Raw genomic sequence first — 144,179 nt, forward strand, 5'->3', positions numbered from 1 at the left:
GTTGACATGTTGCGGACACAAAGATTTGACTTTGATTTTGTACCGAAATAGGGATTATACATGTTTGAATCAGATACAGAAAGTTTATTTTGACTTGAAGTAAAACAAAATAATGATGAAGATTTTGTATGTCACGTATATTAGAAAACATTTAATGATTTATTTATTTTAGAGAAACTGAATTAAATAAACATTTGAAGAGATTGACATGAAACATGTGGAAGTACATAAAACATGGGAAATGCAAACAAGATTTATTATTTCCTACAGTTTATGTTTTAAGTTACATGATTGATTTTTCGATACGTAGATCTATTGTGATGTCCCTAATTTGTTTAACTATAGTTGTATGTGGAATTAAAAATCATTTTGAGACCTTGATAACTAAATTTTAACAAATATAAAATACAACTTAACTTGATTTTATAATCAGAATAAAAGTTAACATTTGAAATCGAATATATGATTGTACGTTTTATTATAGCCCCATATTTAGTATATTGTTGCTCTTTTATTATTTGTTGAAGTCTGAATTCTCATTGACAGAAAATGCACCTACCAAATATTATAAATTTTGCCCAACCTTTGACATTTCGATATTTTGTGTAGGTTTTTTAACCGAATACCACAAAGCACACGAAAAAGATATTTCAGCAACGTTTAATGTGGATTTTCCTAAAATCTCAAAACCAACGAACACTGACCGATATTGATTGAAAACGCATTGTAGGGTGGGGGCAAAGTAATATTGGATACAACTACACAGAAACGCTCGTCACCCCTCACAGTAAAATATCGTTCAAACCATTTCAGATTTATGCTCATTGGATGGGTGACATTTCGCTCCAAATAAATATTTTGTTGTTTTTTGTTAGGAGCATTCAGTTGTGAGTTACAGGGTGTTAAAAATGGTAGTGAACAAAGAGAAAATTCGGTACAAGTCGAGCGGCTAAAATTGTGAATGCTGTTTATGGTTCCGATACTGTTCCACCAGGACAACGTTAGGCCACACCCATCTACAAAGACTCGCCAGAAACTTCGAAAGCTTGGTTGGGAAGTTTTAATGCATCCGCCATACATTCCGGACTTGGCACAAAGCGATCATCATCTTTTTCATGCATTGCAAAATTTCTTTAATGATAAAAATTGGTATCTAGGAAGGATTGTGAAAATCGACTACTAGATTTTTTCAAATAGAGAGCAGGACTTCTGTGAGAGAGGCATTATGAAGTTACCTATAAAATGGCAGCAGATCTTGTTGCATGATCTGCAATCTGGGCCAAATCGAAAATTCCGAAGCATGTTAAATAAAGTCCTATAGTTCATAAAGTCCTATAGTTCATATAAAAATAATCGATTTCTTTTTCCCCAAACTTTAGATTTGTGAATGCGAACGATATAAAAATCACATTGAAATTTCTTCTAAAAAATAAAAAATAAAATGTATGTAAATTATCATCCCTCTCCACATAATGTTTGACAATTTGGAGAGGGATAATAATAACAAAACAGTAAATCAATTATATTTTACAAGGTTTTTATTTATTTTCCTTCATACACGGACTATTATTTTATCGGGATGTCCACTTTCCATATTTAATATGTGCAAGTTTTTTTTGTATGAGTTTACATTTTTAAATATTAATTAGTTATTTAAAGCATTTACCCAGTCTATAATAGAGGTAGTAGAGTATTGTGAACTATATTTACACTCACCTTTTGCAAAATAAAAAAATATGATGATGGTGGTAATTATGTGGTTTTCCCCCGAATGGGACTTTAAATTTCTAGCACTCAAAATGTAATGCCAATTAAATTGGAAACACACAAATTAAGCACTTAATTGGGTTATAATTCTCTTTTTTCGAATATTTTAATTGTTACTTTGATGTGTTACTTCTTAATCTACATAAATAATTGATGGTTGCTTTGTTTTAAAATAGTTTGGGTAATGAGCGAGAGTGTATGCACTCTTTTTTTTTTCAAGGTACTTTTATAAATCACAGATGGTTTTCACTTAAATTTCTATTCGATTTGCATTAAGGTTGTTATTATTGTTTTTTTTTTTTTGGTTGCCAAATTTAACAACTGCCGCCGGGATCCGTTTCTATTTTGTAATTATTTGTGTCTGTTTCTTTTTTCTTGGTATCACTTTTTTTTGTTTTGGGATTTTTTTTTTTTTTTGGTTCCGTTACAAAAAAATAAATCAGATCATGAGCTCAATAAAAACTCAATGATGTTTGATTCGACCAAGTACTGCTGCGTTGTACATTTTTCGAAAGTTAAAGACAAAATGAAATTGTTGTCGCACAGCGAGAGATTAATATAGCTTGTGAATTTGAAATATGATTTTAAAATAATCAAATCGCTGATCCGATTTCTGTTTGGTATATGGTGTTGCCACAGGGGAATTAAATGCGGTTGCATACCAAATTTTTGTTATGGGGTTTTGTGATTAAAAAAGCGTTCTTATTTTTTATGGCGGACATGACACTCCAAAAATTCCAACGGCATTATAAAAAGCACATTTCTACCTTTCGTATGACTACTGACTTCGCACAGAAATTAACAAAAAGGCGGAACTTTGATTTTTTTCGAAAATCCCCTATTTTTGACTAATAACGAAGCTGGGAAATTAGAAAGATCTAGACCGATTGTATTTTTCCTAATTCGTACTATAGCTATATACTAACAGAGAAACGTGTCAAAATTTAGAAGCGATTGTATTAGTTTTTGTGTTATCGTGCATGCCATTCGTAAAAACATTGTTTCGACAAGCACTCTTGATGCTAACACAATAAATCGGCTACATCTTCAAGAGTAGGTTAGCATAAATAAAAACACAAAATTTAATTTTTTAAAACCGAGAATGGAAAAAAATTGTTTATTTTTTTCATTCATAAATATAGACTTAGACAATATCAAATAAATAACGTCGGTCGGACGTGATATATTGGCTACCAATTTTATTAATTACAGGGGCGTCGTGCATCATAAAGAACAGAGAATATGATCATGATTTTAATATGGTCACGTGACCAAAAAAAACGAGGCAGTTCTATGGACAATTTTCTTTGGATTTGGTTAATTTTCGAAGATCATTCACGCGGTCGATTGCTGTTTTGTTTTTGGAATCATGCGCCTAGATCCATGATTCACTATCTGTGAATATTTCCGAAGTATTTTGAAGCAACGCAGCCCTATTTTTCAATTTTTTTAAGCGATTTTTAAATTATGCGGCATCCAAGCACAGCAAACGTTTTTGCGAGTGTGTTGAATGAATGCTGGTGGTAATTGAGCAAATACCCTAAATTATTTATTGGAAAAATGACCAAAATAGAAATACGACCATTTATAATAACACTGTGCGACACAAAAATTTTTCAGGGGTTCTAATGTACCAATTCTGTTTAGTTGGAGTCCCTGGATCACGAAAATACCTTTGGTTTTTCTGGGTCACTTCGAAAATTAATTTTATAACGGTAAATATAGAGAAAATCGTGGTTTCATGGACTTTCCATTTGAAACTTGAATAACTTATTTACTTTATAACGGATTTATATTATTATTTTTTTCTTTCGAAGAGTACAATTTTTCCTTTCAAACAAGATATATATTTGGTAAATCGGTTGAGGATTGACTGAGTTACAGCGGTTGAAATGTGAAAAAATACGCATAAAATTACAAAATTTATTTTTCTTCGGACTGTACGATGAAATTATGATATCAAACCATATAAGTTTTATTATATTACGGGGAAGAAAATTAAATTAGCTTTCGAAAATGATAAAAATCAAAAAAATCGGTTAAAAAATGGATGACTTATACACATTTTTGTATTGATTCTATGCATATTCTCTAAAGGAAATATGGGTCTATCTCATTTCCTTTTGCCTGTTACAAACATAACGGTTTGTAAAAGGAAATGAGATAGACCCATATTTCCTTTAGAGAATATGCATAGAATCAATACAAAAATGTGTATAAGTCATCCATTTTTTAACCGATTTTTTTGATTTTTATCATTTTCGAAAGCTAATTTAATTTTCTTCCCCATAATATAATAAAACTTATATGGCTTGATATCATAATTTCATCGTACAGTCCGAAGAAAAATAAATTTTGCCATTTTATGCGTATTTTTCACATTTCAACCGCTGTAACTCAGCCAATCCTCAACCGATTTACCAAATATATATCTTGTTTGAAAGATAAAATTCTACTCTTCGAATGAAAAAAAAGAATAATATAAATCCGTTAGAAAGAAAAGACGTTATACGCGTTTCAAAGTGAAAATCTATGGAACCACGTTTTTTCCTACATTTACCGTTATAAAACAAATTTTCGAAGTGACCCAGAAAAACCAAAGGTATATTCGTGGTCCAGGGACTCCAACTAAGCAGAATTGGTACATTAGAACTCCTGAAAAAAATTTTAGTTTTGTTTTGTATCACAGTGTAATCATACGGCAACACGGTGTTCAATATTTCAGTTACTGAGAATTATAAGAGATAAGGTATAAGAGATAATACGGAGGTTTGGCTTGTTTACATCTGTTAAAATTTCATTGGTTCGAAAAAAATATTGGAATCGGAAAAATCCAATTTTTATATGGCCATAGTTCGTCTTCGTTTGTAGTGGGATCACATTTTCGTTATTAGCGATTATTCATGTGAATATATTAGCGATTATTGATGTTAATATATTATCCTACTAAAAATGTACTATGTCCCCAATATTAAAGTCCTGATGCACTTTAGGCATCTTTAATGTCCACCCCACTGAAGCTGCCAAAATTTCCATCCGTCTGAACAAAACTACGTTTTTTATCATTTAAGGGCACCCGTCATTCTCGGTTTCAAAAAAAAAAAAACTATTTTTTCTTAATATTAACTTAAAACTTCTTAAGAATATCTCATTCAAAATTTAGGTGAAAATCTCAACAACTCTTGAAGATATACCCGATTTATTGTGTTAGCATCAGGCGACAACAAGAGTTCTTCTCAAACTTTAAACGCGCTTTCTTTCGGAACAGTGTTTATACTATTTGATTATTAATCCAATCGGTTCCAAATTTTATCACGTTATTATGTACATACATAGCTATCGTATGACCTAGGATAAATGCAATCGGTCAAGGTTTTCCTTATTTTTTAACTTCATTAGAGCTTAAGAATACAGAATTTTAAATAAATCAAATTTCATAGGTCCGCCCTTTGTCGATTTTGAAGGAGAAACGAAATATGACATGTGTTCATAACAGAAATGGAAGTTTCCAAAACACTTAACTTTTTGTGTTAGGCCCTCTTATGTACAATTACAAGTCTTCAATTCAATTCGAAAATTTCAAATCGAGACTGGCGTGTTCCCTTAATTGATTTTATTCTCTCTCACTTTTTTGGGCACACGAATTATTAAATCATTTCTTACATCTTTAAAAATGTTATTATTCTTCGTCTTCTTTTTAAATCCATTAACCTTTAAAATGTCTTGTTTACTTCGGAAGCTTTCCACAGAAAGGAGAACATTGGCATTGTCTATCAGGTTAAACATTGTTGTAAAAAAAGATTTATTTGCAAAGGAATATACACCAGTAACAACAGCAACAGCAGCAACAACGACAACAACAAAAATAACAAAACAACAATAAAAGAAGCGGAAAATGTAAACAGTTCCATTCAATCAACCGTAGAAGGTAATCGGACCAGACGCCGCAGAAGTGTGTCCTCCTTCGTTTCTGTTTTTTTTTTCTCACACTTTTCAAGTTATTTTTAGTTAATAAGTTATTATTAAAACCGAATGCAGCACGAATGCTGATAGTGTGACAATTAATAATCCTTTTTTTATATAATTGATGTTGTTGTTTACAACAACACTTAAATGAGCGTGACAACGACGATTGTCAAAGATCATAATGCTAAATAGGATTTTGATTCAGCCGTTTTGTATTGTGTGACGTTTAAAACGTTGAATTGTGGGATTATTCAAACTTTTGGTTGATTTATTTCGGCTTAAGGAGAGTGAAAGACGTTCTTATTTTTATTATTTTATTTTATTTTTTATTATTAAAATTTGCTTTTCATCAACAATATCCATTACCAAAGTTGTTTTAAAAAAATTCTACTATTAATACAATTGAAAAAAAAAACATATGTACAAATATATTTCACAAAAACACATCAAACATACTATGAATGCCCTTATCCGCCCCCATCAATCACATATTTATGATATGTTTTCTATTTGTTTGTTTACATACAAACACACACACACACACCGAACATTATCTCAAAACATGTGAAGCAGCAGTCCTCGTTTATTTCGCTTAGCATCTGATCTGATCATCCATCATGTAGGTCAAGACGACGTGTTGATGTTATTGGAGCATAATATGATGATCGCCTACAATTTCAATCTGTGTAACATTTATGAATAGAAAAGATCAGAACCGAACCTAACCGAAATGATGAAATGAAAACAAGTCAAACGGTCAATCAGAACGGTTCTAATCTAATTGTTGAGGCTTGGGATTTTTTCTTTTTTGGTGTGTAGTGATTGAAAACAACAACTGGAGCGTTGCATTATCAGTTATCAATTACAGTTATATAAATCATACTATATATTTAAGTTGATAACTAAAAATAAATTGTTGTTAATTGTGTGAAGGTATTGATGTAGTGGGTGGGTTTTAATAATGTTAGAAGAAATTAATAAAATTTTACAGAAACCTGTAATAAAGTCAGTTTTGTTTTATAGTCCATATTGTACAATGCAATCATTATTCTAAATGCAATCACTATTGAGTACCCTACTCAACTTTACTTTATCGTAAATATTTGTAAATATTCACAATAACCGGGGAATTTACTCTTAAATAATTTATATTTCAGACAATATAGTTGTTGCGACTCAATATCTTCCAAATTTTAACGAACTTGAACTTATATTAGGTTAGGGAAAAAGAAATCCATTACTGTTATATGAACTATAGAACTTTGTTTGACATCCTATCGGCACACTCCTCCCCACATTTTGCAGTTTTTCTTTGACAAAGTCGAAAATACATGCCAAGCTGCCAATACTGTAACAGCCAATTATTTTGGTTTCGTGCACCTAGCAGAGGTAGGCCGATCGTCGAAAATGTCGAAGAAATGATCGAAGTTGACAGGCATGTTAGCCTAGGAGTTAAAAATCTCGGGAGCTTGGTTGGGAAGTTTTAATGCATCCACCATACAGTCCGGACTTGGCACTAAGCGATTATCATCTTTTTCTTGCGTCGCAAAATTTCTTTAATGATAAAAAATTGGTATCTAGGGAAGTTTGTGAAAATCGACTACTAGAGTTTTTTTTTTTTTTTGCAAATAGAGAGCAGGACTTCTATGAGAGAGGCATTATGAAGTTACCTTTAAAATGGCAACAAATCATACAACAAAACAGTGCATATGTGGCACAAATTGGACATTGCGAAGCATTTTAAATAAAGTCCTATAGTCCATATAAAAATAAAATTAAAAAAAAATAATCTGTATTTCAAATTTGTAGAAAAAATATATTTGCTATATGATCAGTATTTACTACCGATTTATACATAAGAATGTGGGCTTTGCATTTAATTTTTAACGTGGGATAGAAAAACTTCTTTCAGCTGATGCTGTAGTTACCGCTATAGTGGTTAAGATTTGTAACAATATATTTATATTTGGAAATAGATTTTCGTCACATACTACAATCGCATCAGGTGGATTAGATGGTCGGAGATCTTTCGTTTTTCACAGAGTGATCCACAGATCCACTTTAAGATATTTTTCATAAAATTTAAAATCTTTAAAATCTTTACTTGAACATTTTAAAATTCGCGATAATGTTTTTTTTTATTTTCCAGAAATCTGCTTGTAATATTTGCAATTAGTTCGTCCAAACATGGGACAAATAATGTAGCTATATAAAAATATTCAGAGTTCGAACTCCTCACATTTGACCTGTACTTTTGCGTACCAACCCTTCTTGGCACTGAAACTTCTACTTCTTAGAAATAAATCAAAATTAAATCGTACCATGTTCGCTATTTCTTCCAAAGATTCTACTATATCTTCTATAGATTCGTTAAATTTAAATAAATCCTTCTAATTCCACGTAGCAAAGTAAACATTATTTGACTTCTTTATATACCTTGTCAAAAATTGTACACATATATGGTTTTATTCGCTAAAACCAAAAAGATTACTGCACTTTACACTTCTTCGACAATAGACTTCCGGATGTATTCTCCAATTAGTTTTATTAACTCGTTCTCTATGCTGGGACTAAGGTATGTTGCATTTTTGGGTGTACTCTCCAAGTTTACGTCTAACGACAGTATTCAGGAGGCTATACTTTCCCTCAAGGCGATGTCTTCCCTTACACACAATAAAATTGTCTCAATGGCCACTTAACATTATACTTCTGTTCTCATCTGAAGCTTATTTGTCCGTAACATGTTCTATACGTTTTGAAACATCTTTCATTATCGATATAAAGTCCTGAATCCTCATCATCGCATCTTTGTGGTATCCTTTTTTCGTTATCGGTGAAGCATCCAATAGCATGTTTTCAATTTGTAAGAGGGTGCGATAGAAGTAATTTTGGAACGTGGTGGTTGCCCTTTCCGCACCCTGCTTCATTTGAAAATAAGACGCCGACTTACAAGAAGCACCTTTTATTAAATCAAATATGTGATATTTATTTCATAAAACCACTACTCTAATTATGACCAAAAAATGGGATCTCTGGCTCATAGTAGGATATCAAGAATACCAAATTTAAAATAACAGTCAATTTAATTTAAAACCTGTCCAAACCTTTAAAAATACCAAAATTTGTTTATTTTTAGAGGTTATTTGAAAAAGTTTATTATTTAAAAAGTTTCAAAAGTTTTTCTACACAGCGAATCCAAAATATAAAATTACGGTCAATACCAAACATTCTAGGAGTACTAGCAATGTATGTGCAAAATTTCTTCAATATTGCGATATTAATCATGATTTCAAAAATTCTATTGAACTCCAAATAGTTCCAGTGTTATAAATTTTAGTTTACACCATTCTGAAGTGTATTCCTTACGCTGTTATTTTTGGTAATGAGAGTCGGGTGTATTCAAGCTTTTCCTATTGAAAGAAATAATATTAACCAAAATTAACGCCCAGGATGATATATTAAAATATAGTTATCGTGAATTACTAGTTAAAACGGACAACATATGGAAACAATTAAAACCCCTATTTTTTCTGCCTTTATTTACATACAAATTCCAATTTTCATCTCACGTGAGAAGTTCAGTCTTGAGGTGAAGTGTATGAGTAAAGTGTAAAAAATTCACCGTGTATTCCAGAACAAACCCGATTAAAATAATTTTTTACATTGCCTGCAACTTTTGTTTCATATATAAAAATTATTAAATCATTTCCTTCCTTTGTTCGCGCTTGAATACAAATATTCCGAATGGTTGTTAGACAATTTTCCCTGTATCTGCAAATTCACGTTGTTTGATAATATTTCAATTTTAAAGATTATTTTTTTTCCAATACTATCACAGAACTCTCTGCTCCAATGCCAGATGCAATCAATTAGCAGTCGTGAAAGAAGAACACCAAATCTTAATGCACTTCACTTATATGCATACCTATGTATGTAATATGCAGTCAAGGTGTTATTAGTCAATCATAAAAAACAGGAACATCATAAAACAATATCATCAATAAAAATCACATTTTGCCAACTATGCCCACATGGTTTTATACGAATACAACCCAGCAAAACATGTAATGGGTAGTCGATAATTACATTGAAAAAAGTTTTGTTCTGTATTTTAATAATTGATTTTAAAGGGTATAAAAGAGGAATTTAACGACACATTAGACCTCGGTGTGGAGGTTTTTCTTCAATTATTTGAAATGGGAAAAATTGTATTATCCTTTAAAAAAGTGTAATGTGAACAATTATTTATTTTATTTACTTATTATTTTTTCCTGAAGTACTTCATATATTCTAATTTATTGGAATGGAAAAAATGGCCTTGTTTTCCGAATTTGTTTGTTGTTAATTTTTGCTGGGTAGAATCGATATTTGTATACATATTAATGATTACAAATATGATTAATCGCAGCGATAAGAAATGGAAAACAAACAATTTCAAAACAAAGCGGCTTCTTTTTTATTTATTTAAAAACTGTGAGCTAATCTTGAAATTTTGATAGAAGAAGAGTTAGGACGGGTGTACAACGGAATAGTTTACGTTGCCATACATCACTAATCACGCTGAAAGCAATAACAAAACACTGCAGATCTTTGATCAACCATCCCACTCGAATAAGACCCAACTGGGATGTTTTCTTATAAATTCTTAGGAAATTTCGCGTGACTACTAGCAACAACAATAGTTGTTTCTAAGACAAATCAGGAAGCTGTTAAAGAAAGTGTGCGACCGCAACGACAGTTGTGGGTACCCTACGGGTCTATAAAACATTAGTACCTTCCATCATTGGGACTTTTTAACCTGATTCCAACAAATCATGACCGTTGAGAATATTTTGCGGCAATAAGGAAATGTATACAGTATAAGGCCAATTCACTCAGTTTTTTTTTTCTTGTTAAAAATACCTCTGTGCAATGTGTATCGAAATTTAATATTGAACAAAAACTCACTCAAGATTGAGTATTGGAATCTGCCCCAGAAATTCTTTTGCATTTTTTGCTCAACTACAATTTAAAAACCTTATCGAACGGACTTTTTTTTTGTACCCTCCTTCATGTCGAAAACCCCATTAAGACGTAACATTCTTGGACAAAATAAAAGCCTATATCGATTTTATCTCGTCCATCTGTCGACATAGAAGGGTACAAAAAGTACTGACATGTGCTAAATATGGCACCCTTTGTATTGGAATGTGAGTTACTGATGGAAAGTTAGAAAGATGTATATATATTGAACATATAGAGCTAGAATCTTGAAATTTTGTATGGAATAGAGGTTGGAAAGTGGAGTTGATGTATGGAAATGGTTTTAAAAATTCGTACTTATTTGTATTATATGTTGAAAATATTATTTATTGGAGTACACAATTAAAGTAGCTTTAAAAATCATACTTATGTGTATGAAAATTACTAAATGGTACTAAATTTGGTACAAGTTGGATTACAGTTTCTTGAAATTTCAAACTAAAATGGCATTTTGTGTGTAGGATTGAGGTTGGAATCCTGAAACATGAAATTTAGATTCCTGTGATTATGATTAAGGTAATTTTGTATATTCGTACTTATGGGTACTAAACTGTACTAACTATGATATAATTGTTTCTGTGTGAACGGATGGGGCTGAAATCCTGAAATTTGGAATTGTTGGACAGTATAATAGATATATACCTTCGCGCACGAAATTTTGTGGATTTGTGTGAACGTATTAAAATTACTGGTTGAGATATGGAGGTAGGTTTGAAAATTCGTAATTATGTGTACTAAATGGTACCAAATTTGGCACAATTTAGATTTGTGTGAAAGGATAAAGATGGAAAAATTAAATTTGGAATTAAAATTACTGTACACTAAGTACAGGATTGAGGTTGTTTTGGAAATTCGAACTTATAAGTACGAAAATTACTAAATGGTACTAAATATGGTACAAATTGGATCTATGTGAACGGATAGGGCTGGGATCCTGAAATTTATGATTAAAATGACTGTTGGAGTGTCGAATTGAGGAAGTTTTGGAAAATCGTACTTACGTCTACGAAAAGTAATGGTACTAAATTTGGTACAATTTGGATGTTGGTGAACGGATAGAACTGGAATATTTAAATGTGGACTTAAAATTATTATTGGAGTGCATGACTGAGGTAGTTTTGGAAATTCGTAGCTATGGGTACGCACAGCAAAAAATATACAGAATTGTATATGGGTTCACCTACAACCCCATTTACCAATTTTCGTTATTTTTACATTTTTGTCACATTTCCAATCGAAGTGGCTGTTTACTCAACAAAAACCGAAATCGAACATTACAGCCGAAACTCCGAAAATTGAGCGATACCTTTATATGGGGACTATGCCATAACATGGTCTCACATCGAAGACTATATTTCATCCTCAAAGAACACGAAATGTCATTTCGTGTTCCCATCCGGTTGAAAATTGCAACTAAATCCTTTTAAATCCAAAAATTTATTTTTTTTTTCAAAAATGAAATACATAAAAAAGCGGGACCCTTATATGGTACAAGGTGAAAATATGAACGTAATGATAATTTTTTGTAAATATATTATTTTTCCCCCGTCGAGGACACGGAATTTCATATTACAGCATGTGGCAAAAATGTAAAAATAACGAAAATTGTTAAATGGGATTGTAGGTGAACCCATATACAATTCTGTATATTTTTTGCTGTCCAAAAATTTATAATGCCGATTACAGTCAGTTCGGTTGAATTTTTATATTTAAGTAGCAAAGTGCCCGCTATTTCGTATGCAGGAAGGAAGTACAAAACAAATAATATTTTAAATGGAAATCGTGAATAATGTACGAAGGTCCTGCTAAATTTTCTTTATGTTGATTAGCCCTGTTTAGTAAAGTGGGTGTCTGCAATTTTTAAGATATCACAAATGAAAATCATCACATGGTGGAGGACCAAACAAGGTCGGCGAGACAAAACAACGTGTTTGCTTGTCATAGTGCATGTAATTTCTTGGCTCACCTTGCCAAAAAGTCCAAGAAACAATTTAAATAACCAACGCCTTTTTCTTTAAACACATTCATTTTTACTTATATTAAATTATCACTATTGTAGGTTAACCTAATATGACTAATATGGCGGTATTTGGTAATCGATTTGAAAAATAACCCTTTTATTTCCTGTTAATTTTATAAGGATTCGTATGGTTTACAAATGTAAATGTTCCCATGAAGCTATTGATACAAAACCGCAATGTCTGCCTCTTTTGACAACAAAAAAAACAAATGTCAATGATTTTTTATGTCTGAGTTAATAGACTTTACACACATTGGATTAATGATAAGACAGAATCAATGACATGTTTCGGTAAATATTGGAGTAGGAAATGTAAATGGCATACGATTGCATCGATGAATTTAGAACAAAATAGGGAAATTTTTAATTTTAAATACTCAAACCCCTAATAAAACTAAAATTACAATCCTGATTGTGGTAATTCCCTTCAGATTAATAATAATTTTATTTTTGTTGTTTATAATCAACATTTGTTGTTATTTTTTTCGTCGATGACCCCAACCTGAGTGGCATCTCTTTTTTTACAAATGGGTCAGCGTCCATTTAATAGGTAGCAAAAAACTCTTTGCTACACTATGTAAATCAGGTTGCTGTGTGTTGTTGTTCTTGTTATTTGTATACGGAAAATGATAACAACCAACGAATCAATCGTTTAAGCATTCACCAGTGTATTCAATCGATGTGGTTGGTGGACATGTCAACAAATTAATATGTGTGAACACTTGCCAGCCTACCCAATTGACATTTTGTTTTTGTTGTTGGTCCGGGAAAAATAAAACAAATATATATGCCTTGATTTATTGTATTGTAAAAGGCATCTAAAGAGCAATGGAATAAAACTAATGGGAGTCAAATTGCGTTTCAATATTAGCAATATAAAGCGCCTTCTTCAAGGGTTAAAGTTTGTAATAATGTGTGTTATTAATAAAAATATTAATTTGATGAAATTAATGTATAGCTTCAACATTTTTTTAAATATTTTGGATTTTTAAAAAATATTCTTTTATGGAACAACACAAGGCGTGGATATTTAAAAAATATGCTTTCCTCCTGGTACCTCATATATAGCGTATGACGAATCCTGTGTCGTCAATATATATATATATATATAGTTCCATTATATGTGGAATTTTGAAATTTTATAATTTAAATGTATCCTAACTTTTTCTTGAGGCTGAGGGTATATAACAGGAGCTAAAAATCGGCCATAAAACTGTTTTAAAACATTTACACAAAGCTGGATTCAAAAAGAAGCTCGATGTTTGGTTGCCACACCAACTAACAGAAAAAAATGGGATGGATCAAATTTCCATATGCGAAGCCTTGGCCAACCGGAATGATATAGACCCATTTCTTAAACGGATGGTGACTGGAGATGAGAAATGGATCACATATGATAACCCCGTGCGAAAACGATCGTGGTCAAAGAGCGGCGAATCACCTATAACGGTGGACAAACCAGGACTAATGGCCAGGAATGTTCTGCTATGCATTTGATGGGAGTGGATTATTTATTATGAGTGGCCATATGGCCAAACGCTAAATTCTGATCTCTACTGCCAATAACTGGACCGTTTGAAGATAGCAATTTGCCAGATTTGGCAAACAGGAGAGGTGTCGTGTTTCACCAGGACAACGCTATTCCACACACATCTACGGTGACTCGGGAGCTTGGTTGGGAAGTTTTAATGCATCCGCAATACAGTCCGGACTTGGCACCAAGCGATTATCATATTTTTCTTGCATTGCAATGAAGTTACCTTTAAAATGGCATTATGAAGTTACCTTTAAAATGGAACAATTCGTACAACAAAACGGTGCATATTTGGCCCAAATCGGGCATTCCGAATCATGTTAAATAAAGTCCTATATTTCATATACAAATAATTGATTTCTTTTTCCCCAACCAATATATGTCGGCAACACCGCCCAACGCATTTTACTTGTTATTTTTATTTACTTTCAGTACATTCTCCTAAACTCCTTTTTATGAAAATGTAATTTAATTTTCAAAAAGTTTTATTTTTATAGACACACATAATAATACATATATATGTGTTTAAAATATAATTAATATGTGTCTTAATAATTAATAAACACCAAATTTGAAAATGTACTGCAATTAAAAAATACCTCTGTAAATGGGAAAATCAAATATGTGACAGGCAACTTCAAAAAAACAATTGTTCATTTTGTAAATTCTGCGTAAAGAGCTGCAACCGTTCTGGCTGTGGCATTATTGACACAGATTCGTGGAAACAAACAAAGCCATTTACAATACAAACAAAACATTGACATTGTGGAAAAGATACTGCTACAGAAGTTAAAAATGAATCCCTTTTGTTTTCCCTGACATCGTCATAATCATCGTCGGCAGTGTCTAGGCTAGGCTGACTGTTGCGTTGCTAGAGTTAAAGATAGCCAGTAACCATCCGGCCTACCTTCCTTCTCACCACCTCAACGAAAAAAGCCACAGCAAAATTGAAATGTATTATTGTGTTCAAATGGGTTATTATTTAATTATTCATATTCGAGAGTCCTTTCTTTCCCCCATTCTTAAACTAAACTTATTCAACAAAATTAATTGCCTCAAGGTTATTTTTCCTGCCATCCTCCAAAAAAATTGCCAAGAAAAGAAATTATAAAATGTTTGGCGGAAGAAAACAAAAACAAAAAAAAAACACAAATGAAATTTACACTTAATTAACGTCATTGCAATGTGGGTTTGAATTTGAATAAATCGAAAAACTTCTTTACATAACTAGAAATTGCATAATTACGAGTTTTGGCGAAATAAATATATGTAAATTAATTCATTGTAAATGATTTTCACAAACATCTTAAGTAATTGATTTGTAATTGTTGTTCAATTCACAAAAGAAATGATTTTCTTATAAATGTTGAAAATTTATATAAATAGATTTCATATGAATTGGAAATTTGATTTGAAATATTAAATAGCCTAAAGGGAATGCAATTTTCCAATAATATACCCACGTTTAATGGTACACATGTGGGGGTATTTCCATACTGGAACTAACTTTTCTTTAAAAAAAAGAGATAATAAGTAGTTATATCATTTAAATTTTAAGATAAAATATTATAAAATTGTTCATTTCTTCCCTTTGTATTCTTCAAGTTGGCACCCGATCTAGTTGTACAAAATAGTTCGGCATAATGACGTTACTAATACTACATCTATGTGATATTTTGTTAGCAATTTATTCAAAAGTCAAGTGCATAAGATTTTCAGATCATTATTTTATGAAACATGTTTTCCGTGTTGAAAAAGTATAGATTTTTGAAGAAAAAACTATCTTCGAAAACTTGTCTTTATGACGAGTTTCTGGACAGGAAATGACGGTGTTCTGCTACGGGAAATCAATAATCAAGAATTCACATCCTAAATATGTTGGGCGCCACACCGAACATGTAATTAACAATATTATTTATATTACCGTAAAATGAATAATTTTCTTTCATAACCTTTGAAACCATATATCGTCCGCGGACAAACTAAACAACTCCTAATCTGGGTTTAGCAATCTCATCATTTCCATTTTGTGGGAGAGGTATTAAGGGAAACACTCCATGTTTCTTTGTACCAAATTTGGTGTCGATTTACACATGTCCGTCTGTCTGGCTGGTGCGCACGATAACTCTCGATTTCATCCAAACTTTGCACATATTAATATATCTTCCAAACTTAGTTTAAGTTCGAAGGTGGGGAATATCGGTACACTCCTTCTGGTACTTCCACCACAAAATGGTCAAAATTGTGCTAAAATTAATTTTATAATTACATACAAACGGACTTTGTACTAACGAAACTTTGTACTACCTATTGTTTTTACCAAGCCTAGATCATGTCCGAAGATGGGAAATATTTTTAAATCCTATACCAGGCTAATAGAAAGTCCGATTTGAACCAAACTTTGCACAACCCATTGCCTTTACCAAGCCTAGATCAAGTTTGAAGATGGGACCCATTGGTTTGAAGATGGAACCCATGGTTAAAACTGTCAATATTTATAAATCCAATATAAGGCGATTGCTATGTCTCTCCTCTGGTACATCCTACAAAAAGGGTCAATATTATATATTTGATCAACCTGTGCATAACTCCTGTGTAGACCTCCTCCGCAAACCCTAGGGTGAGGGTATATATCTGCCGGCAACACCGACTGTTCAAAATACAAAAAGGGTCAATATTATATATTTGATCAACCTGTGTATAACTCCTGTGTAGACCTCCTCCGCAAACCCTAGGGTGAGGGTATATATCTGTCGGCAACACCGACTTTTCAAAACACTTTGAACAGTATTTTTTGTTACAGAAGATTTGATCGTTGGAGTGTTTTAAGATAAGAGTCTAAAATCCCACATGCATCGCTGATAAGACAGTTGTTGTTGCTATGAGATTTTGTGACGCTCACGATGGGAAAAACTCTCCACAGATCAAAGTCTATTATTAGAACAAATAGTTTATTGATAAGTATTTTGGGTTTGAGTTTAGGCTAAGCAAGAATAGTTTATGTAGTGCCTAAGGATAAATAATCTATACTAATAAAAGAGTAAAGTGATTGACTGACTGACTGATTGACTGACTGACTGATTTAACGATTCATCAACGCCCAGACGAAACGGCTGAAGCTAGAATCTTGAAATTTTGGGTGAGGGTCACTCTTGGCCCAAATGTGACAGATAAGGCTGGGTTTTTGGAAATTCGTACTAGAAGGGTACGAAAAGTACTAAAAAGTACTAAATATGATATCATTTGTATTTGGCGAACCAGTAGAGCTAGAACTCTGAAATTTGGATTGAGGGTCACTGATGGAGTGTAGGATAGATGTACCAAAGGGTTTTTGGAAATTCGAACTACAACTATCCGAAATGTACGAAAATGTACTAAATTTGGTACAATTCTGTAGCATGAGAACGGATAGAGCTAAAAACTTGAAATTTGGAATGCGAATTAGGGTTGGGAAGTAGGGTCGATATAAGGAGATGGTTTTGAAACCGTGTACTCATGTGTACGAAAAGTACTATATGGTACTATATTTGTTACAAATTTGATTTGGAGGTGCAAATGGAGCTAGAATCCTGAAAATTGAAAGTAACATTACCGTCGAAGTATAGGATTGTGATATGTACGTAGTTTTGGAAATTTGTTACTTATGTGTACAAAAAGTACTAAATCGTACTATAATTGGTACAATTTGGATTTGGGTGAACCGATAGAGCTGAAACAATGAAATTTGGAGTTAGGATCATTTTAGTGGTGTAGGATTGGGGTCAGGACTCAGTTTAAGACATTATTACTTATGTGTACTAAATGGTACTAAATTTGGTGCAATTTGAATTTTAGGTGAACCAATTGAGCTAGAATCATAAAATTTGGAGACAGGGTCATTGTTGAGGTGTAAGATGTAGGGAGTTCTAAAATTTTGTACTTATGTGTACTAAATTTGGTACAATTTAATTTGTGGGTCAACCGATGGAATTGGAATCCTGAAACTTGGATTTAGGATCACTGTGGAGGTGTTGGTTTGAGTTAAGTAGGAAGTTTTTGAAATTCGTACTAAATGGTACTAAATTTGGTACAATTTGAATTTTAGGTGAACCAATTGAGCTAGAATCATGAAATTTGGAGTCAGGATCATTGTTGAGGTTTAAGATTGAGATATGAAGGGAGCTTTAAAAATTCGTACTAATGTGTACTAAATTTGGTACAATTTAAATAGTGGGTGAACCGATAGAGTTGGAATCCTGAAACTTGGATTTAGGATCAGTGTGGGGGTAGGATTGGGGTATGCAAGAAGTTTGGGAATTAGTACTACTGTGTACTAAATTTGGTACAATTTGAATTGTGAGTGAACTGATAGAGTTTGAATCCTAAAACATGGATTTAGCATCACTGTGGGGGTGTAGGACCGGGGTATGTAGGAAGTGTTGAAATTTTGTATTACTTTGTACTAAATTTTGTACAGTTTGAATTGTGGGCGAACCGATAGAATTGGTATCTTGAAACTTGGATTTAGGATCATTGTGGGGATGAAGGATTGGGATATGTAGGAAGTTTTAAAAATTCGTACAAATGTGTACTAAATTTTGTACAATTTAAATTTTTGGTGCACCAATACAGCTGGAATCCTGAAATTTGGAGTTAGGGTTACAGTTTCAAAATAGTACCAAATGTGGATTTGAGTAAACCGATAGAGCTAGAATCTTGAAATTTGAAGTTAGGATCACTGTCGGGGTGTAGTATTGGGCTATGAAGAAAGTTTTGGACATTCGTAATAATGTTTACTAAATGGTACCAAATGGTGGTTGGTGGGTTCGAATGGGGTATGTAGGAAGTTTTTGAAATGTCTACTAATGTACTAAATGGCACTAGATTTGGCACAGTTTGGATTAAAAGTTAACCGATAGAGCTGAAATCTTGAAATTGAGTAATAAGATTTTCATTGGATTGCATGATGTAGGCAGTAATGCAAATTTGTACCTATGTGTATTAAATGGCACTAAATTTGAAACAAATTGGATTTAGGTGAACCGATAGAATCCTGAAATTTGATATTAAGATTGGGGTATGTGGGAAGTGTTGGAAATTCGTATGTTAATGTAGGAAGTTATGACAATTTATATATTTATGTTTACTAACTGGTACTTAATTTGGATTTGGGTGAAGCTATATTTGAAATTTGGAAATTTAACTAAATGACACCAAATTTTGTATAGTGCTTGATTTATTTTGCGGTCAGAATTTGTGTGTAGGGTTGAGTACTATAAGAGAACATTGGTACTAAACGGCTTTAAAGGTGTTAATATTGGTTGGTATTGGGTTTTAAATACTTCCCACATTCGCTGACGAAGTAGCGGGTATATGCTAGTTGACAATAAAATTAGTGCCTTACAACCACTCAACAAGAAAGGGTGGGGAGCACCGTGTCTTTTTTATTTCTTATACAGGCGAGCTGCGGCTGTATGTATATTTTTACACCGTCTGACACTTTTTTACTTGTTTTCGTACCTTTTAAGTCTTCAAGTGTTTATGTTCTAAGTTGCAAGTCTTCTATAAAAAATTTAAATCCAGAATGCGGCTCCCCTCAAGAGGAGTGTTCAAAAGTTATAATTGATATGACCATAGTTTTGATCTAAAACCACTGTTGTTTCAGTAACCACAAGACTAGGGGTACAAGTGCTATTACAAATATGTTTGTATGTATAATGATAACCATAATAGTGTTGAATAAAAATACAAAATTTCGTTTCTTCTGCGCTTAAGAAAGTCGGACGGGATGACTATATGATACAATTCACCACTTTGGGTACACAGATGCATCCTAACAAACGTCGCATTTTTGAAGGACCATCAGCATGAAATTGAAAGATCTAAAATACGTTATCTTTATCTAAATGTTAACCGACTTATATCAATCCATAAACATGTCATTCTGCAATCTATACTAACTTGTATATGTCTGCATTTCTACAAAACGCAAACATCATTTGTACGATGTGCAAAATTTCGTGTCAATCTGACAAGTATATGGAGTTTGATTCACCATTTACTTAAAATCGAACGAAAATATATTTGGGAGCTATATCCAAATCTGAACCGATTTTCATAAAACTTAACACACGTTAGACTATGCTAACTTCAGTACGTTGTGCAAAAATTTGTGTCAATCGGCTTGATACACCTTTTACATAAAATCGGACGAAACTATATATGAGCAATATTGCCAATTTTTTAATATTCCATTTTCAAAAAATCAGCTTTTTGTTTTTGTGGCACATCAATGATTTTTGGTACACATATAGAGAAAAATGTTCTGACTCTGAAACCGTTCGCGATCAAATTTTTGGTTGATGCGCGCAAAAGTTATCGAGGTTTTAATTTTGGGCATAAGAAAAAAATCTTAAACTTAAGCCGTTTATTATATTGACCAAAAATGTTGATATAGATCTTCCTCCGTAAAATAAGAATATGAATATATTATAATAATCGCGATAAAGTTGCACATTTTCGCGAAATATTAGAAAAATAAAAAAATATTGCAGATTACATCAATATTTTCATTATATTAATTACATACACACAACTAAAAATTAATTAAAAAATATCTACATAATCTAAACACCATGATGAATCAAATGATATCAAAATCACACAAGTCCGTGTAGCGTTTTGTAAATCACAGCGACAACAAAACAAGATATTAAGGAAAAATATTTGTTTTTGGTTCGAAAAAATAATTTCATCATATTTAAAATAAAATAATATTATGAAATATACATTTTAAATTGCGTCTAAATCGCTTAATTCTCAAAATCATTTGAGGCGCATGCGGTTTCCAGGAAGATTGGAAGATAAACAATCCATATATATTTTGCGAAATTTCATTTGACGGCTATGATGTGCCACACGTTGCATCGAAGTACCCAAAAAATCGTAAAACGCGAATAATTTCCGAAAACTCCATATGCCATTAACGCGCATCCGATTTCAGTGTGCACCCTAACAAAAAACATCGATCTATACCGATTTCAATGTGGTCCATTAAGAACCATGGATGTGCCAGCTCACACTATTTTTGAGATAAATTGGGTACATCTCTCTTTCGGCTGAAGTTTTTAAAGTTCTCTTTTCGAAAAAGATCAAAATGCGTATGAGGTCATTTATTGAAGCGGAAATGATCAACAGAAAACGCAAATAAATCCGCGATATTTTCAAAAACATTTTTTTGCCAAATTTCGTGTTTTTGGAAGGCCAGTTCCCGCCGTTCTAGTAGATGGATTTTCACGAAGAAGATTTTATATCATCCGAAACGTAAAAAACCTTATTGATCGTGGGTACCCATATCATTCCGTTGACAGATCTAAAAATTTGGCTCGAAAAATAGGTTTTTTAGAAATTTGATCTCACAAAATTTTCACCATCGGATGAGTATTACTCTGAAGCCGTGCATACTACATACACAAAATACATATCAAATTACGCAGATTCGCGACTACAATAATCTTATAATCGATTTTTAGAAATTCCTGTTTGCGTATTAAAGATAGAAGTAAAATTAAAAAAACGCTCAAAATCGAGCTTCAAAATGTCAGCATCATTTAAAGGTAGATGAAAAATGATACATAAGGGGCGTAGTCCCCATTTTGTTGGCTTCTAGTTTTACTTTGACACGAAGACCGTGAAATGAATGGCTTAATAACAAATCGATAGAGAATATAAAAAAAAACTGGTTCGCCTCAACCTGTTTTTACACATTTTTTTACATTAAAGTAGACACAGCTTCCATCAAAATTAAGTTTGGAGGTCGATATCAAGAACAGTTTGCAACGACAGATCAATTAACACCAAACTATTCACTTTTTTCATATACTTAAGTAATTCCCGAGTTATAAAGGGGTGAACCTCCGCTTCAGCTATGTTAAAAAATTGGCAATATTGCCCATATAGGAACTATATCTAAATCTGAACCGATTTTTCCCCAATTTCAGTAGGTTTCGTCCTTAAACCATATAAATGAGCTTAATATACTTGGAATACTATTTTTTTTCTTTTTTTGTACATGTACCATCGATACCACAATAACTTCAAATACTTCTTGTTATCAAAAAATAATTCCTAACTTATGGCAGTAAATTATGTTTTTTCTCTACTAGATATTTTAAAGGTTCTCATAGAATATTTAATATAGGTCATATTTTTTAACATCGCTAATTTTCTATCACAAATAAAGCTGGAAAACAAAGAACACATTCATCATTTGGATTTATTCCAGTTTATACGATAGCTAGATGTTGGTGCGGAATAAAGTGTTAACATTTGGAACCGATTGGATTAATAGTTTTTGAGTTATCGGGTCGGTTTCGAGAAAATCTCTAACTACAGGTTCAAATTATGTAAAAAATTATATTAATATCACGATAGAACCCGCAATATATAAGAAAAAGCTTTTATTTCTAGAAAGTTTTGTACTGAAAAATATTTGAACTTTTTGGGTACATTTTTCAAAAAAAAATGTGTTTTTATTTGATGTTTTGGTAAAAAAATCGTCCTACAAAAATTACCAATAATGGTTTTGATGTAACTACATTTATCGTTACCCCCAACTATTCGGTATTTGAGAAAATCTTCTTGCCAATAATAATTAAATTTCTGTATTTTGAGAACTTTTCTAATTGAATAGCAAATCTTCGTGCCAATAATTATCAATATGAATACACTTTTTAAGATACCCCCAATATTTTAGTATTTCGAGCTTTTTTATTTTATTTGGTAGAAAATATCGCAATCAAAAACTATCAATATTGGATTAGGTTTTGGGGTAGGCTACTTATAAATTGTACAACACAGGTAAAAATTTGGGTGTTTTCGTTCGTATAAACAGTGTATTAAGTAAGATCCACGCTGCTTTAAGAAACCCAGAATAGTTGTACACAACCTAAATCCACATTTTAGTATTCTCCCTATATACATTTTTAAAAGCCAGATTTTGCTGTAATTATTTAATTCTAATTTTTATTAGCAAAGTTCAATTTGATATAGATTCGCTTTTCGATAGATATATGTTTTCTGTAGATATATGTTTCTCTTTTTGTGAATGTTTTTCTCATTAAAAAAATTTGGATTTAATGAAAAATATTTCATTTTGTTTTTATATAACAGGTATCGACTGTTTTCCCAAAATTGGCTTTTTCATAAAAAATGCACATAGTTTTTAACTCAATTTTTACATTTCTAACATGTTTTACTACTTACCAATACAAAAATACACTTCACACAAAATTCAGGAAAAGGACTTTTAATTTGTTTTTGTAAATTGTTTAAAAAAAAACTCTCGCCTTTTTTGTTATTCAAATTTAACGGTATTTGAATTGTATTGAAATCACTTGTTTTCCTTCAAATTCAAATTAATTTTCGATTTTTGCGCGCACACACACCTGAGGAATTGCAAATGAGGGAAAAATAGATCTTTTCGTAACAAATGTCCAAATTTGAATGACTGTTGGCTTGAGTTCAACACGTATCTTTATATAGAGATGGCATGTTAAAGCAATAGCAAACGGAAAACGACCAACAGTAACAACAACAACACACCGACATCATCGACCATCCGCCTCAGCACAGGATTCTGTAAAAAGCTATTTTTCCGTTATAACGTATTGTTTTTGTTATTGTTGCTACTATACCCAGGTTCATATTGTTGTTGTTATCTTTGCCGAATCCCCTCAACCAATCAGAACTGGAGAGCTTTCACGAACACTTAGCCAGAAGTGTTGTTCGTGCATTCGTACGATGGGTTATCGTTTTGGACCCTACCATCCTGAATGGACAGAAGTTTTTGTTGTTAAACGTGGGTGCAAAACATACACAAATGTGTGAGAGAGTGTGTGTATTTGTTTGTATGGAAAAACAAAGATGAAAGCGTAGGTTTATTTTTTGATGTGTGTGTGTGAAGAGGTTCCTTATGCACCTGTTAGCTGCTGTATTTACCTTATGTGAGAGATTTCAAATAGAAGTCCACGGGGATTAAGGTTAGAAGTCGCTGTTGCCATTGTCTGTTGTTGGTGTTGCTGGTGTTGCTGTCTATTTAGAATTCATTCATATACGTATATTTGTTGTGTGGTTATTTGCCCAGTTTAACTAATTAGTAACAAAATGTAGAAGGTTTTATTAATGGTTTAACTTTGCATCTCGTTTTCGTTGCTTTTTTACCCAAAAAAGTCAAAATTATGATGACGGCAAGGGTTCCTATTTTTATTTTTGGTTTAATTGCTTCACGTACTTTTGATGCTGTCCACAAACTTCTGTGTCTTCTGGTAATATTTTAATTGATGTAATAATTATCTATGTACATATTTAATGGAATATTTCTTCTTGCAAGAATATATTAAGAGCATATCCAAAAAAACATTTTTTCTAAATTAGCATACAAATCCTTTTACGTTCTACACTTAAAGGGAGATTAGGCGCCATCAAAAGTTTTGAATGAGTTCTTTTTTATTTAAAAAATAATAGAAATATTACTTTTTTATAGGAAATTCATTGCGTGTTCTTAAAGTGAAAAAAGAAAAAAACAGGATATGCTTATTAAAAAAAAATTACATAATAATATTCAACTTAAAGTATGTTTTATACTTGAGTTTTCATGTTTGTTGATACATGTCTAAAAATATTTGAAATACATGCGTCTTCAGTGTAGTTGAAGGAGATAAATTACACTAAATATGATAATATATTATTTAAAGAGTTATTGAAAAATCCTCAAGCGTAATCTTAGTTTATTAGTCGGAAATGTACGACATTGCCCACCAAGGGGTAAGGCAAGGCAACACATTTCCAATTTGCAGCCTATTTCTGTAAAAAACATAAACGAACCAATTCTGGTGAATGGCTCCAAATCCCTTTTTAATAAAAACCACTTTTTTTGAAAAAGGACTGAAATATTTACCAAAGCAACGTATTTTGGACATAAGTCACGCGACTTCATTCGTTAAAATTTAAACATGCATAAACTTCGTCCTCTTCGAACTGTTTATATCATTCTCGTATGGTGGACATTAAAAATACCTAAAATTAATCGGGACTTTTATATGAGGGATATATCATGGCAGATATTTGTTAGGAACATTTTAACCTAATGAGAACCTAAAAATATAAACTGTAACCAATTCGTTTAAGAAACATGTCCATGTTTGGCGTATTGGGAAACGTATGCTAATATTGAAAAATTTTGATTGGGAGATTTCCTTCTCCCAAATAACAATGTATTTCCCAAATAATAAATTACAAGCAATTTGGTTGAACACGTGCGCAACCTCCCCATAATATCGAAATTTAGGAGCTACCTTAAAAAATTGGAGAAATATTTATCATAGATTTGATGCTCAAAGAGAATCCAATATATCAAATTTTATATTTTGCACAAATACCCGCAATACCGAATATTTGGTGTACACTTATATGGAAGGCAACACCAAAACGTGGACTTATATATCTCATGTGAAATACTAAAAACCATGGGATGTGCAATGTTTTTCCAGAATTGCAAAGGTCTACCTTTATATAATATTTCGAGATTGATAGAGATTTTAGCAGGCAAACAGATATACTCCTTATGCTGGAGGTTATAGCAAGTCCGTTTTAGTTGGAACCTTTAAATGAGGACTATGTCATTGAAAATTGCCTGCTAGGTTGGAAAACTGGGCTAGAAACTTCCACATACCGAAAATACAGCGGGACCTTTGTATGGGAGCTATTTAAAACCCTTGACCTATATTGAAAAATTCCCGAGATGTTTTTTCACCCAAGAACACTAAATACGTAGACTAGCACAAAAGTCCATTTTTGGACTTTACGATATTGGACATTGACTAAAAAGTCGGCTTTTACCGACGAATGAAAAATCGTCTACGAATTCGAATTCGGATTCTTGTAATTTAAGAGATGTTTTCGTAATATTTCCATTCCATTTCGTATGTATTTCGTGTATAAAACTTTTCAAAATTTAAGGCAGTATTATTAAAAAGTAGTTAATTACAATGTGCATTCTTATAAAAATAATTAAAAATATAATGTTTTTAGAAGATTGATAGGAAAATGTGAAAAAGACTATAAATAGTACATTCGGGGTAGAAAGTCAAACTTTTGAGTCGCATATTAAAAGAAAATAGAACCCTTAGATAATCTGTATTTCAACCAGACTGATAGCGATGATAATTACCAGGCTATGACTATGGTGCCAAATGTGCCCCATCAAATGCCGAAGGTACCCAGGGTAGGGGCACATTCGGCGAATTTGACTTTTTTTACAAAACTGTAAAAATGTTTAACTAATACTAATTTATTATATGTTTGTGGTACTAGTTTTTATAATTTAGTTTCAGAGGACAATAATCATCCATAAAGTTTTTATATCTGTTGAATAAGTACTGAGATATAGAGCTCTAAACAAATAGTACCGAAGGTGCCCCAGTCTCCCCTACTATACCAAAACGTAGGACTGAATTTATTATTTGCTTTCATACGGGCATGTTCAACGGCAGAAGTGTATCCAACACACGCCGATGTGTTCTGTAACACACTTTACACCCATTTGAGGTGTATTCTTTACACTTACATTTTCATAGTGAGAGTCGGGAGTATTTATGTTTTTCTATATAAAAGAAAATCTTTCTTGAAATAAAAAAAGGCACATGATGGTAGATTAATATGTTATTATTGCGTATAATTGGTTTAAAATCACAAATTTAAAATAAAACGCCTTTAAATACAAATTTTAAACGGATACTAAGGTTTGTGTTGCATTTTCTTCAACTGGATTGCTCGCTTGACACAAAAAGCTGATTTGAAGTAAGGCCGAAGAAGATAGGGTTACCAAATGATCCACATAAATAAATCAACAAATTAATTATATTACAGAGTCTTTCATACATATATTTTATGTTGCGAATAATAAAATATAAAAAAATAATAAAATTACCGTTAGAACTTACGAAATTACAAAAAATAACAGAAACAATGTTAAAAACGAATACAGTTTATATTGTATGGCAACACTATTACTGCAAAGTACAATGTCGGCATTTATTTTTGTCGCAGTTCGAACATTTGAATTCACGTGAGATGCAGAACAGGAGCTAACTTCTGAGGTGAAGTGTATGTGTGAAGTGAAAAGAACACACCGTGAGTTCTAGAACATACCCCATAATTTGTTTAAAAAATTCAAAATACTGGAACCTTTATATGGGGTTTACCTAAAATGCCTGCAAATAAGTTTTTCCCACTCCAAGACCTCGAAGACTTGGAGGTAGAATAAAGTAGCTACAACCGTAAAATGCCGAATATAGGGTGGATCATATGTATGCAGCTATGTCAAAACATGGAACTATATCGAAAAAATTCTGCCAAAAATCCAGAATTTAAATTTACTGCCTCTATATTGGAAAATGCTTAAAATAAACTTCAAATTTAGGGGACCATCATTCACAATTTTCTGCATAGATATATATATATATATATATATATGTCACCCTCCGAAAACTCTAAAAAGCAATATCAAACTCTTGATTCTATCGATCAAACTTTGTCAAAGACAAACTGTAAAATGTACAGAATTTTCTCTTTGTTCAGTTCAATTTTTAACATCCTGTAACCCACAACTGAATGCACCAAGCAAAAAACAGCAAAATATGTTTTTTACTGCGAAATGTTTGGTCGATGGTTTGTTTGGTGGATACTTTACGAGGAATCTACGATCAGCATAGGTTTATTCGGATTATTTTTTACCTTCATATGAGATTTGTAAATTTTGAGGAGTAGACCGATACATCTTTGTACATTTTGTAGGTTTGGTAAAAATTTTAAAGAAGAATATTAGATTAAAAAAATCCTGTCGTTATCTGGGTTAAAAATTGGCTAACTATGTCCCTCGTTGCAAAGTTATTGATAACTGTTTGTTTACAAAACCGAAAGTGGTAATTCCGAATTTCGACGTCGTCAAACAGTTATGTGTCAATAATATTTTTAGAAGCACATTATTTGGAAATTAATTGGAGTTTAACCAATGACGTCAACGAGTTCCAATATAAACAAAACAATTTTACGTAAGCGTTATGCAGTCAACACAACAAAAAAAATCCGTGTCAACCTTCATTATCAATATTGTGATCTCTGTCCGAAATTCGTAGACTAAAAAAGAGGATTTGATTCTCATACACACATTTCCTTTGCTAAATTTACTACTATTATTATGTTTAACCTGGTACATTTTGTTCGAAATTAATATCCTCAACCACTTCAGATTGTTTTGCAAAACAAGAGCCTTAATAGCAGTAAATTTGTCACCTAAAAGAATAACAACAAAAACAAGAGATTATCACTGTGATTAGCAGCGCTGACATCAACACTGTAAGTGTTAGGTGTTTTTTGCAGGTAAATTATTATTTTTCCACCAAGCTAATCAATTTGAATAGATGTATAAATATGTTCCACAGCAACAAGTCAATGCACCATCGCTGATGATACGAAGGTACCACTTACCGGCGATAATACGATTCATCATTAAAAATCAATCATCATCACTGCTACTGGTATGGACACAAGGGAGGTTTGCCTATGTTTAACCCTTTAATGTCAGCTGTTTATCGTTCAATAGATTCCCAGAATATGATTTTGGATTATTGCAAAGATTTAAAATAAATTTGTTGTGAACGTTTGTAAACAATTTGACTACCACACCTGTTCCTGTGACAGTTTGTGTCTAACAATAAAAATCAATAATTCAATCAAACTCCTAGCTGACTGGACTGGGATTTGGAATTTCCCACACCCCTCGATTGGCATTGTGTTACACTTCATCTACTACATTTTTATCTACTAATAGCAATTTGAGAGTTACCCTCCTCATCCTCCCTGATATCAATCTGAACATTACAACAACCCAATGTGCACTTACCTAACCTCAATAATTACTTTCTGGAGGCTTATCAGGTTGTCAGTTTATGTCCAATTCACTTCTATTATAACAGCTATCACAACAATTCTTGATTGTTGATGAAGATTGAAGTTAAAGTTGTGATTTATGTTAATTAATTTGCATAAATTATGATTTGAATATGCCTGGTTGGCAATATTTGAATTTTCGAAATTATTAAACTTAAAAAAATGAGATAAATGTGAAGTAGATATTATAACCAAACACAAATCGAACAGAATATCAAAAGATCGAAGCAATTGGAAGAAATGAAAATGCAATAGAACATTTTATGCCCTAATAAAATTAGAATCTAAAAACAGAGCCTTAGGATATTTACAGACACGACTTGTGAAACGGACGAAGAAATTCACTCTTTAAAAATTTCAGTATTCGAAAATGTTGGATGCTAGGATTGTGCAAGGATTGGGGACATCGGCCAATGGAATATAGCGAAATAGAAAAAATATATTAATTCCAAATGTATGATATCGAAAATGCGAAATAGCACGCAATATTTATGATAGTGTTTTGCAATTACATAGCTACTTCTCCTTAGATGGCATTGAAAATAATATAATTCATTTAACGTATAGCCCTCATATTTTGTGCTTGTTTTTCGTTTTTTTTCGGATATTTTGTTTTCTCATTGAGTATAAAATATCCCTACCAAAAATGGACAATGATATGCGCTAATTTTTTATATTTCAGCTTCTCATTGGTTGTTAAACCGTTTATACCAAAATTTGCCTATTAAGTCGCTCCCAATGCACTATGTTATACTGTAATGGATAACGGGCGGGTCGGATAATGGAAAGTGGTCATATATAGACTGAGCGGATGTTCACGCACACGAAATATAAAAAAGAGGGACGAATATTGAATACCTGTGATAGTAAATACCAAAAATAGGGAGGGATTATTATATGAGGGATGATGCCTTAATTAAAATTAAAAGTAGTCTTCCCAAAAAATTTGACCAATAGTCATAATTTTTGGCAGGAAGATTTGGCACCCAATTAGAACCTCACACACTTAGCTGGCTTCAGGCAGAATATTTGTTCCATAAGCCAAACTTAAACCAGTAAGGAAAGTAGTAAAGTCGGACGGGGCCGACTATATGATACCCTTCACCACTTTGGGTATATTCAACAGATGAATCCTAACAGACGTCGAATTTTTAAACATGTCATTCTGTAACCTACACTAAATTTTTCATTTGGTCAGATATAGGGTTGCTTCTTACAATGGCACAATAATATTTAAAGCAATGTAAAGGAAATATATATATATAAGCTATATCGAAATCTAAACCGATTTCATTGTCACTAGTTAAGTTATATGCATTATGTACTTAAAACCGGGAGAAAATATATATAGGAGCTCTATCCAAATCTGAACCGATTTTCACGAAACTTAACACACATAATTCTAGACCTAATTCATTACGCTATACCAAATTTCGTGCAAATCGAAAGATATAGGGACTTTGGTGCACCATTTACATTAAATCGGACGAAAATATATTGGATAATAAATGCGACCTGTACTTTGTTTACAATTTAACATGGACAGACAGACGGACGGGCGGACATGCATAAATCGATTTAAAAAGTGATTCTATGCATATCACTTTTTTGCACGAGTATCCATGCTTCAGATCCATACAGCGGCAGGGTAGTATCGGCGTCATGTAGAGTTTGGACTAGCAAGAGGTGGCCTTGTTTTTGAATTGCAGACTCAGACCATAGTAGCATCGTTGGTCAACTCTATTCCTCTCCTGTTTATTTATGAGGGTACGGAGGTATATAAAATCTTTGACTACCTATAAACTGTAGTTCTCAAGTTCCACAAATGGTCCGAATCTAATGGACGTCTTGTGCGTTGATACAATCGGCTTGATCTTCTCGCTATTTACTGTCAGTCCCACTTAAATTCATTAAAAAGTGGCTGTTACCACTCGCAATGTTCGACCCATTATGTCGATGTCGCCGGCCTAGGCGAGTAAAATGGGCAGAGTGCCATTATAAAGGTCACACGACAAACTGTCACCTTGTCTGAATCCTCGTTCGGTATTGAAGGGATCCGAGAGGTCCCTTTCGACATAAACTGCTGACCTTGTGTCAGATAAAGTTATCCCGAATAGCCGTATTAATTTTGCAGAAATGCCGAGCGGAGTGGATTAGGCTGTCGAATGCGGCTTTATAGTCGACGAATGTGTGGAATGTGTCGATGTGGTGATCTGTTGTGGATTTGCCAGGTCTGAAACCGCATTGATAAGATGCAATAATATCATTAACCATTGACTTCAGTCGTTCACACAGCACGCAGGATAACACTTTGTATGCGATGAGAAGGATAATATTTCCTCTATAGTTGGCACATATCGTATTGCCTCCTTTTTTGCACGGGGCACAAATTCACTTGGTGCATGTTCCTGATCAGCGTCTGGTCACCGGTCTGGAATAGTTTGGCTGGTAATCCATCGGCACTTGCTGCTTTATTATTCATCGCAAGATTGATTGCTACTCTGATCTCATATTGGCTAGGTGGTATAAAATCTATACCGCCATCTCTTATTAATTCTGGCGTATCTTCTTCACCGCCACTATTTGATATCAGAAGCTTTTCTGTATCTGTCACCAAATTTCCTTCTTCATCTCTACAAGAAGATGTGCCTGTACCAAAGTCTTCGGTTTGGTGTTATACTCGCTGGTAAAATTTCCGGACTTCATTCTGACTACTGTACATCTCGATTTGCTCACGCTTACGTTTTTTTCTTATTGTTTCTTCTTCTTTTTTTTGAAAATACCTTTCTTTTCTCTCCTTTTCCCACAATAATTCTACCTCGCATTAGGTGTTGCTGCTGTGTGCAGGGTTGCCCTATATGCTGCATTTTTCACCTCAGTAGCATTACGAATCGTACCATGCGTTTCTTCAAGCATGCAACCAAATATACTAAATTAGCCAATTCGATCGAAAAACTTGTTCAAAATACTTAAAATCCGCATATATTGGTGCTACCCCAAAATATTGGCCGATATTGATAATTTTTAGTAGAGAGACCTCATATCAAATGAGAATACCACATACCAAATTACAACATTTTCGGTTGAAAAAATTTATCAAACTCCTTCAAAATACCGACATTTTGGGGGTACTTTTTTATGAGGTATACCTTATGAAGTGGACCGATATAGATAATTTTTAGTGTGATGATTTTGTACCCAAAAATAACACAAATTGCCAAATTACAAAGAGATAGTGTGAAGATTTGGCACCCAATGTGTCAAAACTCCAATACCAAATATTTGGGGGTACCGTTATGTGGGAACTATGCCTATACGTGGACCGATATAGCCCATTATCGAACTTGACCTACCTACAGACAAAAGACAATTCTGTGCAAAAATTTGACGACTTATCTCAATTCGTTTAGAGGCTAAGGAGAATAAAAACTCCTGAATAAAAAGAAAAAAAATTGAAAAAAAATTCTTTTATATTTATTTTGTTGAGATTCATTCAATACTTTATTGAGGCAGTATGTGACCAATGTCACTCTGCCTATTGCTGTAATTATAAAAAAATTAATAATAATAAAAAAACGTTTGTAAACAAAATTTATACAAAAAAATCTACAAAAACTAAAAGCTAGCGCAATAGCTTCTACCTAAGCCAAGTATGGAAATAAGAAGTTGTATTGAAGATAAAGCTTTAAATTTAGGTGGCTGTAGTAGACGATGTCGAAAATTCTCATTTGCTTGTTTTTTGTTTAGTTGAAAAGCTTAGTCAAAGCATAAGCCAAGAGACCCATGAAAGGAGCAGAGATAGCAGCAATGCTTACAGCTGAATTGCGGCTGGCACAGATTTTGGGCATGGGTTGGGAAATGTAACTGCACAATACACCGACAAAATCGCTTTGAGCACGGTCATTGACTTTGGCATCGTATTGCTGGAAATGGAAAATTGAAAATAATTATTGGAGTTTTATATGTGTGTAAAATATTCATTTGTTTTATTTCTTACATTTTTGAAAACCACAACGGGCACACTCTTCAATGGATTCATAAAGTGATTGGTGGTCTGGCCATGCTTCATCAACAATTGACTGCCCTCGGTGTTGTTGGCACATGTCTGAATATTCTCCCAGGTGTTAATTTGGTTGTCACGGGCACACTTAGCTCCTGGATAGACATTATCGGGGAAATTCTTGCCGATTTTCATCATGCAATTGATAAAGTCCAAAGTGAGAGATTCACGTGTGAATTCAACCTGGTACGAGTTGGCCTGAATGTGTTCAATGGCACAGGCATGCACCTTGTTGCCATAGCACTCATTGGGACCATGATGGCATGTGAACATAACATCCGAACCTTGTGTGGAGAACTGAAAGTGAACAACAAATGCAACTCTAATTATTCCCACACGGATTTTGAAAAACAAAACAGAAACGAGTGCCCACATACCTGTGATTTACCGAATGGCACCCACTCAATGTTAACATGGTCTTTCAATTCTCCTTTAACGGCTGGATAAATTTGCTCAGTGATCAGCTTGGCACTATCCGGACACAGCGATTCATAATAGACGGTAATGGGCACCTGTAACAAAAAGAAAATAGAACAAAAAATGAGAACAATGAGGAAGGAGTCATTTTGTAAACAGCAACAATACTGTCATCATAATAATCTTGCAATTCGATTATCTAGTCTATTGGTGGTGTGCCTTTATCCTGCTATCATTCAGTTGGTGGACTGGCGATGTTATTTGTGTTAACGTAAACAGTAGCCAGAGTTGCAGTTGTTTTCTTTTTTGTTTTTCTATAAACGCATTTCCGTTTCCTTTATTTTATTCCATGTTGTGTCACAACACATAAAGCAGAATTTCGTTGTTGTTGTTGCGGATAAAAGCATACAATTTCGAAAGTAAATAAATAAAGTGATTTAAGTAACAGAAATGGCTTGTTGCGAAAGAAATAAATTATGATCAATTTATATTTTTATTGAACGGTTTCTTACTCCAAGCTATTGTTTCACGGAACATAACTTAAAATGTTATCAATTCCAATTTTTTTTTGATTATTTAATATGGATTCTCTAGAATGATCTGGTTGATAAACTCCTCTAAAACGTGTCCAAAATCTTCGAAATATAGAAATTTGAGGGGTGGCGTCATATGGGGCAACCCAAAATATTGGACTAATATTTATCATTTTTAAAAGGGCGATTTGGTACCCAATTAGAACACAACATACCCAATTACAGTCAATTCGATGGAAAATGTGTTCAAAATACCAAAATTAGGGGGTATCCTTAAATCAGGTAGCTCCTAATATTAATAATTTTTGGCATGAAGATTAGATAGCCAGTGAGTATTAAAAATATCAAACTACAGCCAATTTGGTTGAAAAACGTGTCAAAAATTCTCAAAATACCGAATATAGAGGGTACCGTGGAAGCATTACCAAAATATGGCCTGATGCATATTCGATCCACTAATTTCCATAGATATAGATAGATTTTGTGCAAAATTTCAGCAACATATCTCAAATGGTTTAGAAGTTATCAATTTCAGTTATTTTGACCACTGTGCGTCGCTTGAAATCTAAATACATATAGTCCTTTCGTACAGCTCTTCCACTAAGCACAGAATTTCTTCTGAACGCTTTACAATCAAATCTACTTAAACAACTAAAGGTACGATCGTCTTCAAATACCCAACTTAAATGCCATCCCGCCCTATATACGATGTATCCGTACTTATTAATTTTAGTAACAGTTTTCCGTTAAGTTCGGCCAGTACCGGATATACATCGGAACATTTATGTGGAGACAAGCCATGAGAACCCAAATTATCAAAGTAAATCAGATTCAGCCGAAAAACGACCTCACAATCTTTACTTAGCTGGATTGTGACAGAACATTTGTTTCATAAGCCGAGCTTAAAAAAGATTTCCAGACGCGTCGGTCTTGTGTGCAACTCTTTAATTTGAAAGACCATGTTCCGAAATGTTGTCTTCTACTTGATCTTTCCATCGGATTCGTGGCCTTCCCTTCATCGCGAATCATCAGTTGGCTCGCTTTTATATGCCTTTTGAGCTGGGGCATCCTCAGCCATTCTCACAACATGACCTAGCCAACGTAGTCGCTGCAGCTCGATACGTCCGACTATGTCGATGTCCGAGAATAGATGGTACAACTCATGGTTCATTCAAAGGCGATATCCACCGCCGACGCATATCGGCTCATAGATCTTTCGGAGAATTGTTTTCTCAAGCACTACACGAGCTGTGTCATTTGCTTGAGGTAGTATCCATGTTTCAGATCCATACAACAGCACGGGTAGTATCAGTGTCTTGTAGAGTGTGAGTTTGGTCTGGTGGGAGATGACCTTGTTTTTGAATTGCTTGTTCAGACCATAGTAGCATCTGCTGTCAACTGTCAACTTGTTTGAATCCTCGTTCGGTATTAAAGGGCTCCGAGAAGTCTTTTCCGACTTTGCTGACCTTGTGCCACTTAAAGTTATTCTGCATAGCCGTATTAATTTTGTGGGAATGCAGAACGCTGAAATAATTTAAACACCTCTGACCGGATTGGGCTGTCGAATGCTGCTTATAGTCGACGAATAGATGGAATGTGTCGATTTGTTTTTTGTGGGCCTCTTCCATAATTTGGCGCAGAGTTATTATCTGGTCTATGGTGGATTTTACAGGCCCTGCATTACATCCGAATAATAGTGGATAATAAATCATACCCCAAAAGTTGAGTCAATTGGTCTGTTCCCACACTGCAAGAATCTACCATATTTTATTCGATATCATAAAGGAAAAAAGTGTTATCGTAGTAAAAAAGAGTAGATTCTTGTAGTACGGGAACATATCAAATATTGATTTATTATTGAGCTTTGGTATGGAGATTTTCTACACAATTATGATCCAAAAGACCTAATAACGGCCGATTTGGCGGAAAAACGTGCCAAAAATATCGAAAATTGGGAAGTACCGTTAATGAAGGCTACCCTAAAAAGCGGACCAATATTGATAATCCTTGGTAGGAAGTTATACTACCGAGCGAGAAACCAATATACCTTATGGCCCATTAGGTTCAAAGCCGTGACCAAAATTCCAAGATTACTGTTATATGGGGGCAATATCACAATGTGGAGCGATATATCTCATTATTTTATACCAAAGATCCTAGGAGTAGCACGAATGTATGTGCAAAATTTCAAAGTCCTATCTTAAATATGATGAGCTTTATCGCGACTTCATTAGACGACATATTCAGATCAAGTAGTCGTATGGGGTCTCCGCTGATTATTTCGAGGTGTTGCAAACGGCTTGGCAAATTTAATATGGAGCAGGGTATAAATACACGATATGGATAAGCATGCGAGTACTCATGCTTTTTGTTTTTTTATTTTAATAACAACTAACCCAATTTGTCTTATGTATTAGACTTTTTTTTTACTTTTCGACTTCAATAAAACGAAATCATTATAGTACAAGAATGCGGGTTACAAATTAACTTCATTTGACCACTCTTTATCAATGCGACATTTCTGACATTTCGTTGACCCACAAAATGCAACAAACAACATTGTTGACTTTGAGAAAGAAATCAATTAAAACCCTTAGGATAAATGGATGCAGGTCACTCATACAGAAATAGCATCTTCAGTCTGAATCTCCCCCACTAAAGAGTTACACACAATTCACATTCGTTGTAACAATTGAAATCTCTACAGAAATTCTAATTAGCTAGCCGATGTTAATGAATGTATATTTCTCAAAACGGTGGATTGTAATAAGCGAAAGTTACAATACAAAAATACAGACATACATACACATGTCAGATGCTGAGTTGTGAAAAATAACAAATAAAACATGACATCAGTTAGCTAGCGATATAAATTATAATTTGTTGAGATTGACTCTGAGGGAAATGCTAATTTTCATAAATTGTGTAGACACCATCCAATAATTTGATATTGACACGATATGCAGTAGTTGTAATGTTCGGTTAGAAAGCTTTGTCTTGCTTTTGTTTGTTAAAGTTTTAAATGAAATCAATTTTGTCAATAAAAAATAGTACACAAAAGCGACATACAAATTGCAATATAATAAGAGCCCTATTTGTAATTACTATTGTTACGAATATAACTTTAGATTTAAGTTAATTTAGATGAATTCCGTTAATTTAAGAATTTGAATTGTAACGTAAATTTCTACTACGCAGTTTATTTGAATAACTTCACAACAACAACCACTGTATAGATTTTTCTACATCCTTCCATTTCCTCTTTCATTTTCTATTTTGTTATTGTCGTACAATTCTTGTTAAACGTCATTCCTCTTTCTTTGTTATTCCCTCGCCTGTATATGTGTTGTTGTTATTGTAAGTTTGTTTACTCAAGTTTGTTGTTGTTATTGTTCACTCAGTAAGTTTGTTGTTGTTATTGTTACTCAATGTGTTTGTTGCATTGGTAGATTGTTCGTGATCTAGGTGTTACCAGATCGTCTAGAAACTTCTGTAGCGACAGGCAGGGCTCATATAAATAGAGGGAATGGAAAGGCAGTGAGTCAGTTGTGAATCAGATCGCGAATTGAAACCGTCGTGTAAAGTAAAGTGCAAAGTAAAGTTGTGTGAATAAAATCATTGTAATAATCGTAATCCGAAAGAACCTGCGTTTTATTTGGTACGAATTGTATCGGGAAATAAAACAACGTCTACACGGGATTTAGTAAAACCCAAGAACGTAACAATTGGTGTCGGAAGTGAGATTACGATAATACTACGATGAAGTTTAAGGATCTACGAGTGGAAGACTTGAAGAAGGAGCTGAATAAATTGGAATTGTCCTCTACTGGCAACAAGGCCGAGCTACAAAAACGTCTGTTGGATGAGTTCGAGCGCCGTGGTATGAACATCGATACATATGAGTTTGACAGTAAGGATGAAGTGGATTTATCGGAAATGGGCGAATCCAACGGTGGGGAAGTCTCGTCAGTAGCTGCCAGGGGTGACGATTTCAGAGAAATGCTGGCTAAAATGTTCGAAGAGAATTCCAGAAACACGAGACGAATGTTCGAAGAAAATTCGAGAATAACGAACGAGAAACTCGAGTACATTACAGAAGTTATTGGAAGGAGAGTGGAAACCGTGGAGGTCCAAATTAAAGATTTGGATAAGAAAGTGCAGTCGGTTGACGAGAAATTTCTGGCCCACGACCACAGGTTTACGAATCTGGAGAAGAAAATTTCGGAACTGGAAATTAAAGGTGGTCCGGTGCGAGTTCCTGATAACGCACTAAAAATCAAACCTCCTGTATTCGACGGCTCTACGTCATTCAATGTTTTCAAGTTACAGTTCGAGACAGTGGCTTCTAGAAATTCGTGGAACGACAGCGACAAAGCGGTTGCACTACTTCTGGCATTGAAGGGCAGTGCTGCTGATGTTATACAGAGTATTCCTGTCGCTTCTAGGAACAACTATGAAGATGTTATTGCTGCACTGGAACGTAAGTACGGTGGCGAACATAAACAAAACATCTACCTTATGGAACTAAGGGGAAGAGTGCAGAGGGCAAACGAGACGTTGCAAGACTTTGCAGCTGAGGTGGAACGTTTGGTGCTAATGGCGTATCCAGGAGAGAATCACCCATTGGTGGACCGTATTAAAATCGAAACCTTTGTGAATGGCATACGTGACCCTGAGATTAAATGTGCAATATATGCGTCACCAAAAGCGTCGTTTGCCGAAACTGTGTCGTTTGCCCTTGCCCAAGAGACGGCAAGAATGATTGTTAAGCCCCAGACCTACAAGATTAGCCAACTGGAGACCGAATGTTGCGAACACAAATATCTCGTTAACTTGATCAAGGTCGCCATGAGGCGGGTAATAGAAGAAACAAAGTTAGTAGGGATGACTAAGCCCAGGGTTAGATGCTACAACTGCGATAAAGCAGGTCATATTGCACGCGAATGCAGAGCTAAGCGCAAACGATCCAGGTCATCGTCACCACCTACAACGAAAGATGGTAGAAGAATGGCTCAACAGTCCACCAATGAGTCACCGTTGAACAGAATCGAGCACAGAGAAGACGGAAAACACGGTAATGCTGATGCCCTGTCTCGTCGGCCATGCAAGGTAGAATACAGCCACTGCTCAAAGGCTGAGAGCAAAGAGAATATCGTGGACGTCCGACGATTGCAGTTTGAGTCGGGAGAAGATTGGTCGACGGAACAACGAAGAGATCCCATTCTGGTCAAAATAATTTCGGCCATAGAAACGGGCAAGCGACCTAGTCGGAAAGAAATTACCTCCGAAAGCCCTCTTTTAAAATCCTATTGGGCCCAGTGGGACAGTCTACTTATAAAAGATGGCTGCCTATATCGCAAATGGGAAAGTGAGGACGGTAAATCTCACCGGAACTTGATCGTCGTCCCAGACTCCAAAATAAGAGATGTCTTGTCGGAGTTTCACGATGGGCCAAGTGGAGGACATCTTGGCATAGCAAAGACCGCTGAAAAGGTAAAGCAGAGATTCTACTGGGTCGGCTGTCAAAAATCCATTGCCGACTGGATCGCCAATTGTGAAAGGTGCATAAAAGCTAAAGGTCCAACACGGAAGAGTCGAGGCTACATGCAGCAGTATAATTCAGGAGCCCCTTTTGAAAGAATCGCAATGGATGTAGCTGGACCGTTCCCCACAAGCGACTCTGGGAACCGGTATGTCTTAGTGGTCATGGATTACTTCAGTAAATGGCCGGAGGTTTATGCTATCCCAAATCAAGAAGCCAGGACAATTGTGGATGTGTTCAGCAAGAATTGGATTTGTCGCTATGGTGTTCCATCTGAGGTTCATTCCGATCAAGGTAGGAATTTTGAATCAGCGATCTTCAAGGAAATGTGTGACTCCTACGGAATTAAGAAAACCAGAACGACGCCCCTACATCCACAATCAGATGGCATGGTGGAAAGATTCAATCGCACCCTTGAAGAACATCTACGGAAAGTGGTGGACAGTGGCCAACGAGACTGGGATGAGCATATTCCAAAGTTTTTATTGGCTTATAGATCGGCCATTCATGATTCCACATCCCGGACCCCAGCCGAAGTTCTGTTCGGAAATGAATTAAAGCTACCTGGCGATTTGATATTCGGCGCTACCCCAAACGACGATGTGAACCAAGATGAAGACAGCCAAAACTCTTTTAGTAAAGTCCACGATGCAGTTCGACATCGAATAAAAATGGTTAGCAACCGCATGAAGGCAAGGTACGATCGAGCGGCAAATACCGATGGGTTTCAAGAAGGGCAACTGGTACTATTGTTCAACCCACAACGAAAGAAAGGACTATGCCCCAAATTGCAAACGCACTGGGAAGGACCCTACAAGATTGTCACGAAAATAAATGACGTCGTTTATCGCATCCAGAGGAGCGACAGTCCCAGGTCGAAGATGAAAGTTGTACATTTGGAGCGGCTGACCCCCTACGGAACGGGAACTGTGCCTATTCGGGACGAACAGGCTTAAGCGGGGGGCAATGTTACGAATATAACTTTAGATTTAAGTTAATTTAGATGAATTCCGTTAATTTAAGAATTTGAATTGTAACGTAAATTTCTACTACGCAGTTTATTTGAATAACTTCACAACAACAACCACTGTATAGATTTTTCTACATCCTTCCATTTCCTCTTTCATTTTCTATTTTGTTATTGTCGTACAATTCTTGTTAAACGTCATTCCTCTTTCTTTGTTATTCCCTCGCCTGTATATGTGTTGTTGTTATTGTAAGTTTGTTTACTCAAGTTTGTTGTTGTTATTGTTCACTCAGTAAGTTTGTTGTTGTTATTGTTACTCAATGTGTTTGTTGCATTGGTAGATTGTTCGTGATCTAGGTGTTACCAGATCGTCTAGAAACTTCTGTAGCGACAGGCAGGGCTCATATAAATAGAGGGAATGGAAAGGCAGTGAGTCAGTTGTGAATCAGATCGCGAATTGAAACCGTCGTGTAAAGTAAAGTGCAAAGTAAAGTTGTGTGAATAAAATCATTGTAATAATCGTAATCCGAAAGAACCTGCGTTTTATTTGGTACGAATTGTATCGGGAAATAAAACAACGTCTACACGGGATTTAGTAAAACCCAAGAACGTAACACTATGATCAAGTTCACACATGGTATTTTTTTATATTTTATAGAATAGTTTGACATGCACATATGTACATATATCTCATATAAAGAAGAATATATTTTTAGAAGGCCTGATATTTCTGCAAGCTGTACACCATTTTTAACTTTGTGTAAATGTGGCCTTATGTTTTCCAGCAAATCTGCACATGTGAGTCGTTAAGTTGAGTAACACATTTGTTTACCATTCAATGTTATTGTCCCCCACCGAGTCTGGTGCAGGTTATTATATGCAACATTGAATTCGAAAAATAGGGTAAATTGTCAATTTCAGCGATACGTAATACAATTAATAAAATACAGTACCCTATACCAGGCGTAAGATGATTACGCACTGTATTGCAGCTGACATGAATTTGGCTGCGGATTTATGGTTAACAGGAGAATAAAAGACATCATCTTCAGATTCACTCCAGTAGATGAGCGAATTACTATAATTTGTACCCACGATCTAATTTGTACCCACGGAATACATAGATGAACAGACCAAAGACATATTTTATGATGAAGAAGGAAACCTGGCGACATATACAAACAGCTTGTTGAGGATCTGAAAGGAGCACTCCCACCATATCAAATTCACACTCTACAAGACGTTGATACTACCGGTGCTGTTGTGTATGGTTGGCTAGGTTATGGTGTGAGAATGGATGAGGATGACCCAGATCTAAAGGCATATAAAAGCGAGCCACCTGAACTTTACGCAGAAGGGGAAGACCACGCATTCGATGGAAAGATCAAGTAGAAGACTACATTTCGTAACATGGCTTTTCAAATTGTTAAGCTCGGCGTATAGAACAAATGTTCTGTCAAAAGCCAGCTATGTAATTAGGTAAATATTTTGCATTCTTTTGGGCATGTTTTCTAACAGAATTGCCGCCAATATGGTATATAAAATCTTCCAAACAAAAATTTAAAATATTTAGAGTAGCCCCCATATAACTGAACTCCCAAATTTCGGTATTTATTTCGCATGGGGTGATGGCTCCGCTTTATTTTTTTTTATTGATTTTCATATTCAACTCGGAAATATCTGCGGATTTCAGTAGAATTCTGTTATATTACCATTATTACTCTTATTTAGGAAGAATATTATTTTCGATTCGAATTTGGAATATTTTTTTCATACAACTTTTTGATAATCTTGTGATGATGTTATTTGAACGATGATTACTTTCGATTTTACAAAAAAAAAAAAAAACAACAAAGACAAGCTCATCTTTTAACCGGTTTTAACACAAGTATTACTCAAACTCGAAAAAAAATTAGAACTTATTAACATTCATACCTGTGTACATTGAATTTTTGCAAGTTTGAGAAAAACAATTCACGACAAATAAACAAAAAAAAAAAACAAATAAAAACATTAAATTATTACAAGTGTCAGAATGAAGTGCATACAAACGTTTTTTTATTTGTTTTGAGTTCTTCATTTGCTTTCATTTTTTAAATAAATATTCACAAAAGACTACTCAGTTGACATTTGCACAAGCGTTACCGGTTGTCAAGATCGTAACACTGCCAGCCCTCCCCACCCCTTCACCTCACCGTTTAACCTTTGTTTCGATTGGGGTTAGATCATCAATATCGACTGTGAACAAACTCAGCGCAAAACATGCACTTCCCTGTGTGTTTGTCGCCGTCGCCGTCATCGCCTGTTGAAGTCGTAATTAAATTAATTAAAAGAAAAGAATCAAACAAATATTACGGGAACAAAAGACGAACATTAATATTGACATTTAATGGCGATATTTGTATTGGGGGAATATTAATTGTCATATGCAAATATGTTGTAGGGAGAATATTGGCAACATTTGAATTTAAGTGGGTTTAAATATCGTAAAATATCTTGCAGGATATGGAGCAGGCATAATCAGCCTCATTCTGAACATCAATTTACTGTGAATTTGTTCGCACCTTCCTTTATAGTTATTTTGAAGCAGAACTCGCAGCGATTTTTTTTCGCATTCTCACTTTCCCCTTATTCTGAATCAAGTTCGAAAGCGAAAAATCGTTTTTGGGAAAAACCAGTTATTCTGGATTATAGGGAGTGGGAGAATGTGATGACATTTTGTGTTAATTTTTCCCTAATAAATTTAAAGACAACTGACTATAAAATATATGTATGTATATGTATTACATATTTTTATGAAAAATATCTACACAATACTTATTCTATGACGATTTTGAATATTATAAATGGTTATATCAAGAATCCGCGGTAAATCTGCCATTAAAATAAAATGCCATTGCAAATCCTACTGGTTACGAATTTATAAAGGCAATAAGGAATGTTTAAGCCGAGTTTTAGCAATTTGGAGGCGAAATAAAGATATTTTGGCCTGATGATCTGTTTAATAGTGAAGAACTCAAATAAAAATTATGAAAGAACAATAATAAAGCTACAAAAGAATATTTTTTCTTTCTAATTTATATTAAAAATTTGGGGAGATAAAATATCGAAATTAAAAAAAAGTACACAATTTTGGGCGATTTCTTTTGACATCGTTCAATGCGTTTTTGCCATCATAAAAAATGTTCTTTTATTTGTAATCTGTTGCACCAAATTACATCAAAACAATAAACAGTTGTTTCACATGACGTTGTATGTTGCCATATTTTCAAACTTTAGTTTATTTTCTTTTAATCACAAAGCAGATTTACCGCGGATTTTTGAAATTTCACATTTGTATTGTTACAAAGTTTAAATAACACTAAAAAGTAACAATTAAAAAATCAATAAATAAAATACTGAAAAAAATATTACAAAATTAAATTATAATATGGCAACACGAACCTTTATTCAACCACCATTTTTGAAAATTCGCTCAGAATAAGGCGAAAATGTGAAAGCGATTTTTTTCACAAGCGAGATCTCTCTCTCTATCCTGAATAAGATTGAGCTTCTCATCCCCACAGCAGATATTAAAAAAAGGTTTGTTCTCTTTGAACCATGCGGTTCCGACAGTTCCAAAAGGTCGCTTCGGTAAAATTGGTCACAGTCGGTCGAAAAAAAAAAATAACAAGAGAATATGAATCACTGTGCACCATTACAATATTGATCGACTCCAACCCGTATTTCTTACCGGGCAAAACAAACAATATACCACTAGTCACCCAATGATTTATTTTTATTCCCGTAAGGAGTACTTTCAAAATACCTTAAATCAATGAGGACTTTTATATAGGGGCTGTATCATGGGAAATTTGTGCCACAAAGATTTGGCTCCCACTAAAAACAAAAAATTGACAACCAAATTGGCCATAGGTTGAAAAATGTGCGTCAAATGGAAAAATAGGTCAATATTGTTCATTTTTTGGCATTGATCTAACAAAATGATAACTTATAAGCCAATATTCCAAATTACATACATTTGGGTTGAAAAAAGTGAAGGAAATCCGAATATTGGAGGTATCGTTGTATAGGGACTATTCAAAAACGTCGATTCATATATCCAATGTTCAATATCAAATATCCTAGAAGTACTGAATAACTTCAATTCTGACTTTGAAGAATTTTATTTGTTCTGATAGTTTTACCAGTTATTTTTTTATATAATTTGTGTTCCATATATGACAAAAATATCCGATTGGTCCCGATTTCGGGTATTGTTTGCGCTTACAATGTTTATGCCCTACACAACTATGTTGTCAGGGTATTATAGCTTTGTGTAGACCTAAGAGTTTGTAACAATATATTGATCCTAGACCCACCTTTGAGTATACCGATCGTCATACCTCGACTAGCTGAGTCATCTAGACATGTGTGTCCGTCCGTCTGTCCATTGTAATTTGTAAAAACGATACAGGCCACAGTTATGGACCAATCTTCACGAAATTTGCATGTAGGATTGGTAATGATCGGTTAATATTTAGGGGATGAAATGGGCCAAATACTTAACTTTTGTCGGTGTTTCTGGTCGCTCCAGAGGCCAAAGAATAAGCATGTTTTTTTTATAAAGATCGGTCATTATTTATATTTACTCCTGAAGGACATAGACCCGAGAAGTATTATTATTGTATGTACTCGGATATGATGTGTGCTTACGTATTTATATATTATTTAGAAACTTATTAACATTAGAGGGCAGAAATATAGCTTTACAAAAGGTTCTAGTTATGGTCAAAGACAACGCCTATAATTTTCGGTGATGATCACGAGTCGATATATAGGCCATAAGCCGAACATGACAACAAAACCCACGATGAAGGGAATCTGGATAAGTAATTAGAAGGGCTATACTGAATATTGTGAATATTCGGAAAATATGTCCGTGTAAGGAAGAGGTGCTGTTGACCTTTTGTTGTCACAAAATATTTCACAGGCTCGGAATAAAAATCCGAAAGAAAAGAAAGTTAGAGTTCGTGGTATTTGTGTAGGGACTATACTATTTGTACCGGACTATACTGCTCCGCTCACTGGTTATTTATGGCTTAGTATTCCCTCATGTTGCAAACTTTTCGGCCTGGTCAAACTTAACACCAGTTATATTTGTTTGTTAAACGGACGGTTACTATAACCTTCTTATGCCCATTTTGTGTTTAAATTTACAGCATTTAGCCAATTTCAGTTATAAATTTATTTCAAACGATTAACATATTTAAGGTATAATTTTTACTATTTGTGTTGAATAATAATGAAGATAGCTAATAACAACAAATATAAGAAAACAAACTGAAATACTATTGTTTATAGTGAAACGAATTTTTTTGGAAGACCGTTTAACCTTGAATGGAAAAATAATAGCAAAACATTTGTCAACTTTGCCAATAGTTTAAGTTTTTAGATATATTTACAAAGCTACACATACATACATATATATGTGAATAATCCCAGCCGTGTTACTCATTTAATCTTCTAAGTTTATTTTGAAATTGCAGCCAACAAAACCACTTTTCCATACAAGTGATATTTTTTATGTAATCATTGGCTTTTAATAGAATTACGAAAAAACACACATTTTCTTATGGAAAACCGGTTCTGAATTTTCCACTTACCCTAAATGTACAGTTTTAACATCTATTTTTCTTTTTTCAAAACGGAAAATTGTCTGCCATCGTGTAGGCAATGGTGGAGGGGCTTGAAAAAGAGGTCATTGATCGTGACGACAACAATGTTACCTGTTGTGCATCAGACCGACAGAAGGTAGGCATTGTTTAGGCCACCACAACTACCGGCTAATTCTGACTAGGCTATGTTTTATTTTGTTATTCTTCGTCTTTGCTTATTGTTATTATTATGTTTACGCGATCTATCTATCTATCCAGTTATTTTCCATTGACAATTTCAAAACAACAAAGACCTGTTTTTGTGGCATTTCTTCAACAGCAAAAACAACAACCAAATTAACATCTTTCTTCGACGTGTTTTTTTTTCGAGTTCCAAACAATACGAGAATATATACGTGTTAATTTTTCTTAATTCTGAAATCATCAACAACGAACGTCGTACGTTTTTTAAAAATTCAACTCCAAGAGAAATAAATAAAAATTCACTTACCTTGACTGCACTGGCTACAGCAATTATAGCCACAAATAATCCCACAATTTTTTGACTCATGACTGCCAGGCCGATGATTTAAATTCCAAAAGTTGTTGTTATTGTTTTTCGTTGTTGTTGTAATGTTTGTGCATGAAATTAATTAGAAAAAAAGATAAATTTAAATTAAAAACAATTTGTAAGTAGTTTTTTTATTTTCCGTGAAATCTTACCGTTCTACTGCGTTGTTCAACACCGACTGTTTGTTACTGACTTTAAGCCGTGGTTTTGTTGCCACAATGAGAGGGGGTTATTTTGTAAACAATAACAGCCATCTGTAGAGCTTGACGCATTTTGGGTTGGGTTCGTCCGTTCGTTAGTTCATCAACAGAAAAACATGTTTTGAGAGTAGTTTTTGTTACTCTCTTTATTATCTTGGGTTTGGATAACTCAAATGGAGAGTTAGATAAATTCAGCATTTTAACCCTTACACCAACGATCATTATTAATTCAGAATAGTTATAAGCATGGTACAATCATGGTACAATAATACAAGGTAGGGCAGCTTGAGGTGAATAACAAAAAAGCAACTATGCACGTGTGGCTTCTTCTGCCAAAAATAAAATAAATATACGCAACAAGTGTTTGTGTTTATTTGACTTTTTTCAACATAAAACTAAAAACGCGAAAAATGAATGAAGGGTTATGATTTCTTCCCAAAATCCAGCAGGGAATACCATAAAATGTTTTTTTCATCCATAACAAAGTAAATGCTTCTTAAAAAATCATTTTCATTTCAATTAAATTTGAATATATTTCAATTCATTTTGAATTTATTTGACATATTATTCAAAACAATACACACACATACACAAAATATGTATTTTGATTTGATGGAACAAGCCACCTTGAGAAAAAATTGTAATCAGTCGGTAGCTGTGCCCTACCTTGTAATAATTATACCATGCGTGTGGCTTCTTCTGCCACAAAATAAAATAAATATACGCAACAAGTGGCTGTGTTTATTTGACATTTTTTCAACACAACTAAAAACGCGAAAAATGAATGAAAGGTTATGATTTCTTCCAAAAATCCAGTAGAGAATACCATCAAATGTTTGTTTCATCCATAACAAAGTAAATACTTCCAGAAGTACGCGTTAAAAACATAATTTTCATTTCAATTAAATTGGAATATATTTCAAATTATTTTGAATTTATTTGACATAGTATTCAAAACATTAAATACAAACACATTGATAGATGTGCCCTACCTTGTAATAATTATGCCATGGTTATACAAAATTTTAATCATGGTCTGGGAGGTGGAAAATTCATTCTGTGGATGAAAGCCATTGCCGAGTATATTAAGAACCCTGAATGACAAATTGGCCATAGGTAAAATTTTAAGCTATATCGCAATGGATTTTTAGCTAGTAATTCATAAAAAAATCCTTCATATCGTTGAACACTAGTTTCTTTATGAAGGAGTTGTCAGATCGAAATTTAACATGTGTTCATAACAGAGATGGAAGTTTCCAAAAAACTTGATTTTTTTCTGTTTATACCGCACTTTTTGTGTTAGGCTAAGAACTTTCCGAACTGCCCTCGTATCTAATTATGCTCAATACGTTAATCGAATTTTCAGATAATCAACGAGATGTTGTACCGGTTTAAATCAACCGATTAAACGTATATACATATCATTTGAAATCTAGCCAAATTGCTAATCACATGGAATAAATTGTTACCGGCCCTGTGGCACTAATACGTAGCTCCTTGACTAACTCCGCTTATGATTACTAAAATTTCTACATAGTTCGTAGACATTCTTGATTGAAATTTCTTCACTGAAGTCCCCTATCCGCTGCCCTTTTCCATCTTCGAACCATCTGCAAAAAATGAGAGATCGTTTAGAGGAGCAAGCCGCTCCGCACAGGAATCTATGCTATAATCACTTGAGTATATACACTGCGTATCATAACTATAGACGCCCCCTAATTCAATTGGTATGTTAGTTGAGAAATAAAATGGACCCATTATGTTATAAATATTATAAATAAAACGATTAAAAACACATATTCTTCAACAAAAATAATTAATTTATTCTTTATGGTTTCGCCGAATTCTGCACTTTCAAAATTGCTGGTGTTGCATAACTATAGACGCACTTTTACAAAATTAGAAAAAATTTATTTTAAAAAACTTAAATAAAATAAAATAACTTTTATAAATAATTATTTTGAATAAGTTCAAAAATTTTATCCATCACACTGCTGATCAAAATTATTCGCAAGTCTTCATCGATTGACCGCCATTCATCGAAAATCACTTCTTGGAGGTAAAATACAGTTTGGTATTGGAGGTTTTCTGCATAGACACGATGAGTCAAGATTCCACACATGTTCTCGATCGGATTCTGGATTTTATGGCATCATGGAAATGTCAAATAAAGCATTCCGTGGCTATAAAATGCTCATTGTCTTCAAAAAAACCCTATAATACTCCAAATAATTTTAACAAACACTATAAAGAATTATTATATTTTATGGCATCACCGAAAAATAATTCGAGTTGTTACAAATTCAATATTTTCGTAAATTATTGATTGTAAAATAAAACACTATTTTGTAATTAACAGCAATAGTGGAAGGCCCATTGTATTCGTTATACGCGTTCGTTTAGTAAGACCACTCGCAACGTATCACATGCATGTACCGATTACCGCCAACAGATTTCATTACTATATGACGGCGTCAACAGTACTCTTAATCCGGCACAGGAACTTGTTGTTTATCAAAATCAATTAATGACAAGTTGAACATTCCTATTTCTAATTTTTTTTAACAATTAAGACAATTAAGAGACGATCAACTTCTATCAAAATGACAAATCTACAACGTTGGCTGATGTATTTGGTTCTGTTTCTCATTCCATATTTTGCATTGCTATCGGCCTCCATAAAAACACCCGGTCTGCAAATGTTGTTGGTGCCTCTACAGGTTTTGCCTTACGTGTTGGTTTTGATGTTCGGTGTAAGTAATAGGAAACCAATGGAAATAAATGCAATGTGATATTATGAATATATATGTAAATCTATTAAAATTATTCGTTTGTCTTTGTAGTTTTATGCCGCTGGTACAGTTCTTTATCGTACATTTACATTCAACGATTGTCCAGCAGCTGCTGCTGAGTTGCAGAAGGAAATTGAAGAGGCACGCAAAGATTTGATCGCCAAAGGATTTAGATTTCGTGATTAGATCAATGTTTGAAAATAGGACTGGATCGTTTATTACATGTACAACATGTTTTAGATGTACTTAGTAATAGTATGGTGATGTTAGAAGCAAATTTTCTAAAATTTACAATACATGAATATGTAGCATTAAATCGTGTAATAAAAAAAATTTATACCAAAATGTCATCAGGGTTTCACTGCTTGAAGATATAATCCAAAAAATACATTAAAATTTTACAGGAAATATATACTTCTCGATATTGGATCCAAACACACAGTAATAATGTATTTTGAAGCGTAAGCAAATTATAGTGTTTTGAATCCTGATTATGAATCCTATAGTTCACGAGGTATGGGACTTCAAGCTATACATCGTGATGTATAGAATTCCGAATTGGTTCTTAATTTGAGAACAAATCCTAATCTACCATGTGAATTAGTATTTCGAATGGATCCACAAGCTGTCAACATGTGTATCAATTTTTCTATACTCTCCACCAAATGAAATATTCACCCGAAACTGCATACGTTTTTAAAAATTCTTGATCAGAATAAAATTTTATGTCGATTTAATCATGATTGTCTGTCCACCTGTGGAATATAACGCTCGCAATATTTAAGATAGAGGTTTGAAATGTTACACATACGATTCTTAATCGTTCTAGTACAGTACACATAAACGTTTTGAATTAATTTTTTTTAAATATTCCAATTATATGTGTGCTAATTATATGACCGGCACTGTACATTTCGCCTGTCCCAGAAACTGCAAGGGTCCTCTATTAATCGAATAAGTTTCCAATTTTCCCTTCATACATACCAATTGCTAATACTTCTATGAGGTCTGGTGTTTAAAATGGCATATATCGCTCCAGTTTTTAGTATTGCCACCATATAACGGTATCCCCAAATATTCAGTAGTTAGAAAATTCAAGGTAATTGAATGACTGTAAATTGGCACAACATCTTCCTTCCAATAGTGGACTTTTTAGAATAGCCCCAATACAATGGTACCCCCTTTATTCTATATTTTTGGGATTATGGACACGTATTTAACCTCTAATTTGGTTCTCAAATTCTCCAATAAAATCATGGTTCCGAACGAAAACTATTACTTGAAATGCCCAACTCATTCCGTCAACAATAATATTTTAATTTCTTCTTAAATTACAGTTGCCTAGATGAATATACCTGAAGTAAATTTACTTTGATTCTGATGTACAAATTATCTAAAAAGGACCTATTAGTTTAGAACAGGAGATGAATATTTCGTACATGTTATTTTGAAGAGCTTTCCGAGTCGGCATTCTTCTTTTTTCTACTTATGTTCACCTCAAATTGATAACGCTAAAGAATTGTTGAAAATTTATACTTATACTAGTCGGCGGTAGATGGCGCCACCCTATAAATTTAATTTACCATTCGTTGTCTATGACGATTATTTTTACAGTCATGGCCGAAAGATGTAATCCCGAAATTTCTAATAAATTAATTTCCTAAAAACCTAATTTGTATTTATTCTGTTTGTTATTTTGTACTCCCTCAGTCTCATGGTTCTCAAACGATTATATTTCGGAGAAAATATGTATCGGGTTATCTGGTTTGATATCAACTGGTATGACTCACTTTTAAAAACAAAAATCCTGTAATTGATATAAATGGCCATACCACAAATACTGAGTAAACCAAATCAACAGCAAATTATATTTGAAAGTTTTAAACGTATTTTTATTTATTTTGAACTAACTCTTGATTTTTGTTTTATTATTGTAAAGTATGATTAAGATTGTGTATTTTGTAAACGTCGTTCGAGATACTTTCATTGTTCTTTTCGAATGCAAATCATCTTATCCCCACCCAACAGAGAATATATTTATTAAGTTAATATATGTTTGTTTGTTTCAATAATATGCCATGCCGAAAATTGTAATTTGTGTATTTGAAATAAATAACCATAAATTACCAGGGTGTATTACCAACAAACACTCTTTTGCTTCTTGTTTCCTGCTCGGCTCTGTAATATATTAAAATATGCAAGAATGACGGAAGGAAAAATACCAAATATACGAGTATTGTTGTGTTGGAATGAACAACCGAATCGAACAAAAATGCATGCCATATTCCATAAAATCAAAAATGGTTGCATTTAATAATCAAATATAGTTTAAGTAAGTGGTATTACTACTACGAGATATAAATATATATGTATGCAGCATGTAATATAATATATATAAAGTTACAAATACAGCGGTGTATATAATGTACATTCATAAATTTTCAATGTTTCTATTCCTTGATGTAATTTAGACATTTCTTCTGTCTGCTGATTAGCTAAAACGTATTACAATATCTACTAATGAAACGGTTGATAGATAGGTTGATCGATTGATTTATTCCTTCCAGCCCAAAGACGAATGAAGAATTATTCATCGGGTCTTCTAATTCTTGAATTTGTTATGTTATATGACATTGATGCTTGATATTTTGTATTCAGAAGAACGTTACGGAAATAGCCAAATAGTTGCCGCAGAAATGTGGTAGTGGTTGATACAAAATTTAAACACAAAAGATTTTTGAATTTCCAGTTCTAGATTTTGCAATATATTGTTTATGTTCGTGGTTTTGTGTTTCAAATGAATGTTCTAATTTTTTATTATTAAAACGAGGAATAGTGAGAGTTAGCAATAGGGTTAAGTTACATGTATGGTTTGCTGCTGTTGCTGCACTCTTGCTCAGCATGGTTGTTTTCCTTTAAATCTTCTGATGTATTTTTGTGGGAGTAGTTTGTTTATAAGCTGGATTCGCCGTTTTATAATTAGTTACACATGCTTCTTAACTTGAGGAACATTGCTGTACTCTGGGTCCTTCCTCATAGCGATCATCTTCTTCGTACGCCATGCGATGATGATGCTGATCCCGGCGTTGCTTAGGATCAAATTCAGACTGTAAGATGCAAAAAATAAATAAATACAAATTATGCAAGATTTCGTAATGATGGGATTACAATATAAATGATTTCAATAGGAGCCGGAACTACAAATAGAAGATGGAACAACAACTTACCAATGTGACTTGTTCAGCATCTATTGGAATGGTTACTTCTGGTCTAGGTGGCAAACATTGCTCCAAAGCGGGAATAATAGAAACTGGAATTGATTCGGGGAAGATCACTTCAAATTGGATGATGAGGCGACCCTTTTCAAGTGGATTCTTGTACAGGGGCATACCCTCATCCATTATACACTTCGTCATTTCATGTTTTATAACTTCGCCTGGAGGTGATGTGATAACTAAATCACGATCATCTAGTGTCTTGATCACCCTACTGAAACCGCACAAAGCCTCTACCAATTGAATGGGCATCTTCATCATTAAGTCTGTGCCAGCGTGAACGAAGGTCTGATGTTCTTTCTCGTCCAGTAAAATAATAATATCGCCGGGCTGGGAGTCGGGTTCATGGTCACCTTCGCCGCTGAATACAATCTTCTGGCCGTCACGCATACCCTTTTCAATGTGCACTTCGAGAACTTTACGTTCGCGCACTGTCTTTCGGCCGTTACACTGTTTGCAACGATCCTTCTCCGAAATCATCTCACCAGAACCGGCACACTTGCGACAAACCTGTTCGATGTGTTGGACCAAACCGGGGCCGATTTGTTGGATGCGTGATTCCAAACCGGCACCATTACATTGCATACACTTTTCAATAGCTCCTTTCCTGCCACCGCGGCCCTCGCATTTGTCACAGATGACATTCTTTTGCAGGGCCAATTTGCGTGTTGCTCCATTGTACAATTCCTCCAATTGGACAGACATTTGATGAACAACATCTTTGCCGCGGCGTTCACGACGACGGCCCGATGTGAAACCACCACCGAAGAATTTCTCAAAGAAGTCCATGGGATTGCGGAAATCTCCGGTGTCGGCACCGCCCTTCTTGATAGCAGCTTCGCCACCCTCGTCATAAATGGAACGTTTATCGGGGTCGGACAATACCTCGTAGGCCTGAGAAATTGCTTTGAATTTTTCACCCTCATTTGGGTTTTTGTCTGGATGATATTTCAGGGCCAATTTTCTGTAGGCCTTCTTCAATTCATCAGGCGTGGCATTGGGTTTGACTCCCAACAGGTCATAATAACCGGTTTCTTTCACCATTTTTCAAATAATTGTGTGTATTTGTGGGCTTAACGATTTTTTCTTGCTGCTTTTATCAAATAATTTCTTCTAGTTGTGGAAGAGGAGCCTACTTCCTTTTTTGTGTCCTCTTTCTTGTTGGCTTTTTTGTGAATGTTGTTGTACACACAAAGATGACAAAGGGATGAAAAGGATCTGGAAGAAAAAAAAACAAAAAATTAAAATGCTGTATATTTTTTTGTAAACAGAGTTGCCAAACAATACGGTTGTTTCTAATTTCCCCCTCTCTTTTGAAATATAAATAAAATAATTATACATTATAAACAATTTATTTGCTATGAACTTTCGATACACTTCTAAAATATTTAAATCGATTGAATCAATCATTTATCTGTCGCTCATACTACCTACTATGAAATAAATATGTAGTATAATTGTGTTTTCTTGTGGGATGTGTGCACGTTTGAATGCGACGTGACGTCGATATGGAAATCAAGGTCAACCGCCCCCATGTGTTTGAGGGGGATGGTTGTTTTGGCGAAAACGTTTGTAAAAGTAACAACATCGAATAGTGATTAGTAGTATAATATTAAGTACGGAAATGTGGTTACCAGGTAACTATGAAGTGCATAGTGGTGCTGGTGAATAACGAAAATTTGATAATAGTTGTAGAAAACTACAAATTTACAAACACCTGCCGTCCTATTAGGGACATGAAATGTAGGGCTGTTCCTATCCTGTTAGACCAGAATTAACCTCCAGCTGTCAATTTCATTTTATATTGACCATGTGGTCTAAATGTGTACTACTTTGGCCTTATATAAACGTATACTTTTGTAGGTTCATTGGGGAAATTGTATGAATTGAGTTTTGATTACGAATTTATCAAAAATATTTTAAGGCTTTGGTTACCAATGACGTGGACTTAAAGACCACAAATGGTGGTGTTGTAGAAGCTCTATTGCTTTAACACAATGGGCTTAATTTACAGACGTTGGTAGAGAAAGACCCCTCTGTCCCGAAAACGAGACCAAAAATGTCTGACTTGTTGAGGGCTCCGATCGTGGTTATCTCCTATTTTATTTATTTACTATGTACCACGTACTTATTTGGTTTTTGGTTTAAAAAAATTAAGGGAACAAACAATTATGATATAGATAAGACATATCGATATACATATAAGAATTGTATTTACATTTGAATTGACTTTTTTCATAACATTTTTTTAGTAGTATATGTATATCGACATGAAATTCCTTTGAAATAATACTTCCAAAAGTGCCGCCCTTTGGTCGAGTATAAGTCGTCAAGTAATCCGAGATGAGTTTCTCCTAATGCCAACTTAAGACGATCTTTTATCCCAAAAGGACTCAAACTCGAAAAATAACTTCTATTAGAAAAATAAAAATTGCTGAACAATTGGAGATACTAATTTTGGATTCTAATACCTCGGAGTGTATTTACAGTATTCCCCAATAGACGCAAACGTAAAATGTTTATTAAAAAATTCGGAATAAAACTTCATTATAATTTAACCACATAGCCAGCCCCATTATTTCCGATTTTTCTGAATCTGAAATGGGAAAATGTATACTTTCCAAAATATAGGGGTTTCAATTTTGGTGGGAGGTAGTTTTATAGGAAAGATAAGCCAAATTAACTTAGTCATAACCATAATCAATACCTGAAACTGTTTATTCCTGATGATGAAAAAAGGTCAAGAAAATCATGTGTAAAGATCAGCAGTTAAACCTCCTACTTTTTTAAATTCAAAGTTTGATATTTTAAAGTAGTCGATCAAAAAAAAAAAACGGTGTGCGAATACGGTCCTCTTCTTCTCGATCAAATATTTTGTTTCGCATACACTCAGCATGACGTCAAATAAACAGAACATTTTATAATAAAAAAAATATACATATTATATCGAGGTACACGATTATCTTTCTATTATTTGCCTGCTCTGTAGTAGAAACAGTCATCGTGTATTTTCTAGATATTTTATTAAACGACGACGACAACGGCTACGAACAGCACATTGCACACATGAAGAACTACAATGATGACTATGGCATTCCCTCCTGTCTTTTTCCATGTTTTTGCACCAAACTCAAACGCCGAACGCCGCCGCCGCTGACAGCTGCTCTAACAAGTAAATACAACACTGGGGTTTGGGGGTAACAACGAGTAAACACACTCTCGCACACACATGTAAACAACACAACCAATGGAACCACGAACAAAAGGAAGAAATAAACTAAAAAATACGCAAAAAATTTCTATCTGCTTCCACATGTTCTCAAAAGAAAGAAATGAAAATGAGGAAATAAAAACTATTTTTCAGGTTGATGTTCTGTTTGCCCAAAAAAGAGATCACGCTTTTAATTTAATTTCAATTCCAAATAGATAATCATTGAAAACAGTAGATAATTTTGAAATGAAAAATAAATATTGCAAAAAATTGTGATATTTAAATTTTCCACAATTTAACATGATAAGCATTTTTTAGTCTTGACTAAATACATACTGACTGATATATATGGCGATACTGTCAAAGGGCAACAGACAATAAAGGGCAGGTGATTTCTTCAGTCCCCCAGAAAAAACCTAATATTGTAGGAAATTACCCAAATCGACGGATTTCTTTCATCACATTTTTTCTGCCTAGGGCAAATGAATTACATAAATTTTGCTCTTAAATTAACAAAAAAAAACAGATGAATGTCACAGTCAAGTCAGGGAAGAAAGTTGAAGAACCCATTCGGCGACATACACACGCACAAATTCTCATTTTTTCTCACCACAAATGCGTCACTTGGTAACAGTTATACAAAGAAAATGGTAAACTTTTGCACAATTTTACCTTTTCGGATGTCAGGTAAACTTTTTCGTTCAATTTGTTGCGAAAAATTTTTTTAAATAATCTAAAAATAAAATGTGTTTCTTCTTTTTGTACTAATGTACCAAGTCCCTTTTTAAAAATACCGTTCAGATTTATTTGTTAAATGCACTCTTTGTTTCTCTTATAATTTTTTTAATATTGACTTTTATTTTTACTGACAATTTTCTAGATAATTTGTTCTCCCTTTACAACAAAAAGAAATACTAATAAATATTGGCAAATGGAACTCACACAAAAAATGATCCGTCGCGCAATACTTTTATTTTACGAATGGATGGCGTTTTCCTTCGTTTCTTCAATTTTCTAGAAGTCGAATTGCCAATCGTTTGTTAGACAGAATGAGAGTGTTACCAATTGTGTATTCCAAAAACTAAGCTTCTTTTTTCCCCATATGTTATGCAACGTGAAATGTTATCCGAACAATTTAGTGTGTGTTCCGGCACAAAAAGCACAACGGATTCATTAGTTAGCGTGGTTTTATATTTGTCGGGATCGGTATCGGTGTTGAGAGTTTCTCTCTCTCTCAGTGGTAAATTGTGAATTGTGTTGGAAAACATTACCACAGGTAGGAACAAAAAAGTACGAAAAGGTACCTGAAATTCTACTTCAAATGATAATAAATCATAATTATCGATAAATATTGGTCAATATTTATACCAGTTATTTGCATAAATAATATATGTTATAATTTAAGCGTAAATGTATTCAAGAATAATAAAAAATCTAATTTTTGTTTTGGTACGTTTATGTCAATTCGTACCTTTTGTGAACAAAAAGTACGCTTGTTACAAAATTAAAAATAGCGCAACTCTCAGGAGAGAGAAACTCTCAACACCGATGCCGATCCCGACAAATATAAAATCCTTGTGGTTGTTGTATTTTCTATAACAAATGACGCGACGGATGGCTCTATGTATCGCGTTAACGCACGCCTTTTCCACAGGCAAATTTTTATTTGTGCGAGGAAGAAAAACAAAACTTTGCCTGTTCAGAATTTGCGGTACACGCAAATTCTGCTTTGCTCTGTTCGTTGAAAACAATTTTGTTGACATTTCCTCTTGAACCTATTTGTTTTACTGACACACAGCCGGCTTTTGTTTACAAAACTGTTGGTTTAATTTGTGCAAGTGAAATTTAATTTTTTATTTTTGCAATTTATATAATAAAATACATAAACAAAATAAATAAAATATTAAAAAATCTTTAAAAACACTTTTGACGTTTCTTTCTTTCTTTGGTATTTTGATTCGCAAGTTTGGCAAAAATTTGCTAGTTGAAAAGCTCGCGAACATTTCAAAAGAGAAAACAAAAAATTTGCCAAATAACAATTTGCCTGTGGAAAAGGGGACGAAGCACACATCAACTTCAAGCGAATAGCTCATCGGATCTATTCTGCTTACCAGAATAATGAACAATGAGAGTCACAAACATGACTCTGATATCCTTTATATTTCGGCGTTTAAAAAGGATTTTAGGATATCTTACGCCTATTTCTTTTAAGGGCTAAGCAAAATGTTCGCGTTGAGCTATCAGTCGCGTTATGTGTTATCGAAAATACATCAACCACAAGGAAACGATAACACTAACATTTGAATTTTATGTGCGTACATCATCGGGATAAAGGGTTAAGCAGAATGCTCGCGTTGAGCCATCCGTTGCGTTTTGCGTTATCGAAAATCAACAACCACAAGGAAACGATAACACTAAAGGGTAAAGCAGAATGCTCGCGTTGAGCCATCCGTCGTGTTATATGTAATCGAAACTACAACTACCACAAGAAAACGATAAACACAACTTTTTGCGTGCGTTAACGCAATAACAAAAAACGCTCAACGCGAACATTCTGTTTAGCCCTTAACGCATGAAGTTGATGTGCGCTGCGCTTTGAAATTAAATATATTTTAACTTTTTGCGTGCGTTAACGCGATAACAAAAAACGCTCAACGCGAACATTCTGTTTAGCCCTTAAAGGGCTAAGCAGAATACGCCATCCGTTGCTTTTTGTGTTATCGAAAATACAACAACACAAGGAAACGATAACACTAACGCATGAAGTTGATGTGCGCTGCGCTTTGAAGTTAAACATAACATAAAAATATATGTACACAACTCCTTAGAGCAACGTACCTCAAATTCATAACGCGGCGAATGACACTATAGGCCCGTTTTTTTTTGGCTTGAACGTGGTTTTCAACATATGGCAACAACCATGGTACAATTATTCAAGGTAGGCCATAGCAACTTGTAAATTACAATTTTTTCTTACTGTGGCTTGTTATGCCAAAGTCATTTTTTGAAAAATATAACAAAAAAAAATACGAAAATCGTTTTGTTTGAAGATGAATTTTACAACATTTGAAAGGAATACCATTTTTTGTAAAATGTTAAAAATATGCCAGACATATGATTCCAATTTTTTCATAATTTGACTTTTGACAATATTCAGCTTTCAAAATCTAAATATCACCCTTCGAAATGTACGCACAACACGTGCTCAGTGGCAATAACTATTACAAAATGTTTAATATTTCTATCTTGTTTTATTTTATCTTATTATCATCTTCAAGAAATTCCCTTTTAAAGACCTCATAAAAATTGGTCATTATCGAAGAAATCGACCAAGAATTTAGTTTCGATTATATAATCGATATTTGTCGATTTATCGATTACCACGCAATTCGACCTATGCATCCCTAGAGAAGCGAAAGAGAAGAATAAAAATAAAAATGGCGTGTCAAAATAATATAGCGTCGTCTAATCGTATCGTATTTTTGTGAAATTATTTGTGATAACTTCTTAATAAAACGTTAAAAAACTATTCGAGTCAGTAGCCATATGCAAAAACTAATTAATTATCGAATCAATGTGTGTTGCGAATAGTGCTGAAGACAAATAAACTGAAAAGACGGCATAACCTCGAAATTTTGTGACATAAATATTGGTAATATGAAAGAAGGAAAATTGCCGCCTAAAATGATGGGTGGTGTTGGCGGCAGTGCACCGACAACAACAATGATCCAGTGTTCACCAACAATATCATCGACCTCGTCTAGGGGAACATCTGCGACACAGTCCAGTCCGGTTTCCTCGTCGACGCCGAGCAAGCAGCCCAGTGATGAAATACTCAGCTCATTGCTGAGGATGAACAATTTCGACTCGATATCGAGTATTAAAGACGAGTCTTTGGATATCGACTTGTCGGCTTGTGTAACAATAAGTGCCGATCCGTCCGGCATGATTGGAGGCAATAGTTTGTCGTCTTCGGATTTTTGGAAAGCGTTGGACGAGAGTGCACAGACATCGCAGTTGGATGTGAGTGGCGGCGGCGGTGGAAGTGGATCTGCGAGTGGAGGAAGTGGTGTTGGTTGTAGTAGATCTCCACCGTCACCTTCTCCATCGAGCAACAACAGCATTTTAAACACGAGCGAGAAGGGCGACTTGGGTATGGTGTTAAAGAAGGAACAAACAGATTTCAGTGGAACTTTCCTGAAACCTTCATGTGGTATAACATTTTCCCCATTAAAGCGTTGTAGCAAAGCACCGAGCACGGAACAATTACATCTGATGAAGGATAAATCACCAACCAGAATAGGCAAACTGGAAGGACCAAACCAAAACAACAACACTGGTGGGCCACCCTCATTATCGCCCATAATCCGTATAAATCAATTTCCAAAGCCAACGCTTGACTTGCCCAGATTGAATGGCGGAACAGTTACCATTAAAAAGGAATCAATGACAAGCAGTGACCAGATGGCACAGCCACCGCCTTTGGCAGCTTTAGATTGTACCGTAAATAAAAACGAAACAGCTCCAACTAAAGTTATCTTGGAACCCATGTACAAATGTTTAGATTGTGATGTCGCCTTTCAGGGCAGTCAGGAATTGGCAAATCATAACAGTCATCGTATGATCTATAAATGCATGGAGTGTGATCGTGAATTCGATGCAGAACCATCATTGAAGAAGCACTTGAAAACCCATCGACCAATCGATGCTCGTAAAGATGCATGGAAAAAGTGTCCCGACTGTGGAAAGTGGTACGTATCGTAATTGTTAGTGTTAGGGTGTTTTATTTTTGCTGAAGAGAAAACATTTTCAAATGTCTTGAAAAAAAAAATTAAGAAATATTTACTGTTATTAAGGGGAATTAGGGTAACATTTATATTGGCAAGAATTATTTAAAATCCATATTTCCGAAATATGTTTGAAAATTGGAAAGTATTTTAATGAAATTAGTTATTATTCCAACCAATTCCCACCAATATTCCCTTCGGATAAATAATTGATTTTTTGTTGTAGCGACCTTTATTTAGCCTAGGTTTGAGACTTTTAACTAGGGACCGTTGTATACATGTCTTAACAACACTTAAAACATATACATTTTGATATCACCTTCCTTTTGGTTCCTATTGGCATGTGTGGGTAAAGCCAAGATTTTCCCTTCAGATTTTGTAGACTTTCTAATTTGACTTCTTGTAAAGAAACCCTAAATGATCCAAATAAGATTATATTTTATTGGCTTCCACATGTACAGGAAAATGGATTCGAGTCAATATCAATGTCGATCTTTAAATTCATTATAATATACATACATTTTAGTTATAAACATTTAAGATAAAATAATATTAACAATTATTTTATTGTTTTATTTCAGCCTTAAACTGGGTAGCATGTGGATGCATCGTAAAATACACACAGAAAATAAAAAGTACGGCTGTGAAATATGCGGACAGAAATTTGTCCAGAAAATCAATTTAACACATCATCAGCGTATCCATACCTCAGAGAAACCATACGAATGTTCCGAGTGTCAGAAACGTTTTCAGGAACGTAGCCATTTGCAACGCCATCAGAAATACCATGCCCAGACACGATCGTATCGTTGTGAGAAATGCGGTAAAATGTACAAAACCGAACGATGTCTCAAAGTCCATAACTTGGTGCATTTGGAGCAACGACCATTCGCTTGTACGGTTTGCGACAAATCGTTTATATCCAATTCAAAATTAAAGCAGCATTCGAACATACACACCGGCGAACGACCATTCAAGTGCAACTATTGTCCTCGAGATTTCACAAATTTCCCCAATTGGCTGAAACATACTCGTCGTCGTCACAAGGTCGACCACAAGACGGGCGAAATGCTAGAGAACATTCCTTCATATTGTTCCAAGAAATCGACACGAACACCAAAGGAGAAGAAACCCAATGGAACCGACACTAAAAATACCACAACGACAACGCCAGCAAGTCAACAAAATTCTGCCTCTACGACGAATCTAAATGGGAATAATGGCATTGATCTCAATAAAATGGACACGACGTGTGACTCCGGCACCAATACTGCGACTACATTAGTTGCATCTGTTGTTCCTCTAGGCACTACGGCTGTTACGGTAGCATCAAAGACATCTGTCGCTACTACCGTTGCGAATACTGTCGTTGTTAATAACATTGGACCACCGCCGTTGGCCAAAGTTCCGGCCAAACGTAAGAAAAAAGTACAACCTGTTGCAATAAATACAACAATAAAAACCGAAAAGGACATTGTTGCGACCACAGCCAACTTCATTGTCACTGCAGCTCAGAATTCACATATTGTGAATATGTCAACGTCGAACGGAATAGGCCCACCACCCTTGGCTTTGGTCTTTAGCACAAAACCCATGATGGTTTCGGGTAATATGTCGCCCAGCACAAATGCGACAGCCGCCTCTTCATCTATTAACAATTCACCTCTAATGCCCACTCAACAGCCGAATATTAAAGTTGAGAAAGTTAAAAGAGAGCGCAAACAGTCGATGCCAAAGCAAGTGCAACAAGTCCCTCCACCAATAATAATCAAGAAGGAATTTATAGAGCCAAAAGCTGAGCTGCACGCTGGACACAATGATCCACATCGAACAACACAACAACAGCATGAGCCGCCGCCGCAACAACAAGCCAAAACACCATTCCCCGATCTGCATTGCCTGAGTATAACATCAGCTGAGGAATTGATTATGGAACAGGCCTTGGAAATGGAGGAATGTGGTCTGTATAAACCCACCTCAGCGGCAGCTACTACAGTTATGCCCACTTTTGCCGAAACTGATAATGCAATCTCTTCCGAATCGGTGGCGAATATGCATTTTAAGATAAAAGAAGAGCATCATGATATGGATTTAAAAACAGAGGACTATGGTATGTTGTTATTATATTATTAAATTCTGTTAGTTTTCATATAAACCTATAAATGTGTGAGGGTAGATCAGTTCAATATGTAATTCATACATTTTTCAATATTATTTGGAGGAGTGTTAAATTCGTATTACTACATAGATGTTTATTAAATAATTTAAGGACCTTTGAAAAGGCCAGATAAGTCTGGTAATTCTTCTAATATTTTGCTTAAAAAATATTATATATTTTACCATAAGGTGGTATGTATATTAAATTTTTTATTCCATTTCAAGATACTTACCGAATGAAATATATTTAATGCACATAATGTACATATACATGTAGTTCACTCGACATATGTAGGTGAATTTCTGTTATTTGGACTCTGCTTAACCCTTATGATCATACAGGACCATTGTACCTCTATTGTTGTACTACTCTAGATATAAGGATTCCGACCGATTTTAGATGGCTTATTCATTTCATTCAATTGCGTATAACATATATTTATAAATATACTAATATTCTATTTTTCTTTTCAGATTCCATTAAGAAAAGCATATCATCCCTGGAATCATCACCTTTCTCTTCACCAGCTTCCATGGAATTTGCCACCTCACAAACATCTGCAAATGATTTCAATCCGACAAATACATTTTATTTACCCCAATTCACAATTACAAACAATCAAATTATCTCCAACAACTCGCCCACAATTGCTGGTTCCATGAAAGTCGAAGATTCCAATAATGCAACAACGGCAGCAACGCGACAAGTACGACAGCTGGTGGCAACAAATATCAATGGTGTGCCGGAACTCATACAACTAACGAATAGTAGTGGCGGCAATTCTAGATTTGTAAAATCGAATATGGTCTCAAATGTCAACAACAGCAGCTCTACGACAGGCAATGACAACACCTCATCCTTTATCAATCAACTGTATTTACCGCTCACTGTAAATGCCGGCCCAGTTCTGATGAAATCACATCAAGCTTTACCTTCAGTTGATACGCTTTTGTTCTCGCACTCGAAGCTGGCGCTGTTCAACAATCGTAATTTACCAAAACAAGCAACAACAGCTCAACACAATTTGTCCTAATCCAAAGTTGAAACAACTTTTCACTAGTTAGTTGCAAAGCCACAGAATATTTGATGAAGAGTTTTAGATTTTTTGTTGTTCATCATAAAACACCGTTTGACTTTTCTATGTTGGGTTTTCCTATTTCTATTTAAGTTAACAATTTAACGGTCCCCCCTAGATTACTTGTCATATACATAAAACAAACCATCGGATTATATCGTCGTATAAAATTTAGCATCTAACAACAATTAACCAGATATGTATATTTTAAGGCCTATTATTCATAGTATCATGAAAATTTCCTTTCTTTCCAAAAAATAAATATGTGGTAGTTTTGTTTAATTTAGATTGTAGTGAAACGTAAGCGAACGAATCGAATGTTATATATTAATATATATATTTTTTTGCAAACCAATGTCCTTTAATCATAAGAAAACTTTTTTAGTCTTGGTAGTTTGTACAAACAATTTTGTAAGAAAAAAATTAAACGATAAATAAAAAATGTTTTTTCTCAGATTCATAAAGAAATATTTAATTTTGTGGGTAAAAATATATCGAAAAAATCACCAGACGTAAAGAAATTTTATGTGTAAAAATACCGCGAAATATTCACAAGGCAACCCGTAAGCTATATATATTCACCCCTATTCCGTATGTCGTCGTCGTTGTCGACGACGTTTCTCTTTCGACATCACTTCGCATCGACATCGACATCACTTCGACACTGATTTGGTATTCTGTAACACTCATGCGACGATGTCGACTATTTATCGATAATATCAATAAAAACAAAAATTTTGTTGCATATTTTTGGGCAAAAATGTGTTTGTATCCTTCACCGCACTGTGGCACAGGGCATTATGTCTTGGTAAATGTGTTTGCAACGACCAAAAAGAAACGAGATAGACCCATAGTTACTTTTTAGTATATATATGTACATAGAATTATTTTTCAGTCGATTTATGCATGTCCCTCCATTCATGTATTATTTTAAACAAGTTACATGCCACCATTATGATCCGAACGGGATGAAATTTGGAAAAAATCCATCCAATTGGGATGAAATTTTATTTCCACATAGACGAGTCCTATTGACATTGGTCAAAATCGGTTTAGATTTATATATAGATCCCATATATTTTTCTTTATTTACACTTTATTTTGCATTAAGTATTGAATAGATTCTAGAATAGGGAATACCAATTTGCAAAAGACGACTCTCTTCGACGTCGATTCGTGTCGACGACGACATACAGAATAGGGGTGATTGTTGATCTGAATAAAATTCAACGTCGCTTCAATCATGTTCGTCTATGTGCTTAAATTACAATAGACCTCGAATGTTTAGGACGTAGATTTGAAACTTTCTGCATACGTTGCTACTACTCGTAGGATATTTGGTATTAAATATGAGATATATCGGTCCATGGCTGGGTCAGCAATATAACGGTACCCCCAGATGTTAAGTATCGAACACCAAAACAATAATGACTTCTCCTTAAAGTATGCAACGAAATACGTCAAAATCAGCAGCTGCTGAAAATTTGATTTTTTTGAAAGAATATCTCAACAATTTAAAACATTAAATGTTTTTATGCATTTCTGACCCAATGGAGAGCTCTCCAATCCTACCAAATCTTGAAAGTATTGATCGAAAAATTACCACAGCAATTATGAAAGTGTGTATGTATACGTAAACAAATAACAGCTGACAAATCCACTTCATTTCATATTTATACTTGTCTAAACAGCTAGGATTTCATATCTCAATTTACAAATCGTGTCGATTTTGAAGGCGTAGTCTAATCACGCCTCTATTCTAAAACGAAACATTTTCAAATACAACCATGCGTTTGCACCAAAACAATAATCACTTCACCTAAAAATATGCTTCAAAATACGTATAAAATCAACAGAATTGCTTTAGGAAAAATATGGCAGCTGCTGAAAAATTAAAATAGTTTGTTATATTTTTGATCCTATTATTATTGATTCCTATAAAAACAATGAAAATATTGATTGGAATGGAAGAATCTAGTAAAATACGTATGTTTGCGTAAACAAATAACAGCAGACAAATCATATTATCATTTTAATACGTCGATGTAGTCGTCCAAACACGTGTAATGCCTTAAGTTATGAACTCCCCATTTCCGTATTTCATACAATAAAAAAAAAACAGAGTGGCAACATTATTTGAAAGTATAATTCTAACGCCGTATATATAAATTAAACAACGACTCTGTTCTCAGACACAAGCTTTCCTTAGTCCAAATTTAGATTAGGCGAGTTTACTTGCGCAAGTTTTTTTTGGGAGAGAGGGGCAAGGGGAATAGAAATTGAAAAAAATTGCTCGTACCGACAATTTTCTGGCAATTCGCTTTGTTTATATTTTTTGTATTGTCAGTAATTTGAAATACCAATACAAAACTTTGACAAAGACATAAAAGTATAAAGATAGGACAATTGAATTGCCAAGTTGGCCGTTAGATGGCTTTTGCTCTGTTGTTACGATATCGTAACAACATTTTCTGTTAATTACAAAGAGAACAACATTTTTTACTCTCTGAAATGCAATGGAATAATGACAGAAAAACCCTAGAGAGATTAAAAACAATTTATATGTCTGGCAACATTTGGGAAATATATATGATGTGTTCCACAATGTGCAAGGCGAATTTTTGTCGCTGCTACAGAAATTATGTTATAATTATTATTATTATTTTAGGTTTTTAGTAATTTGAAGACTTTCTCCTACGCCATAGAATCGTTTTAAACGACACCCCCGATGCAATGAAAACACAATGTAAATAGTGAAAGACCGCGAAAAAGCATTTCAATTTGAAAACGTAAGAAGGGAATATATATTCACTACTTATTTCAATAAACTTAATAAAAATTTGGATACTGGAAAATATAGTGCACTATATAATAAGAATATATATGTTGTAATACGGATCTCAAATGGTTCAAATATACGCATATTGCATTATACTATGTTCTGACGTTGTTCCTCTCTAATTATACCCTTCACAACACTGTGGTACAGGGTATTATGACTTTGTGTATATGTTTGTGACAGGCGAAAGGAGACGAAATAGACACATGGCTCCTTTTGACAATATGCAATCACTTTCTGAGTCGATTTATGCATGTCCGTCCGTCTGTAGATGGTAAATTGTGAACAAAGTACAGGTCGCATTTATGATCCGATTTGGATGAAATTTGGCACAGCTCACTTATTTGGCCCAAGGACGAACCCTATTGAAATTGAAGAAAATCGGTTCAGATTTATGGTGTACCAAAGTCCCTATATAACTTTCGATTTGCACGAAATTTTGCACAGCGTACTGTATTGTGTCTAGAATGATGTGTGTCAAGTTTCGAGAAAATCGGTTCAGATTTAGATACAGCTCCTATATATATTTTCTTCAGATTTTATGTAAATGAGGCACCAAAGTCCCTTCATATTTTTCGATTTGCACGAAATTTGGCACAGGGTACTGAATTAGGTCCAGATTGATATGGGCTAAGTTTCGATTCAGATTTAGGTATAGCTCTCATATATAGTTTTGTCAGATTTTATGTAAAAGGTGCACCAAAGTCCCCCATTCTCGGTGTCAACATTTTTTTATTAATTCGAATCTGCTCTTGAAGATATAGCCGATTTATTTTGTCAGCATCAAGTGACGGCAAGAGTGATTCTCAAACTTTTAATTCATTTTTCTCGAAGCTGTGTTTCGCTAATGGCGGGGACGATAACTCATAAACTAATAATCCAATCGGTTTGTTAGTACCCAATTAATAATAATAAAACATTTTTTATACTTTTTTTGTTGTTGTATAATTATTTATTTATTGCCATAAATGAGTTTTTTTAATCACTTAATAATTTTGTGCGATTTTATTTTTTGGAAGATTTTTTTTTTTTGAGGAGGAAATAAAAACTTTCAAGATAGATTAAAAACCAGTGAGCTGAGCAGTATAGTCGGACGGGGCCTACCACATGATATCCTGCACAACTTCTACGAAAATTTGATTTCCTGTAGTTCTATATTCTGAGCTTGAGCCATATGTCGCAATATTTGCACCCTCTTGACCGACTATAGGTCAAGAAATATTACAAATATTCAGTACACCCCTTCGGCTTATAACTGTGCCTATAAATCGACTCGAAAAAAAAAACACAAAAATAAACTTTCGGTCCACTTCAGCCCAAAATTATTATCTGATCATCACCGAAAATTATGGGCATTGTCCTTGACCATAACTGCAACCTCATGGAACATTTCAAAGCGATCACCGCTATATTTCCGCCCTCCAGTGTGGTAATGGTTTACTAAATTATATTTGAATAACCTAAACACCTGTTAATACTTAAGTGTAACTCCAGCAGCCGAGTACATACGACAATATTGGTATCAATTTAAAGGTCAACCACTCTATTCGCTGTAAAACAAAAATTTGTCATTTTTCACACAAAAGTCAGGGTCCATTTGACCCGCTAAATATTGACCGATCTTTATTTAAAACTGGCATGTTTATTCTTTGCCCCGATACCACTCTCCGTGCAAAAATTCGCAATGTTGGGGTCAGAATTGCGGCCTCTGGAGCGACCAGAAAACCGACAAAAATAAAGTATTTGGTCTATTTCATCCCCTTAATATCAACTGATCTTCACCAAAAACCATAGGGGTCTTCATTGGCCAGAAGAACCCATCCTATATGCAAAATTTCGTGAAGATTGGTCCATAACTGTGGCCTGTATCATGTTTACAAATAATAATAGACAGACGAAAGGCCACACATGTCTAGATCGACTCAGCTAGTCGAGATATGACGATCGGTATACTTAACGGTGGGTCTAGGACCAACACGTCGCGGCGTTACAAACTCTTGGGGCTGCTCAAAGCTATAATACCCTGACATACCCTGAAAGCATTGTTGTTTTTGTATTCATGGGTCATTTAAATCAGCATCATAATCTTCAGGCATCCACATCAACAGGAAATAAACATATTGCAAACAAATTAAAAATTTATGAATAATTTATAAAATTTGGAAAAGTTTCTTCAGTTCAACCATTAGAGCCCAATCAGCCTTAATTAAATTATCATGGAAGTAATCCTTGAAAGCATCGAGACCTTGACCAACTTATCATCAGCTTCAAAATGACGGCCAAACATTTTTGGTGATTCACCGGGTATGGGTTCAATTTTACCCAAATCTCTTTGATTCGATTGAGGTGACATTGCCAATAACGACAAACTCCTTGCTTGGCACACAAATCGGTGTACCATCTTTCACAATACCATTTTCGACCATTACACCTATTACAAAGGGGGTCACGACTGTTAAAGATGAGCTGTGGCAGCGGAACACGGCAATTGATTTAAATTCTTCAAATAAAGCACGCAAAAGAACAAATAATAATTTAATTTCATACAATCTCAAACTTTACTTTGGTTGCCATATTTTTCAAAATAATTAACATTGCTGTTAAGTATTTTTTGGTGAGAGAACATCAAAATGTGAATTTTCCATTAAAATGTGTAGCCCTCTATAGCACAAATTTGACACTAATATTGGAAAATGCGTCTTGTCAAGTCTTTACGATTGTATGTCTTTGTCCCCATTTCCGTATTTCATACAATAAAAAAAAAACAGAGTGGCAACATTATTTGAAAATATAATTCTAACGCCGTATATATAAATTAAACAACGACTCTGTTCTCAGACACAAGCTTTCCTTAGTCCCAATTTAGATTAGGCGAGTTTACTTGCGCAAGTTTTTGTTTGGGAGAGAGGGGCAAGGGGAATAGAAATTGAAAAAAATTGCTCGTACCGACAATTTTCTGGCAATTCGCTTTATTTATATTTTTTGTATTGTCAGTAATTTGAAATACCAAACCAAAATACCAAGTTTAACTGCGATTGACTGCGAAATGAAATCAGCGAAATCGTAGACTTTATGAATCGGAATAACATCATGGTCGCCGCGATCCAGGAAACCAAGCTGTCTGATACCTGTAGCTTGCACCGTTGCGATGGTTACAACGTGTTGCGAAAGGATCGCACTAGAAGCGGAGGTGGGGGACTTGCTTTCTTGTTACACCACTCTGTACAATACAGACCTATCTCGCTTGAGCTAGACTCTAGTGACCCATATATGGAGTGTATGGGGGTAGCAGTCAAGTGTGGTACTGCCGAGATAGAGGTGCTTAACGTGTACATCCCGCCGTTAAATAGCTGTACCCCGCGTTATTTACCCGACATTAGTTTAATTTTGGAGGGTAATAACCGTCAATGCCCATCATGAACTCTGGCATTCCGTCCTAGGTAATGACCAGAGGGGTACATCGCTGGCAGAGCAAATTGACAGCTCCACGTTTTGCACGGTGAATGAGGATGCCCCCACGAGAATTAGAGGAGATTGCCACAGCTCCCCGGACATCACCATTTTGGCACCAGGTCTGATTAATGACGTAATCTGGCAACCCGTCATTTCTCTTGGTTCAGACCACCTCCCCATCATCGTCTCCGTAAATAGACCACCAGATTTCATAACCTCTGAACGCCGAACTTTCCTGAACCATGGTAAAGCTGATTGGCAAGGTTTCAGAGATTTAACCAATCGCCGCTTCAGAGAGCTGCCCATTCCCTCAGATCCTCGGGTAGCTGAGAGGAAATTCCGAGACATCATCACTGCTGCGGCCGCCCGCCATATACCTGCTGGTCGTATACCCGAAGTGAGACCAAACTTCCCAGCAGAAGCGACGGTGCTTGCGAATGAGCGTGATGAGCTTCGCCGTACAACACCTGAAAACCCAAGAGTGAAGGAACTCACCCTTGAAGTTAACAGGTTAGTATGCGAACACAAGCGGAAAAAGTGGCTAGACCACCTGAAGCTCTGCAACATTGGAGCCGCAACAAGTAAATTGTGGGCAACGGTTAAGTCACTCTCGAATCCTGGAAGGAAGGATGATAGAACGGCTGTCACGTTTAACGACGTAACGTTGACTGATCCGAAGAGGTGCGCGAGTTTTTTTAACCGGCAGTTTATTGAGCACCCCGAGAGTGACATGGCGAAAAGGAGTGTGCTTCGTCGCATTAGAGCCCTCCGAGCCGAGGAGGTACCACCACAATTTTCGAAGGATGATGTTGCAGATGCCATTCGAAACGCTAAATCATCCAAAGCGTTGGGCCCGGATGGAATCTCAATGATAATGCTGAAGCAACTGGATGAACCTGGAGTGGAGTACTTAACTGCTGTTCTCAACCTGTCGGTAGCCACCCACATTGTTCCTGAAGCCTGGAAAATAGTCAGGGTGGTCCCGCTACTGAAGCCAGGCAAGGATGCCAGCAGAGGTGAATCGTACAGGCCGATTTCCCTTCTGTCTCCAGTAGCAAAGACGCTTGAGTCACTACTCCTCCCTCTGATGAGAAGTAGGTTTCCAGTCCCTCAGCACCAACATGGATTTCGGAGAATGCATAGTACGACCACAGCAATACACGCTATAAACACACATGTAAGTAGAGGACTTAACCAGAACAGGCCGTGCGATAGAACAGTCTTGGTAGCTCTTGACTTATCGAAAGCCTTCGATACTGTCAATCACGCCAAGCTGTTCGAGGACATAGAGAAGACCAACCTCCGGCCTAGTTTGAAACGTTGGGTAATCAATTACATGTGTGGTCGCCAGTCATATGTGGAATTCAGAAACAAGAAGTCTAAACCCCGTAGAGTGAAACAGGGAGTTCCCCAAGGTGGGGTCATATCTCCGGAACTGTTTAACCTCTACCTTTCTGAAATTCCACAACCACCGGACGGCATTGAGATCGTAATGTACGCGGATGATTGTACGATCATGGCGTCGGGCCCTATTATCGATGACATTTGTGAACGGTTAAATGGCTACATAGCTGATTTAGTACAGTTCTTCCATCTGAGGAATATGAAGATATCCGCCGCCAAATCCACAGCCACTCTGTTCACCACATGGACGGCTGAAATGAAGCTCCCTCTGAACGTCATGGTCGATGGTGTAATAATTCCGACCACTAAATACCCAAAAATTTTGGGAGTAACGTTCGATAGCTTATTTAAGTCGTCCGCGCAAGCCACCGCTATTTGCGATAAGATGAGAAGTAGGAACAAGGTCCTCAAGTCGCTTGCCGGCAGCTCTTAGGGTGCTGATAAAGAGACCTTGTTGACCTCTTACAAAGCAATAGGTCGGTCGGTGGTAAGCTATGCGGCGCCAGTGTGGTATGCGAATGTAAGCGATACGCAGTGGAAGAACATACAAACCTGCCAGAATGCCGCCCTGAGAACTGCGACAGGGTGCCTCCTTATGACGCCAGTGGACCATTTACATGAGGAGGCAATTGTCTTACCCGTACATCGGCACAACAGGATGTTGTCGATGCAGTACCTGCTTGGGTGTTATCGCAGGAATCATCCATGCCATAATCTTATGGATAGAATTCCCCCACCCAGGCACGTAAGGAGAGACCTACATGATCTAGAGAGAGAGGTCCAACGGTATAAAAGACAACCCCTAGATCGTGAGGCTTATCGAGCAGGAATTACCAACATTCATACGGAAGCAGTGACCCAGGCAATGGACCAATACCGTGTGAATGTTGTACTTGGAGTCCACCCACCACCTATAGCAGCAGAAGAACGTGAGCTGCCTAGACAAACGAGAGTGGTTTTAGCCCAACTAAGATCAGGATGGTGCAGCCGCCTCAATTCGTATTGGGCCCGAATTGACAGCGAGGTTCCAAACACATGCCCTGCATGTGGATTTGGACCTCACGATACGCTGCATCTCTTTAACTGCCCTGCTAAACCCACTCATCTGTCCCCGGAATCTCTTTGGACGCAGCCGTTACAGGTTGCAACCTTCCTGAACCTGGAAACAGAGGAATCATAACCGGATTAATTTAATACAACAAACATGTAGATAGTTGCTACAACAACAACAACCAATACAAAACTTTGAATGGTCTAGGGATATGTATTTGAGGTTGCAATCAAATTTTCAAAGTTTGTATATTAATAAATAGATTTTTGATTGTTGGATATTTATTACACAATTGAACTTAATTAATTGGGCATAATATATTTAATAAATTTTATCATTTATAAAAATGTATAAAAACGTTGCAAAAGTCCAAAACAAATCGATTATTACAATTATCTGTAAATTCCATTTGTTCCGATTATTCAAAACTCGACTGGCATATCCCTATACTCGCTGCCTTTGTTATTACAAAACTGAGCAGAACAAAAAATTAACTGCGTACATTTGTTTTAAACGTGGAAAAACGAAATAAAAGCATTTTACAAAATGATGATAACAATTAAAGGAATTTCTTTGTAAAAATAGGCTGGCCAAAGTCACAACAAAGTGAGAGTGTTCAACAATCGCAACCAGCTTTGCAAGAAAGGCAAATAAAATGAAAAATATTGTATGTGGTTTTTGATAGTCTTTGCAAAGACTAAAAAATACGCTTAATACAACGAAGAGGTGTATACAATCGGTCGGTTGGTCGGTCGGGGACACAAACTCACTCGCATGCAAGTGTAGTGGATTTCGAAGCGAGCAAATGTTTAATTTGCTGCTGTTTCAGTTGAAAAGACGCTTGCTCCCGTGAATCATTTCGTCCAACAGTTTTTTTCGGTCGTTCGTTCGTTTCGTTTAATTTCATTGAAATCACAGAGTAGTTTCGTCGGATCGGATTGTGCATGTGAGACATATTGAAATAACAAACCGAAGAAAAAATAAAACGGAAAATTGAAAACATTAACTGGTGGTTTTATTTTCGTGGAGAAACATTGCGCAAAGAAAGCTAGCGAGCTGTTGAACGAAATCCCCCAAACAAAAAAAAAAAAAAGAAGAAAAACAACAAAAACGCATTTTAAGTTGATGTCACAAGTCGATCTCAAGGTTTCGCTGCTGCAATATTTCGTGTGTTCGCCTCAATGCTATTTTGCGTGAATTTCTATGCATTTGTGATGTGATATCTGAGCAGTGGGGGAGGAGGAAAAATTGGGTGTATTTTCCCTGTTCTGCTTTTTGTGTTTCTGGTGAAAGAAGAAAATAAAAAAAGAAAAGTGTAAAAATAACAGAGCAAACTGCTTTTTTCATCATCCATCTGTAACCTCATTGCCTCCATTCCGCTGCTGTTGTTGTTGTTGGTGTAGTACAACACAGCACCACGAGACGACGAGTGTTTGCAATTCCAACTTTCAATAATAATGGATACAATACTTAAATGGTTAAACAAGCCGAAGGTAAGGTTGTTGTTAAGACAAGTCAAACTCAAAGACTTGAACAAAAAAAAATATATTACGGTCGCTGATGTTGTTGCTATTCATTTTTCGTGTGTGTTCCTTTGTGATGGGGCTGTGTGAATAAGAGTGTGTATGTGGTGTGTAGTATCTGTGTTTGTGATTAACTTGAACGAATGAGAATAAAATAAATAAAAACACAACGACCAAAACAACAACAAAAACATCACAACGGTGAACAAAACAACAGTAATCATCATGTTTTTTATACGTGTTTCATATTATTATTTTTCTATATTTTTCTTTTAATTTCTTCGTGATTTACTCACTCATTACGTCGCTTATTGGCATTTTGCTTTATCTCTTTGTTGGCATTTTTTTGTGAATAATTTTCCGTATTTTTATTTATTTATATTTGTGAAACAAGTACAAGGAAACATGAAAACATCACAATCAGCCCACAACAACAGCAACAACATTGACGACGACAATAACAGCTATACAAGAGATTCAGAGAGACACAACAATCTCTATTAAAATATTACAAAACGTCATAATGAGTAACAACAACAACTACAAGGTAACAAAGGCAGTAAGACAACAACAATACAATACAATAATAATTATTGTAATAAAACCATATGCTGCTGCGGCGGCTGGGACGTTCGCTTCATTCCATTTCATGCAAACACAAACGCAAAAACAAAACAAAGAACAACAACAACACAACAGTGTCAATCGAATCTCCACTTGAAATTGCGTTGTCTTTTCATGTTGTTGCCTTTGTTGTTGTATATATCTTGTGTCTTGGAACGAAGTTGCCATTAAAATACGTACTTCGTATTTAGGTGGTAACGCAATTAAAAAAGGGGGCAAGCTCTTGTTTGTTTTATTTTTACCACATTGTTGTTGTTGCTGGTTTTGTTGTGCATGAGTTTGCTGTCGCCGTTGTTTAACGTTAGGACATATTTGGTATTGTTATTTTTATTTTTGTTGTTGTAGGATTGCTACTGTCAACGTCTTACATTCAATTTCCTTGTTTTTCCACTGGACTTGAAGAAACAACAGGTTTTCTTTGCTACTACTCTTTATATTTATGTTAATTCCATCTTTAATTGAAACAAAAAAAAAAGCTCGAAGAAGAAAATGGAATGTGTGTTAGGCTTAAACGAAAATAATGGGGTCATTGTTTGGCAATTTTTGTTGGCCTTAAAATAAATATCTGTGTGTGTGTATGACAAACAGCCAAAAATCACTTTGTCAATTTGTAATTATTTTTTTCTGTTTAAATTTTATTTATTTCAATTGAAGTGAATTGTATTTGCTTCGTTTTTTTTTGGCCGCGGGGGTTGAATGTTAACGGATGGGTGGTAGTAGTAGTAGGGTCTGTTAATGACGGGACGATTCATTCAGTAGTAAATAATATGACTCATGTCGATATCAATCGCGGTTCGGGTAAATTGTGGGTTGATGCATTTTATTTCGTTTTAATTTTTTGTTATTGGGGCTTGAGAATAAAAAATATATTTTGGGGGAGATTACAGCTGTAAATTCGTCGTACGTCATCAGTGAGATGAATGTAAATTGAGTCATTCATTTAATCTCACATCAACATATTGTCCACAACAATTGTCGATTTGATTAGAGCCGAGCATTTTTGGAGTTAATTTCAATTGATTTGTTGTTAATTATTAATGAATAACACTAAAAACAAATTATTTTGTATCAATTAAACATTAAACTGAGAGTATTGAAACAATATAAAACGTTTAGCATTAAAACAATTTGAAAATGACTAGCTTGGGCAGTTTAAATTAACACCGCACGTTATACTCAAGGCATTTATGACTTAAGTCTAGTTTAAGGCCCGGTCGCGCATAGTTTAGAAATTTTTACCCTATGCAATCCTTGGGGCCCTGATTCTGACGGTTGGTGCCAGATATGGCCCCAAAGTTCCTCTCTGAGCCGTGTATTGGTATGAATTAAAAGCGATTGAAATCGTGATTACGAAAATGTATCTTTCTTATCGACCATACTTCCGTTTGGAGACCCATATTGTTTTTAAGAATTTTTTGGAGGTCTTTTTCGAAAAGAAAATTACATTTTTGTAATCAGAACTTAAATGCTTTAAGATGATACCCATATTCCCTTAGTGAATTTTAAAAATCATGATAAAACACTTGTCCAAGCGAAATAAGAATTTCCTCAAGAAATAATTTATACCATTGTAATCAGGGCCTCCCTGTTATAGCGATTTTCTGAAATCCATATTCCCGAGATATGGACCTACACAGTTGCGCAGCAAAAATTCAATGTAAGAAGTCTATTATATTTAAAAGGAGATTTTTGTCGCGAAGCTGGCGTTGACATCTGTTGATCCACGTAGCCATCCACAAAAGTTTTTCTATTTAAAATGGGATTCTGTCGCGTACCCTCTGCTGGCATCGGTTCATAGCAAAAAGTCGTAAAAAGGCTTTAGTATTATGGAATGAATTGAATAAATGAAATGAAATCTTCCAATGAAGGCCACTTATGTCGCGAAGAGGATTTTGGAATTTGTGTCCATAGAAAAATGTTTTCATAATGGTCCCTGTGGAATTTTGGAAGACCATATCGCTGTAATCAAACGATCCGGAATCGGGTCCAAAATATAGAGTTATTTCGTATCCTCCATATTACTGAACCTTCCTATTTGTGGTACATAAATGACTGGAATTACATATTTCCTGTGAAAGACGTCCCGGAGAAACTATAGGGTTTATAGGTATAGGGCCACTTCTGTCGCGAAGTGGATTTTGGAATTTGTGTCCATAGAAAAATAATTTCATAAGGGTCCCTGTGGAATTTTGGAAGACCATATCGCTGTAATCAAACGATCCGGAATCGGGTCCAAAATATAGAGTTATTTCGTATCCTCCATATTACTGAACCTCCCTATTTGTGGTACATAAATGACTGGAATTACATATTTCCTGTGAAAGACGTCCCGCAGAAACTATAGGGTTTTAAACATCCTACTATGTAGTTGGTTGGGGAAAAAGAAGTATGAGAAATTATCGATGTTGACCGGCATGTTATCAGTCGTAACATCGCCAGGAGTTAAAAATCGACCATAAAACTGTTTTAAACCATTTACAATTGAGCAGAATCGGTCAGAATTGGCCAACAGGAGAGGTGACGTGTTCCACCAGGAAAACCCCAAGCCACACACATCTACAGTGATTCGCCAGATACTTCGGGAGCTTGGTTGGTCCGGACTTGGCACCAAGCGATTATCATATTTTTTTTTGCATTGCAAAATTTCTTTAATGATAAAAAATTGGTATCTAGGGAGCATTGTGAAAATCGACTACTAGAGGTTTCTGCAAATAGAGAGCAGGACTTCTATGAAAGAGGCATAATGAAGTTCCTTTTAAAATGGCAACAAATCATACAAAATAATGGATTTCTTTTTCCCCAACCTAATATTTTATATGTAAGGTACCTTCGCTTTGACTTGATTGTCTTTAAAAAAATTGGAAGACCGATATAAAAATAATTGTCTTTAAAAAATTGGAAGACCTTACTCCTTGGTCTTTCCATCTTATTCGTGGGCTTCCCCTTCTGCGTAGAGCATCAGCTGGTTCCCTTTTACATGCCTTCTGGGCTGGGGCATCTTCATCCATTCCCACAACATGACCTTGCCAACGTAATGACTGCAGCTAACTACGTCTAACAATGTCGATGTCCGAGAATAGCTGGTACAACTCATGGTTCATTCGACGGCGACAATCACCGTCAACGCAGATCGGCCCATAGATCTTTCGGAGAATTTTTCGCTCAAACACTCCAAGAGCTGCCTCATCTGCTTGCGGAAGTACCAATGCTTCAGATCCATATAACAGCACGGGTAGTATCAGCGTCTTGTAGAGTGTGAGTTTGGTCTGGCGAAGGTGGCCTTGCTTTTGAGTTGTTTGCTCAAACCATAGTAGCATCTGTTGGCCATCACTATCCTTCTCCGAATTTCATAACTGAAGTCATTCGTTTTGTTAATGGCGGTACCAAGGTATAAAACATCTTTGACTACCTCGAAGCTGTAGTTCTCAAGTTCCACAGTTGGTGCGAGTCTACTGGATGTCTTGCGGGTTGATACCATCAGCTTGGTCTTGTCGCCATTTACTGCCAGACCCACTTTGGCAGACTCCTTCTTAATTTCTTCAAAGGTGGCTGTTACCGCTCTCAGTGTTCACTATAATCTGCAGATAATTAAAAATATTAAAAAAATAGAAATGTACAAAGGTATAAGAAATCGCCTATCGAGTTTGCCTGATGCCATGAATAATTTTATTGACTAATTCAAGGTAAATACCTTTCTCAGGAGAGGTCGTGTATGTCATACTGGATTCTATTAGCTAATACAGTGAAAATACCTTTCTCACAACAGGTCGTGAATGTCGTTCTGGATGACTTGATTTTCTTAATCCACTGTGTTCATTTCTCAAAATCTTATTTCCAAAAATTGTCAATTAGAAATCAATTCTTTATCAAAACACACCATTACTTACTCACCCATTTTCAGTGATATGACAATTATCTGTCAGATAATTATTTTGTTTATTTGTATTCTCGTATTTGAGAGTGAGTGAGTGATATGATAAGAATATCAATAACAGCAACAACATCATCAAATAAAAATGTTTACCTAAATTCAGTTTGCCAAGTAAATGTTTTCGAAAAACAAAATGACTTTAGAAATTTATGAACAAATTAATAATCAATGATTTGTTTTTATTGCTACTATGTACTATTTATGAAATTAGGTATGTGTTTCACTTTTGTTGTCTTATACTCGAAATAGCTTTTAACGACTTTATACAAAAGCATCGCAAAAGTGCTGTCCTTTATTTGATGTCGCTTATATTTCACCGGTCCCTAGACCGTCATAATTAATAAGCGATTTCGACTGTATTTACCAAATTAATTATATTCCTTATATATTTTGTCAAGATTTACTTGACAGACTGTTGTACATATGAACGTATGTATATTTGTTTTTCGATAATTTAATATTTATTTATGTGTATGGTGTTGTTAGTATATCAACCATTTGTTGAAAAATTCGGACAGTAGATTTTTTGTTCGTACATATGTTATCTATCTATGTATGAATGTAGGACAAACAATACAAATATGTTAACAATAATTTATATTTATGTTTAAAATTTCTGAACGCTACATATTGGAGAGAAACAAATATATTTCAACATTTAACAACAAATCCTTTTCCTATTAATTTGATTGAGTGAACGACGAGCAACTGTGTGCTGCGTGTATTTTTGAAGGTCATTTTCATATATAAAGGAGGAAAGTATGCGGGGTCTGGCTTTGATTTAAATTTTCAAGTTTATCATCATCCTTATGACTATGCTGACGTCAGCATTTGTCATATTGTATTTTACGATGATGATGTTGATGATGGCCTCCAAACAGGAAATATTGAATGGAGAATAATGTCCCAACTACTTTGTACAATTTAACATACATATGTACATAAATAGTGTATTACCTTTTGTAAGTTTATAGTAATTTCTATTAAATATGTGGGATAACAACAGTTCACAATATTTTGTCTCTGATTGATTCAGTTAACGCTTCATCAACGCCTAGACGGAACGGCTGAAGCTAGAATCTTGAAATTTTGAATGAGGGTCACTCTTGGTCCAATGGTGACAAGTAAAGCTTGGTTTTTGGAAATTCGTACTAAAGCTGCACGAAAAGTAGTATTTGGTGAAATTTGAAATGAGGGTCACTGATGGAGTGTAGAATAGATATAGCAAAGAGTATTTTGGACATTCGAACTATAAGTATCCGAAGAGTACTAAATTTGGTACAATTTCGTAGCATGTGAATGGTAAGCTAAAAACTTTAAATTAAGGTTGTTAAGTTGGGCCGATATAGGGAGACGGCATGGCATTCCAGATTTCTGATGAATAAATATATATCTTCTAGAAAATTGTCAATTAAGTCCAGTTTTTGGAATATTGATATTTAATTTATCATGACATAGTTCCCACAGGTTTTGCCCCGGCCGAACTTAACAACGGTTTTACTTGTGATATATTGAATGTGTCAGTGTATTTGTATTACAATTTCCCAACAGATTTGGTTGAGGAATAACTGATTTGAAATAATTAAAGATTATCCGTGAGTACAACATTTGTCAAATATACACGCCCTGATATTCGTATTAGTTTCTGGATTAATTTATTTCATCGTGAAATATATTGAATGTGTCAGTGTATTTGTATTACAATTTCCCAACGGATTTTGTTGAGGAATAACTGATTTGAAATAATTAAAGATTCTCCATGAGTACATTTGTCAAATATACACACCCTGATATTCGTATTAGTTTCTGGATTAATTTATTTCATCGTGAAAAGTCATTTGTTCTGTAAACAATTCAGCTTTGCAGCTACTTTGCTTGCAAATATTAGTATCTCCGAATAGGGTAAAGCGAAAGTTAAATTTAAAAAAAAAATATCTAGTTATGAAATGTCTTGCTATTAAAGCTCAAAACAAAGGAAAGCAAAAGTTTGCTTTCAGTAAAATAACTTGAAGAATGTGTATATAAAAATAAACAACATATTTTATAACTCTATTAAGTTCCAAACAATTTAAACTATTTCTAAAGAACAGATTAATGTTTAAGTAAAAGTGAAGTTATACGATTTTAACGAAACCATAGGTCAGTGGTTTTTATTTTCATTGTTCCCGTAAAGAAAATATAACTTTACATTTTCTTGTTGTATTTTTATTTATTTAGATATGAGAATTTGTTTAGACAAGAAAAAAATCTGAACAAAAAAACCAACTCCTCGGGTTCATTAACATGACCATTTTTGGTAATGCGGATTTTATATTCGTTATATTTTTTGCTTTTGTTTTGAGTATTGTGTACATTGCTGGGGCAACGCTTGCAATGAATTGTTAATTACCCTTTTATTCCGTCTTTAAATTAATGAATTACTTTTACAGTAAATACAAAACTAAGCCAAGTAAATAAATACAATAAATATTGAGAACAAGGAAAATAGTATATATGTATATACCCACTTACTTTCGACTTATAATACCTACCGGTTTTTAGAATTTTATTTACATTTCTAACTATTGTTTGCTTTTGTTTTTTCATAATGCTAAGCCGTTAGTTTAGTAAGTTTTTTTATGTCAATATAAACGTTTTTTCCATTTTGCATTATTTTTTAATTATTTACATTAAAAAGTAGTTATTCCTTGTTTTGCTTATATATTCTGGAAAATAAATGATACACCTGGAAGGAAATGATACGTGCCTAGTAAAGTTTTTTTGGCAAAATTCAAATTCACCTTATAATTTGAAAATGTAACGTTTCAAATATCCAACTTTGTTTTGGAAGACGAGTCGTCCTTCGGAAAAATTCGAAAAACGAACAAGAAAAGATGAATCCTTTAACTGGTCTCTTTGGGCGGCCAAAATGAAGAATCATCCGTCTTTCAGCCCTGGCTGGAAACCCAATGAAATTAGGATATTTTTGTCAACAAAACTAGGATAAAATATACAAATACTCCTTCTATGACTTCCAAAGCTTGGAAATAATGCAGATCCCCTAGCTACACTTCTGTATTTTACTGGTAGTTAAAGTAGAGGTTATCATTCCTCTTAACATTTAAATACGCTAATACAAATCCTTACCATATTTTATGGAAATTATCCCTAATTTTTCAGATTTCCTTTTTATTTGCTCCCTATGTTAAAAAAAACTATCCCGCTTATTTTCAAAAAGTTTTAATTTGAAAAATTTTTATTTTCCAAATTTCAGGCAGATGATAAATCTTTGTTGGCACGATTTTTTCATGCTGATCGTGCCCTTGCCGCCGTAGCTAGTGAACTCGATAGTTTCGATGGCAGAGCTGAACCAGATAGATGTTCTCGTTTGGTTTCCAGGCTTCGACAGGGTCAAGTAAGTTTCCTCAGTTCGTTCACAATAAACTTAAAATTTCAATTACCCATTTTTTCTCTTCCCCCCTCCCAAAAGGATAAAGTGTTGGCCATTACAAACTTAATCATTGAAGAACTATTGGGCGATGAACGTGATCAACGTGCATTTCGAGCCAAATTTCCCGAAGAAGTTTTACAAGAAAATCTAGCCGGCCAATTGTGGTTTGGTGCCGAATGTCTTGCCGCCGGTTCATCTATTATGAATCGCGAACAAGAAAGCAAAGAAATGCGTCCACTGGCCGAGGCTGTAACCCGTAGTCTGAACAATGTACGCTATCTGTTGCGTGACCAGTGTCTGCGCAACAATGTTCCAAATAGCGAACGTTTAAATTTGGATAAAAATGATGCTGCCACCGAACAATTGTACGAAAGTTTAAAACGTTTCGATCGTCTGTTTGCCGAATTCGAATGGCGTTATGTCAGCGCCATGGTCCAGGTGAAATCGAAAGAGGAGTACGAAATGCAAGAATTGATATGTGTTCTGTGTTCGGAGACTCTACAGAGAGCTTTAAAACTTGGCCTGTTGGAACAGGAGCAAGTTGATGCATTTGATCCGGCATTAATGTTTTCGATACCACGTCTGGCAATTGTTGCCGGCCTGGTAATATATCCGGATGGTCCTCTGAATATGGATATGCCAGCAGAGGAATTGTCGGAAATGTTTCGACCATTTCGTAGCCTACTGATCAAAGTGCGGGAGTATTTGAGAAATCTCAATGAAACGGAGCTGTTCTACTTAGAACGTTTGCTTTGTACCAATGAAGAAATAAGTTTAAAGGTAGGCTCTCCATTATCTCCACAAAATAATTTCTTATTCAAATGTATAATTGTATTTGCAGGAAACGTTAAAGGCGAAACAAACAACATTAGTAGACAATAACAATGATGCAAATAGCAGTAGTAAATATTGTGGAGTAGCAAATAGCGAACGAGTTGACAAAGAGGAAACAACATCTTTACAACACAACAATACTACCTCCAAATCGCAACAACAGCAACAACAAACGTCATGTAAAACATTTAAGACAAAAAAACAGCACAGCACCAACACCTGCCGAAGAGCCGACAGTCCATCGCCAGCACCGTCCACAAGTAGTTCATCGGAAGATTGTTCTCCTTATACAACCCCGATTTCATCCACCCCCTCGTCGCCAAGATCTACACATTCGATGGCCTCCACCACCACTGCCGAGGAAACAAATAGTGGCACAACATCTCCAGATAGTTGGAATGATGATGACGAAGAAATTGGACTCCACGAAGATATTGAAGTCGAGGAAGATGACAACGAGGATGGAGGGGATGCTGATGATGATGACGACGATGATATAGATGCTCACTATGCTGATGATGATGATTCGGATCTAAATTGCGATGACGACGATGAAGATCATGGCGACCCAGACCACATATACGATCTGAACAATGTGGTTGAGCAAATAATAAATTTGGAAATAGCCTCAGCCGATTGTGCCACCGGCTATTTAATATCCAATACCACATTGGGTAATCTTCTACAACCCCAAGAGGTGCCTTTAACGGATAATTTTGTTGTTAGTGATTCAGATTTGCCCAACCAGGATGATTACAATGACAACCAGGACGTTGAAATGCCCACAACAAGTGCCAAGGCATTTAGCTCCTCCACTCAACAGACTGAGCGACAAGAACAACACTATGTTGACATTGAACAAGCGAACCAGGATAACAACAATTCAGTTGTTGCTGCCAATAACACTAGTTTAAGTTTACAAGACTCGGAAATCTCCTTGTCGCTCCAAAGTTCACTAAATCCATCCAATTCGTCTGCTACCCAACAGCTGCGCCCCAGACGTTATAGCGATGTACCACAGACATGTAGTAAAGATAATCAACAACGACATCATCATCGCCATCACCACCATCATCATCATAGGCATCATCATCACCATCATCGACATCACAATGGTTCGACAACGACATCATCGCCACCCTCTCAGTTATCGTCAACGAATAATGGCCGTAAACATCACACATCCACAGCGACGACGACGACATCAGCATCATCGTCGTCGTCCCATTGTCGTCGTCATCATCACACTCATCATCAACGTCGTCCACATCGACATGGTGGCGACAAACATGAGCCAAATGGCGGAACACTGCAATGTGCCGAATGTTCGACTAATAACACTAATAATAAACCCAATGATGATGTTACTATAACAAATAGTAAAGCTGCAAATTCCTTGGGTTTGGACATCGAGACACCGTCTTCGTCATCGTCGATGTTAGACGATAATAAAACTGTAGTTAGATCTGGAGGACGTATGAAATTTAAGTAAGTGTGAATGTTAATTTCATTTAATCCTTGCATATAGTCGCATTATTTCAAATGCAACAGAGAGGGGGAGGAGTGTTTAAATTGTAAATATTTTTTTTGTTATTTATTTCTTTGTTAGCTCAAAAATATCGAAAAAAGTGAAATTTAATTGCATACATGTAGATAGATGGAATTTCACAATTTAATTTACAGTCACAGAAAAACATTTTTTGATTTATTAAAGATTTTCGTAAGTAATTTTGTTTTCAATTCAATTTTATTTTATTTGCATTCAAGATAAAGTAACCCATTTAATACGAATTATGCATGTATTAAGAGGAGTTTAAATAGTGACTTATCCTAGAGATGCATTTGCTGAAATTCAGTAATACCAGTTTTCTAATGAAGGTAATCCAAATAGTATGTCCATCATTTATGGAAATTTTTTTATATATATTTTCGAAAGGCCCAGATGATGTCATTGGGCAGTTTGCAAATAAAAAGTAATTCTTGCATTTGGACAAGATGTTTTTCATCATGCTAAAATGTGGGTACAGCCATTTTTAGGTGTTAATTGCTTAGGTTATTGCTAGGTTATTCATTCCAACGCATTTCTAATAAAGTGATAACATGCAAAGTAAATACATATGCCAGTACTATATAGAGTAAAAATAAACATTAAATGTATATGATTGTAAATTTGTTTCCATATTTTTTCTCTTTCAGAAATACTGAAAATTTATTGCATCGCTTGTTTGTCTCAATTGCCGGTGTCGCCGATCAATTACAAACAAACTTTGCATTTGATTTACGTCAAATATTGCGCAGTGTATTCCTTATCAATATGTCACCGGCTCAAGAAGAACTTGACATACCGGAAAAACCTAAAGAGAATGAACTGTTCGAATTCCGGGCTTCGGAAAATGATGTGATACAGGAAAGTGCCGGCTCCAGTCAGAGTATTTATTCGGCGGAAGAAGTTAATCCCGAGGGTGATAATCAAAGTCAGAATAGCAACAGTAGTGGTGGTAGTAGTAGCGGCAACAACAGCAGTAGCAGTAGTAGTGGTGGTGGCAGTTCCAATGACAACAATCGAGTATACCGACATTCGACAGGCAGCACTGCCGTTCCACCATCACAGCTATCAACGGCGATAGTAGCAAATGCAGCACTGCAACGCCAACAAATCGAACGTAGTCGTAGTTTAGATAATCAGGAAATACAACCAACCACGCACCAAAATCAAAGCACTGTGCCACCACCGCCGCCAACACATTCAAATCAAAACCATCAGTTGTATAGAAATCGTCATCATTCAACGAGTAGCACTACAACGCCCTCCTCGTCGGAGAACAATTCGCCAATATGTGAACGCTCCACAACAACGGCAACAAATGGTGGGGGCATTCGGCGTGTGAGCGAATCAAATGCAAATAGCACACCGCCGCCACCACAATCGTCAAGGCCGGTTCATTTGTCGCCACCTGCCTGGATACCGGATCAAAAGGCGCCACGTTGTATGTCCTGTAACACTCCATTTACTGCATTTAGACGTCGTCATCACTGCCGCAATTGTGGTGGGGTATTCTGTGGTGTTTGTTCGAATACATCGGCCCCGCTGCCCAAATACGGCCTCACTAAGGCTGTGCGTGTGTGTCGTGCCTGTTATGTTCATGAGCTGGGTCCCAATTCAAATGGTAATCCCCAAAATCAATTGCCACAAAACCAACATCATCATCACCAGCAACACCAACCCCACCATCATACGTTAGTTAGTCAGACAACAAGCAACAACGAACCTTCCCGTTTGCGTCGTCCTGTTACAACTACTAGAGCTTTTGATTAGTAGAGAATTTTATTTATTTTATGCTTATTTATATAATAATGAGAAGTATTGTTTTTTCCGTTAGTTTGCTTATGAAGTTTTAGGGGAAGTGTTGATGTGGCAAAGGAATAGCAGTAAAGTCGTTAGTTTTTCTATAAATTACGACACAATATATGTCGATTATGTTTATTTATATTGACAATTTATTTTGCTTTAGATATCATGATATTCCTTAAGAATAGAGGAAGATTTAAAGTGCCCATATATATAGGCATATTAAAAACTAAAATTTCAAAATGTTTTCTCAATACTAATCCTAAAATTCTAGAATATGAATGATTTTGAGTCACAAAAAATAAATACGTATACCGTATTATTATTATTATCATTTATCACTTGTTCATTTTTAATTAGTTGTTAGGATATAACACTTTTTGTTAGAGTTTGTTTTGATTTCAGAATTAAATATTTTTTTTGTTTATTTTAAGAATCATTTTTTTCTTATAAATCCCTTTATACTATTTCCTCATATTAAAACATTCAACAACTTATTATCAAAAGCGTATACGGAAGATAACTATATTTTCCGTCATTTTTTTTTGTACATTAAAAAGAGAGAATAAATTATAATTCAATATATTTAAGACATTCATTGCTAAACAAAATGACCCAATGTCAATAGAGACCCAAGTACATTAGAAATATCCAAATTTTAATCACTCTGAGCTCAATTAATCTTTGCTCTCTTTTTAAAATTATATTATTGCTTTTGAATTTTCATTTTTTTCAAATATAATCCCCTTTCAAGGAGGCAACATTTTGTCTTCCAATTATTATAATTGTGACTTATGTTGTATACATTTTTTATATAACTGAAATTTAATGAATTAGTATTTTTGTTTTGAAAATTAAAAACGATTGAAATTATTACAAATTGATATAATGTTAATATGGAAACCAATTCCTTATTCATTCCTTTGCCAAAAAGGTATCACTTCCCAAAAATAAAAAAAAAAAAAAAAACGTAGAAGCAAACAACATTTTTGGGTTTGGGATACATTTAACCAATTTGTTTAGCTTTACTATTATTGTGTTATAACTTCTTCAATATTATCATTAAATATTTGTGTTATTATTATTGCTTACATTATTCGAAAGATAATCTCTAGCCCCAACCAAAAACCATATGTTTTGTGTCTAAATCGATATAAATTTTTGTTGTCTGCACATTTAGAATTTCTTTTCCAAGGCCCAAACTTTAGATATGTATACTTTTTAAATAATCCACAACTATGTTTGTTTTTTTCTCTGTCAATAATTTGTTTTTGTTCTCGTTTTTATTATTATTATATTTACATATTTTTTTATTATTACTATTATTATTTAATTGTAGGACATACACAATATGATAATGTGTAGTAAAATGTTTAATGTATATTATTATAATTATAGATTGAGATGGGAGTATATAATCATCATAATTCAATGTGAATAAATTTACTTTTTTTTACATAAGACAATTAGACAATAACAAATTTAAATTTGTTGTAAAACGTATTCAATAATAAAACTTAAAAAAATATATAAAAGAAATTGTATGTTTTATTAGATGTTGTTAGGTATGCGGATATGAATCACCGTCATATCTTTAGAATCTCTCGGCGTCGTAAAACCATACATAAGGACATAAAGGTCTTGCAAAAATAAACTAGCAAACAACCTAGCTAGAACTAGACCCTTTCCTGAAAATTTGCATAAGGCGCCTGTAACAACGACTATATTAAATACCATGAAGGAACTAAGAGGAGGAAGCCTTTGAACTCTTCAGATATAATTGCCCTCTACTAATATTTCACGTTCCCCTCCATTAATACAGCCAATTTCTCTCTGATAACAGGTATTTTTTAAAGGGGTGCCACTGTATTGAAATTTTTTGATAAAAAAATAAAAAATAAAAATGAAAATAAATTTTATTCTGAATAATTGAAGAAATTTACACAATTAAAAATGCCTCCAAAAATGAAACTTCCTGTTGCAAAAGCTGGAGCCGGTGGTGGTGGTAAAAAAGGAAAGAAAGGTAAAAAGAAAGTAATTATTGAACCAGAGCCCGAACCGGTCTTGCAAGATTCGGATACATCATTTTTGGAAAGAGAACTGGATTTGATAACAGATCTTAATGATGAATTTTTCAATCGCGCTAATAAGGTAACAACTTGTGTTTTATTATTGAATATTTCATATACATTTAAATGAAATTTTTGTTTTGAATCTTCCTAGACTATACAAATGCTTATGGAAAAAGGACGAACATTTGAAGCATCGAGGATAAAGAAGTATACCGATATTATTTACAATTTACATCGTCGTTATGTCCAGCAGCTAAAAGAAAACGAAGAGCTAAGGCCACAAGTAATTAGGGCTGAAAATAAATTTCGTTTAGCTTTGGAATTGACTGCCACCTCGGAGGAATCAATGCAGTATCTTAAGGAAGCGTTGGGTAAATGTTGTTTCTTAGTATTGTAACTCGCGGTCTACACATACGTAACTCTGTTCTGTTGCTCTTTATTTTCTTCTAAATTTCTCTAAATATAATATATTCTCTCTAAAATATAGCAAATTACAGGTGTAAACCCCGACTGTGTATACTAAGATATACACACCTATGAAATTCAAAATATGAATTCCCTCTATATTCAGGATTGATTTTAGAATAAATGTATTTACTATTTGATTGTAATTACCAGGTAATGCATGGAAAGAATCCGATGCCTCTCTGACACGCGAACAAGAGACTCAAGAAAAATTCCAAGAGATCCTAATGAAATGTGAAACATTTGAAAGCAAACAAGCGGACAAACAAGATGATAATGCTGAGTAATAATTTTAGTCATTCATTATGAGTTCCATTAAATTTTGTGAAATTCATTATTTTAGATTTGGTCATTTATCGAAATATAAGAATATTATTTTACGTGAACGTGATCGCATCAATGGCGAAGTTATCGATTTGGAAAAACGCCTACAGGTCCAGCGTTACTATTCCGAATCATTGGAATATATAATACACAATCATGAGGATACACTGAATAAAATGGGTGTGCGTGTCAAAGTTTTAGCATCGGAAAAACAAAATTTGGATACGAAAATCCGAACGTTAATGAATAATTTGGAAGATCAGAAGGACATAAATCATAAGACATTGGATAAATTGGATGCCACCACAAAAGAGGTAATTTTATATCCCCTAACATAATATGAAAGTTTAAGAATAAAATATCATTGCGACTGAAACACCTCTAAATATTCGTCGGAGAGTACAATTTCAATATCCGCTTGTGTGATAGAGTCTGTAATATTTATAAAAGAGCTTTGAAACCCTTCCACAATGTTTGTCATTCAAAGTGTATTTTCGTATAACCAATCAAATTGGCTTTAATTTTGGATCTGGGATCTGAGAGGATAAAATACCTCAAAGCCGAAAAGTTTTGACATTTCGTAATTCCTATCTACGCTTTCCAACGTAATTGGTAGCAATTATTATCTGAAGATAAAAGACTATAAGGACGAAAATTGTAGAATGTTGGTCTATGTTTTATATATAACCCCCAAAAACTGATTCCTAAGTATTTATTCTTTAGTTTAGAATTTCAGAGGGCGAATTACCTCACATATTCTAATTTAATTTGCAATAATTTGGCACTTTGGGTTCTCTCAGGACAGAAAATAATTGGAACCTTTTAATTACATAGTTTAAACCAGTAAGGAAAGTAATATTTACTTAAAATCGGACGAAAATATATATGGGAGCTATATCGAAATCTGAATCGATGTTCCCGAAACTCACCACTCATCATTCTAGGCTCAATTCAGTACGCTATGCCAAATTTCGTGCAAATCGAAGGATATATAGGCACTTTGGTGCACTATTTATCGGACGAATATATATATGGGAGCTATATCTAAATCTGAACCGATTTTCCCGAAACTCACCACTTATCATTCTACACTCAATTCAGTACACTATGCCATATTTGGTGCAAATAAAGGCTATATAGGGACTTTGGTGCACTATTTACCTAAAATCGGACGAAAATATATATATGGGAGCTCTATTAAAATCTGAATCGTTTTTCACCAAATTTAACACACATCGTTGAACTGAGTCTAATTCAGTACGCTATGCCAAATTTCGTGCAAATCGAAAGATACATATATAGGTACTTTGGTGCACCATATACCTTAAATCGGACGAAAAAATATATGAGAGCTATATCTATATCTGAACCGATTTTCATGAAACTTAACACACATCACTCTAGACTTAATTTAGTACGCTATGCCAAATTTCGTGCAAATCGAATAATATATAGGTACTTTGGTGCGCCATTTACCTTAAATCCGACGAAAATATATATGAGAGCTATATCTAAATCTGAACCGATTTTCATGAAATTTAAAACACATCGTTCTGGACTTAAATTAGTACGCTATGCCAAATATCGTTCAAATCGAAAGATATATAGGTATTTTGGTGCGTCATTTACCTTAAATCAAAAGAAAATATATATGTGAGCTATATCTAAATCTGAACAGATTTTCAGGAAATTTAACATACATCAGAATTTTTATTTTTTGTTTCTTGTCCATGTTGAGTCGTCTTGAGACATCAATACATACCAATTTTTTTAACATATAACCTCCTACATTTTTCACTTAGAACGTCATGGACGTAGTATCGTATAATATATGTAAATATTCATATTACTCATACGCCATTAATAAATTGATTAATCTTATTTTCTTTTAGCTCAATGATACAATTGCCGCACTTAATAAAAAATCCGGAGAATATGATCGCCTAAAGATAGCTGCTGATAAGCTAAAAAATGACAATGCCCTACAAGCAAAACAATTGACCAAATACGAAGATGAAATTGCAGATTTGCATAAAACGCAAAAAGAAGCAGACGATACAATTCGAGCACAGCGTCTCGAGGACAAGGTCAAAGGACATACCATAAATCAATTGACAAATAAATATAAAAAGGCAGTGCAGGATCATAGCTCGGTATCATCTAAACTATATAAAATCAATCGTATCAATAATGGTCTTAACGAGGATATCATACGGATGAAGTGAGAAAAAAAGAATGAATTATTTATATAAAAATATTGGTCAATTTATTTTCAGAAATCAAGCCAACTCCTTGGAAAAAGATCTTTTGAATTCGGCACAAAAATTCGATGATTTACGCCGTCTCAAGGACAATGTTCAAAGGGAACGTGATAACCTGAGAAGTGATGTCACCAAATTGAATAATCAAATTGCCGATTTACGTCACACAATAATGATGCAGAGCAATACCATTGACAGTTTACGTTTGGATATCAATAAACTGAATATAAAAGTGGATGAGGCAAAAATCAATATTGCCAAAGCGGAAAAGGAACGTGATGAAATGGCCCAAGAAGTTGAAACGTTACAAGAAAAAATTGAATATTATCAGGGTAGGTTTGAGGGGAAAGGAGTTCTAAAATTTGTGGACGTGAATTTAAAATATATACAATGAGATTGAGAATTAATACCATTTGGCACATACTGCTCAAATACCGCCAAAACTGATTCCATTCTATTCTAAGTATTAATCCTTTAGAATTAGAATTTCAGAGGGCGAGGTACTTCACATATTCTAATTTAATTTGCAATAATTTGGTACTTTGTGTTCGCTCAGGACAGAAAATAGCCTATATAGGTTAATGGCACCTTTCAATTACATAGTTTAAACCAGTAAGGAAAGTACCATTTTCATAAAATCGGACGAAAATATTGATGGGAGCTATAGCGAAGTCTGAACCGATTTTTCCGAAACTTACCACTCATCATTCGATACTCAATTCTTACGCTATTCCAAATTTCGTGCTAATCGAAAGATATAAAGGAACTTTGGGCCAAATAAATGAGCTGTGCTAAATTTCATCCAATTCGAATCGAAAATGCGACATGTACTTTGTTTACAATTTGAGATGGACAGACGGACGGATGTACATGCATAAATCGACTTAAAAAGCGATTCTATGCATATTCTCAAAAGGAACCATGGGTCTGTCTCGTTTTCTTTTGCCTGTTAAAAACATATGCACAAAGACATAAGGATGGTGCTGTTCCAATTTACCCCGTGGAGTATAGTAAATTTTGTAATTCTTTATCCTCACTTTATTTTATTTGTAGAACAAATACAACTGAAAACCGCCCAAATAATCGATCTAAGTGAAAAATTACAACAAAAGCATCACGATTTGATTAATATGAAAAAACAACTGGAGTCGGTGCATTCGGAGAAAATGATATTGCAGCGAACATTGGAGACCTGTACACAAGAACGAGACAATTTCCGGCTATTACAGACTGTAAGCGAAGATTGTGTTTTTTTATATAACTTTAGCTAATAAAACTCTTATCCCAGAAAACTTCTCATCAAATTACCCAACTAACAAATGAAATTGCCGCCAATCAAAATAAAATCAATTCTCTTAATTTACGCATTGAACATTTGAATACAGACAAAAAAGAACTACAGTCCGAAGTAAGAAATAAAGAAAATCTCCTGAATGGTGTTCGCAAAGATTTGAAAGAGATGAAATTGAAAAATGAACAATTGATGAAAACCATATCGGATGATGAATTGAAATTTATGAAAATAGCACAGGAATTGGAAGAGACACGTAAAGAGAAAAATCTGATAGGTTTGCAAATGGTTAGGCGCAACGATGAAATTGTACTGCTGAAGGAGAAATTGTGTATTACCCAGACGGCATTGGATCAAGGTGGGTCTACACAATGAGATGGTTTGAAAATAGCAGTAAGATTTGAATTGGATTTACGAATTATTTTTTTTTTTTTCATAAAAGTAATTTCTACTGGAATATATTTTTTAATGTGATTCTAGGTCAAACCCAATACAATCAACGCGTTGAAGATATACGCCTATTGAAAATGGAAATTAGCAATCTGCAGACGGAACGTGAATGCCTGTCACGTACCATTAAAAGTACGGCCAATATGCGTGAGGAAATTATCCGTTTGCAAAGGTCATTAAATCAGGAGCGGGTACGAGTTCGCGCCTTAACCGAAGATGCGAAAACACCAACTGGTATACATCGTTGGCGTATTCTCAAAGGTGAAGATCCACCGAAATTCCAGCTTTTGTCAAAGGTGCAAATGTTACAAAGGTTTGCGATTTTTACATTTTTTATTTCAGCTGTATTCCACGCGGTTCAATGGCATAATTTAGATTTCTAGGAAATATATGAATACACTAAATGTACTTGGGGAGATGAGAGTGCCACAGAATTAACTTTATCAACAATATAGTCGGAATTGTTTCCACGACAGAGGGGTCTATCGATTACATTTTCGAATGGCCCACGGAGTAAACAGGTCCTTAAATCTCTGCTGAAATTTGGGTGCAGACAAATTTAGATCAGTGTGTCCAGTAGACCAATGGATTCGATCTTCGGACTTCATCTACGCTTCGTAATGGTATAGGTTATACAAAGTTGGGTTCAAATCGGATAGTCAGTTCGCATCATATTAAAAAATACCATTTTGTGGGGGAGGTACCTAAAGGCACTCCATTGGGTCTCATCTTCGGACTTGATCTGGGCTTGGTAGAGATAATAGGTTGTGCAAGGTAAATCGAACATTCTATTCGCCTGAAATTGGGTTTATAAATATTGCAAATTTTGACTCTTTGGGGGGAGGTACCAGAAGGAGTGGACTTGGTATAGATAATAGGTTGTACAATGTTTGGTTCAACTTGGACATTCCATTTGCCTGATACAGTATTTAAAAATATTGAAAATTTTAACCCTTTGGTCCAGAAGCAGTGGACAACTGGATCCCATATTCCTACTTGATCTGGGCTTCGTAAAGATACTAGGTTTTATCAAGTTTATTTCAAATCGGATAGTCCGTTCGCATGATTTAAAAATCATTTGTTTACTCAATTTTGATAATTTTCTGGGGATGGTACCTGGAATGGAGTGGACCGATCAAAGTGTATATACTCTAATTAGCCATAAGTCTGAAGGTATACAAATCTTTATAATTGGACTAAACTCGGTGTAAAATGACAAAGAACTGTGTTACATATTGCAATCACACTTTTAGGCTCGAGATTATTTAAAAATTCGACGCCGATCAAAATATATACACCTTATAAGGTTGTCACACACTTATTTAATTACACAATTTTTTTTTATTTCCAGGCGTCTTTTAAAACAAGAAACTGAAAAGTTGAATCTACAAAATCAATTACAAGAATCGCAGAAAATAAGTCAAACACTAAAGCGAATTTTGGAAAATTTGCCTACAACAAATGTAAAACAGAAGCTTGTTGAAACTCAAGTAAGTATTTTTTCTCCAATTTTAAACAAATTGAATACAATGTTAGTATACAATACATTTAATATATCTTCTTTTTTCTTTCATGAACAGCGTATTAACAAAAAACAATTGAAGAAATTAAAAGCACTCAGCGCTGAATTGGCTATCGATGCAATTGAATTGAAGGCCCGTGAATGTATTATCGATGAATTTAAGACAACTTTAAAAATGACCAAGGTACAGATGTGTGCCACAGAGGATACCCTCAATTCCCTGTCAAGTTTACTGGAACCCACCACCGACTATTCGAGTCAAGAGAATTATGTTGATTGCGTTTTTACAACCACAGAACCATCATGGAAAAATACCGATTCAAATAAATCGAATGAGAAATTGGAATAGCTTTTAATATCTTAAATATATATTTTGTAAATTTGAAATCAATATCAAATACCTTTAAATTGGATTGAATACTTAATTTACTCTTAAATACCATTTGGATGTTTCAGCGAGGGTGTAAACTGTGTCTGTAGATGCGCTGGTGCGGACATACATTGCATTTGCATTATTGTTTGCCTTTCCAGCAGTAGCTTCTCTTTGGTTTTTCTTTCGTTTAGCAATTGATTTTTCACCTTTGTCAAATCGTTTTTCAATTCCTCCAATTCTACAATATGGGATTTCTCTTCAATACTTTTAACGGATATTTCTGCTTTCAATGCTTTTAATTTTCGGGTTTTGAGTGTTAGGGCAGACTAGTGGGAAAACAAATTTTTAAATAATAGAAGCGAATGGTGTAAATCATACGTACCTTAACTTCATTTAATTCTTCCTTGATTTTAATACTTGGCAGCTTGACAATGAATTCTTTTAAGGTACTATATAGTCGTTGGGATTCTTTTAAGGCTCGTTCTTGTTCCAAATTTGTTACATTGTAGTGTAGAAGTTGTCTGCAAAATGGAGAATTTTAAGAAAATCAAGAAATAACTGGTAATAAACTCTCAAAAATACTTCAATTGGACCAAATCAAACCATGGTCGATTTGCTAACAGTTTTTAATTGAAAAACATTTTGGAAACAGTTCAGATTTCTTGATATAACTTTGCCTTTCCTGAGTGAACTCCTTTTACACCAACCTTTCTTGATCGCTCCTATCCCCAACAAATCAATTCGAATGGCTATTTATATAGTTATTTAGGAAGTAGAATTTCCCATTCCTTATGCAAGAGTTTTGTTGTATTAATGAAGAGGCATTTCGAAGCTGTCTATGTTCTTTCTCCCGAATCGATCTCGAATATCACACCTGTCAACAACTTTCCCTTTCGGTTTATATTTTTCACAGATATGTGTCTGAATTAGTCTAATGGCTAATGACGTCCAAAATGTGCCTCATCAAACATTGGTTTTAGACCCCATAATTCTTTGAGCCAAATCCATTTCACACAATTTGGATCAGAATTACAAGTGTCCATCCGTCGTTGTTGTAGCAGCTCTATTGCTTTTACACAATCGGCACACGTTGGCCAAGTAAGACTCGGTGTAGTTTCAGATCGTAGACCCCTCTGTCGTGGAAACGATGTCCATCCGTTTGTATAACTGGTTGGTGCGCTTGATAACTTTTGAAGGGAATAACAGATTTAATCCAAACTTTAAACATCATAATATTTCTTCAAGTTCGAAAATGGGGAATATCAGTCCACTCAATCTGGTACCTCCCCCACAAAATGGTCAAAATTTTGCTGAAATTTAATTTTATAATAGCATGTGAAAGAAATATCCTATTTGAACCAACCACAACCTATTATCTTTACCAAGCCTAGATTAAGTTCGAAGATGGGACCCATTGGCCCACTCCTTCTGGTACCACCCCCACAAACGGTTAACATTTCCAATATTTGCAAAATCAATATCAGGCGAATGGAATGTCCGATTTGAACTAAACTTTGAACAACATATTATTTTCACCAAGCCTACATCAGGTCCACCTCCACCAATGGTCAAATTGGTCAAATTTTTCAATATTTATAAAACCAATATCAGGCAAATGGAATATCGGATTTTAACCAAACTTTGCACAACTTATTATCTTTACCAAGCCTAGAACAGGTCCGAAGTTGGGACCCACTTGTGGTATCACCCCCAAAACGTGTAAAATTTGTAAATCCTATACCAGGCAAAAGGGACATCCGATTTGAACTTTGCACAAACAATTATCTTTACTAAGCCTTTATCAGGTCCGAAGATGGGACCCATTATCCTACTGCCTCTGGTACCTCCCCCACAAAAGGTCAATATTTATAAATTTAGTTTGAAGCGAATTAAGTAACCGATTTGATCCACATTAAATCCGAAAAATCTTTGATAATAATATATAACTTTATAAAGCGAATAATAAAACCTTTGTGCAATTCCGAAGACCTCCGCAAGTCGATCGTCAAACCGACAGACACTTTTTATCTTGATTTATAATATTATGCTATTCGATTTGAACTTAACTTCGCATAACCAAATATTTTAACAATGTATGCATAAAGTTGAAGATGGGTTATAGCCGAAGGGTGAGGAAGATTTTTTGCAAACAAGTTCATGTTTGGTATTGTGAAAATGTGACACAATATTTTTCAAATGACATATTACCAATTCCAAAAAATAAATAATTTCCAATTATTTTTTTCTGTTCAACTAACCTTCTCAGAAATTGTATCTTCTGTATCAAATCACACTTGTGCGGATCTTTACCCTTCAAATTACGCCAACGATGAACATTCATGGGTGTCATCATTTCCTCCTGCAGAGCTCGCGCCTTTACACGCTGCTGATTGAGGACACGATGCATTTGCAACAGTTCATGCCTCAAATTGGCTGCACTCTCACGGTCCTTACGCAGCACATTACGTTCGGTAAGTAAATTCTTAATTTCCACCCTCATCAATTTCATATCATCACAATTTTTTGAGAATTCCGTTTGCAATATATCATGACTTCGTTGAAGATTTTCCAACTCGGTTTTCAGATCGTTAAACAGTTCCTCCTTGCGGGTTAGAGCAGCACACACAGAATTCTTTTCATCGATTAAATTGTCCAACTCCCTTTGGAGGCGGGTCATTTTCTTAACTTCTTCCTGTTGTGATTTAAGAAATTTATCATTTTCTTTTTTCTTTTCGTACAGTTCGGCTCGGGTGTGTTGATGATTTAGCTGCGACGTACGTAATTCATTTTTCAGCATACGTCGCTCCTTTTCCATTTTATCGATTTGTAATTGCAATTTGCCTATCTCACCATCACGATAGGCCACCTTACCCTTCAACGTTTCAATGGTGTTTTGTAGATTTTCAATATTCGTGCGAAGTTTGAATTTCTCCTCATTCAGATTTTGTATCGTACGCAAATTTGAATTGTTTTCATTGACCAACATATCATATTGAGTTTTCATTTTAGAATATTGAGTCTCAGCATCACTGACCGTGCGTTTCAATTCAAGTTCATAGGATTCTTTGAGGTGGATTTTATCTAAGCAAAAAATGAATGAAAACTAAAAATGTATTATATAATTTTGATTTAATTGTGTTTGGATACTTACTTTGCAAACTATCCATTTTATCCAGCAGACTCTGAATTTCATCTGTCTTCTTGGACTTTTCATTATTCAGGAGTATAATTTCTTCGTTGAGTTTTTTATTTTTCCGCTCTTGCAACAGCAGCGAGTCCTTGAGGGCTCTGATTTCATGTTGAGTTTCTTGTACAGTTTGTTGAGACTCCTCAGCTGTTTTATGTTCCGCCAACAAATCCCTTTTGAGAGCATCTCTTTCCTTAGTCAGGTTGTTGTTATTTCTTTCGAATTGTTGTACGAGTCGTCGCAGGGCTTCGAATTCTTTATCTTGTGTATTGAATTGGGTTCTGAAATAGAAAGCACAAAAATCAAATCAAAAACTAAAGTTTATTTTTTTTTGCAGCTATCGATCAGGTTTGTCAACAATTTTGTAAATAGATGTGTGGGTGTAACTGAGAATCACCCATATGAAAAAAAGTAATTAGGGTAAACGTGTGAATTGCTAGGATTCAATCTACTTAAGACATACTTAGGTTGTATCTGTAGAAGCTCTTCAATTCAGGGCTGAAGACGAATTGTTTAAGCTTTTTTTCAGCTACATAATAGGTGTTGAAGGTCTTTTATACATAAAAGAGCTGAGGATGGTGCTCTATTTATGAAGACATATTGAAGGACTGTACAAGGTATGAAAAAGAAGGTCTTCTATCTATAGCTGTCTACTGGAATGTTTGGTATGGAAAATATTTTGAAGATTTAAGGGGACCCCCCATTCTCGGGGTCAAAATTTTTTTGATTTAATTCGATTCTACACTAATACAAGAATGTCTCTATAAAATTTCAAGTGAAAATCTCAAGAACTCTTGAAGATATAACCGATTTATTGTGTCAGCATCAAGTGACGGCTAAAGGGCTTCTCAAACTTTAAACGCGTTTTTCTCTTTTGCGAATGGCGGGCACGATAACTCAAAAACTAATAACCCAATCGATTTCAAATTTTTACACGTTTCTCTGTGAGTGTATAGCTATCGTATGAACTAGGATAAAGCCAATCGGTGAAGATCTTCCTTATTTTTTAACTTGAAAAATTAAAATCGAGAATGGGTGGGGTTCCCTTAAATCACATTTTTTAAACGGAGAGTGTGTAATTGGGATTTTGCGATTATGGAGATTGTAAAATATATTTACGGAAGGTTATCAGTAAAGGTTACGACATAGCCGCAATATAAAGTTCGGGCCCAATTTTAGGTACTTCGATGGTTCTAGGCTCATTTCCAAACCGAAGTGCCTTTAATATAGCATTCCATAAACAATTTTATATATATGTTCATGTTTTGATATAGCCTCCCTATACAGATATCACATTTTTTATTTTACTGAGGGTTCTTAGTTCAACTGAAGTGCCTGAAAAATTCCGATCTATGTTTTAGAGCGTAGAAAAAACTTCTTCGCAGAACATTTTCCATATAACAGTACCTTCCCCTTTTGGTATTTTGAGAGTTGAATCCACAGTTCTTTACCGAAGTAAATGTATTTTGGAAGTACGTGTTCTTGGAGGACAACAAAACCCATTGCAAAATCTCGAACATGTTTGAATGGTGGGGAGGATAACAAGTTGCCCTGATCCTTTGTAAGTCAATAGCCGATCAGTGGTAAGCTATGTGGTTTGCAAATGTAAGTGATATGCAGTACAAGAACATTCAGGCCTGCCAGAATTTCGTCCTGAGAACGCCAACAGGGTATATCCTCATGACATGACCCCCCATGGAGGGAACTGTCATAGACTTATGGACTGGATTCCTCCGACCAGACAGAGAAAAGAGAAATATTCAGGCTATAGAGAGAGTTCTAGGGTACACACCTTTAAATCAAGAGGCCTTAGAGGCTGGTTTGAATTGCATTCATACAGTTGCAGTCATCTAGATAGTACCACAATACCGCATTCATGCTATACCCATTCACAGCAGCAGAAAATATAATAGGTTGTGCACTTGAGGGGGAGGTACCTGAAGGAGTAGGCCAAAGGGTCCCATCTTTGGACTTGATTCGGTTGTGAAAAGTTTGGTTCAATTTGGATAGTCCGTTTGTCTGATTTTGTTTTAATAAATATTGAGAGGACCAATAGGTCCCATCTACGGACTTCATCTAGACTTGGTAATGATAATAGGTGTTCAAAGTTCCATTCGCATAATATTGGATTTACAAATATTGAAAGTGTTGACACTTTGTGTGGAATGTGCTAAAAGAAGTGGACCAATGGATCTCATCTTCGGACTTGATCTAGGCTTGGTAAGAAATAGGGTGTACAACATTTGGTTCAAATCACATTTTGTTGTGGAGGTTCTAGTAAGAGTGTACCGATATTCTCCATCTTCGAACTTGAACTAAGTTTGGACGAAATATTACGATGTGCAAAGTTTGGACGAAATCAGTTACCCACTTCGAGAGTTATCGTGTGAACCAGCCGGCCAGACATACAGACAGACGGACGGATATTTCTAAATCGACTCCAAATTGTCTAAAAAGGTTTTGATCCAAAGAAACATGGAGTCTAAAACCAATATTTCGATGAGCCACACTTTTGCGGTATTCAAATGTATATACCCTTATAGTCACAAGCCTAAAGTTACAAAAATACACTTCTAACCATTCTGCCAGCGAGCATCAGCATCAATGGAAATTGAATTGAAATCCTCTTTCCAGTGTAGAAATCAGTTTTTACCAGAATTTCTGGAAACAATTAGGAACCTTCCTGTTTTATAAACCACCACTCCCAGACGGTTCGACCAGTTCTACCAGCATGCCATCTTCGGAAAGGCCTTTCAGTTGACAATTTAGGTATATTCTAGATCTTTGCCGATTCGAGATATTTGAGATTGTCATGGAAAATAAAAGCACGGCTCAACGACGGCAGCCTTCCCTCGGGCATCATTTTTTTCTGATTCGGGATATATGCACTTTTCTGGAAAATTAATGTAACTGCAATTTTTATCACATCTGTCGAAAATCTCTCCCTCTCTCTGGATATATGATCTGAACTTTATTTAAAACTATACCTACTTCAGTCTTAGATTCTCTTCTTCAATTTCCTTACGAGACTCCTCCAAGGTACAGTATTTGCGTGAAGCGTTGTCTTGCAATTTCGCCAACTTCGCATTCTCTTGCTTCCATTTGATTATCTCATCTTCTCGTATCTGTTTTCAGGGAAACAAATTACATTAATAGTACATTAATTTTTATCGCAATTTTTAGAGTTCGGTCTTACCTTCAATAGATTTGTCTTTTGTGCCAAATCACGTTTATTCTTATCTCTCTCCTGTATGGCATATTCCAGATCGACAGTGATTTTGGCCAATTTGTTACACGTCACATTGTGTTGAGTATTCAGATGTTCCAAATTAGTTTTCAGTGATAAAATCTGGAGATTTTGACGAACTTTCATTTTGGTTAATTTTTCCAGTTGTAGCTTGGACATGGCAATTTGTTCGGTATATTTCAGTTCATCGGTTTTCATTTGATTCAGATCTTTGGTAAGGGCATCAATGCGTTTCTTGCTATTGAAAGCCTCAGTAGAAGTTTCCTTTGGAGAAATACATTTAATCTTAAAATAATTGTTTCTATTCTCTACCGAATTTACTTACATCTAAAACCTTTATTAAATTCTTATTTTTCTCCTCCAAGGTGTGATTTAATGCCTCCAATTCGGTGGTGTAGTTTCGCTGCATTTGCAAACGTTTGTTGAGATCTTTAATTTCACTTTTCAGATTTTCCTTTTCCTTGTTGTCATCTCGGCGACTACAAAAAACCATTTCAATTTATCTACATACTTCTGGAAAATCTCTCCATTACTTACTGCTTCAAATTAGCCCTGCTATCACTGAGATTTTTTATTGTCTCCGCCTGATCATCGACAATTTCTTTGAGTTTTGTCAGCTCATCTTGGGCGGTTTGTTCGCGTAATATGGCAGCATCCTTTTGGCGCCAGGCACTTTCTAGAAAGAAAACACAAACACACCACTACAAAATGCAACTTGTTTTTGTAATACACCACAACCACTTACCAATAACCTCTCTTAATTGAGCTATGGTCTCTTGATCCAATTCCGACATTTTTCGTGCATCATCGAGCTGGCCATTTAGTCGTATCACTTCTGCATCTAGATCTTGACATTTTGTTTGTTCCAGAAACCAATTGCATTTGTAGCGATTGCTACATATCAGTAGGCGTTGTACATTATCCGCATTATCTTGGGTATCCTTTTGGCGTAATGCCTTGGTGGCCTTAAACAAAAATTGAATTATTTCCAATGGTACAATCTAATATTTCATTTTCCAATTTACCTCTGGTATTTTACTCAATAAATCCTTATAGAATTGATCATCAAATTCATCGGGTACCAAGGGTTCTTCCGAACCGGAACCCTTTTCACTAGCCATTTTTAATAGAAATAATTACTATTTGTTTTGTTAAATTTTAATTACAACACCTTCTGCAAGGTAAATGCTTTTCGGCCTTAAGGAAGAAATGTGTTATTTTATTTTCTTTGTTTTGTTGGTGTTATCAAACAAATTTGTTGTCACACATCACACATAATTTACCAAAGCAACCAACTAACGAACCAACCAACCATCCAGCCAGACAACCAACCGAGCGACCAAACAAATCAAACAACAAATCCCGCGAAAATCCAATGAGGAAATATTTGTTGTGGAAAGAGAGCGTCAGAGAAAGTGAGAATGTTAGAGAAATGTTGAGAGAAAGTCAACTGAAGTATCTTAGTGCACCAAAATTAAACATACCGAATATTGTAAATTTTTATTTACCCTACTGGAAGTCTCTGAAATTACATCGTGAGCTTTTTTGCTATATACTTTTTCACGTCAATTATCACGACAATAGTTAATCGATTACATCTTTGTGTGGCAATAAAGCGCCGTCCTCGGTCGAATTTTTTATACCCTCCACCATGTTGGATGTATTCGAAATTTCTTAAAAAGGTACCGTTAAATGTATATGGAGAGTCATGTAAACAGATGAACCTATAATGAGAATATTCTGGAAATAAGTTATTTTATTCACGAAGAATATGAAATGCTTAATTACCTTTACTTCGAGGCACAAACCTTCAAAATACCGTAAATGGATAGTTTTCTTCTTTTTATGGAAGATACTTTTCTGGAACGAGAACTCGGAATACCAAATGACAGCCACTTTGTTCTGCAAATTTGGTGGGGAACGACAATACACATGGTGTGAAACCAGCAGAACAACAACAGGCACCGCAGTCAGCTCGTGCACCGCCGTATCAACACTCACCGCCATAAGGTGGAATATGTACGAAGCCCACCTCAACTAAGTACAGCACTTATAAACGCTTCTCGAGCAAAACTACGAAAACAACTAAGAGTCCGATCGCCTTCAAGAACCCTACTGAAGTATCACCCTTCCCCTCAGCATTCCGTAAGTAGATGCTTCCAGTCATCAGTCATCCTACATCCACATAAATCCGTTGGGGCAGGCATCTTTTATGCAAAAACATATTGAGAGAACCATGCCTCGTCTGTAAGAAACCAATTCTTAAGTAGGCCTACGTAGTCGAGCGTAAAAGTCGACTTTTCGAATTTTGATTCTTACCAAAAATTCTATTTTTACACTTTTCGATCTTTGTCTTTGACAAAAAACGTCGTCTAAATTGATTTTCGACTTTTACCGATTTATGCCAAATCGACTAACATGTTTTGTATACCCTACACAAGTATGTTGTCAGGGTATTATAGCTTTGTGCAGCCCCAAGAGTTTGTAACGCCGCGAAATATTGGTCCTAGACCCACCTTTAAGAATACCGATCATTTGTGTTTTTTGGAGTCGATCTATAGGCCAAAATTGAAAGCCGAACATCACAATACAATCCACGGCGAAGTGAATCTGAACAAGTAATAAGAAGAGCTGTACTGAATATTAGTAATATTTGTTGACCTCTAGTCGGGGATCAGAAGGCCTGAGACAATCGTCTTCATTTAACTGTATGCCACGCTTAAGCTTATGCTTTATAGCCAAACATCTCACCACTAGATCAAACGACATGGAGCCAAGCAGCACTTGAAACGTCTCTGTTGAAACAGTGCGACACACTGGCAGACATGCTAACATTATGACTCGCTGGCACGAAAAGAGCTTCTTCTGTCCTAAGACAGTCGAGGCAGTTTTGTATCATATAGGTGAATCATAAGTTGCGCAGGCAACAAACAACCCACCATATATGGCACACAAAACACGCTTGAAGATCTTTATGATCGTTGTCAACTTCTGCTTCAACCGATCAAAGTACTCGAATGCAGGAAGGACGGCTGTGTGCCAAACTACCTTTAAGCAGGATCAGCACCGTTATCTCGGTTGCCACCTGCACTCCAGGTCTGCACTATCGGCGTAGTTTGTTCAGCATGATTTTCCACTTCAAAACGACTCTCTCCTTAAATCATGATAGCACTGTGAACGACCTTACGCCACATCCCTCCCGACCGAAGCACTGGCTTCCACGACACAAGCCTTCATATCTCGGAAATAACACGCCCAAAGAGCATCTCACTGCACCCGATTTCTGACAACCTTGTGAGCACGTTATTCCATGCGCCTTTGAAATCCACAAATATTCCTGGGATATATTTGGAATTTAACCCCCAGGCTATATGCGGCATTTTGGGAAATTTTCCCCGTTTTCGACACAGTTTTGATCGCCGTCTTAGCAATCCTTTCATACAGACCTAAATTTAGGAGCGGATTATAGGGCAACCAATCGTACAAATTACATCAGATGTGGACATGTTCCAATGCACTTTTGATGTAATGTTCGTTCATAATAGTTGGAGGCAAATCAATGCACTCTTTTCTCCCTCAATTGAACATTTCTTTTTCTCATTACACAAACACTCTCGCTCTTTCTATCTCTCCAACTGCAAATGATGGTAATGTACTCTAACAATTTGTTGTTAATAGCTACCATTGCTTGTTGTTGTAGTATTCGTTGTTATTATTATGTATTACAGTCAAAGTTGTTATTGCATTTCCCCAACAAATAAACACACAATTTCTTCTTTCTTTTTGTGCCGGTTTTCTGTGTTGTTGATGTTGGATGTGTGACGACAACAAGACTCTTATTTTCTGCTCGAATTGTTGTTTAGTCAAGTACGTGAGTGAGGGAGTGAGTTGGATTGGATTGGAGGGGGGAGGTAATGGGGTTTGCATGCGGCCTCTATGAGAGCGAACGCGTGTACTTGCAGACGAACCAACAATTGTTGCTTCAATCGTCGTTGTTGTTGTTGCATTTCGAAGTGGTAATAGTTTCCATTTCACTTGGCCATTTCGTTCGACGAATGTTTGGCTGCTCAAGACCATTTTTACGACGATCAACACTTTCAGTTTCATTTTCAATTTCTTGGTTTATCGTTTGTTTGAGCGTTCCTTCGTTTGGTCGTCGTTGTACGCGCGGGTTTATGACGTTTCGAGTTGTTAAAATAATTTCTTTTTTCCTTAAAATTCATATTGAAATTTGTAATAAATCCAATAAATCAAACATATTTCATATATTATAAAACATATGCAAAAAGTTTACATTTTCATTTGATCGGGTTTATGTTCAAGTTACAAAGGAATAGTCATTAGTTTGCTAGAGAGAATCAGTGCCTGTGCTTGTTGATAACAAAGTTTATAACATTATTTGTTTAATAAACAAAATTTATAAAAAAAATCAACTACAAATCTTTGTTTTAAAAACTTTTCCAAAAGTGATTATGGCTCCTTTGAAAATTGACATAGCCTCAGCTATCCATCTACCATCTTCGGCCACACTGTCATTGTCTGGCACAACGTCGTCGTCGTCGTCATCGTCAACATTGGCCAGACCCCAACAAACAGTTTTGGATATTGAGAAAATTAAACGCCATTTTAGCTGGTCCGATTGTGAGACAATGTAAGTTGATTGAACTTTTTTTCTGTTTCTTTCGTTCATTTTGTTGCTATTGCTTCTATTATTTGGTACGACTAATAAGTTGTGATGTATGTGAGTGAACGAACATACATACAAACATTTGAATTCGTGCATTATGACGATGTACAAAAATGAAATGCATACATTTATACCAAGTAATAGTATAATTAAATATTTTTTTAAATTAATAATTATAATATACAAATGAATAGCATGCTTCTTTAAAACGTGAAATCATGCGCAACATTCCTTAGCATTAGTTATTAAAACAATTACGAGTCAAAGTTCTGCAAAAATGGAAAATCTGCAAAAAAAAAAAAAAAAATCAATGTGATAATATGTGTGAACCTACTTCTCAGTAACAGATATATAAAGAAGTATAGTGTTATTAGTTGCTGTTTAATATTATGGCCTGTTTTCCCAAAGAAAAAGGGTAGTATTTATACGAACAAATTTCGTTGAATTTGTTTCGTCTTCGAAGACCATGATTTGTTATTTGTGACGATCTTATAAAAGTATATTGCACTGCAATCGATTTTTATACACTTCACCTTAGGGTGGATTTGTCATTCCGTTTGCAACATCTCGAAGTGTTGCTCCAGTGAATATGGAGCAGGTTGTTTCTTACTTACTTAGCTGGCTTGTGACAGAACGGTTCTTGGTCAGAATAATATTTAGGTTAGAGCTATGGAAATTTTGAACACACATTGTTACATGCCCAAGGATGGGTGGTAGGAAAATGATCCACTTTGTGGTAGCTTCTGCTTTTCCACCGTACTGGCTGAAATTTTAAATTTGAGTAGAGGTTTTAAGAAAATTGGCTGTAATTTAATATTTTGGATTTTCATAGTGTAGAGAATCTTGCTACAAAAAATATTGGTCCACTTTTTAGGGTCGGCATGTAATGGTACCTTTAAAATTTCGGCATTTTGGGGAGTTTGGCAGTGCTTTTCAATCAAATTGGGTTCAATTTTATTTGTATACCCTCAGCCGTATATACACTTTGATGCAGCAAAAATGTGCCTCAACGAAATATTGGTTTCAGAACCCCATGTTTCTTTGGACCAAATCGCTTTCAGACAATTTGAAGTCGTTTTACAAATGTCCGTCTCTATAACTCTCGAAGGGAGTAACCGATTTCATCCTAACTATGCGCATCCTACTGGTACCTGCCCCACAAAGGGTCAAAAAGTTCAATATAAATATAATATAAGACGAATGGAACGTCCGAAGTAAACCAAAATTTGCACAATCAGTTTTCTTTACCAAGTCTAGATCTTGTGCGAAGGTGGGACCGTCGCACAGTGGGAAAAAATACCGATCTAGCGCGCAGAAAATAATAAATTAAATTGAAGGAAACTTTAAAACATTAATGCAGTTTTAAAGTAGAGTGTTGAGAGTACTTAAGTCCGTATAAAATAATCCGAATTAATAAGCTAGAACGGAATAACGGTACATTTAAAATAGAAATTTTTTCCAATGTTAAAAATGGTAATTTTTAGCTATAAAATGGTCGTGTACATTCTGTGAATACATTATTATAAAGTTTTGTCCATTTTTGATATATAGTATTGGTATTTAATTTAATGGTATAGTTATATAACCCATAAGTTATTTTAATTTAGGTGTTTCGGGTTAAATATATATAAGGTCCGTATGGAGTGCAGTCGAGTTCAGCGTTGATTTTTGTTTTATTTTTCTTGTGTGTCTTTCTAGAACATCATACTAAATTTTTTCCTGCGACTTCCTGCGACTCCTGGATTTATGGCAATTTTTTGAAAAAATGCCAATTTGGTGTAGGAAGCTTTTTTTAAGGTTTTGTTCAAATAAAATTAAAAATTTGTGAATTTTTTTGATATAATTCATCAAATATGACTTGGAATAGATCACAGCATAGCAGATAAGAAAAAACAAGTTCAAAATGTCCATCCTAAGGTTCCAGAGTACTGGGTGTGAGTATGAAAATGAGGGTATTTAAGTAAGCTGCTCCAAACGTTGATTTTAAACTCATGCACTTAATATACATTTATTCCACATGTATTTCTAAATAAAAATTGAAGTTACAACGATATCGGTCGTAAGAGTCTTCTAAAATACCGCAGGTAAAGGGTCCACTTTATGAACCCTGAAAAATGTCATTGATGTAACATTCATATATACACGGTTTTACCTACATTTATGGTTTTAGCTATAAGTACATAACACCAAAAGTAATGAATGATTACAACAAAATTTCGTCACTAACACCAAACATCAACTTATACGAATACGGCCTGTCTATCATACATGCAAGGATTCGATGTTTAGAATGTATATTGCACATTTCATACCGACTGGTTTTGAAAAAGTGGAAAATTAATAGCTCCGATCGGCCACGTTTCGAAGAAAGGAAGGCACGTATCATTAATGATTTGAAGGAAGAAATACACATTATTGTTGACACACCTAAGTCAGTATCCGGAACAACAAACGATGGCAATACTGCTAGGCGTTTTTTAGCCAACCTGGCTTGGCATCGTCGATAACGGGTGTCGATGAAAAAATAATTAAACATTTTAGTATCATCCTTTCAACCATGGCCTGTGGATATGCTATTAACGCAGAGTCATTTACTTTTTGAGGAGTCATTTACTTACTGAGGAAACATTTATTGTTTTCGTGGAATTATATCCTTGGTTTTATATACCTTCAAGCATACTCAAAATATTAGTGCATGGGGCTGATATAATTAAATGTGCAGCTTTGCCCATAGGAATGTTGTCTGAAGAAGCCATGGAATCCAGAAATAAGGACTTTCGGAACTACAGGGAACTGTACTCCAGAAAAATTAGTCGTGAGGAAACAATGAGGGATCTTTTCAATAGGTTGCTATTTTCTTCTGATACAAAAATATCAAGTTTGTCTCGTAGTACATCTCTTAACCATCGATATATTGAGCCACTATCTGAAGAAGTCCTTAAACTACTGGAGGATCCAATGCTATCAACTAATTCAGATCAAAACTCGGATTCTGAATGTGATTAGTATTTAATGAGTAACGCCTAAATTTTGTAAAATATATATAGTTTAATGTTTTAGATATGTAATATTAACAATAATAAAGATATATATATATATAATAACAATAGTGTTTGCCCTTAACCCACTGTTTTCCCTCGAAATGTTTCGGAATTTTTAAAAGAAGCTCCCATTTAAGGAGTACTATTAGTTATAACGAAAAATGTTGCTTATTATAAAATGTTTCAAATGCTTCAAAATAGTAATTTTCACCTAAACATTTAAGTTTTTTCTAAAAAAAATCGGCTCTTAATGGGTTAATAAACAAAAAATTGCCAAATTTTTTTATAAAATAAATAAAATTGTCCATCTAAATCTATTCTTATCCAAAATATCGATAAACATACAGTAAAACATGTACTTTTATTTTCTGCGCCCTAGATCTGCATTTTTCCCACTGTGCGTCGGTCGTCTCCTTCTGATGCCTCCCACATGTTGGGTCAATATTTTATATACTTCTAAATTTAATTTAAAGCGATAAAAGAGTTGACCAACGCTACAGTATTTTGAGGACAATTATACAACTTGAAATCAAGGGGGTGATGTTGAAATCAAGTGTTTTACATTGATTGGACGGGGGCTTTTTAATTTACCAGTTATATTTTGAAATAAATGACCCTATTTATATACATTCACGTTTTGGCATAGTCCGCACCGTTGTAACTTTATACTTTCTCACGGCGAATAATTTTTTTACTTGTTCACTTTTCACTCATTGTTTTCTTTTACCCGCCTTAATATTTAATGTAAACATAAATGCATCAGCATTTGTAGACGTTAACCGGTTTAAAACGTCATTAAAAGGTAGTTGTGAAAACTACGTCACATTGCCCCAGCATCCGCAAATATGTAATAAGTATTTCTACAGAAACTGTTCGAGTCATATTCCATGGTATGGAATATTTTCTACAAATGTAAATTCCATTTTAATGGTTTAATGTGTGTCTGTGTTTGAGTAATAGTTATAACACTTATTTTTAACAAACAAACTATAGGCAAACAGTTTAATAAAAAATCAAACAGTTGTTACTCACACTTATATATTGGACAATTACCATGTGCTTTAGAGTCTATTCCTGAAATCTTTTTAATTATGAATTTTATTTTTTAAATAAATTACAACGTTTTTATTTTTCGTTTCCTTTAACAAAATCTAAATAAAATATGAAATTAAATTTCAACACAATATTAATTGGTTTGTTTTGTAGCGACCGACCATAGCCGGAGTTGAGGGGGCGTATGACAAATATTATTTAACCGCTGCGCAATGCTTACCGAAATGGCTAAATTAAAATTATTTCTTGTTTTTGTTGAACACAAACAAATAAATTAATGTTTAGCCTTATATGAAATGATTTTAAATTTGTTTTTTTGAAATTTCTTAACCGAAATTAACAAATTTGTAGCTAAATGCTATTCCTAATAAAATTGTATAATTGCAGTTGAAAAATCTATATCGTTCTAGAGAATAATTTAGCTAGGTTCTTACCAACCTTCCATGATACAATTATAAAAGTTAACAGCAAATCACAGCTGATTTGATTCAAACGTAATACTAGTGTCAATAGGAATTTGACAAATTATGTTTTAAAAAATCACCCAACAGGAAAATTGGGAACGCATACAAATTGAAATTGTTCATTATTAAATGTGCTCCCGTATTCAATTTACTCAATCTGCCTGCTGGGAAAGTTTCAGGAAGCAAATCTTTCTTCAAGGAATAACTCGCTATTCCCAGCATTTTCATGTGTGTTACACATATATGTGGCAATGGCTCAATTATAGGAAAGATGTGGAAGCGATAGAAATATAAATTTGAAAGATTTTCATTCATGTTTTTCAATTTTTATTTTGAGGATTCGAAAATATTTCATTTTCAAAATCAAAATAATTTGATGATAATTTGTTTGTTTGTTTACATTTTTCTGTCAAATGAGTTGACACTAGTAGAACTTACAACAACAAATTTCCATGTGGTTGTTGTATCGTTTTTTGTACAACAACACTTGCTGTTACCTTCTATTATTATAACATGCCAACCTTCTAAAATAGTTTATTCAATTCTCGCAGAGCAATTATAGATATATACCCCCATCCTATGACATAAGTAGTACACAATTATCTTGGCATTTGTATGCGGTTTTGGTTCGCAGATGTCTGCGCAATCACTGCCTGAAGTGTGAATGAAGGTTTGGTAAAAATATTATGACGAAGAAACGAAATGAAGAAATGTTATCCTCAAAAATAATCCATGATACCCAAAAAATCTCCTATATATATCTTTCCCTTTACAAATTTGGAAAGTTTTACCAGAGGCCGCCCTGAATTCATTAGAGATTTAAGTCAATATTGATTATTTTGGTTGATAAACGTGCCAAAACTTTTCAAACCACTGACATTTGGATTGGGTTCCATTATATGGGGGCTACCCTAAAAAAGTTGGCCATTAGTGGTAATTTGTTGTAGGAAACTTGTTATCTAATGTTGGGAGTACCGTTATGTGTTGTATAGACCCATCTTGGAACCTGCCCTAACAGCAGACAAAATTTTAACAGGTTATCTCAATTACTTCGAAATATGATTACGGATGTGTGGTCATGTCTATATCGCATTAGAATTTTACCCTAATCAAGAGTACGTGTATATTTTAAAGGATCAGAAATGATTAATTCGATTTAGTTACAAGCATGTGAATGTATCAGTGTCATATTTTGACTTTTTACACATTTTAATTTGTTATGATTTTTACTTTTCGAATGTGTACTAATAGGGAGGATGTTAAAAATGGTTTTCAAAATCATTTTTTACGTCGGAAAAATATAAAATTAGCTTGTTGCAATTTCTGACTGAAAATATAATTTAGAAATTTCATCGAAAACATATACTTTACTTCTCTAACATTTCTATTATTTATTGTGGTGGTGATTTGTGTATTTTTCCAATGCGATCAGGTAACATATCTTAACAATCAGCATTTCTTTAAAATTTGTAATGTGCGTACAGAGACACACGAACCCAGCAATAATTACATGCGCACACACATTTCATTAGGCGAGGTAACCAAAAATAATCTATATTGAAAATAGAAACAACAAAATACTTTGTTGTTGTAGTTCTTGTGCGTTGAACAGTTTGAGTTAGTCATTCTTATATTTTGTTTTTAATCCCAGTGTCTAGTATTCATGGCATACTGTACATATTTGGTACAAATAATTCTCATTCACGTAGTAGTGGCGTTACCTAATATATTTCAGTTTTACTCTTGTGAAATTGTCATTAGTAGGTATGAACTGACGTTCTACCCTATTAATAAGGCTCGTGTGATGATCCAATATTATGAATCTTTTTGTGATTAGAATCTTCCCACGGTTCCGATGGGGTTGCTCCTATCTGGAATTTGTGGCTGGACTGACGGCCTAAAATGACCCTCCAAATAAATAAATTTCAAAATTCGGACGAAAGAACAATTTGCAAATTATTTAATATAGATTATTAAATATTAGGGTAGACGGATCTAACTCCAATGCGACGGATCTAACTGCAAAACGCCAGACGTAAAGATTCTGGAACATTTCAAGATCCCGTAAAGGGATGGTAAAAATAATATACACACCAACTTATGTTATAAAAACGATGTTGAGAAAATGAAGAGTCTATATATCTATATAAGTTTCGGGAAATTCCAAAAAATTATAATAGGGGACATTTTAAAAGTTTGCTACGTAGTCGAGCGCAAATGTCGATTTTTAGACTTTTCGATTTTTGGCTTTGACTAAAAAGTCGACTTTTCGATCTTTCGATTTTGTCAAACCTGTTCAAAATCGATTTTCGACTTTTACCAACTAAAGAAAAATCGACTACAAAATTTAATTTTTTATAAGAATTGTTGTCAACAGATGAAAAAAGTTCTGGAATGTGTAATTTTTTAACAATTTCGGCTTTGTGATAATAAACCAAGAATTTATGAAGAAAATCGAAAGTCGATCTTGAAAAGTCGACTTTGCAATTTTCTCAAATGTTAAAAGTCTTCGACTTTGCAATACAAGAAGTACATTAATCGATTATCCATAGGAGGTATCCTAAAAAGTCGTGGCAATATTTCCCACTTCGAAGAAATTTGATGTGTTTGGGGTATGTGGTGTCCTTGGCAACATTACTGATATAAATGTGAGGAATATTTTTGTCAAACACGTTTACCTTCAGGCGACCCTCTGAAGGGGTCTTTTCGGTCCACTTTTCAAGATCTTATTCTCTTATTATTGATCTTATTCCGAGTTTGTATACATTTTTCCTACTAGATGTCGTTTTAGAAAGGTGGTATAAAGGACAAAAATATTATCCACCAAATTTTAGTATAAGTCACTGACAAAAGATATAACTATATATATATACATCGCATATAAAGACGTCTATTTAGCACAAACAATCGAAAAATATTAGCATTGTCCAGTACTAAAACAAACTAAACATCATGGACCAAACACATGACTTTGAGCTATGAGTCATAATGTCTGTACGGAAAATCCGGAATATCACATTTCTGAGCATGGAAATCAAGAAAGTCAAATACATTTTTATAACCACGTTAATTTCTTAATCTTTACGCCGTCACAACTAGTTATGAATAAATTTCGGATGTTCGTTAAAATTAGGTCAAATTATAATTGTTAACCTATTTATTATTTGAATAAAAAATAACTAAATAAAATTCCTTATGTGGAAAAATATGGTTAACGATTGCGTTAGATTTTCATATACAAAACTCACAACAATAAAATCATAACCAGCTGACGGAAATATATGGCCAATTGCATCTGTCCCAGTCAAACCTACAACCATTCATCCATGTTAAACAAAATAAGAAAAAAAAAAATATTCCACATGAGACAATTTAATACCGGTCGTTTGGACGGATGGCCAAAGAGATGCTATTGCCAAATGCTAAACTCTTTTTTAGGCCAAATATTGTCACACAACCCGAACTAACAAATACTCCATTTGTTGTGCGGTTGTGTTCGGAACAACAGCCAGCTAAAGAGTTTAGTAAACCAAAGTTTAAATCCAAAAATTGTAGACGGCTGGATGGATGGATATGTAAATCACAAAGCCAAGCTGGGTACACCTCTCAGCCCTCCTCTGCTGCATGTGACGCTTTTGTATTTGCTTAGTTTATTGACTAGGCCATAACTAGACAAACGACTGTGACAACACCATTGATACCTATATGTTTGTTGTTGTTAGAATTGTTGTTGTCGCATTCGTGGCGTAGAAGCAGCAGTGATTAAGCAGAGGTTGTTGCGACAGCGCATACAAGCCGAACCATTCATTCATCCAAGTAATTCCCAAATTTGTTTGATGTCGTTTTTTTGTTTCTTCCAATATTTTGTTGGGTTTTCGGTTTGTCCAGATGTAAACGCAACATCGCCAACAGAAGAGACCGCCAAAACTTAACCTAAGTCAATATTTGAAGCTGTTAAAAATTGAATTTATTTTGTGGACAAAAAGAAGTCAAAGCACAAAAAATTTCAAATTTTTGTATTTTCAAGGTCAGGCGTGCTAGCTTTGTATGGGGGTTTTAACTATTTTTGGATGGTATGCTGTCGAGACTCACACAAATATACACATATCATCACCTCCAACATTGATATTGGTTGGCTGGTCGATGAAAACCCACGACGACAAATGTGATTTTTTTAATATTTCGGGAACCATGTTTGGGTGTGTACTTCCGATTTATGTTTGAAGAAAACGAAACATGATTTGTGTGTGTGTGTGTATGCGTTGAGTAAATTTAGTTAATTATTCTTAAGTGAATACCACCAAACAATACTATTAATTAAATTAACAAAAAAATCGTAATAATTAAAATGTAGGCACACATGTAGTTATTGGTAATTGTTTTCGAAGAGATTCAAAAAACCTAATTTTTTAGTTGATGTTCCAACAAGTGTACTCACTGTAAACTGTAATACGATGTGTTGGCCAATTCGATAGAATATGTATGTGCAGGACGATATTGAGTATCACAAAGAAAGATTTTGCGTTTGTTGTTAAATTCGACTTCAGCATTACGGAAAAAAGGTCAGGACGTTTATATAGGGGTCGTATTAAAACATGATAATATGGAATAATAATAATATTCTCCGAAGAAGTTTTTTACTCAACGTGGAATGGAATGTCAATTCGATTGGAAAATGGTCCTAGCTTCATCATGTTGTCCGTCGCTAGTTTACAAATTTCTGTAAGAGACCATAAGCTCACCCCAAGCAAAAAGAGGAAACTTGTGTCATATATGGGCCTATATTTTAAATGTTCTGCGAATAAGCTTTTTAATAAACATAAATACGGAATGTCACCATACAACCACTTCGGGTGGAAAATTCATATAAATATAAAACAATTAAAAAGGTCGTTAAGATCGGTCGGGACGAAAATTTCATACCCTCTGGAATATTTCTAGAATCAATAGGCTCATTTATATAGGGTACCACATCTATGGTAAATAGCTGTCAGGATAAACAAAATACCAAAGTGCAGACATTCATGCTGGTAAATTGGCCTAGCACCTTCGATATGCCGAAAACATGTCAGAAATCCCCATTTTCGGTAAGAAGATTTGACAACCAATGAAAAATATAAAATTAAAGCCAATTTGTTTGAAAAAGTTCCAAAAGTGATTAGAATGCCGATTAATGGTTGGGCCGTTATTTAGGGTCCATGCTGAAACATGGGCTAATATGGATAATATTTGGTAGGGTGTTCTGGTCTTCTAAAAGAGAACTTTCTAGACTTCTAAAAGAATTCCATCTTGTATATTTTTAAACGAAGACATATTCTCGGTAGGTCTTTGAAAAAAGTTCTCTTAAAATCCACGCCTTAGATAGGCATTTGAAAAAGTTCCTTTAAAATCCATGCCAGAGTTAGAAAAAAATCCAAGTCTTAGATAGATCTTGAAAAAAATATTCTCTTTAAAATCCATACTTTAGATAGTAGGCCTTTGAAAAATGTTCTTGTAAAAAACCACGCATAAATGGACAATTGTTTCTTTTAAAAAAATATTTTCATAAAAATCCACGCCTTTGAAAAATATTCTTGTAAAAATTCACGCATTAGGTAGAACTTTAAAAATTTGTATTTAAAAAATCCACGACGCAGATATTAATTAATAAAATCCACGCTTTCGCATTCCTTAAAAAATCCACACCTAAGATAAACCTTGAAAATTGTTCTTTAAAAAATCCAAGCCTTGAATAGACAGTGTAAACTCTACCAAGTTTTGGTGTTCCCAATGATAAACAAAATATGGCTGAAAATGGCGTCCAACCTCCCCAAAATACCAAAATTTATGAGGTACCGTTATATGGGGGCGATCCAAAAAAGCAGATCATTTTCTATAAATATTCGTAGGAAAATTTGCTACCCAGTCAATTCAGTTGAAGAACGTGCCCATAGAATACTATTCTGTTCAAGTAGAAACTATTCTGAGAGATAATCAAACTGGCTTCAGACCAAGTAGAAGCTGTGTGGACCCGGCCAACACCCTTCTAGTAATAATGGAAAGCGCTTAGAATGGCTCACAACTATGTATCTAATGTTCATTGAATTCATGAAAGCTTTCGGCAAGCATGGAGCAAAAAGTGAATATCACAGAAAATAATCCGAATAAAAAGAGCGATGTATAAGGATTCATAATTCTCAGTTTTCACAACGGGAATATAAGCGAACGTTTCGTAGCAGAACGAGAGTGAAGCAAGGATGCCTTCTCTTAACACCTACTGTTCAAAATTGTACTGGATTTACCGCCCATGGAAAATGGTGAAAATTTAAAATCGAATAGGAAAATGAAAAAAGGTCCTTTGTGAAAGACCTATGTTCCCAAGAGGAGTAACCGAAAAGACTATATTTACTTTATGAGATATCTGGTGAATATTTCGATGTTGTTGTTGGATGAAATAAAAAGAGCTATATTGGGCATTTTGGGAAGACGTTATTTAACAACTAAGAACCCCAAATGCCCAATTACAGCCGCTTCGGTAAGAAAATATATATAGAATTCGGTGGTACCGGCTTAGAGAATTATATATTTCAACGCCAAAAATCCCATGTGAAAATTTGCAAAGCCCTATTTTAAATATTGCGATTTTATGTTGATTTCAATAGACAGATGAATGAGCGGAGGTCACAGCTAAGTCGGTAGAGACATTTATTGGACATTTTGTGCTACTGGGACCTCAAAATACCTAAAATGAAGCGAGATCCTTATATGATGGTTATGTCAAAACATAGAACTGTACTGAAAATTTTCTGCAAACATATTTTGAAGATGTGGTTATTCGATATGAAGGACAGCTTAGTGATTGAAGATCTTCCCAATCTTCACAAAACGTATAAATCATATAATGCTGAAAATTCATAACGTATGTAGATACATATATCCGCTTATACATTGTTTTCAAGTCCACACATCATACAGATGCCAGTGATAAATGCTGTGGCACTTTAACCTTTGATATTTTGATAAAATGATTTCATGAACTACGCCCGCCATAAAAATTGAGAATATTACTTTTTTTTGAATTATTATTTAAGTTTTAGGAAGCTAGAAGAACTCTGAAATTTGAATACGACACATTGAAACGTGCGTTTAGGGCGTGTGTGTATATCTTTAATGCAAATCTTAATCTGTGATCCGTTCTTGAGCGGAATGTTTGTACTCTCCGCCTGAGAGTCGAAACGTTTATGGTTTCTTTGTAAAATAAATCATAAACAAAATCATGTATTTTTTTTTTGGTTGAACCAGCGAGGGCAAATAACAACAACTATAAAAATAAACAACAAACTCAAATATTATATAATAATCGTTTATGATTCGAGCCAGAAAAAAACAGTGTTCCGTCAATGAAGTTGATTCTATACCAGCGCGTGTTAATGTACATGCGTATAGACGACGTGCGAGTATTTGCTCATTGTCTGTTACGTCAGAAGAAGCTGAGTAGAGGGAAAAGGGAGATTTGTTTTGGAATGCTAATATAACGCTTTGAAAGGAGTACAGGTTTATATTACGAGACAGATTTGTTACTAATCCTGTGGAATTTTTGGAATGGCCTTTACATAACATTTAACATTGGAATGGCTGTAATTTAACATTTCGGGTTCTATGAGATTATTAGTCCATATTTTGCACCCAACCCCATTGTATGGTTTAAGGGGACCCCCCCATTCTCGGGGTCAAAATTTTTGTTGATATAATTCGAATCTACACTGATTAAAGAATGTCTCTACAAAATTTCAAGTGAAAATCTCAAGAACTGTTGAAGATATATCCGATTTAGTGTGTCAGCATCAAGTGACGGCTAAAGGGTTTCTCAAACTTTAAACGCGTTTTTCTCTAAACATTTCTTGCGAATGGCGGGCACGATAACTCAAAAACTAATAATCCAATCGGTTCCAAATTTTGCATCGTTTCTCTGGGAGTGTATAGCTCTCGTATGAACTAGGATAAAGCAAGTCGGTGAAGATCTTCCTTATTTTTTAACTTGGTTTTTTGTAAAAAAATGGGCGATTTTCCAAAAATATTTTTTCAAAGGTCCACCATTTTGTTAATTTTAGAGCGAAGTCAATAATCCTAGTTCATACGAGAGCCAGACATGTACTCTTTCTAACACCGTTGGAATTTTCGGATTCCGATGTTTCAGTGAGGAGTTATCATGCCCGCCATCAAAAATAAGGACTTTTCTTTAATTACAAAAAACAACAACAAAACAATAACAAAATTTTTTTTCTTCTCTTTTAAATCTTCAATTATATATGTGCAAAGTTACAAACCTTAACAAGCATTGGTATTGATTTACCAGCCCATTGAAAATCTTAAAAAATTCAAATCGAGAATGGGGGGGGGGGGGGGTTCCCTTAAAGGTCTTCACAATAAGTGTTGACCGGTTCTACTCAGAAATCTTTCAATTATTAGTTATTACTTGTCGACAGGCGTTTCTCGGTCTACCTCGATTTCGTGATCCTTGAAGATTCCATTCATGCGCCTTTCTGGTTATGCTGTAGACACTTTTTCTTATGGTGTTGCCCTATTTGCCCTCGAACTTCAATCCGGCAGCAATCTGATATATTGGAAAAATTAAAATTTTCACACCCTTATGAATTACACCCTTTTAACAAAGAGTGTTGTTACCAGCATAATCGTTTGCTGTACTTGCCACGTAATTACAAATATCACCAGGTATACAACCACCACTACAAATCCAATGAGCCTTGATCTATTTTAGATATTATTCAAGTTCATGTCCAACCAGCAGCAGCAACAACAGCAAAAACTCCAAACAATTAAAGTGAAAAGATCAAACAGCATACAACCTCCAATAAAAAGTATCACAAAAATAGCTGCACCTTGTCGTAACTGTCGTCATCATCAGCATCATCGCCATTATCATCCGCAGTAGAGGCGGTAGCATTCCGTTGTCATCTGGAATTTATTTTAGAATCAAAAACAAAGTTCAAGTTAATCATGTCTTAATAAAAAAATTAAATTTACTAAAAAATTGTTTAGTCTCGAGTTAATACGATTCTTAATAACTGGCGAGAGCAAATGTTAGTAAACTTTGCTCCCTCGGAGAAGTGACGTGTATTTCTATCTTTCTATTGAAGCAATTAGAGGAAAATTGTTAGAAAGGTGATGGTGGTGTTATGTTATGAAAGATCATCGACTGGCGAAATCCATTATAATTTGTTCGAGTAATTAGTCTGTGCTGAACATTGTGTAATGGGAAATAAATATGTTCATATACGATATGAATTTTAAAGTTCAAGGTAAAGACATTCTAAAAGGGGCATCATTAGACCTCTGATCTAATGAAAGATAACCACAAAAGATGATAGATATTTCACATATTTCATATCAAAACTCTGAAAGCTTTAAGTGTCAAAGTCAAAGAGAGCCGTGTGCGGGAAAGTAAAAAAGAATAAAAACACAAACAATATAATTCAAAGTTTATTAGTAGTTGGTAATGAAATTACCTTTGGCAACGATATGCCTGTGCGTAACAATATGCGTGTTGTCTCTCCGAATGACAGTGTGGTACTCCTTGATGCTTAAAGGAGGCGGCAAAAAAGTGACAAATAATTATTCGTTAAAACGCTAACCCAAGGTTGCAATAAGCCGTAGTGCATATATTTTAACGAATAATTGAAGACCACAACAGGGGTCATTAAAAAGTATTACTTTTATACAAATCTAAATTAAACACTTGCTCTGAGCATTGGGTTTCTAGAAAGCATCGCCATTTTATTCGGTTAGTTGCCGTCGGTTTTTGCATCATCCCATGAAAAGTAATTTCGTTGTGGTTCTTGGTTGACTTTGATTTCGTGATCCTTGGGGATTGAATCAAGCAGCATTCTGGTTATGATACGAACATTTTCTTATGGTGTGATCAATCCATCTCCATTTCCTTCGCTTAATGTGCGTTTGTGTCGATTCGTGGTTCGTTAGGATCCACAGCTCTATGATACTCATGGTTTTGATCCTAAGGTACTTGCTCATGTATACCTGTAATTTTTGCGTGATAGTGTCCAAGAGTCAGGTTTCACTGCCGTATAGCAAAATCGATTTTATAAAAGCGAAATATTGTGCTTGGTTTTCCTATTTTAGCTTCTCCAGCTTGTTTTACCCTATTGAATACGTCCGATTTTGTACTACCACTGGTTCTTACAGTTTTTTTTTTAATTATACGCTCAGTCTTATTTATGCATCAGCCTTATTTACGCTAAAAAGGTACCTCATCGAAATATTGGTTTTAGGTCCCATGTTCAATCCAATAGAACATCTGTTTCAGAAAATTTGGAGTCGATTTAGGGCTGGTGTGCACGATAACTCTCGAAGGGTGTTGCCAATTTCATCCAAATCTTGTACATCGTGATATTTCTTCCAAACTTAGATCAAGTTCGAAGATGGAGGCTATCGGTTCACTCAAAAAAAATGGCCAAAATTTCACTGAAAATTTATTTTTAAATATGATTTGAACGAACTATCCGATTTGAATTAAACTTTGCACAACCTTATATTTGAACAATGGCTGTATAATGTTGAAAGATGCGACTTATCGGCCTAATATGTTTTCCTTACCTAGATTATGTGAGATGTAAGATAAAACCTGTATTTAATTCCGCAGACTTCCACAAATCATGTTCCCGTTATGAAAAACTAAGAGTTCAACATCCTCGAACATTACTCTTATTACACGGATTTTTTTTTTTGGAATAATCCCATTTTGCTCAATGTGTTCCATATAGGAGTTCCCATATAGCAGTGCATATGCCTAAATAGAGTCATTGGAGAAACCAAATTGACTCCTGACCTCTATCAGAACCAAAAGAACTAAACTTAAGCTATGTCTTCGAAAATGCTTATGGGGGATATAAGTGTTGATATGATCCAAATGAGCCTCATCGAAATATAGCTTCAAAGCGACCCTGCCAATTCCATAACGTAGGGGAACGTCGTAATATCTATTCTAAACTCAAACATGGAGTATGTCGCATATTGGTTGAAAATTTGAAGAAAAATAAATATTTTATATCATCCAAACATCCACGATCTTTGGTACCTCCCACACATATTACGGAGCATGTGCCAATCATCCAAAGATAAAGTCTATCGGTTTGCTACTTTTGAAAACTCCCCCATCCCTTTCCATGCTATCTATTTCAGAATTAAATGTAATTACATACTTCACCGGACATGAAACAGACTCCATGTATAACTGACCATCAGTCATACACATACACACTTCCAAATATTAACGCAGGAATGTCTAAAACCAAAGTAGGTCAGAGTCAATGCATTCGTAGCGTTTACACCTTTCTCATGACCATGAAAACATTTAATAAATTACGCACACACATATACAGGCATGCGAAACGTACACACACTGAATTATATCCAGCAGACATTTTGAATTATTTATTGGCCTTAATGACAAATTTGTTTATAGGTCTGAGGTGGTGGCGGTAGTGGCAGTGGTGCTGGTCATTTCTCATAAAATTCCCTCAGACAAATTCACACCTTTTTTCCAATAGTTCACATATTCCACCTAGACGCCTTGTAAGCTACTGCATTGTAACAACAAGTGGTAGCTAAACAAAATTATCAAAGAGGCCTTTGACCAAAACAAAAAGAAGGGTCATATCAAAAATTAAATGTTTTTCTAATATGCGGCTTATTAAACGGCAATGCTTACCTATCACAACATCAATGAATCCCCATTCATAGACCAAATAAACAAAAATGGAGAAGAAAAAAATGCATAGTTTTCAGCTGACAGTCCATGCCAACGGCCTATTTGCCTAAATGGATGACAAATGAACTTGAAATTTTATTTTCAATGTCTTCCAGAGGCTCTGATGAAATCTTTACATGACAGACAAATGAATGACGAGCGACCGCATCGACCAGCGAACGAACCAAAGAATCGAAGAAACAAAAAGTCACGAAGTAATAAAAAAAAAAAAAACATCACCTAAACGCCTTTTGACCATGGCTGTGAGTTTTTGAACGAACCAACAATCAGCAGTTGATGTTTTTGTTGTTTTTTAATAAAAGCGCAATGTGCGTAAATTGAATTGTAACGTCAACATGGCCGATATGACTTACAGGGTCTATCTACAAAATATTTAATACGTATGTATGCATGTGTAGTTTAATGTGTTGTTATAAGCGATTATCAATGTGATATTTATATGTATTTATACATATACTATGTTGTTATATGTACTTGACTATGTGCATTAAACTATGATCGCGTAGTCCTATTGAACAGTTAAACGTTTTATTTATTTTTTTACTTAAAAATACAATGGGGTAGATGTTTGACAAACCCGAAATATTTGTCTATCGGAAATCGCGCGAATCTCAAAAAATTTCATATAAGGACACTGCCACCAATGCGGAAAATAGATTCGACAAGAGTTCAACAGTATATACTTACAATTCGATGCCTATAGGTTGGAAATATAGTTAAACATCTACGCAATCAGGTCGTAAAATATTCTAAAAAGTCACGCCTCCATGTTGAAAAATTTTCTTAAAAATCCACTCAAAATCAAATATTTACTTTAATCTCAAGTTTGCAGCTTGCAACGCCTATAAGTCGGATAGCTCTTCTATAACTATTCCTTAAAAAATCCACGCCTATAAGTCTGATAGGTCTTCTATAACTATTAGTTAAAAAATCCACGCCTATAAGTCTGATAGGTCTTCTAAAACTATTCCTTAAAAAATCCACGCCTATAAGTCTGATAGGTCTTCAAAAACTATTAGTTAAAAAATCCACGCCTATAAGTCTGATAGGTCTTCTAAAACTATTCCTTAAAAAATCCACGCCTATAAGTCTGATAGGTCTTCTATAACTATTAGTTAAAAAATCCACGCCTATAAGTCTGATAGGTCTTCTAAAACTATTCCTTAAAAAATCCACGCCTATAAGTCTGATAGGTCTTCTATAACTATTAGTTAAAAAATCCACGCCTATAAATGGGATAGGTCTTCATTGGATAGGTCTTCAAAACCTATTACTTAAAAAATCCACGCCTATAAATGGGATAGGTCTTCAAAACCTATTACGTAAAAAATCCACGCCTATAAATGGGATAGGCGTGGATTTTATTACTTATTACTTAAAATTTATTACTTATTACTTAAAAAATCCACGCCTATAAATGGGATAGGCGTGGATTTTATTACTTATTACTTAAAATTTATTACTTATTACTTAAAAAATCCACGCCTATAAATGGGATAGGTCTTCAAAACCTATTACTTAAAAAATCCACGCCTATAAATGGGATAGGTCTTCAAATCCTATTACTTAAAAAATCCACGCCTATAAATTGGATAGGTCTTTTAAAACTCTTCCTTAAAATCCACGCCTATAAGTCGAAAATGTCTTCTAAAACTATTCCTTAAAAATCCACGCCTATAAGTCTGATAGGTCTTCTATAACTATTAGTTAAAAAATCCACGCCTATAAGTCTGATAGGTCTTCTAAAACTATTCCTTAAAATCCACGCCTATAAGTCGGAAATGTCGCCTAAAGGTGCGATAGTGGTTTATAAAATATTGTTTAAAAATCCATACACAAAAGTCTGATAGTCCTTAAAAAAATATTCTTTAAAAATCCACGCATAAAGGTCCGATAGTCCTTAAAAAAATATTTTTTTTTGAAAATTTATAGTCCTTCATAGAATACTACGCCTATTGTTCAAATAATCCTTCAAAAATCCTCTCATATGTAGCTTATGTAGGAGGCGAAATGGACCTCCAAAAAAATGGTCTAAAAATTCCATGTCTTTAGGTCAGTAGGTTTCTTCAAAAATATTAATATCCTTTCTTTCTTACTATAAAATTCTAACATTTACTTTATATAATTTATAAATTCCACCCAATGTGTCTCTCAACGTTTGTATGTATACGCGTGCGTGTGCGCTGGCGCATATCTAAAATTTTGTTTTACTCTTTTTTTGGTCAGAATTCCATTAAAAAAACGAAGTCTTTTATTTTTGTTATACCCGATGATGGTCAATCACATGTCGCTGTTTTGTTGTAATATTTATTGATTGGCTATCTAAATATCGATGTGTGTGTGTGTGAGTGTTGCTTTTCGTTCGAATGACGGTTGATATTTAACAATTCTGTGGCGAATTTTTGTGCAATCATTGTAATTATTATGGCAGCGGAGGTTATTGATTTTTGTTTTGATGTCATTAACAGTTGTTTTCTTGTTCTTGTTGTTGTTGTGCTGTGCTGTGCGACTCTGACTGCGACTTGGGTTGGGGTAGTAGTGGATGGGAGTGTGAGTATTGAAGGATGGTGACTTTGAAGATGTCGACAATATTGATGGTATTGATGGTCGTGGTGGCGGTGGTGCTGCCAGTGGTCATGAGCCAGTACAGGTAATGTCTATTGTTATGGTTTATTTTAGTACTTTTTATTGACATTTAAGTCGTCTATGTCAGTTATTCCTTTTGTTTTTGTATATTTTTGGCTTTGCCATGATTACCGTTAAGTACCGTTAAATAATAGACTTTGCTAATTGAAAGAGATTTTTGTTAATATATAATTAAATATTTTCAATTGTTTATTAAAAATATAAACTTCGACAAGGCTTTCGATTACATTGCGACTGATAAACAAATAATTGTTGAATGTTTTATTGTTGTTAATCGATTATTTTATTTATTTGATAGTGTATTTGTTTACATTAATTTGTTATATTGTTTAAAGGCATACTTTTATAAGATTATACAAAATAAGAAACTATTTTCCTATGTAAGTATATTTTTATATTTTGTATACTCAAAATTTATCCAGAAATATTTACCTACCCTCTACCTCCACAATATAAAACAATAATATTGATTATTAAATATTGAACACCCCACTTGAACCTTGATACATACACGTTAAAGTAAATATTATAATATTACCATTTTACAAATTCTTTCCCTTGAAAGAATTGGTAAATGTGCCAAATTTCAATGTTAAATGTTTTGTCTAACGGTAATTGAAGGTGATTGGTGGGACATGAGCCTACTTTTTGCACGTAAATTTATTAACATTTGTATTATTTAAATTTGTTTGCTACATGTATCTATAAATAGTATTGGAAGCTTTGATATATGTTGAAGGTATGGAGGAAATGATAAGTCAGTTTAAATTTTTAAGTTTGAAAACTCTAAAGTCGATTGAATGACCTTTTGTCAATGAAGGAAAGTTGACAGATTAAAACGTAGATAATCTCTCTTTCACTCACTAGCAACTTATACACCAAGATAAGTTTATTCCTTAATTTTTCATAAAACTTTTGATACTTTTGTGTGGATTATAAAAAAGGTATAGGCTTTTCATTTGGTTTGACCTACAGATGACGACGGACAACCTGTTACCCGTATATATGTAACACACATTAATCCTGTGTTAAAAAAGTTCGCTTTTGGCTCAAAAATAAGCAGAATTGTGGATTTTGAATTGAAGATTAGCTAGGAGTATGACAAAAGATACCTATGCGTCCAGAAAAAACACAATTTGGTGAAAACAAAGATGCTGCGGTCCACTTATTCTATAATGTTATACGAATGTACTATTCGATTTGAACCAAACTTTGCACAACGTATAACCCAGGCAACTTTCCAAATATCCGAAATGAATTTTTTCACAGTAAATTTTGTGTTTGCAACAGCGAATTTTTTTATTTTGTACTACCGGGGGCCCCCTCTATGTCACAGTTGGTAATTCCTGATATTTGGAAAGTTGCCCGGATTATTCCAATTCTAAAACCAGATAAATCAGATACTAATGGGGAATCCTACCGCCCGATTTCTCTTATTTCATCAGTAGCCAAGGTTCTAGAATCTCTATCTCTGAAACAGCATTTAGTTCTTGCTAACAACGGTTCGGCAAAAAATTGCATGAAAGATATCGAATGGCTTCAATCAACCAATCAAAAAACCAAATATTGCAAGATTAAAATGGGAGTACCGCCAGACATTATCTTAACCAGCATTTTGTTCAATATGCATCTTGCGAAACTCCCCATTTCTCCAACAAATGTTTCTGTGTTGTCGTACTTCGTCCGGCGTTAACATTGTCGATGTAAGTGCAAAATTTTCTAGCTATTTAGCCACCATCACCAACTTCTTTCGGGAGCGCAATCTAAAATTATCCACAACAAATTCTACTGTGTCACTTTTAACTTCCTGGACGCGAGAATTAAATTTATAACTTGTTATGTCCATTGAAAGTTGGTGTTATTTCCATCACCGTCCATAATCCGGAAAACCCTTGGGGTGGTCTTTTCTCTCATTTCTCCTCGTATTCTAACCACATCAACCAGAAGGTGAAATGTAGAAATAAACTTCTGACTTTCCTTAGCGACACACAATGGAGATCCTTGCAAATAACACAAAATAATGCACTCCGAATTGAACAGGTGACGTTCGTTGTTCACATTCATGAGGACACCAGTACGCTCTCAGTCAAGCAACAAAATGTCTTGTTTACGAGATGCTGTCTTTATCATATCAACCATCACACAGTTCTGACATATCCACCTCTGCGACTGAACGCATCAACGGGCTGTCTTCGAAGCCATAAATGGCTATATATGCAACATCCTCCTGCAATTTTGGGCAGTATCATGCTTCTTTCTAGACAAACCCGTTCGATTCTGACACAACTAAGATCCGGGTACAGCAATATTCTCAATTCATACCAGTAGCCATTGTCCCCGGAATCCTAAATAGGTGTCCCATCTGTCAGCAAAGCTCTGACGACATACACAATCTATTCAATTGGCCGTCGGAGCCTACAAATGTATTGCCTATAGACGTACGGCTAAAGCCAATAGAGATTACACAGTTTCTTCAGCTCCCTTCTTCAAATCCTAATTAATATATTCGTTCCGTTTTCTATCAATCTTTTCGGGAAAGAACTTTCACCAGCCAACCTGTTACAACAACAATAAATCCGAAACTTCTTTGATAAAACATAGTTCTTATATAAAGCGAATAATAAAACCTGTTTATAACTCGGAAGACGTCCGCAAACCACAGCCTGGGGGTATATATCTGTTGGCAATACAATTTAGCTTGTTTTTGTTTTCATACAAAAATGTATTTTTGCAATGACAATTTTCATATTGAACCAGCGGACCTGTCATGGAGTAGGGCAGCTCTGGGAAGTAGCGTATTATTTTGGAGCGACCATAACATTTTTTAATATTTTTTTTTAGATTTTCTACCCATAGAGAGTCCGAAGTACCTGATTACAGCTGATTTGTTGAAAAATATACCAAAAAGCCTCAAAAAGTCAAATATTGGGCCGATATATCTAAATATTTGTAGGCGCGAAAAAATAAAAATATTTTTTAAATTATTTTTTTGAAACAAGAATTAATTTGAATTTCATATCCAACAGAAGTTCGTTTTTAGAGGATGCACATAATATTAATATTATAATATTTTCCCCATTATTTTCAAAATTTTCCAAATAATTTCTGACATTTTTCATTACAATTTCATTGAATTTCTTTGATTTTTCATTACAATGTACTAAAAAGTACTAAATCAGTGCACTCATCACTGACACCAATAGTGGTGAGCTTCTTTTAACATGGCTAAAACGGAAAAAGCTTTCATACCTATATCGCATGAGTATCGAGCGAGAGAGCAAAGCAACGACAAAAGCTTTTTTGCTCTAGGAAACGTGATAAAAATTATTAAACGATTGCATTGTGGGGCGGCATTGTTTTACCTGCCGCCACTTTTGGTGGAAACTTAAGAAATTTTCGTTGAAAGAAAACGAGAGTTTTGTTGTTGTTATTATTGTTGTTGTGGAGGTTGCATACAAAGAGGAAACTTTTCAGAACAAAGAATTCGTGTGATGATGGTAACTGGTTACATGTGTTTATGTTTGTGGATTTTTCGAGAGTAGGTCCATGCGTGCATGTATGTGTGTTACAAAGTCCAGTTGCAGTTTGGAGGCCGTTTAGTTTTGTGTTGTTTTTGCTTAATTTGTGGTCAGTCACTGTATAGTGCAGTGGAATGCATCTGCTGATGTTGAGAACCTTAATGGTCGGCAATTAAAACGCTGTTACGGATGCTGCTGCTGCCGCGGCTGCGACAACTGCCACTGAGATTTGTTAACATCTTTTTGGAGGGTCTAAAGCTATTGCCGTTTTTACGACTTGGTCAGTTGTGTTTGAGCCGTAAAGCGCTACAGTTGTAATTTCGTCTCGTCGCCGTTAACCGAAACGAAGAAAAAGCCCCCAGAGAGCAGCAGCAAAGAAAACGTTTCTATTTCGGTTGGTAATTTTTGTTTTGGGATTTATTTTTTGTGGATTTCGAAGCGAGTGTGAGTGGCACATTGAACATTATTAGACCAGAGTGCCTATGTGAAGCGGTAGTAAGAAATAGGCCCACAATACAGGAAAAAAATGTAACGTGAACAAGAGTACAACAAACTTTTGTGTAAGACTCAAGACTTTGCTCACCCCACAAGTACCACCACCGCCTTAGTTGTTGTTGTTTGTTGGTGAGGTGTATAAGTGACTTGTACTAAATAAGTGAGTAAACACGCTCGCACACTCTGACAGACATTGTGGTATTTTCGGTGCTATTTCACATTAGGGGGATTGCATAGTTGTTGGCTATTTGTTCATAGCCATCTGTCCACCCCTCTCTCCACTCAGCTAGAAAACAAAACAATAACGCTGTTAAGACAGTAGCTATGGCAGAGTGTGAGCAATTTGACTAAGTGTAAAGTGCGAATTTAGCAACGTCGAATGAAAACAACAACAACGCAGTCTTTTGTTGTTGTTCAAAGCATCGCCGACCAAGCGACCGACCCAAAATATTAAGAAATCAACTTTATTATTGACAACAACAACAGCCAGCGAGCCACTGCTGCGGATTTTTGTGTGCAAGTGAATGAATGACTGAATGTGTTTGTGTCACTGTGTGTGCGGTTAATGCGAACGCCTAGCATCTCTTTTTGAGCAAAGCAGCGGGTCCAATCAGCCACAGCAAAAACAACAACAGCGTTCGTATCGTAGCAAATGAGTGCTTGGTTGACGCGAGCGTCCAGTGTCGCCACGACGTTTAACTTGGCTTAACAAAAAAACGTTAAGATTTAGTACCAATTCGTCGTTGTACTGAAACACATGGTAGCAGTGCAAAGCGAACGTTGTGTTTGAAAAATAAAAAAAATTGAAAAAACAAATCAAAATATTTTCAATCTAAAAAATAAAATACAACGACTTTGACGAACAAAATTCTTAAGATTTTGTAAACAAAACATAGCAAAAAATAAAAAAAAACCAAGTTAGCGAAAAATCCGATCATCATCGCTGTATGAAGTGAGTGTTGAGTGTGATTGATGACAAATCGTGGGTAAATGCAATAACAAGTGCTTGTGTCTTAAGTCTTTTGTTTTGCACAATAGACAAACTTCTTCTTCTCTTCGATTTCCTTTTGACAACTCCCCCGCCATAAAAACAAAACAAAAATATACACGCAATTTGAAAAAAGTGGAAATTGTTTAAAGTTTTTAAAAAAGCCAAACATAAAAAACGTTCAACAAAATTATTACATAAAAAACACATACACACAAACAACAACAAAAAATAAGTTATCAAAAAAAGGAAATTTGTTTTGAACAACCACCAAAAAAGTAGCAAAAACCACAAGAAAAAGTAGAAAAAGAAGAAGTAGTGAAAAAACGAAAATAAAATTAGCGCTAATAAAAAAGCAAAGTAAACGTTTTATTTATTAAATAAAAAAAGAAATCGATAGTTGTTAGAGTAATTAACAAAAATTTATATATATGAAAAATCAATAACGAAAGCAAGAGGAAGAAGTAGAAAAATATACAGACCACCAGACTTTGGGATTTATGTGAAAATAGTTGCTGAATTTTTCTACACAAAAAAAAAACAAGTAAGTATTTTAATAAACTTTTTGTCGTAATAAAATTACATGCCAAAAACCCACAACTGATACATTAAAAACAAAAAAAAAAAAAATAAATTAAAAAAAAATCATATATTATATATTTTTGTTTTTAAAAAACAAGAAACTTTTTAAATTTTTTCGATTTTTATGATTTTAAAATTGAGAAAAAAATATATTTTTTAGTTTTTAGAAATTTAAGAAAAATATATATTGTTTGGTTCTTAAAATTCTCCATTGACAGGCTTTATCCCTAATTGTTAGTTTTTTTATTTCACATAAAACATTTTATTTATTTAAAATTCAAAATTCATTGCACTGAGATGTTTTTTTTTTATTTTTTGTCGTTTTGTGTCCAAAGAATATAAATTTGTTAATTAACAAATGAGGCTACGTCAGAATTTGTTGTTCGCAATACTCACTTTTACCCTTCATTAACATTTCTATGAGTTTTTTCGGTTTATTATTGTTGTTGCTTTTATTTACTTATTCCGTCAATATATCTGAGCGTTAAGGAATCAAAAAAGTACAAAAAGCTACAAAAATTGCCACTCACATACACGCAATATATACTGAAAAATTTGCTATAAATGACAAGTTTAGACATTTTCAAAAAAAAAAAAAAAAAAAAAAACAAACATCAAATTACCTTTTGATACACTGGGAGAAATTTGTTTAATAATAATTAGATAATGAATTTACTTTTGAAAAATTATTAATTCGAAATCAAGAAAATGTTTAATAATAATTAAATATTCAATTTACTTTTGCGAAATTTTTATTTAAGAAAAGGGTTTCCATTTTTTTGGACTAACATTTTCCTAGTTTTCGGAGTTAGAGGACAAAATTTTCAAATATTATTGTATTGCAGGTTTGAGAAGATTTTTTTATTAAGAAATTAAAATTTTAATTAGTTGAGAAAAATTTGTAAAATATGGAAAAATGTGAATTTGTTTTATACAGACTCCAATTTATAGAAATCTTTAAACATTTGCCATAAGTGTTTATCTGTATAAAAATTATGTTTTTAATTTTTTAAATAGAAATAGATTTTTCGATAACCCTCAATTAAATACAAAAATACACACATGAAAAAATATTCAATTTTTTTGGAAAACTACCACTCAAAATCCATTGCAAGCTATTCTGACAGACATGATGTGAATCATAATTGTTTGGCAAAGTGTGGTGGCGGCCAGTGGCGTAGGAGAATCTAAATGTGTATTTCAAACACAATTTAGTCTTCTGGTTGTTTTATTTTTAATATTAAAACTAGGAATTGTATTAAATGTACATATAATAAATTCACAATATATGTCTTCGAAATAAGGTAAAAATGACTCTATATTCTACCGAGCATAACGACTCTATATTCTCCATACGGGAGGAGGGTACATTTTTCTAAAGTTGACCGCTTCAATTCCCCAATACCAGTCGCCAAAAAATAACAAAAATTATAAAAAACCTGAAGTGCTAAATTGCAACCAATCCTATGTACAAAATGGATCATTATGTGGGGTCTACTAAAACATAGCTGAGAGATTCAATAAATAGGGTTCAATAAATCGGATATTTTATTCTACGAAAATACAGCTTTTTTGAAACATATGGAAATCATTTCTGCGTTCGTGATATACCATTCACCAATTTCGGCTCCGAAATAGTTTTTTGGAAACATTCTAAATACAGAAGTTTGGTAAATTGAAAGATCGAATGTTCTCTTTATCTATTTACTGAATTAATAACGTCGTGTTTGCTGCCAAAACCACAATGTTTAAATTATCTAAAATAGTACTACACACTAACTACTTTTTTTCAGTCTGCATTGTCCACAAAAAGAAGAAATTTTCTTCCCAATAGATTTAAAATTGGAATCTAGCTCTTCCATTTTACTTTGGCCCATACAAGACAGATTTTTTTCTTATTTATCAGCCTATGTTACGGAAAATTAGTCGGCCCGGAAAACTAACGTTGCCAAAACGCAACGCATATATTTTTTCAATCAAGCGGGGGGTTTTTTTTTTTTAAATATTACTTTTTGGAGGCAATTTCTTTTTCAATTAACCGATTTTTCTTTAAAACGGGATTTCAATTGAGCGGTGCAATAGGTGTGAATATTTAAATTATTATTAATATTTTTCAATTAAGCGGAGTTATCAATTAAACGATTTGCAATTAAGCGGAATTGTTATCAGTCTGGCTTAATTATAAATAAATAAAAATATGTTAAAAATATTTTTTTATTTCCAATATTAAAAAAATATATTTCGCTTGAGTCATGCTCTGACTTCTCTTTAAAAGATGCTGTTCAAAAACTACATATTAACAGAACAGAGTTTTTTCTTACCCTCAGCAATGAAATTGAAAATATATCCGCATCTTCATTAAGTTAAATGAAAATGAGGAAAACTGCTATTGTTATACGAAAAACAAAACAACAAATCTGTCATTGACATGTCATGAAATTAGTGTGACACGCAACCTTTTGTGACAGAGACTCATTAGAAAATGTACCGTTTTCATGAACGGAAAACAAATGTACGTTTAAAATTATAAATACCGCTACATTTTTGAATTGTCGAATCGAAAAATTTGTATTTAGAAACAACAATTTTTCAGTCCTTCACACATCTTAAATCAAAAAATATTGGGAAATTCAAGCAACAGGTGTTTTATAGTAGTAAAAAATTGTATGGTGTGGAAAAAATATTATGTTTAGTTTTGTTCGGAATTTTTACGATCTATTAATAAAGACACCCAGCTAGCGAAAGTTAGCTGCTAATTCTCAAGTCTCATGTCAATTTTGACTTTGTTTACGTTTTCATAATGGAGGTCAATTCACAATAATGGATTTTGACAGCAAACTTAAGAAGCAGCTGATATCGAGCTGGTCCAACTGGATTACCAATTTTATCGTAGTAAAAAAATTTACGTTATTGAAAATATTCTAATTCAAAGTAATTATATTCTTGTTCGAATTTTTCAAGTTCTATTAATATGGTCACCCTGCTAGCGAAATTCAGCTGTTAATTTTTAAGTCTAATGTCAACATTTTGGACTTTGTTTACGTTTTCATAATGGAGGTCAATTCACAATAATGGATTTTGACAGCAAACTTAAGAAACAGCTGGTTTCCCTGAATGACCTTATTAATTAAGGTGACTATACGTCATACATTGTTTTCTTATTTATTAAAAAAAAACATGTAAATGTTTATATTTGTCTTTATGTTATATATTTTCAAATAAATTGTTTAATTTGCACGTAATGTTATCTATTTTCATTTCCAAAATCTAGTCGCCTTATTTTAATAGACTTTGGAAAGTTTGAAATTGTTTGCCATTTTGTCATAAAACATCTGATTACTAAATCAGCTGATATAACCTGAAAATCATTACTGAGTAAATTAATCCAATAAGAATTTTCTTTTCCAATACACTCTTTTGAACTAGTAACAACATTTACAAATCATTGAGAAAATTAACTTAATTTGTATTGGGAAATGGCCAAGGTATACTTAAATGCATCCTTCGTAAATCGGATTTTATTAAATTTTATTTTATTATTTCTAAAAACGTATATTTATACATTAAATCTGATTCATACATTTAGCTACTCCATAAAAGTTAAATTTTAATGCTGGCACATCAGTCCATATAAATTTCAAATATTTTTTATTTAATTTTAATTTTTTAATAGATTTCTTATTATTATTCACAATTTGACATTAGACCTATTTGCTAATTCCAATAAACAAAGAAACAACAACTCAAACACATTCCTCTAAAATCTCATAGAATACCTTTTATCTATGCCTTACTAATATATCCAACCTTTGATCATAATTGTATATTAATTGTTAATAATTTTACACAAATTCTCTTAAGTACCCTGTGGTTAATTACAAGTTGCCATAGAGGGCATAGAAAGCCATAATCGTACAATATTTGTACATTTCAAACTGGCTTTTAATATCTACTCCTCTGCTGCTGCTACTGCTGTTAGTTAATTATCAGCTGCAAAACTGAAAGAAACTATTTGCCCTTTTTTATTCAACTTTTGCAACTAACTAAGCAAATATTTCCTTAATCTAAGACCCTTCCCTCTAATGAGGCTTACCGACAATTTGAGTTAACCTGTTCTGACAATTGCTTGATTTAGCCAGAGAATGCGAGAGGGAAGAGAGCGAATCCAAAGTTCATTGCACAAAACGAGTAATTAAAATATTTATATTTATATACTCACCTCGCATTTTTTTAAATGTTGTTACTGTTGGCTGTGATTGTGGGTCGAATGTCAATTGCCCTCACCAAAAGCAGCTGGGGGGCAATTGTGTTGTATTTGGAGACATGAAAATAAACAAAAGAATCTCAAATATCCGCACTGTCGGTGTTTGTTGTGAAGGTGATTGTTCTTAATTGAATAGTTTTGCGGTTGTTGTATTTGAAATATGAAAATAAGATGAGGTCGCGATAAAAAGCAACACATTCATTTGCCTGCAAAATTTGCTGACTGTTTGAAATTCTTTGAAATTTAAATTATTTAAATTTTTGTCTGTGTGTTATACAAACTCGCATAGTAATGACTTCCACGAGCCAGACTCTTTTGATTGATAAGATGAAATAGTTACCGATTCAAGGCAGAAATTGGACAATTCCCATTCATCACCTTGTACACAATTTGTTGAGGAACCAAACAGAGCAAATGGCTTTTATTTAAAAATCTGCAACAGATAATTAAAGTAATAGAACTACTATATATATTTTTGGTCTTGACAAAACTAAGTTTTGCTCAGAACGATTTGACGTATGTGATGAATTAACTCGTGATAATTGGGATAATTTTTCACAACATTCGTTTCTAATTATCATGCAGAACATAATCCTTTAACACCGTCAAAAACTGATTTAATCAACTCAATAATCTCCAACCTTCAAAATGAATCTCGCTGAAAATGGCCTATATATTATATTCGATGTATATAATTTCTTAAAACACATTCATCTTTAATCAATTTTTATCTATATCTTGACTGCCATTTGTTTCCGATTATTAGAATTTGTTTTTGTTTTCTTTAACCTCTTTGAGATTTTCAAAATTCTTGAAACTAGGCTAACATTTTAAATTATACCTCGCTCTCTGTCATTCTACTTAAATATTTAAAAAAAAACGTACGATTTAAATTTAATAATATATAATATCTATTATTTGATCAGCATTAATTGCTATGAAATATTCTAAATTTAAGAAACGCCGTTGGGACACGCACACCTAAAACTTAACCGGTTTCCAAGAGCACATAACTGCTCATATTTTTGTATTGTATTTCTAATCCAATTTGTTGTATTATACAAACGGAAGAATATTAATCCAATTAATTAATTCATTTTCAATATTTACATAAACCGTCTTCTGTCACGGAAAGGGGAAGTAAAATAATATCTGAAAAAATATGAAATAATTTATTTAAAAGTTCTTCGGCCACCCTCAAGGGGCTATCGTGAACACTAATGGTGGCGATGGTATTCAATTTATGATGATTGTGTAAGTTTGGTATTAATTACAAAAAAAGTGACTCACAACAACAGGTCAAATGACTTTAGACACGTGGGTTTGAATAATAAATGGTAATTTAGTGGACTAGGATATGGACATGAGAAATGTTAAACGCTTTATTATGGGATCTATTGAGGTTTTGAATTAATTGAATGTGGAAAATAATTACTAACAAACTTGTATTTAACATGCCCTCTTTTGAGCTTAAATTTAAAATAAATATGATTGATGGTGCAAGGCCTAAGGAAATTACATTTCAAAGAGATTCTAAAAGATATGTTTATATGCCTCCATCAAAAGGAAAAGAGTTGGAAAATTGTCGAGATATTCACCTAAGACCCAGATCAGAATATTTGACGATTTAGCAAAGTGTATCTGTATCTGAAATCACAATAGAGTTCGCAATATTTAAGATAGAGATTTGAAATTTTACGCATTTATTGTGTTTACTCCTATGATGTTTGGTTTTGAAAATGTGGGATGGGATATGTGTTGTAATTATTGAATGACCGCGTTACGTAGACTAATTGCGATGTGTTCGTAAATATGTAAATATTCTTAGTAGCAAGATATATTAATAAGGTTACCAAGCTAGCTAAACTCAGCTGGTTTTTCTGAAGTCTTATGTCAAAAAATTGGTCTTTGTTTACGTTTTCACAATGGAAGTCATTTCACAGTAATAGATTTTGACAGCAAACTTGAGAGGCAGTTGACATCCAGCTGGATGTTCTTCATGTTTAGTGTGTAAGTTCTCAATGAAGCCACCAGCCAGAGCACATGTGTCGTTTCCTTCAATTCACTATCACAGAGCAAGTTAAACACTACGACAATATGGGATACGAAAAATATTAATATTCGTCCAATTTTTGGAGTAGTGGATAGATTTCAATTTCCGTTATTTTTGAAGAGTTTGGACACGTTTTCCAACAAAGGTGACTGTAATTTAGTATTGGATTCCCATTGGGTATCAATTTTTTTACCTAATATCTTCAAAATTGGTCCACTTTTAAGCGTAGCCTTTATATAACAGTATCCCTCAAATTTGGTAGAAAATCTCGATACCAAATTTAAATATTGACTCATGTTTTGAGGTATATATATTTTAGATATATTGGATACGTTTTCAATCGAATTGGCTTTCATTTGATATTTTGAGTTCTTATTGGCTGTCATCTTCTTAGTAAAAATTTACCGTGGCATAGCCCCCACATACAAGTTTCGAGGTATTTTGAATAAAACAATCAGTTTTATTACTTTTACGTCTACCTCCATGCTACAACTCATTGAGAGAATCTCCGATTTTTGAAAATTTTATGAAAATTATCATTCAAATTAGTTCATTCTTCAAGAATTAACATTGTATTCAAAGAAAGGTTAGTTTCTTTGTATACGAATCAGATAATATTTCCAATCAGATATTTTATCAGAAAAATGTTCTTATACAATATGAGAATCTCCTCTTTATTAGATCATATTTTTAGTCAAACACTTTCGTTACGAGAAGACAAAACGTGATATAAATAAAGAATAAATAAAAAAATCAAGAATATAAAAAAAATATATTATTCTTGTATTAACTTCTCTTTGTTTTTTTTTCACATTGCTTTTTGTTATTTTTTCTTCTAGTTTATTTCCATATTGTAATTTAATAGCTGTTTAGATTAAGGAAATTGTTATTATTTGCCACAGTGAGGTACTTATCGTAAGCCATTAAAAATATGAAGGTTAAAGGTCGTCTGATTGCTTTGCAATTTGATCTGATGAAGTAAGTAGCAAAGTAGTTTGCTATAATTTCCCTTGTAAATTACTATAATTTGTAGCTTACTTGTGTGAGTGTGCATACATGTCTGTGTGCATTTGTATTGGAAATTAATAAAGCAGTAATATTAAAAGGTAAACAGACATAGATTTGTGACGATAATAGTAACGAGAGATAAGGTTATAAATTATTAAATAGTTGCGTAAAATGATTTTGCGCAAGGTGGATATAATTAAGTAAAGTGTTTTGTTGTAGACTAGAATTAAGACAGTTCGTAAAAACAAGGCGAATAATTTATATATAATCCTCTCGAAAGAGAAATAAATAAAAAAAAACATTTATATGAATGATCTTTCGCCCTAAAAAGGCATAAAACTCAAAAAGAATTATATTATAAAAGAAATTGCTTTTACGAATTATTTGGTTCATCATTTTGATACCATATATTGATGGACAGTAGTCGAAATTATAATTTTCGCCATCGATTATATTTAGACATGTTTTGAATTCTTCGTTTAAAAGTTTATCAATTATAAGTAAGAAATTCCAGACATTTTTTTTTTTAATTTTCATTCATTCTAATAATAAATCGCATTCCCATTCAATGTCAATGCTGTCAAAAAATGTCTAATTAGCATTGAACATTGTTTACATCGGAGGGAATGTGTGTGTATGTATGTGTGAGAGAAATACTGCGTCTTTCATTGACATCTCCATCTTAAGTAGAAATATACTACAGACTATAAAAAAACTTACATATAAATATAGTAAATAAATTCCTTTAATTATAATTTCGAATATTTCCCGCCATGTCAACTTCGTTAAAGTGGATTTAAGCGTCAAATTAGGTGTGTTATTTCAATAATTCTAAGTCGATTTGGACATGTCCGTCTGCCTGCTGAATAGTTTTTAAAATTAAGATTAAAATTTGAAATTCTGCACATACATTTAATATTTAATAAAAAATTTTGTGAAAAATGGATATATTTATATTTCGTGTTTTTAATGAAAATGTCTGTAATGTAATATTTACAAAATATCAATATTGACTTATGTTTTGGAACTGACTCCATATAACGGAACCTACCATTATTTCGTAATTTGGTTATAAGAGTTCCGATTTATTTAGGTACAATTATATATACATTTTGGTGATGGTGCTCAAGTTTCACTTCTTTAATAATTGGTTTTATCGAATTATTTCTGACCCTTTAACGAATATTCTGAATCGGTGTCCTTCCGCAATCGCATTTTCCATTCCGTTTGAGAATCTTCCAAACAGCATCTTCTGGCGACAAAAATCGTTGACCATGCATTTTTCTCGTTGACCAATAATTCCACATTTTGGTGATGGTGCTCAATTACTTGTCTTTCCTTATTGGTTTTATCGAATTTGTCTGAAGAGTGCAGGAAATCAAATGGGGACCGACTGAGACTTTTCGATGTTTACCTCTTCGATGTTTACCTCTGAATAAAAAATCGATGTTTAGACTTTTCGATTTTTGTCCTTGACTTTTCGATTTTGTCAAACCTGTTCAAAATCAAAAAACGTCATCGACCAGCTGTTGGTGCAAATAAATGTCAAAAATGTTGTTGTAATGTTGAACAAAAAAATTAAAAGACTAAATTATAAATGAAAATCTCCGTATTTCAAAGAGCTTGTTTAGCAATACTTTTATTAACATTTTCTACAAGAATTTGTGTAAAAAAATCTTGTCAATCTGTTTGTTTTAGCAAAATATTTTTGACATATCAATATACAACCACCGAAGTTTGCTGTAGAAATTCGCCGATGCGGCTACCTTGTATATCTACCTTACTCTGAATGATCAGTTCTGCCGAAGAAATAGGCCATCATATGCTTCGAAGTGATTCTTCCACGAAAGATTTTCGTTGGATATAGCTTGTCTTCGAAGACCCTCTTGCACAGTTGGAGTTTTTGTTTTTTGGGTTCATAAGCGAATTTTTAAATATTTCGATAGTATTCATTCCAAAATGTATTTGTACCAATCGACAAGAACTTTTTAGAGTCATTGTTAAATTGTGTGGGATCCAACGAGAAAAAAAAAATCTGTTGATGGAAGAAATACCCAAGGATGCCTCTATATCACGGACGATCGATCTTATCCTATTAGGTTAGGGAAAAAGAAATCCATTAGGCCGGTCGTCGAAAATGTCGATAAAATCGGAGAAATGATTGACGTTGACCGGCATGTTAGAAGTAGTAACAACGCCCAGGAGCTAAAAATCGACCATAAAAACCATTTACACAAAGCTGGATTCAAAAAGAAGCTCGATGTTTGGGTGCCACACCGATTAACAAAAAAAAAAAAAAAAATATGGATCGAATTTCCATCTGCGAAGCTCTTGGCCTTGGTCCACCAGGTCAACGCTAGGTCACACACATTTACCGTGATTCACCAGAAACTTCGGGAGCTTGGTTGGGAAGTTTTAATGCATTCGCCATACAGTCCGGACTTGCACCAAGCGATTATCATATTTTTCTTGCAACGCAAAATTTCTTTAATGATAAAAAATTGGTATCTACGGAGGATTGTGAAAATCGACTATTAGCGTTTTTTGCAAATCTATGAAAGAGGCATTAAGATGTTACCTTTAAAATGGCAACAAATCATACTATAAAACGGTGCATATTTGGCCCAAATGGGACATTCCGAAGCATGTTAAATAAAGTCCTCTAGTTCATATAAAATAATAGATTTCTTTTTCCCCAACCTAATATTATTAGCTCACTATGACACATAGGCCCGTTTTCGGACGAACCTCCGTTTTTTAACTGTTCTATAGAATGGTGCTTCATCGCCATACACATCGAAAATTTTCACGAGTTATTTCAATTTTTTGGCAAATTTTATTTCAAGTCATTATAAACAACACAACATATGATAGTACGTAAAACTGCGCGAAGTACTTTCATGCTAAAAAAATGTCAAACTTTCCATGGCGCCTCGTATTTGTATATTCCTAATAATTACACTTAATAACATCGATATTTTTCTTTTAAACATATTCTCAGAAAATCTTTTATTATAGATTTAATATTCCTCACAAAAACACGTTTTCAGTTTGGTTTTTTGTGACAAAAATGAAAACAAAACTATTTAGTATAGGCCGGAGCGAATTTTTTAAGTTCACTACATTCAAAATACCATAAACGTAGACCGATATATCCCATTTTTAATACCAAATATCCTATGAGTAGCAGCAATGTATGTGCAAAATCTCAAAGTTCTAACTGAAATATTGGAAACTTTATTATGATTCCAACAGATGGACATGGCTAAATTGGCATAGAATTTTATACTTTGTGCGGTCTTTCCTAGGACTTTATTTGGACGTTTTATCACCCACACAATATTTTTAGGTCTTTTTATCTCTTTTTTAATTTCCCTTTATTTAATACAACACGTGATCACTTTAATTTATGTTTATTGAAAGCCCTTCATAAAAATTAAAATTAATATATTTTTTCTAAACTTAAACTATTCATTATATATGTATGCAAAAAAAAAAAATACGACTTCAAATGGAATAATTTATTATCATTACAACATTGAGAAAAACTAAACAAAGTTCTATTATTGTTGCCAGTCTCTTCAATTTGCAATTTAGAATTTTTCCAACACCCAGCCGAAGCACACTTTTACTGTATTTATAATTAATTTCCATTATTTACTACCCTTTTTTCAATTCAATTTATTGTTCTTCGGTTATCAATCAAATTTGCCATATTTGTAGATAACGACAAAGGTGACGACGGGATGAGTATAGAAATTGTTTTATTTAAAAATCGCAATGGTTTTTTTTTGCGGTCTTCATTCGTTAAGGTGGGTGGGTTGAGTGAGTGAGTTGTTTGGTTTGGTTGTCTATATGCATGGGTTTGAGAGTGTGTGCGTCTGTGTTGACAATCTGATCTGCCCATCATGCAATCTTAACGATGATAATTTTGTTAGATGCGTTATTATACAACGATTTTGTGAGTATCGATTTGTTTTATTATTTGGACAGGAAATGATTCATCAGAATTTTGTGCTAAGATTCTTGGGTGTGCATTTTTTACTTAAATAAAAATAATAGTAATAAAAAACTAAAAATAAAGAGATAATATTTAAAATATTTTGTGAAATTCCGAATGGGTAAAAATTGAAAAATGTGTATATTTGTATTGATTAAGAATGTATTCATGCAAGTTAATATCAAAACGTAATTTATATATATCTTGACTCCATTTTTTTAGCTCATTCTCCTATAAATAAAAATAGATTTTCAACTACTGCAGGCTTTTTTGGCTATGCAAAAAATTCTTGTTTCATTTTTTATTTGATTTATTCTTTTTTTGGGTCTTGAATTTTGTATTCAATACCAATATTTCTTTTTTGTCGCTATGGTTAATTACGAAATTCTGTCAAGTAACACAGCTGGTTTTCTCAAAGTTAAATAACAGCTCATATAATTTTTGTGACAAACAAAAAATAGATAAACCTGTCTCAAAAATATGTAAACTCTGATCTAGTCTTGAAATTAAAGAAACCCAAATTAAAATAAAAAAATATATTAAATTTTTGTTATAACAAGACAACCCAAACTCGTTTAATTTATCAAAGAATAGCGTTTTTTCTTCAGTATATTGAATATTTAGTATGTTTGTTTTAATTTTATATACTTTTTTCTTAATTATATACACATACAAACGTGTGCATGCAAATTGTTTAAAAATGTACATTGTATTAACATGGTACACATACCATATATATAAATATATTTATATATATGAACATATGTTTGTATGAATTATTATTATCTAACTGCCTCGGCTGCTGCTGCTGCGGACTCAAAATATGAGTCTCAAATTGTAAAGTATGCCGGCAATACCGAAAAAGCCATCAGGTTAGTTGTATATTAACTTTTAATTTCAAAGCGTAAAATAAACTCTTGTCATACGAGTCTATGTTGTCGGTGTGCACACACACGTACATACATATACAGACAGCATACAGTGTTTGCAAATCGGAAATCTTAAATTGGAAAAGAAATCTGAAAAAATAATAATTTTGCCAGTTATGAAAAATAAATTGTAAGGTATGAATACAAGGCCTACTATATATATTTCTTGGAGGTACCGCTAATATGGGGAATAAAGTGTAGTTACTATATATAATTTTTAGTTGGTACATTTTATACCCATTGACAATCGAAAATACTAAATTGCACATTTTATTTAAAACCGTGTCAAAAACTCCAAAATTTGGAAGATACCATTATTTGATGGCTACCCTAAGATGTGGATCAATCGATATTTTATTCTGTTGAAGAATATATACTCTTCATGGAGTCTCCGGCGAACATTTCAAGAAGTTGCCAACGTAAAGATTGGTGGTTAAAATTTCAATGGATGTGTATCAAAAGATCTTCACACTGGATCAACCATGGTTCTAGCAGCAATCTACCATATGAGTCTT

At 34.3% G+C, this 144,179-nt stretch overlaps 7 protein-coding genes across 7 annotated transcripts; 4 read left to right on the forward strand and 3 right to left on the reverse strand.

The window, feature by feature from the left end:
- Positions 1-33,024: 33,024 nt before the first annotated feature.
- Positions 33,025-47,054, reverse strand: LOC133333286 (GILT-like protein 1). The gene is made up of 4 exons (XM_061541600.1): positions 46,964-47,054; positions 33,735-33,869; positions 33,295-33,654; positions 33,025-33,220 (listed from the first exon to the last, which is right to left on the reverse strand). The coding sequence occupies exons 1-4, from the start codon at positions 47,021-47,023 to the stop codon at positions 33,041-33,043; spliced, it is 735 nt and encodes a 244-aa protein (XP_061397584.1). The 5' UTR covers positions 47,024-47,054; the 3' UTR covers positions 33,025-33,040.
- Positions 47,055-49,805: 2,751 nt separating this feature from the next.
- LOC133333288 (dolichol-phosphate mannosyltransferase subunit 3) lies at positions 49,806-50,205 on the forward strand. The gene is made up of 2 exons (XM_061541603.1): positions 49,806-49,976; positions 50,067-50,205. Exons 1-2 carry the CDS (start codon positions 49,827-49,829, stop codon positions 50,199-50,201), a joined length of 285 nt encoding a protein of 94 aa, XP_061397587.1. The 5' UTR covers positions 49,806-49,826; the 3' UTR covers positions 50,202-50,205.
- A 2,738-nt stretch (positions 50,206-52,943) lies between these two features.
- LOC133333290 (dnaJ homolog subfamily A member 4) lies at positions 52,944-54,347 on the reverse strand. The gene is made up of 2 exons (XM_061541605.1): positions 53,243-54,347; positions 52,944-53,122 (listed from the first exon to the last, which is right to left on the reverse strand). Exons 1-2 carry the CDS (start codon positions 54,332-54,334, stop codon positions 53,012-53,014), a joined length of 1,203 nt encoding a protein of 400 aa, XP_061397589.1. The 5' UTR covers positions 54,335-54,347; the 3' UTR covers positions 52,944-53,011.
- A 5,568-nt stretch (positions 54,348-59,915) lies between these two features.
- On the forward strand, positions 59,916-64,499 carry LOC133333275 (serendipity locus protein H-1). The gene is made up of 3 exons (XM_061541589.1): positions 59,916-61,252; positions 61,870-63,398; positions 63,920-64,499. The coding sequence occupies exons 1-3, from the start codon at positions 60,159-60,161 to the stop codon at positions 64,477-64,479; spliced, it is 3,183 nt and encodes a 1,060-aa protein (XP_061397573.1). The 5' UTR covers positions 59,916-60,158; the 3' UTR covers positions 64,480-64,499.
- A 10,114-nt stretch (positions 64,500-74,613) lies between these two features.
- LOC133333276 (lateral signaling target protein 2 homolog) lies at positions 74,614-86,944 on the forward strand. The gene is made up of 6 exons (XM_061541590.1): positions 74,614-74,761; positions 82,600-82,740; positions 82,816-83,556; positions 83,618-84,622; positions 84,758-85,098; positions 85,807-86,944. Exons 1-6 carry the CDS (start codon positions 74,726-74,728, stop codon positions 86,924-86,926), a joined length of 3,384 nt encoding a protein of 1,127 aa, XP_061397574.1. The 5' UTR covers positions 74,614-74,725; the 3' UTR covers positions 86,927-86,944.
- A 1,968-nt stretch (positions 86,945-88,912) lies between these two features.
- LOC133333278 (cilia- and flagella-associated protein 58-like) lies at positions 88,913-95,693 on the forward strand. The gene is made up of 11 exons (XM_061541592.1): positions 88,913-89,110; positions 89,183-89,402; positions 89,650-89,779; positions 89,840-90,134; positions 91,713-92,041; positions 92,097-92,413; positions 93,135-93,313; positions 93,370-93,730; positions 93,853-94,135; positions 95,174-95,312; positions 95,403-95,693. The coding sequence occupies exons 1-11, from the start codon at positions 88,913-88,915 to the stop codon at positions 95,691-95,693; spliced, it is 2,742 nt and encodes a 913-aa protein (XP_061397576.1).
- An 83-nt stretch (positions 95,694-95,776) lies between these two features.
- LOC133333279 (cilia- and flagella-associated protein 58) lies at positions 95,777-103,272 on the reverse strand. Its single transcript, XM_061541593.1, has 10 exons — positions 103,177-103,272; positions 102,897-103,116; positions 102,689-102,827; positions 102,477-102,630; positions 102,101-102,415; positions 101,896-102,029; positions 98,869-99,185; positions 97,976-98,798; positions 96,100-96,238; positions 95,777-96,043 (listed from the first exon to the last, which is right to left on the reverse strand). Exons 1-10 carry the CDS (start codon positions 103,270-103,272, stop codon positions 95,777-95,779), a joined length of 2,604 nt encoding a protein of 867 aa, XP_061397577.1.
- Positions 103,273-144,179: the final 40,907 nt, after the last annotated feature.

This window comes from Musca vetustissima, unplaced genomic scaffold, assembly GCF_032173495.1.
Source record: "Musca vetustissima isolate MV318-11 ecotype Yass unplaced genomic scaffold, APGP_CSIRO_Mvet_v1 utg3344, whole genome shotgun sequence".
NCBI lineage: Eukaryota > Metazoa > Arthropoda > Insecta > Diptera > Muscidae > Musca > Musca vetustissima.

What these genes read in the sequence shown, in the direction of transcription:
- LOC133333286 (XM_061541600.1), bottom strand. Translation starts at nt 47,023, where the DNA reads ATGAGTCAAAAAATTGTGGGATTATTTGTGGCTATAATTGCTGTAGCC. An exon ending in TGCCATTCGGTAAATCACAG is followed by an intron (nt 33,655 to 33,734) that starts GTATGTGGGCAC and finishes GTTCACTTTCAG; the next exon opens with TTCTCCACACAAGGTTCGGA. An exon ending in CCGTTGTGGTTTTCAAAAAT is followed by an intron (nt 33,221 to 33,294) that starts GTAAGAAATAAA and finishes TTCCATTTCCAG; the next exon opens with CAATACGATGCCAAAGTCAA.
- LOC133333288 (XM_061541603.1), top strand. Translation starts at nt 49,827, where the DNA reads ATGACAAATCTACAACGTTGGCTGATGTATTTGGTTCTGTTTCTCATT. An exon ending in TGTTGGTTTTGATGTTCGGT is followed by an intron (nt 49,977 to 50,066) that starts GTAAGTAATAGG and finishes TTGTCTTTGTAG; the next exon opens with TTTTATGCCGCTGGTACAGT.
- LOC133333290 (XM_061541605.1), bottom strand. Translation starts at nt 54,334, where the DNA reads ATGGTGAAAGAAACCGGTTATTATGACCTGTTGGGAGTCAAACCCAAT. An exon ending in ATGCTGAACAAGTCACATTG is followed by an intron (nt 53,123 to 53,242) that starts GTAAGTTGTTGT and finishes TGCATCTTACAG; the next exon opens with TCTGAATTTGATCCTAAGCA.
- LOC133333275 (XM_061541589.1), top strand. Translation starts at nt 60,159, where the DNA reads ATGAAAGAAGGAAAATTGCCGCCTAAAATGATGGGTGGTGTTGGCGGC. An exon ending in TGTCCCGACTGTGGAAAGTG is followed by an intron (nt 61,253 to 61,869) that starts GTACGTATCGTA and finishes GTTTTATTTCAG; the next exon opens with CCTTAAACTGGGTAGCATGT. An exon ending in TTTAAAAACAGAGGACTATG is followed by an intron (nt 63,399 to 63,919) that starts GTATGTTGTTAT and finishes TTTTCTTTTCAG; the next exon opens with ATTCCATTAAGAAAAGCATA.
- LOC133333276 (XM_061541590.1), top strand. Translation starts at nt 74,726, where the DNA reads ATGGATACAATACTTAAATGGTTAAACAAGCCGAAG. An exon ending in CCAGGCTTCGACAGGGTCAA is followed by an intron (nt 82,741 to 82,815) that starts GTAAGTTTCCTC and finishes CCCTCCCAAAAG; the next exon opens with GATAAAGTGTTGGCCATTAC. An exon ending in GCCCCAGACGTTATAGCGAT is followed by an intron (nt 84,623 to 84,757) that starts GTACCACAGACA and finishes CCACCCTCTCAG; the next exon opens with TTATCGTCAACGAATAATGG.
- LOC133333278 (XM_061541592.1), top strand. Translation starts at nt 88,913, where the DNA reads ATGCCTCCAAAAATGAAACTTCCTGTTGCAAAAGCTGGAGCCGGTGGT. An exon ending in AAACAAGATGATAATGCTGA is followed by an intron (nt 89,780 to 89,839) that starts GTAATAATTTTA and finishes TCATTATTTTAG; the next exon opens with ATTTGGTCATTTATCGAAAT. An exon ending in AAGGTGCAAATGTTACAAAG is followed by an intron (nt 94,136 to 95,173) that starts GTTTGCGATTTT and finishes TTTTATTTCCAG; the next exon opens with GCGTCTTTTAAAACAAGAAA.
- LOC133333279 (XM_061541593.1), bottom strand. Translation starts at nt 103,272, where the DNA reads ATGGCTAGTGAAAAGGGTTCCGGTTCGGAAGAACCCTTGGTACCCGAT. An exon ending in GAAGAGAATCTAAGACTGAA is followed by an intron (nt 99,186 to 101,895) that starts GTAGGTATAGTT and finishes TTTCTATTTCAG; the next exon opens with AACCCAATTCAATACACAAG. An exon ending in TAAAATGGATAGTTTGCAAA is followed by an intron (nt 98,799 to 98,868) that starts GTAAGTATCCAA and finishes TTTTTTGCTTAG; the next exon opens with ATAAAATCCACCTCAAAGAA.